Source organism: Anguilla anguilla, chromosome 15 (genome assembly GCF_013347855.1).
Source record: "Anguilla anguilla isolate fAngAng1 chromosome 15, fAngAng1.pri, whole genome shotgun sequence".
Classification (NCBI taxonomy): domain Eukaryota; kingdom Metazoa; phylum Chordata; class Actinopteri; order Anguilliformes; family Anguillidae; genus Anguilla; species Anguilla anguilla.
The window spans coordinates 13,736,602-13,880,780 of NC_049215.1; the positions used below are offsets into that span (position 1 = coordinate 13,736,602).

At 39.0% G+C, this 144,179-nt stretch overlaps 1 long non-coding RNA gene across 1 annotated transcript; it reads left to right on the forward strand.

Moving 5' to 3' along the window:
- Nucleotides 1-4,777: 4,777 nt before the first annotated feature.
- LOC118213868 lies at nucleotides 4,778-104,311 on the forward strand. Its single transcript, XR_004762533.1, has 4 exons — nucleotides 4,778-4,838; nucleotides 87,227-87,364; nucleotides 101,217-101,266; nucleotides 103,917-104,311. It is a non-coding gene; the product is annotated as an uncharacterized LOC118213868 (long non-coding RNA).
- The last annotated feature ends 39,868 nt before the right edge of the window (nucleotides 104,312-144,179 follow it).

Below are 144,179 nucleotides of genomic sequence, written 5' to 3' on the forward strand. Positions count from 1 at the left end.
AATATATTTTTCTAAACATTTCCTGAGGTTGTTGGAAGTGTTTTAAAATTTTATGAAGAACTGTGGTGATGGTGAGCCTCTAGTGGGCAGCTAGTGATTACTTTGTTTGCTGGCTAACTTAACCAAAAAGTCAAATGTCTATGCTATGTAATATGAAAGCATATACAGTGTAAAATATCAGACTGTTCTTATGCGCTTTGTGTCATTATTAGCAGATGTCAACCTCTTGACATGCCGAGCTTGAAACCAGGTTACTTTATTCAATTTATAGATTTTTCACATAAAATAATATATCACATTCCACTTTGAGGAAAGTTTGACTGCAAAGGTCAGTTTTGACAAAGAACTGTCACATTTGAAGGTTAATTTTCAGCCATAGTATGAACCCTCTTTCATGCCTGATCGGCTGATGTCTAACCAGCCTGAAAGAAAAAATCTAAAGGCAAGGGACTCACCCAAGACAGATTAATCTACATGAATTGTCATTACATACTTTCAGCCAATTCTAAAGTATAACAAAAAGATGACAATGGTACCCCTTTCACTTTATTTATTTCAATGATGCCCCTGCCAAAAATCCAAGAACATTTTAAAATTTTATTTTAACCTGTAGCTATGTAACTTTACAGTATTTGAGGGTGAAATTTGCCTTTTTCATTTCCAAATTTAAATTTTCTATATAAGTCATGGTAACACTTTACAATAAGGTCACATGAATTGGCATTAACTAATGTAGTTGTTAACATGAATTAATGATGTGCAAATACATTAAGCATGAAATCTAGTTAGTAGTTAACAAATACATTAATGTATTACTTACATGGTTATTTATACATTATCAAAACATAGGATAAACTAGTGAACCATTAACAAATACATGAACTGTTTTTTTAATCCCAACATGAGCTGACATTAATTCAGTTGTTAATGTTAATTAATGAACAGAATTCAGATAAAAGAAACACAGGGTTCAATAACAGGGAAACATAGCATACTAGTAGACACAAAAGAAACAGAAAGAAAATTTGACAATGCTGGCGGCAAAAAACCACTCAAGACAAACGCTTTTGGTGGCATCTCATAAGGCTAAGCAGACGGGGATAAGGAACAGCCATGTGAACCAATAAATAATGACCATTTCCTATTGACTTATGGGTTTGGCTTTATCTGTGGCATGCAACTTATTGCAGAGGATTATTATTGTTTTCTTATATTTTATGTTGGGTCTGTGAGAAGCCCTATAAATACATATTTGTAGTTCTCTAATTATGTTCATTTATGAATGATAAAAGTATTAGGATCACACCTCTGATATCCTGGAGGCTGCATATGAAGTACATAAGGGCAGAGTTGAAGCTGGCATGAAAAGGGCTTTGGTTACAGCCAATAACATTCTCCTGAACAAAACTAATATGCTCTAGGAAAGAATAAATCTGTATTTCTGTATTACATGTTGCTGTGTCCACTTTGACAACAAGTAATTATTTCCTGAGTGATGAGAATAAAGCACAAGCACGAGTGTTAGATTGATTTGCTAATATCGGTCAGCAAATCATTCAGTCACTTTCATATTTATGTGACTATAAATGACTATCAGTCAGAAATAAATATCATTAATTTAATCCTGACATCAGTTTCAGTAAGACTGTGCTTTCAATGCGTATTTGTACACTGTTTTTTTAGAATTCCATCTAATAATAATACTAAAATAAATTTAAAAAACTTAAAAGCTTTGACATGGCAAATTATTTCCATCAATAATCAATTTTGCGCCGATATATTACAGTACAGTAAGAACTTGGTTTAATTGTGTATTCAAGGGGTTTTGTTCCCAGTGAATTAATTCAAACAGCTTTAGTCTGAATACAAATGAGTGCATTCCACTTCCCTCCCAAGGCTCATGTTTGTGTAAAATCAAAAACAACACAACAGTAAATATAGCCGCTTCTCCAAACTCCGGGGAGAACAGCGCAACAAAGCGGAAGACCTGCTCTGCGCCATGTTTTATTCATTTATATTTAAAAAAAAAAAAAAAAATTCCCAGAAAGCAAAACAAAGCACATCCTACCATAGAGGAACCTACCAGATGCTATGAAGGGACTGTACACATAAGAGAGAGAAAAAAAAAAGAAAATAGTTTCTGGAGTTTGTTCGATCTTCAAAAAAAAAAAAAAAAATCTCCCTTAAACCATTTTGAATTCACCTGGTTGCTGAAACAGCAGTGAAGCGGTTCATTGAAGGCGAGCGTGGCTCCAGGTAAACACAGCGCCCTGGGCGAGGCCTTCGCCACTGCCCTTTGTTCAGAGCCACATCCTTCTGCAAATGTAAATACGACGCCTCTCTGACTCTCCACAGGGGTTATTTGGACAGAATAAGAATTCTCTTCAAGGTACATTTTCCACAATGTGCGTCCCCTAAAACAAATATCTTCATCTCTCTCACCAAATTCGCTGTCTCTTTTTTTTTTCTCTCTCTCTCTTTTACTCACAGACTGATAATTCTGAGTTATTTAACCTGGTTTGGCCACATTCATTTGAGGTCATTTTGCCTTACAAGCAAAGGTAAGCACAAACAAAAACAACTGTACCAAAGCCTTATCTAAGGAGAATTTTGGCCACAATGTGCTGATACCATGCCGTTTTTGGCCCTGAGACATATTGCCGGAGACGGAAACAGAGATGCTAGTCATGTTATCACTGTGAGCGCACGCTGTGTTTCCTACCGCAAGTGTGATGGTTGGTTACCATGTAATTGTTGCTAGGCAACATTGCTGTCAGCCCAGGTCTTCTAATGCTTGCTGGCCGTGATGGAGGCACGTGTTGTAAATAATAAAACCTGTTTCTTTAGAAGTCACAGTGCTGTTTCCTATTCCACTAATTCCAGTTTTGTGGTTCAGTCTACTGCCTCACTGATTCCATAGGGACAGGTATGTGATGGCACAGAAAAAAGGGGAAAAAATGCATTTCCTAAACTGCTGTACTTACTTGCTTAAATGAGGCAGTCTGCCCTATTGTATTTCTCTGTTAATTTGCCTCTCTGGAATATAGGATGTATAGATTGGATATACAGTATACACTGATACATTATATATAGATACATTAAAATCGAATTTATATTTCGATACGAACGATATCCTGTTGCATGTAACACAAATCCAGAGAGTAATGACAGTACGGAGTCGTATTTTAAAAGCGCTGTATGTGTGTATGTACTTCTTGTACGAGCAGGAGCTTCCTATTGTGGAATTTTCAGCTCTCATGATTGTAATGTTTATCTCTGAAATGAAAGTGGAAGGGGGTGGTGGCACGTGGTCGAGGTTGGAGGTAACAAATCTGGCTGATAACATCATTACTAGCTGTTCCATTGGTTCCCGGAAGCTGAAAACACACTTCTGCTGAAGTCCCTTTTCATCTTTTCACAGGACACTTGAACCACGGTTTCTGTGAGGTGACAACACAGGAGCATAGGGTGTGTTTGTTTATTCATTTTTTTAAATGTATTATCATGACACTGCCAAGGTTACAATTTAAAAAATGAACTGAAATTTTGGAGTAGCTGCATTTGCAAGATTTGAGTTCCCTTGAGGTGATGTTAGTGTTTTTTTTTTTTTTTTTTTTTTTTTTTTTTCTTGCATCCCATTCTAAAAATACAGTCCCTTCACATCAAGCACGAATACTTTGTGCTAACTGAGAGATGCTTAGACAAGCTGGAAATTAAGCAGCCCAGGTGAGAGAGATCAGCAGATCTAAATTAAAGGCTTGTACTTGCATATGGTCTGTTGCAGTTATTTCCATATCTCGTTAACAGCTGTATTGGACACTGAGGTGACTGACTCGCTGAAGAAATTAAAGCTGTAAATCAGACTTGCCCCCTTTTTCCCCCCACCCCCCTGAACGCATCAGACTACTTCTGCATGGTAACCTTGGTAACAGAGCCATTATAATTTTGGTCATAAACATATTTCCCAATTTCGTACTTTGTTTTGGGTACATTGTCTACCTGCCTTCGTGTTTTTTATATTACAAAAGAACTCTTCCTGGAAGCTTTGTTAGAGGTTGGTAATAGGAACTTAAGAGCTTTCAAAATCAGGAGTATACAGGCTGTGGCTAAGGCTGAACAAGTAGTCATTGGAAAACCCAGCTCTGTCACCCAAAACCAGGCAGCTAATCAGTGACAAGGACACTATCAATGACCCCTTAACAGCTCCCACTGTAGAATGTTAGCAAAGAACTGTGATTTAATTTCGACTCTATTTCTTCAGTCTGTTGTACACACATTTCCTTTGCTCCTCCATTTGGAAGATACATATTAAAATTGAAATACAACAATGAGAAGACACATACAGTAGATAACACAAAAAACAAGATCTGCAGTCTATGTGTGCAAAAAATACAAGAAGAGAAATATCCTACTGAGCAAAATGTCACAGGTCCCGTATTTTTAACAAAGTGGAATCATCTATTTTGATGATTCAATTCAATTTCAGTTAAGCCTTCAAATGAAACTCAGGAAAAATAGCAATAAATGACATATATCACTGCTGCTGCTATAGCATAGGAAGACCGAGCAGGCAGGCTGCTGGCCAGCTAGACAGGGCCAGGTACGAGGTGCTTACACAGAGCAACACAGTGCTTATGCGGTGCTCAGTGGTAACTAAAGGAGTGGGGCTATTGAAAGACAGATGACTCATAATAATGTTTTTATCGAACCACTGTGAACACCAACAGTCACTGTCTTTTTTCAGGAATGGTTTTGCCCCCCCCCCCCCCCCCCAACGCTGAAACCTCTGGAGTTAACCCCCGCCTACTGCCAGTCCACTTCGCCGGGTAACTGATGAGGTGAGTGCAGAGCATATACATAAGTGGAAAATTAACAATTGGATGATAAGATGCAACAGCAGCTAATGAGGCTTTATCACAGCAGGCAGGTATTGGGGCGACCACCGATGTAAAGCCCCCCTTACATTTTGATGGCAACACAACCAAGTCACTTGTTTGTTTCAACAAGATCAGGTTAAAACCTAGTATATGGCTGGACCTAACCCACGAGACTTGGCCGACCAATGGTGTAACTTCATCAGTCAGTCAGTCAGTCACAGACATTTGCGTTTGTAGGGCTGGCCCTGCTGTTGCGGTCCAGCCAGAAAATAATAATAATTTTGTTCTGTTCTTGTTCTGCCTTAAAAGCCATAGTCCCTGAGTTTTTGAGCAATTAAAATGGTTGTCATTTCCAACTGACGAAAGAAAACGGTTTTTAATTAAAAAGTTTTTTTTTTGGCTGTAATTTTATTCAATGGATTGATGGTTTTTGAAGGATTGAAGGTGAGTTGAATAATGAAAGACAGATCTTGATCACTCGAGGCATTTTTTTGTGTTTCTAAAAACACGACTAAGAAAGTTCTGGAAACTAGAATTGCCTCATTTTGAGCGACATTGAGCGAGGTGTAGCCTTCAGAAAAAAATAGATTTTATTGTGCTGTACATTGCAGTTCAGTTAAATTTAAGGGTCTTTGGGCAGCTCATTCGGCTTATTCAGTTAAGGCATGAATGAGCCCCAGGGCCTTGGATCCAGTCCGGACTGAACCAGTGCTGACTGTGGATGGTAGCTCCACAGGTTGACACGCAACCGTTGATTGCATGGCCCAGGTTATGGAAGGGTTCATTTGATTATGGGTCTAAATTTCATCATTCCCTAGTGATCTCTGCTGGTCAATCAGGTGCCCTTGGACTACATGCCAATGCTGCACATGAGAGATTGTGTTCTGATTGTGTTCTGTGTTCTCCATGTGAGCTTGGCAATGGGCTGCAGTGTGAAAAGATGCAGGTTGGCAACAACACGTGTTTCGTAGGAGACCTACACCCACCTGATTCGGTAGTAGGATGCGCTCAAGAACGCGGCTGCAATTGCAACAGCTAATTGGACATTCAAAATTTTGATCGTGAATTTATGGAATTTATGTTCACTTTGGAAACCGAATAATTTTTATAAATGACATAATCATGACTGAAATTAAAGTGATACATTTTTTTCAAATAATATTTTGAAAAAACAAGGTTCTGGATAAAATAAGATATAAACATATGAGTATAATGCAGGCCCTACATTGCCAGGTTTACAGACATGTTTTCCCTTTCTGTGAAAGGGACCCAGTAATGAGGACCTTGTGGATTTCAATATCATACAGGACTGAGGGCATTAGACATTTACTGTAAAAATGACAGATGACGCAGAGCTGGCAGGTATCGGGAGTCGTGCCTACCATTACCATGAGACAATGGCTGCTAGCTGTGGGGTCCAGGAGCCATTGTGAGAAAGGGCGATAGAATTGGAGCACTGCATGGGCTGTATTCATACTGTTGCCCGTCTTTTCATTTCAGGGTTAAATTCGGTTCGCAATCCCTGTCATAAAATTTACTGTCGACAATATTGACTCGGTGATGTTTGTCATTTTGTTGTCATTTTTCTTTTTTTAATGTATTTTTCATCACGATGTCAGAGTGTGGCACTGACCTTCATGAGTGCGAGACATGACAATTGCTTTGTTGCTGTTTAACTGTGAGACGTTTATTCACAGACTCAAATAATGCTGCCTATGTACTATAATACTATAGTGAGGGCGTTTTATTAAACAGTCTCAGCGGTAAAATCCCTGATCGCATTTTAAACAACGTGCATTTTATAGGCTTAATAAATACTATGTATAGAAACAGACATTTCTAGCATGTCCACTTTATTTTAACACAAACCTGGTCTTCACTTTTCAACATCGCTTACCTCCTTGAAGTGAACCGCAGCATTTCATCTCATTTTGTGTCATGCACCTGTCAAGTCAGCACTGTTGTATAAAATTCATACATCATATAAAATCAAAGCAACGGTTGACAAACCCACAGGTGCTGAGTGACGAACACTTTCAGTTTGTTCATGCTTAACCTCCCCAGCTTCAGCTGAACATTTCATGCCATTACTTGGATATAAATTTATTTTCACTTGTGTGTTAATTGAAATCTATAAATAATCAGATCTGTCTGTCAATGGCAGTGGTAACCAACCCTGTTCCTGGAGATCTACCGTCCTGTAGGTTTTCATTATAACCCTAACAAAGCACACCTCATTCACAGCTACTGTAGATCTCTTATTGAGCTGCTAATTAGTAAAGTCAGGTGTGCCAAATTAGGGTTGAAATGAAAACCTACAGGGTGGTAGATCTCCAGGAACAGAGTTGGTTACCACTGGTCTATGGAATATTGAGACATTGAATAAAACAATGTTAATTACTTTTGATTAGATTATCTGGGAATGACTTTTTCGCACTTTTAATTAAGTCTGTTGGTGAAGACTTTGAAAGGAGGATTACTCAAAGTATTTTAAATTGTTTTTCTTCCTCCATATTTTTCAACCAATCTCTTTGCAACTAACTTGCTGTACAACCTGTACAGCAGTATAGTATAGTATAGCAATATTTCTATAGTATTAGTACTTGGCCATGCTTTGTAGCTGCTGCAGGAGGAAAAGGAGATTTGTTTATGGAGGAAAATAAAGCTCTTGCCACACTTGAACAGAATTGTATTTCAACCACAAACTTGAGTTTTATGCAGAGGCAGTTGACCTTGAGCAAATACATGAAAGTGTGTGGTAGTGTTCAGGGCTGTGATTCATGGAAAGTGTCAGAGACGGTAAAGACTCTTGAGGTCACCCTGCCTTATGACCACTCCGGGGATGGTGCCCTTCCTTTGTGCTGTCTCATCCCCCCAAGACAAGGCCATCACACTAGCCGACCTGAAAGAGCTTTTCAGAACAATCGGAGCGGCCGCGTTAGCCCTGCCTAGTGTGTGAGGTGTAAAGGCCAACTTTAAAATTAGCTTAAAAATAAGCTGGGAGCCCAAATGGAGTGAGGGGAAAATGCACACAAAGAATGTTAAAATGAGCTCAAATAAGTCTTTGTAATCCAAGAAAACAGAGCATTAGGATAGGGAACATTGCATTGTATGTTATCAGAGGTGCAATAAAAACATTCACCATCAGCTTCAACTTTTGTGTCCCTCCCCTGAACTGTTCCACAGTTCAGTGAGTGTTTTTCAGTGCTTCACAAATGTACACTTTAACACCAGAGTGTCTGGCACAGACCATATTTTTCAGATGTGAGCTAAAGTGTAGAGCGCAAGTTTTATTTTTAATCAAAGTTAAGGGCAAATTTAAATTTGGTCCAGGTATTTTGGGAATAACGTTTTGGGCACAGCCTTGAGTAAATGAGCATGTGACAGAGCACTGTGAGGGAGTTGGGGTTTCTCTCTGATATAAATGCCCATAAGCACTCTAAGTGGTCTCAAGTAACCCAGACAGCCAGAATGAAAGGCCGGGCACACACATCCAGCTTGTCAGCATTGTAGAGCACCAATCAAAGGAAAGTAAAAGAGGAGCAGTCATTTTCCTTATATAAAAGAAGTCAAGGGGAGCCAGTGAAATATCAGAACACCATGTTAAAAAGAGATTTTTTTTCTCTAGATACACTTGTACCTTCTTTAAAATGCCCTTGTCCTAGGGCTTTGCAGACTGTATGTACAGATTTTTCAAAACACATTGATGGAGGTCTACCTTCTTTGAAAGGTACAAGACCTGCTTTCTCGTTGTAATTAACCTCTTGCAGACACATTGCATTAACCCATTGCATGTACGGCAATATATAGTGATTATTATATAGCGATGTATATAGCAAACATATTACAATACCTTCAAGTGACAATTTGTATTTATTAAGTGTTGCAATATTGTGGTCAAATATTTTAATATATTTTATCTCCTTGTGGGGCTATAGAATTTCAAGGTACAGGTAGGTTCAATGTCAAATGCAAGTCTGAGATGGTTATATGTATTTTACAAGTCTACAGAAAGAAATTAGTAAAGCCACATTTTAATTTAGGTTATTTAAGGAGGTGGCTGTTTTTTCAGGTTTGGATGTGTGCAAAGGGTTCAGTGCACCTTTGTTTGCTGTCAATGGTTCATGACCCTGTAATAAGGTTTATTGAAAACACCATGTAGCAAAATGGTGTTATGTACTGCAGTAACACAGAAACCGTTCACTGAAAAGTTACCTTTTTGGAGATACAAATGTTTTGTTTTTTTCCCCAACTCTGGCAGTTTGTGGAAACAAAATTGTTTCATTCTTTCATGCCTTCAGAGAGTGTGATATTGTATTTGTTCAGGGTACGTGTAACAATGAAAACGACAAATATACTAATATTTGCCAAAGAAAACATGTTTGATGTGTTAGTGCAACGTTCTCCTGAGACGCAATTATGTAGAAATGAATCTGGGAATGTGCACATTGGCCTAAAGGAAGGGATTTAATTCAGACGGGAAGCACTGCTTCAAAGGAAAATGACCCCACTCCCACAGAAATGCTACATGATACGACACATTATTGGTCTAATTTTTGGTGTTTTAATGTAGACATTAAGGTCATGTTCTGTTTTAATCCAGAAGCCTCAACAAACAACCCAAGAGCTTGCATGTTTATTATCTAACGGCTTTCTAATCAACTAACAGACAAAATAGCAACACAGTGCTGAAAATGTACAGTATGAAAGACAAAGGATGATGCTTTAAAACTGCATTTTCAATACAGTGACTGATAATCATTGTAGAGCTCGTTGTAATGCATTGTTTTATATAATTATTTCATAATCTGGAATGAAGTATACTGAGCATCAGTATACTTCAAATATAAATGCATCAAAAAGAGTTTAATTTGTCAGTAGTCAAAATTATGAAAAAATACAAGTGGCAAACAGGTAGGGATCCAAGGCACTCTTGATAGTAAAGTTAAAAGCCTTTATTGAAACATGGCACGGAAAATTTGAGCGTGCTGGACCTATGCATTGCAGCCCTTGCATGCCCTTCATCATCGTTAATGATGAAGGGGAAGATTCCTGTTACAAGTGTTCTCCGTTTGTAGATATTGCCTTTCACTATGGTTTGGTGGAGTTCCGGAGCCTTAGAAATGGCTTTGTAACCCTTTCCAGACAGATATATTTCAACGTTTTTTCTCATCTCTTCTGGAACTTCCTTTGAACGTAGCGTAGTGTGCTTGTAGAAAATTTGTGGTGACTAATTCACTTTGATGGTAAGGTTCAATATGAATCAACATGGCTGGCTGCAATCAAGCCTGTGTTCAAACAGCTGAATGTAATTATCAATTAAATTTGGTTAATTGGTTGATTGATAATTGTTTCATTAAATAATGATATTTCGATAAATAATAAAATACTTCTTCACAGCACTGTATCTATGTACTGTGTGTCATACGTACTTTCAATTATATATTAAAGATACTTCATATTTAAGAAATAACTATGCAGCATTTGAAAATATGAAATGTAATTACCTTTCTTAAGTTATAAGTATATAAGCTGATATATTTGGATTATAATTATATTGTGTTTGGAAATAAATTAAATTGGTTTGAACCTGTAACATTTTGTTACAGCCAAGCAAACTTTACCGTATAGGTGTTTTGCTCCTTTTTTGTGTTTTCCTTCCATTTTTTGATTAAGTCCAACAAGTTAAATCACCTCCTCACCTGTGTCCAATAGCCCTCTAGCTAATGAGACAATGCAGGGAATATGAAACAGTTGAAGGTAACTGCTGTGCATCTCAGTCAGTCATGAATGACCAATTAAATTAATTGACAGTGGAAACACTGAATGTATATCAAATATTTATGTATTCATAATGCATTCATTAACATACATCCATAAACATAATCAGACTTATTCCTTTGATATTCAGTATGTATCCCTACATTGATTTATAATGTTAGCTATTTCTCCCAGCTAGTTGGAGAAAGAGGAAGAGGGACAGGGAGAGGGAGTTGCCCTGCAGTCAGGAGGTTAATTCAGTTTCTTTACAATGTTAAAGCCATGCCTGTTTAACATTTATTTTTTAAATACCTATTTTAAAAGCCAAAAGAGTGTAAGAGAGGCAATGAATCTTCAGCAAAGCTTTGGCCACTCTGGGATTTCAGTAAGTTTAGGATTTTAAAAAAAAAATCACTAAAAATAAAAGTTGCGTCCTTGTCTGGCCAAAGACATGAAAGGTCACACTCACCATAATATTTAGTGATATTTATTAGACAGTTCATTCAAAGGCAGACTGTGGTGTGTACGTCCATCAGTTAAATATTTCACATTTATTAACTAGTTATTGTATAGACAAAATAACCAACAGCAACCAGACAAATTATTGCAATTTTGTGAGAATTAAAATATAATATTGATAATAATGAATGCGCTATGCACCTGAAGGACTGTCTTTGTCAGTCTCAAACTCAAACATCAATTGCAGGTGGTGTTAGTGGTTTTTGTAGTAGTTGTTTTGACAGTAGTGGTTGTATTTGTTATTCTGGTGATAGTCATATTCTACAGTCCTACTAGCTGTGCTGATGGTTGGAGATGAATTGGTAGAATTACCTGTGGTGCTTGTGGAAGTAGTTTCACTAGTAGTGTACTAGTAGTGATCAGTCCCGGATCTGAAAGTTTACAGGACTGCATTGCTTGGTGATTTTTTCACTCAAGATCATTGGCTCAATCCTTTCTCAATTTTTAAGTTAATGTGTTTTATTTGTTTTCCGTGCATGTCATATTATCAATTAAACCTCTGGAACGTAAAAAAAAGTTACTGTGTGTGGTAAAAAACAGGGCTAGTAGACATCAGAACCTGGACAGTGCTTGGATTTGATCATTTCAGTTTTTGAGGTCTTCGGGGGGAGTGAGAGGTGAGGCAGTCGTACGGGTATCGTACGACTGCCTCATGGACAGGGTATCGTCGTCCCTGCATCCAGCGTTCTGAAGAACAGGCCCCTGTCCCCACAGCCTGCTCTTAAGCAGACAAACATAGAATGGCCACTAGGCTGTACTGTGCATTTAAGGCAGGTTTGGAAAAAGAAGCAAAGCAGAAAGCAAAAAAATAACTTCCCTGCAGGTGAGGAAGGTCAGACTGATACTTAACATTTTAGCAGTTCAAGCCTGCGATTCTGGAATATGGATGTAAAAGGTGGCATTCACATTTGGCTGTGGCAGCTGGACAGCTTGTGCATTAACAACAACTGAAAGTCATAAGAACTGAAGAAAAAAAAAATCAATTCTCAATAACGGGTAGACATGTCCCCTTAGAACTCAGTCGCACCTTGACTTGACTTTTACCGAACAACGGATTGGATTACAGCCAAATGAAAAGACACATCCTCCCCACACACACACACAGACACACACAAACTTGCACCTACCCTACCGTGACTACTCAATGTCATTGTTTAAATAAACTCCTGTGAATGGGCTCTCTCTGCGCTCTGAAATAACAGAACTGAATTACACCTCATCCTTTGTGGAAGTGACTGGCTCCTGCTGGGAGAGAAGGAGAACGCAGCACATTCTAATAAATAATCTTGGATGACAGCATTTGCTAAAAATGCCTGTAAAGTAACTATGAGGCTGTGTGAACACGTTTCTGCTCAAGTTTTTAGATCCGCTGCTGATATAAAACAATTAGTAGGTCTGTCGTACATACAATACCCCATTAAAAACACTTTAAAACATAATTAAATATTGAAACACTTTCATTTTTTGTCATTCATGGTAAAAGAACAATCACTGAATCTGTGCCTGTGTTTATTTGAGCAACAATGCGTGTTTGCATCTGTGTAAGTGTATGCATGTCTCTCACATACATTTATATGCATTTTTATTATACAAATAATTATTATTGTTTTTTTCTCAATGTGCAAAAATGCCATGTTACTCATGCATACAAAGCACTGTCTATAAGTCATTAATTAACACTTAAAATCTTGGCCTGCCTTTAAAGGTATTGATATCAGAATGAGGACAAGTTAGAACAAACAACATTGCCTATTTTAAGCTCACACAAATTAAACAAGCTCTATTCCAAAGCAATGCTACTCAGTGTTTCCTAAATTATAGGGCTTGGTCCTGTGGTTTTTCATCTTATCATCTGAAGAGAATGTACAGTAGTCATTCAAACTTTGTGTCACTTTATATATGTCCTTCTCACAATGATACACAGAACTGGGCTCTATCAACATTAATCCTGACTGGCTCACAATTGCATGTATGTATTATAAAGACAATGTCATTTCAGTGAAGACTAAACTACTGGCTGGTTAAATTAATACTTGCACTTATTTGTAAGTCAAACAGGAGGTCATGTTGTTTGATCCCATGTCATAACCACACTGTAATACATACAAAATATCTCTGAATATCTGTTTATTGACACACAGTGGGAATGAGGGTGCTCTGGGTCTTTTGAATGCCTGGTGGAGAGTCTGACTGATGGAAGAAACACTTGAGCACTGAACTCTGTAAGATCACCAGGGGGTTTGTGTCTCCTCTCTTAAGGTTGAGAGTGTGCCTGAGGGTGTAGTAGACTGTCTTAAGAGAGCTTTCCTGTAGCGGCAAACACTTGGCAATACTGGTGCGGACTTTTGACAGCCTAAGAAACATCTTAAAATGCACTCTGTCAATAATGTAACCCTTTGCCACTTTAGAGTCTAAATATGGAATCTTGAAGGACACAAATATGCTAAACTTCATTCTGCTTGGAGACTACATTATTTTTATATTAAGGAAGTTCTGCCATTTTTTTCCCTTGTCTGTTTCTATGTACAGTATAGCTTGTATGCTAATTAACTTCAAAATCCCAGTAGCTTTCCGGGACATAAATCACCTCACCCACCTGAGCTGATGGATTTGGGGACTTTTCTAGATCTAGATCTTTATTATTGTATTTTGTTATTTATTTGCTCCTTTTTGTAATTTATTCTTACCCTATTTGCTCCCCAAATTTGGAGCTGCGCTAGCAGCACTGCAGCTGAAGTTTGTGCACTCCTCCGACACACTCGCCCCCAGAACTATGACTGTATTCTACTCCACAGTCCACACAGAACGACTGGGGATCTGGAGTAGAAAAAGGCTGTGCTGCAGTCCACACCGAATGACGGGATCTAGAATAAGAATACATAATGATGAGAACAGGCCGTTCAGAAGCCCATCTAGTCTGGTTATTTTTACCTCCAGCCATGCGTCTAGTGGAGAGGAGAGACAGATCTCGCTGATAGCAGACTGTGGGTTTGTGCATTGTGGAGCTAATGAAATAATAGACTGGTCGATTTCGACATACCCTATCCCTGGCAGGATGAAACCGATTGTGTCTTACTGTGGCAGACTCCCGGTCATAGCTGGCTAATGACATAGCGAAGCTCGAACCTGCCGTGTCTCAGCTGTGTGGCCCAGCGGAACAATTTTCTGCTTTCAGTCGCTCACTTAGTAAGTGTTCCCACAGATTTTCAGTCCTGCTGTTCATATTGTATTACTGTCACCAGCTGCATTTCTCTTTTGGCTGTCAGTGCTGACTTGGATCAGGTCAGTTTTTACAGCAAAATCTGTGGCACGGCTGATTAGGGCACATCACCGAACCTCAAGTAATGCGGTGAACTTTGAAAAGTTCACTTCCATGACAGAAACATGCCTCATGTGCTTGACCTCGATGCAATAGTAGCTCATAATGCTGTAGTATTATGTCACATAGCAAAAATTTGTTTGAGGAAAATTGGAAAGGTTTTTCCCCTGCGTTCTCAAAGCAGAACAGAAGCATTGAAAAACATCAAAGGCGCTCAGAATTGCTGCGCTCGCAACAGACAAAAGCGTGTACTTCCACGCACAACTCATATTCGGAAAGGCACAGAGTTTCAGGCTACAAGCAGCATTTCCTTTGAAGAGCTTATATTAGCACTTGCATTGTGGTGCTAATATGAGCTAATTATTTTCGTACCACTTGTGACATTCTGCAGATTACACGCTTCCACCAGGAGAGTTGGTGTCTGGCAAACAAACTGCACTGTGTTCTGGGTACCTGGATGGGGAGGGGGAGAGAGAAGGCGGCGGCAGAAACCATTACTGGAAACGATCGGTACATGCTGTATTGTTACAAACAGAAAAGGGGAATTCTACCTACAGTGCATAACTGTGAGCATGCGGGGGAAATGTAAGGCATCTCATTGTCATGTTTTCTGGCTGCCGCTTGGATACAGAAATACAGAGTTGCGTAACACTGTCGGTTATAACTGCTCAATAAATTTGTTATTGCTTCATTAAAATAAATTAGTAACAGCTGCAGTAGTTAGTCATTAATAATGTATTTTAGTAATTGTGTTGTTAAGGAGGAGGCCCTGTTAAAGCTGACAGATTTGGGAAAACTCCATGCAAGGTTACAGCCTGCACTGTTGAGACAAGAGGATATTAACACATAGCAATAGAACATGCTGCACCCTTGTGTGTTCTGTGCCCTGGAAACTCTCCTTCTAAACATGATATTTGTTTTTTAATGTTGGACAAACCGAATCCACAATTTAGTAATTACTGCTTTTAATAAGTAGCAAACAAAGCGTAACCTAATGTGTTAATGAGTGCTGTCACCTACCCCAGAGCTGCGACTCTGGCTTCATTTACTGCTCCACAGACACCCATCCACTTCCTCTCTTACAGTTATGTTCCTGTATGATTCACTTGGGCCGGGATCTCATTCATTTAAACACCATTAATGAACATGCAAACCAGGCATTCCCACCCTCAGGTGGACTGCATTATTAAACCTGTCAGGTGACCTTGGTGTCCCCTTGCAGATTTGAGGTAATGAAGCCCCAGGGCGGTTGTTTTCTGCATGGCTGGTATCAGTGACGTTGCATAGAGCAAGAGAGGCAGACTGGTGCTCAGGCCTCATGCCAGGGAAACGGAAGGCTAATTTTTCACAGGGCTTCACAGGTGAGCTGTAATTGTGAGAATGGCGGAGTGCTTTAATCCCCGTCCGCGTTTGTAGGCAGTTCCACCGCAGCAAAGTCTGCTGTTCATTCAGGAAGATGCAGAAGAACAAGCGTTCTCCCGCAAAGTGCACCCTGCCGGCCACTACTATTTTTCACTGTCCAGCCACTCATTTGTGCAGTCGGTACGAACGGGTTTCACAAGCAGCTGTCACAGTGGAACTAAAAGGAAAAAGTAAAAATGTTGATTGAATATAGACCACATTCTGGTTAGACAGTATAGTGGTCTGCAGGCTACATCGCAGGTGACAGAGAGACATGTGAGATCTTTCAATATATTCATTTAAAAAAATGCAGACAGTAGTAGAACACATTGTGGTTATACTTTTCCCAGTACCGATGTGCTGCTTTTTGAGTATTTATGTGGAGTTATTTTCTGCTTTACTATTAATCATAAAAAGGTAGAAGGGCATTTTTATTTGCACAGAAACCACTAAATGTTTCTGAACTTTAGTCATTGTTGTTCTCGGTTTGCAAACCAACCTAGAAGCTTTGTGCTGATCCACACTTGCAAACTTTAATTCATTAGCATGCTGGAAAATGTAGGTCAATTAGGAAACTGCGTAAAGTGTCTCAGTGTGTTAGCAAACAAAAACAGTATTTCTGCTGTGAAACCAATGTTGCAAGATTAGATGTATTAGTAATTGTGAGAATGTGTTTGTATAATCTGTGGTTTTTAGGGAAGGGGTTAGGCGGTATTTATTTTCTTGTTTGTCAGGGACAATGCATGACCAGATGTGGGACCAGATTTAGATACCCACCTAATTCACATTTGTAGTTCCTGAACAGGCCAGTCAACATAGTCAGGATGGAAAATGTACTAGAGGTCTGTATCCAGCTAGAAATGAACCCTGAGCCCACCAAAGTCCACTGTCTTTATGGCCAGCCCTGATCCAGCCTGACGAGCTCTTGCTAAATGTTATGCCTAAGCCCGATCTCTGAAATAACAAGGCAATTACACTATACAGTACACAACAAAATAATGCAGTGTTTCCCACAGCAAAGCTGTTAGTGAAGGTGCTTGTGATAACAGAATGGGGGAGTGATACTTCCGCCAGATGTTAACAATGATTGACAACAATGTTTGTAGTGTGAGTTTAATTTTTTATGCAACAGTTAACTTTGAAGCCAGCAAAAGTGTTGCACTCTCTGACATTCCTTTTAAAATGCTCCATTGTCCAACCACTCTAACTGACAAAGTTGGTTGTCCAAATTTAGTGGATCTAAATTGAGTTGATCAGTGATCCTTGGTGGATGCTGTTGTTCTTCTTGTAAGATATGACAGACTGTTTCAGAGGTGGTGGTGCAAGGCCATGAGTGTTCTTGATTAGAAAACAAAATCTCTTTGAAAACTGTCAAAAATCATTAAATGATATTACTTAAGGATATTGCAGTGATGGTAGGTATTTTGTTCTTGCCCAGGTTTGCTGTCCCTTCAGGCTGGTATCATTATCCCTAATACATACAGTTTTTGGTACATTTATTACATAAGACAGGAGTTGTCCAACCAATCATCTTGTCTGCTGCTGCGGTGAGCTTGTGGGATAGCTATTGTTTCATCTTGGCATAAGGATAGATGAGTGAATCATATGCATACGTTGGTATTTTCATGACAGAAGGCAGGCCATTTTCATAATTTGCCATATGAAAGGGGGCTGAAAATGGACCTTGAGGGGCCCCTATATAGCAACCTCTGAATGAGATTTGACCCATGTCATTGTGTTGCATGGGAGTCTCTGTATTGGCAGTTTGGATAGTAGCAAAATGGTTCATTGTATCAAACATTTTTTCCCCTCAATGCAGGAGTGTAGTCCCTCAACTGCTCCTTTGTCAAGGCTGGATTTTATGTCCTTGACACAGAAGCAGTTTGATGCTTCAGTTGTATGGTGTGCCCTAAAACCAAACTGCTTTGGATGGGGAGGAGTTTAGATGGGGTATTAGTTGGCCACTCATTTTCTGCCCTCTTCAATGATTGGGAAGATGCTGATGGCCCAGTAGTATGCCACATCAGCTGTACTGTATCTCCAGTTTTGAAGACTGATGTTAAGATGACAGATTTTCAGTTGTTAGGGTGTCTTGCTTCACTTATTACAGTGTTAACCAAATGAACTCTTGGAGTTCAGAACTGCTGTTTTTCTTCTGGAAGCAGGATTCAATTCCATACACATCCTGGGTATTGGGATTTTTAAAGTTAGTAAGGATTTCCATCATCTCCTGCTTGGGCAACTGAGCCAAAAGTAAAAAGAGGTGAGGTGTCATCAGATGGAGTGATCACTTTACCTCTGTGACCAAATGCTATTGCCAGGTTCTCAGCTGAACTTCTGAAGCAGCTGTTAAAAGCTGAGGCAATTTCATCATTTTGAAATAATGTTCCTTTTATTTTCAGTTCATATCTCTGCTTTTCTTTCTTGTCCTTTCTGGAGAGTGTATTGACGTTTTTCCATATCAGTTGACTTTCCTCTGGCTTGATTGATAAGATCAATAAAAAAGTTGGCTTTAGCTTTTCAGAGTTCATTCGCTACCTTATTGCGTTGATCCTTAAAAAAATCCTCATGTCGGTACTTATTCCTGTTTTCAGAGCAGGTTTCAGGGCAGTCTCTTCTCTCCATGAGATGCCAGAGTAAGTTACTTTATTTGCGGCCATTCAGATTTCTTCATGAACTTTTCCTTTAGACAATTAAACATACCTGTGAAGTGTTTACGGTATGTGTCCAATTCCTCAGCAGACAGAATGTCCTTCCAGTCTGTTTCATTTTCTACTCAAATTTAACCACATCCTTCTTAGGCATTCTACATAGGGGTATATTGTGTAAATTTGTCTTTTTCAGGTTAAGTTCTTTCTGATCCATGTCATATTATGATGTGATATTCCTTTGTCATCCTTTCTGGTTTAATCCTTTCTGATACACCCAGCTGGACAAGATACCGACTGGTGATTTCTTTGAGCATTTTTCAGTTTGATTTATCAGTTCAGTTTCCATTAAAATGGACAGGTACAATTATATTTTGCAGTAGGCCCCAATGGCAAGCTGGTGGCAATATTTTAATAGAATATGTTGTTTGTTGACAATGGCCAGTATATGCCCAAAATCGTGGTAGTGGTATTTGTTTTGTCAACGTGACGGTTTCCACAAAGCATTCAATGTCCATGTCCAAATTCACTGTTCCAAAACCAGCCTTCACCTGCACAAGCTGGCCCCCATACCTACCTGTATCCTGAGTAAATGTATCCTGGCAATGTCCTTCTCAACCATTTAAGGTGTGTAGCAGCAGTGCGGCATTAAAATTGAACTGACTGCAGTCCTGATGACTGTTTATGCAGCTTCTCTTTATTACAGATATTATGAAACTCCATAGTCTTTTTTTGGATTGTCATGGAGGTTTTGAGACTGAGGTTTTCCCCTCTGGGCTGTCATGTTGATGGGTGCATGAATTCAGTTTGAAGAAGATTGAAAAGCACTGACAGGTTTCTCCTGTACTGGACCCCCCAATCCTGTTCCAAGTCTCCTGCTGTATAGACTGAACACATCTTTATGCTTTTAAGAACTGTTCTAAAATAACATCACAACTTTGAGGGATTTCATGAATAATACATGTAATAATTGTTTTATATGTTGTTAGTTTAAATAAATTCATGCACTTGGGATCTTTGAAACGACCCAAATAAACGACCCAGATATCACAGAAACAAACATTCATTGCTCCATTACCATAACTTTCGGTCTGTGGGAAAAATCAAGATCCTGATTGGATATCAAAACAACTGTCCTGTGGCTGGACATCTTACCTTACATTTGATTATTATTTTCCTTGGGCTCAAGGTGAATAGCGTGATATCCTTTTGATATGCCCTGGATAATGTCGTATTTGATGGACTGAGATCAGTGGATGTGTTCACAGACTAAGGGCACTCTATTAGATTAATGTAAAGTGCGCAGGTGAAAGAAAGACAGCCTGCATTCCTGTCCTCTGTGTACTTCCAGTGTATGTATATACATCGATCAGCCACAACATTAAAACCACCTACCTATTATTGTGTAGGTTCCCCTCGTGCCGCCAAAACAGCTCCAATTTTTTTTTGTAAAAATCTCCTTGGTGAGTGTGGGGCTCTTTTGTTTCCCTCATTCAGTCCTTACATACTGGCCCTGTGTGCGGTGGCCTTGCCATTGATCAGAATGTTTGTTTGCTACATGCACAGACACTTGCTTCCTAAAGCTTGCAATAGCCCCATGGCTGGAAAATGATCCGTTCCCTGTGATGCTTGTCGATGATGGATGAAAACGTATAAATGCATCCTGGTTTTTTTTGTGACGATGATAAAGTGATGTAGCTGTCATACAACATTGTTAATTATACTCACCACTGTTAATCAAGGCAGACTGCATTCTAATCTGTGCCGTTAATTACGGCTTCTGCTGCTGGTGGCCAGTGTGCAGTCTATGTCAGAAAATAGGCAGACACATGCCTCTCATAGTGCACCTGCCCCTGGGACTCAACACTGCTGTTTTACAGATTTGTTTGCCTGACATTCTCATTCCCAATGCCCTAGAGGCAACATTTATGATATGTAATTTTCAAATGATAAAACTTGTGATTTACAATCTTTCACTTTGGCAATTTGCCAGAACGGCGTCACCCTGAGGGGATTAGCTGCGCCCGTTATCTCGTTTGCGTTAATGCCTACAACAATTTTTCTCACTCTTAATGTTTTTTTGTATAATTATTGCACATATTTCATACACAGCACTGGACTAGTCTTTCATGCAGTTGCTTTGATGTCTATCTTTTCACAAGTTGGGGCCATAATTTGAGGGCACAAAACTTCAGAGCAATAATCGAATGTAGTTCGGCTAACGTAGATTATGACTGGTCAACAGATGTTGTTTTCATGCTATTTTATGATTTTCATATCAGTGCCTGTAAAATGAATGTGCATTTCTAATACTATAAGGAAAAACAACAGATTTGCCAAATATGTTGAGGAAGGCATACCTACAACAATGAAATATGAATAATAAAATGCTTGTCATATGAGTTAATTAATATTCCCTGAATCTTCTTGCTGAGGAGGGAGCCAATACCTGCGCTGTACTGTATGTATGCAAACAAAAGAACATATTTTGTACAAAGCAGGACAGCGTTTAAATTCAGAGTATTTTCTCTTCAGGAGAGGACCTAATTTATGTATATAGTGCTGTTTATATACCTATTGCACTAGCTTGTGCCTTGCTGCCGTCCTACTCAGTATCTTCTGTAGTAATTGTAGCAACAGTAACCAAGCATGGATGGGTCATGAGATTGGTCAGTTAGTAAAATGGTACTGTATGTGTTCTTGTATGAAAATAACTTTAATCAAAAGAATTGCTAAATATACTTACTTTTCCCATATTGAAGATTCAAGTTAACGATACTGTACCTAAGATACAACCGGAAAGTTGATTACGTTTAATTGTCTCCTGTGAAACATTTTAATGGTAATTTATTATTGCCCTTAGTCCAAAGCAGGGGCCAGGAGACTACAGATCGATTAGTGGTCCTGTAATTGCGCTGGGTGCTGAGGAATGCTCACACAACAGAGGTGCCGTTATAATGCAGGTTATGGTGACCTTGGCTCACCATAACCTGCATTACTGCAAGAAGGTCATGTATAGTGCATGTTGCTCTGGCCAGCCAACAGAAAGAACCTGATTGGTTAAGGATGTTCTGACCAGTGAACATGAAAAGTCCAGGTTAAGTTAGCCTAGGCTGTGAACCTGCCTGAATTGTGCAGGGTTCTGGTGTCCTTGGGGCTAAGGACTGACCTATATGATGCAGGTTATACCAGAATAGTGTAGGTCATAGTTCTTCCAGGTGTATAAAATGAGAATTGTGCTGGCTGATTCTCTGGCTCAGAGAAATAATTTCTGGATAGTCACCTCAATACATTTTAAAGGCAAAGTGGCACACAGCTCTAAAAATATATCTTTGAACAGTAAAAGGCATGCATGCAGCTTTTGAATCTGGGACCTTGTACATCACCTTCCTCGGCAAATGATTCCAAAATATGAGCCAGAGAGAAGGAAAAATGAAGTAAAAGAAAAAGAAAATAAAGGTTCATGAAATGGACCCTACCCATTGGGGAATTAAGGGTGGGACGGGGTTGGGGAGGGGGTGTAAGATGAAAAGATGAGGTTCTTACTCCCATCTCCACAGACCTGCACACTCTTGGGAGTATCCACACAAGCTGCGCTCTCCCCATCTTCCTCTCTTTCATCAGCATTTCATGGAGCACCACCAAAAGGAAAAGGAAAGAGAAATCCTTTAAAATCCCATTAAATCAGGTCATGAAGAGCGACTAGACAGAATATTCTCCCACCGTCTGCTGTTGTCTGCAGTTATTCAGAAAGAATATCTTCCTGTTGAAGTAGCTGTATGGTCTATATGTAATAGAGAGACTGGTGAAGATCCCAGAGTTCAAAATAGCAGTGCTTAATTATGATGCGACAGGTACATTTCATGCAGACTAACAGATGAAACCTGAAACCTTGAACTTTTTACAACATGATAAAAATAATGAGAATCTTGTTAATTAAGTGGAGTCAAAATAAATCTTGTCTTGAATTATGAAAAGTCATGTCGCTGTTCCCTAATCAGAAGAAAGAACACACACACACCACACACATACAATGAGTTCCATTATGTTTGGGACAAATACATATATATATATATATATATATATATATATGTGTGTGTGTGTGTGTTTTTCTTGATTTGGATCTGACCACCACAATTCTATATTTGTATTCAAATGGTTTACATGTGGTGCACATTCTCATCTTTTATTTAAGGGTATTTTTATACACATTGGTTTCACCATGTAGAAATTCCAGTACATTTTATTCTTAGCTCCCGAATTTCAGGGCACGATAATGTTATGACCATATTAATGTCATGCAAATGAAAGTAGTCATGTTTCATTTGTTGCATATCCTTTGCATGCATTGACGGCTTGAAGTCTGTGCCCCATAGAGAGTTGTTGAGTATCTTCTCCGGTGATGCTCTGCCAGGTCTGCACTCCAGCCATCTTCAGCTCCTGCTTGTTTCAGCGGCTAGTTGCCTTGAGTTTTCTCTACTGCACAGAAAATGCATATTCAACTGGATTCATATCAGGTGAATGACTTGGCCAGTCAAGAATTTTCCAGTTTTTGACTTTGGAAAAATTAATTTGTTGCTTTAGCAGTATGTTTGGGATTATTATATTGCTGTAGGATCAAGCGTCATACAATGAGTTTGAAGGTGTTAGGGCTAACTTGTGCAGATAAGATTCTTCTGTACACTTCAGAATTCATTCTGCTGCTGTTACATAATCAATAAGAACAAGTGAGTCTGTTCCTGTGACCTGACCATAACACCTTCACGACCATGTTTCACATATGAGGAGGGATGCTTTGGACCTTTAGCAGTTCCTTTAGTTCTCCACACTTTGCTCTTGCCATCACTCCGATACAAATGAATCAGGGTCTCATCTGTCCTTTAAACCTTTTTTTCAGAATGGTTCAGACTCTTTTATCACCAGAACAGCTTCAATTTGCCTTGGCATTGATTCTACTAGTCTCTGGACCTCTACTGGAGGGATGGAAAACCATTCTTCCAAAAGATACATTTGGTGCTTTGATGATGGTGGTGGAGAGCGCTGTCTTACACGTCAATCCAAAATCTCCCATAAGTGTTAAATTGGGTTTAGAACTGGTGACTGCAGAGGCCATTGCATATGGTTCACATCCCCCCATTTTTATTCTCATCAAACCATTCAATGGCCCCTCATGCCCTGTGGATGGGGGCAATGTCATCCTGGAAGAGACCACTCAGATTAGGATAAAAATGTTTCATCATAGGGTAAAGGTGATCACTCAGAATAACTTTGTATTGATTGATTTGCAGTGACCCTCCCCCTCTAAGGGGACAAGTTGACTCAAACCATGCTAAGACAACGCCCCCCCTTCGCATAACTGAGCAATCGGACCCCCTCACTGTAGGGGTCAAGCATTTGGGCCTGGAGCATTCTCTTGGTGTACGCCACACATGCACTCGCTCACTTGTCAAGAATATGGTGACCATATCACTTTTTTCCAACATCTCTGTAGACCAGTGCCTATGGTTTTTGCACCAGTGAACTCTTAAATGTGCATTTGTCTTTGTAATGAGGGGTTTATGTATGGCAACCCTACTAGAATATCCCTCTTTATGTAGTTGTTGACAAACTGTTCTTACTGACACCTGAGGAAGAGTTGCTCTTCTGTTTTTCCTTACATATCGCGCTAATGCACAAGCATCAGGGTCATCGAATGTGTGCTTTCAACCACAATTTCCAACCCTATTTACTGATGTCTTTCCCAAAGATCTAAATGCAGATGTCACTTTAGTCACTGTTCCTATTGAAACACTAGCCTGTTCAGCAGTAATAATGAACCCTCTTTCAAAGTCATTTAGATTTTTTTTCTATTGCCATCTTGATCCAAAATCGAGGCCAACTGTGCCTCCTCAGCATTTTTATAGATGCCACAGAGCATGATAGGATGTTAATAACTTAATTGTATCATGCTGTCCACCTGTATGGAAGCATCTGCATGTGTTATGTTTCTCCACTCATGTATTCAGGTTTTTCCTTTAATTTGTCAGCTGTATATATGCAGTCTGCATATATAAGTGTGTGTAATTAATCAGTCATACACGCTGAATAATTCCGCTTACTGAACTCTAGAGGGTGCTGAGTTCCACAAAGGGTAGAGCCACATTCCCAAAACAAAGCCACTGTTTGTAATGTAATGTAGAGAGGAGATGCATGCATGCAGTGAATAAGCGTGTTGAAGCATGGAGACCCAAAGAGAGCTGATGTGGAGTCTGGCTGTCAGGCCCACTGATTCTCAAGCGTCCCTTCCAGCAATATAGTTGAAGGTTCACACTGGTGGAGGTTTAAATAGAGTACTTAACTGCCCCAGTCAACATCAAAGACTGTCTATGATAATATGACTATGGATATTATATAATGTATGTAGGCCAACCCAGAATTAAATAAGTTGTGTATAGTTGTTTCATATTAAGGTCATTTGAGATTTGATACACAAAATATCTTCTCATATATTAGACTATTAATATAATATTGTCTTTTTAAATTAGTCGATTAGTATGGAATACTATGTATGGAATGTTTGGTATCTGTCTGTTTGTGTGTATGTGTGTTCCTATGTATGTGTATGTGTTTGTATTTTTGTTTGTTAGGGTGGGTGTCCGCATGTGTATAGTGTGTACACATTTACCTATGAAGTATGCTGTAATTTATATCAACAGCAAGCATGTCCCTGGATTAGTTTATGCCAGTTCTGTGGACAACATTGCAAAACTTTTGCAAGCTCTGGCATATCACTGCACAGAACATGACATCACTTTGCAGAGTGATATATTAACAGCAGTGCAGTTCTGCTAAGTGTTTCTGATAAATGGTCCAATTCGCACTGAACTGTTATCAAAAAAGGGAAGAAGGAAGTCAGCTAGGGGAAAAAAATGGAAAATATTTCAGTACCATCAGCCAGTCAGTTCTTGCAGATGACAGCTTTAGAGCAGAGAGCAGGTGTCTACTCTTTCCTCCCATTACCTGCAGAATATGAATTAAATTCGTATGAATTCTCGTAAAAAAAACCCACAGTTTTTAAGTGCTCACAGTTCCTGCAGTTAGCATCAGAGGGCAATAACTGGGTAAACAATGCGAACGGGGAGCGAGCTCATGGTTGCACATCTTGAGGAATAAACATAATTTACTGCTGTAGAATGACTAAAGCACCGCGGAGCTTGAATGTTGATAAAGCGGTCAACAGCTGCCGAAAATAGGCTCTTTATCACATCCAACCTTCTACGCCTCGTTTCCACCCTCTCAGAGTTACTCCTAGCTGACTTCGAAAAACTGAATGGGTGGTCCTTTCCTTTCCAGAGCAGTTGTTAATGGGAAGGGGGGGGGGGGGGGGTGCATTTCCTGTGCATTTCCTGTGCAAAATATAAACATATGACAATTAGAAAAATAAGCCAGTCAATCTGTTCAGTCTTAAACTGATCCCTTTTGGTACAAGATCTAATCAAACACCTCTGGAATCCTGCGTTCATACTGCAGACACAGATGGTGTTCTTTGTAGCATGAAAAGGTATGAACAAAGAGACATTTGAGGCAGAAATGGATGAACTGTAGGCAATGGGTATGTAGGCATGGCACACAGAGGTAAGCCAATGCTAGGTACTGTAGGGCATGGCTAATAAAAGCTGTAACTGAACCAGGTAGGAGAATAATGATTGCAAGAAAAATACTGTATTTGTTGTAATGCATTGATTTTACTTACGCCATTGAAAAGCTCTAACACGATGATTTAGGTTGGCCTAACATTCAGAAATCAGTCAAATCTTTTGATTTAACCTTGGTACCCAATTAAATTTTGGTTTGCCATTGAAAAAGAAGCTTTGCCATCAAAATGATGCAAATCATGGCCTGATATTGTTATTTATCACTTGATTATATGTGCTCCTGGCAAAGTTGAAGAGACATTTCCAACCTTCCCATACATAAACTAAGGCCTATTCCATGGATTCTGTGAATGAGACAGTGAGACTGACGCACTGGAAACATCTGAGCTTGAGGAAGAGGGAGAGAGGATATGATGGAGAGGTAGATGGAATGGGATAAATATGGGATGATGGGATAAAAGTGGTGAGGAAATGGAGAGGGAGTGGAGTAGAGAGAGAGTTAAAGAGGAAGTTGGTGGAAATTGATGGTGGGTGGGAGAAAGTGAGAAGCAGAGAAAGGGGGTGGAGAGAAGGAAATGTAGAGACAGAAATGGAAAGATTGAGGAGTAGGGAATGAGAAAAAGATAGAGAGGAAAGAAAGAATGTGAATGGGAGGGGTGGGGCGAGAACTTGAGAAAGAGGGTCTAGAGAAAGATGGGGAGAGAAACGGAAAGAGGGAGCAGATAGAGAGGGAGTAAGAGAGATGGAGAAAAAGAGGGAGAGAGAGAGAGAGAGAGAGAGAGAGAGAGAGAGAGGCTGCAGCATTTGCTAGGCAGCCCCATCCTGTGGGAGGTGCGTGAGGAGGACGTGCCAGCAGAGGGAGGCGTTAGGCATCGAGGAGAGCGCTGTAATTCATGTTCCGCATCTTGAGTAGAGAGAGCAGCATAAGGCGTGAATAATGAAACAAAGAGGACCTCCTCGGTATGCTGGGGAGGGCTTTGTTGGAGAGCTCTTGGAATTATTTAAAAAGGTTAGTCTATGAATAAACATGTCTCATCAAGGTCTTTTACACCAGAAACGAAAGAGATACTAATGAATAATAAAGGACTGATATGACAGGATATAGGAATGAATGTTAATCTTTTTTTTCCCTTAATATAGGAGATAATGCAATTTTTCCTGCTTGGTTTTATCCAGTTGGACAAAAATTATATAAAACCTTTAAAAATTATTATTATTTTTCTTCCCAGTGAGCACTGTGGACAGGCTTTATTTGGAAAACATGAGTCCTCTTACCAATTCTATCCTACGCTCGCTGGCTTTTACATGGGGCATTTTCATAAGGCAAGCGGTGCTCCTCCAGAGTTTTCTATATATCAGCCATTCTTTGAGGAAAGCAGTTTTTTGCAGTGCAGTGCTTGAATTACTCTTTGTTTTAAACAGCTCAGTCCAGATGCTGCATTGTGAAATGGCTGAAATGTTACTGCAGCCTTGGAAACACCTGTAGCACATCATTTTGAGGTGACTCAATTACTTGAGCAAATGGGATTTGATCTTGGGTGACACGGCTGCTTATTGGTTGGCTACATAAACTGTTAAATTTATTGTTAGCTTATTTAAAAGATGTCTGCGGTAGGATTTAGCTGTATAGCCATGACAATGAATAAGCAAATACAGTCTCCTAACTTGCTAGTTTGCAAGGTGGTACATACACTCTTCTTTATAGAGTGTGGCCAGAAATAGTACAGGCTACACCCTGCATAATTACCTTTTATTTTTTCCCACATCTATTAGATATTTATGTTTGTTGGTAATGAATGGGCAAACATGATTCAGATTGCTTACGTGGATCGGGGGGGTTAGCGATCACTTAGCCGCTAGGGGGAGGGGCATGACCCCTGGCCCCCCTTAATCTCCGCCCTTGAGTATAGGCTACTGTTTTTCATGACACCTGCATAGTATGTGGTCCCACTGTAAAGTATGTCCTCCTCAGTGAGCACAGGGTAGTGTCCCTGCTGTATGCCCCCTGGAATATTGATGTAACTTCTTAACGTGGTGATTTTTTCCTTTCTCTTGCTTAGTTTCTGGAGAAATTAATGTCTGCAAAGTTGCTTATTTTCATTTTCCTTGTAAATAAACAGGAAGGGACATAATGCCCTTAAACTTAAGTAATTGGTTTCCTCTTACTTAATATACTTTCAGGATTGAAATTTCATATTTACTTTTATTTATTGAGTCACGACAGTACTTCAAAAGCATTTAAACATATCTTTTTCACAATTATTTTGACTCTTAAATTACATGCCAGTTGGTATTAAAAAGTCTTAAATCTTAAATTTAACTTTCTCCAGCTTGTACCGTCCCTAAACTCCATTTCCACTGGTGCTGAACTTCCCATACACTCCAATTGACTCCTTTCAGTCTTCTCTTGTTAATGATAAACCCTCTGACAGAGTGTACTTGTGTGCTTTTAATATTGTCTGCAACATATGACACTGATTTGAAACACTGTTTTTCGCTGTGGGCAAGTTGGTTTCTTGACTCCATTAAATGTTATTTGCCATTTGTGTATTCTCACTATGAAACTGACAAACCGTGAATGGAGCTACAACAAGCATGACAGGAAAGTAAAACTATTTTGAGGCTTTGCTTTGATACAGAAAAAAGGAATCCTTTTTAAAAAGAAACCTGTCAAATGCGTAAGTCAAGCTGGTAGTCGGCATTCTCCCCTTGGTTTGATGTTACACAGTGTCTCTTACTTGAGTCAAACATGGCATTGTGATGAAATGAGGCCTTCATTCGGGGCTTTATATATGCACTGAGGTACTGCTCCTCCAAATAACTGCGGAGATTTGCTGCCTTAGTGACATCCCTGCCCATCTTTGATTATGGGCTTTCTTCTTCTATATGTTCTGTTCTTCACGTACTCTTCCCGAATTCCAATAGCATGGAGTTGTTCCTCATCTGACATTTTCTTTTAAAACGTTGACAACTTGTTGACGTGGTTGCTCAGATGTAAAATATGTTGCAGCCTTTTCTCCGCGTAAAAGCAAAATGGCTGCCGTGCTGAAGGCTGAGCGATTTGGTAAAAGGGAAAAAACGCGGCACGTCAGAAATAGGCGAGGGCGTTTTTTTTTTTTTTTTTTTTTTTTGTGTGTGGCCGGATGTTGCGCGAACTCATCCATCCTGAGTGGCAGCTTTTTTTCAGCTGTCCTACAAAACTGCCGCAGCGTGCCCTGCCCCGTGCCTATTTCCGGAGGAGGAGGCGGTTTGGGGGCCGTTCTGAAGAAAAACACCGCGGGCCGAGAAGGTTGTCCCAGATGGGCGTCCTTTTCACCTCGGAGAGGATGTTCTTTTCACGACGCCCTTGAAGAAACTTGCTCTTTCAAAACCCCTCTTTCTCCCTCTCCCTCGCTCGTTCGCTCTCCCCTTGCAGCTGCCCCCACGTTTGGCCATCTGTTGCTAGGAACAGAGGGAGAGAACAGAGGAGGCAGGTTAAGTTCTTCCGCCTGTTTTCCGACACGCTTTCCTCTCGTCCTTCGGAATGGACTCAACAAAAGAATAATAAAAGGGAAAAGCTCGGACTCTTTGTAGTTTTGTATTCCAGTGCTGGCTGCCGCTGCATCTACAATGTAATGGACAAATCCTGAATCAATAAATGAACAAACAGGAGAAATGGTAATGAAAAGCTGCATACAAAACCTTAAAGGCTATTTAAATGTTAATGCACATACTTCTGGAAATGGTTCAGAAATGAGCTTCTTGTCTCTCTCTCTCTCTGTCACCCTCTCTGTCTCTCTTTCTCTTACTCTCAACATTGGTATGGACATGCTTGTGATGGTTTTATTCCGAGGACTGTATAATGTAAAAATGCTTTTCTAATATTGACTCTAATATTTAGCCACATTGCATAATTTTTCTTTACATGTTGTTCAGTAGTTTTTATTTTAGCTCACAAATGGAATTATTTGCCTACATTCATTCTGATGCGTTTTCATTCTGATTCTCTGTGCAGGCATTTAGGAATCATCCTGAATCAATCAATCAGTTTTGGCAGACATAAAGAGAACAGTACAGATCTTCACAGAGGGATTTTAACCTCATTTGGAAGGATGTTAGCAATGCTGGCTTAGATTTGCCTTAAGCAGGTTTTTGCAAGTGTAGGCAATTTTTAATACTTAAGATAACTTTGATAGCTGGTATATTCTGGGGTCAACTTGTGCAAAAATACAAGGTTAGGCCATGGCTGTTTCCGTTGGGAATAGGTGACAGAAGAGACGATCTCTGATGTAATTGCCCTACTCATGTGGGAGGTTTAAGGTGCTATGATTGGTTGGATGATTCCTTTGAGGTGTGGAGCTGGCGTACTGGTTTTGGAGCCAATTCACTACCCTGTAATCACCTTGAACTTGGTGTCTGGAGGCACAAGTTAGCAACCAGAATAATGATTTTTGTAAGTGTCCTCTCGTTCTGCAATTCACAGAGCTTATCCAGCGAACCACCCTGTCCAAAAAAATATCACTTCCTGTTTTGACTAGGTGTTACAGCCTTTTTGTGAGAGCTCTGACACCTTCCCTTCCTCCCTTCATCAGTTCAGTGCCTATTAAGGTTTCTGGATTCAGCCTCAGACGAGAGGCCTCCTCAAACACAGGTCTGATCAGAGCCAGCTAAAGCATACAGTAATATGCAGTGATCACACATGGCAGGCAGGATGTAGTTGACAGCAGGATACCAGAGCTGCTTTATTTCAGCTTCCCCGGTAGCCCTGGCCCTTGTGGTGATGCTGCTGTGTTGTGTGGAGGTGCAGATCCCTGCTATCCGCTGTATTCAGTAAAGTATGTGTATGCAGCTGCGGCGGCCAGCAGCAGCAGTGCAGGGTCATTGTCAGATTCAGAATCAACGTCATTGATCTGTCTTTTCTCTTTTCCTCAGCAGGGTCTCAGCAGCTGTCTTAAGTGGAGTGGTTAGTCGCACAGTAGAAAAATCAAGATATATGGTTTAGCATTTTCAAGCTCAAGACCCAGTGACTGATGAATATGCAGGCAGCCAGGAAGCAGTGTTTTATGGGGTCACGGGGAGATCATAGGGGCCTGGACGGGTGTTGGCTGACGGTTCAATGACATCGAGGTCACTGAACTGTGAAACCTGGGTTAGAGCCATTGTGCCTGAATGCTGTCAATTTTTCCTTTTGTTTTGCCAAGTTATAATTGCCAGCACCCAGGTGGGTTATTCAGTGTTCTGCCATCAGAAATGAACAACTGAGAACCCAGATTGCCAGGGTAGGGGGTTTTATACACAACAAAATTTGGGATGTGAAGTGTCAGTGTCAGTATGGGAGCCAGCGGCAGAAAGGGGGTGGTTAAAAGGAGTATGGAGAAGGACAAAATCTTAAATTTGCATCAGAGGTCAAATGTTGTGCCTTTTGAGTAATATTATGCCAAAATTTTGCGGATGCCAACACCAGTGAGCATGGTGCATTCTGGGAAAGGAGTGAGGGCCAGTCAGGAAGTTTGGGTTCATGGCATATAAAAGATAAAGCATTGGTTGAGAGGAGAACCCCTGGCCTGGGAGGGTAAGCAGGGGGATTTAAGATATCTGGGTACAGAGATGGGAGGGGGGGGGGTAAGAAAGCAAAAATAGCACAGATGCACAAATCTCTGAATAGACCATATACATTACATTACATTACAGGCATTTGGCAGACGCTCTTATCCAGAGCGACGTACAACAAAGTGTATAACCATAACCAGGAACAAGTATGACGAAACCCCTAGAGAAGTACCCGTCCAAGTGCAGGGAACAACCGCATAGTTCAACTTGGACCCTGAAGGTTAAACTGATTAACACTAACACAACGAGAACGGCAACAACGCAGTCTATGGAAAAAATACAAGCAGTAGTTAAGACAGTTAATGCACCTAAGTCACCTACGAAACAGCTGCCTAGTTACAACCCTAAGCTTACAGTCATTTACAGGGGGGTAGGGAGGGATGGGGAGAGGTGCAGCCTGAAGAGGTGAGTCTTCAGTCGTCGTTTGAAATGGGTCAGTGTCTCATATAATCTGGCAAGTTGTTTCTAGAACCCATGACACTTATTTTTTATATTGTCTGTCTCATTCACATGAGTGGTATAAGTGCAAGAATGGGAATATTTGAAGTTGTCAGGGAAAAGTTGAGGATGAGATTACACAATAACAAAATGACAGAACAATATAAAATATCTGGGATACAGCCAAAAAATAAAAGTCACAGTAAAAAAGATGGCAGAATTCCTGTGAAGAAAAAAATGAAATGACAGATCACCTTGGTTGTATGTGACCACTTTGTATGATAAATCTACTTCCTGTTAATGAGATTCCGGCATCGACAATGCCTCACCTTTTTCTGCCTGTCTCCAGTCCAGGAGAAGTGGTATTTACGATCTAAAAAACACTTATGAAAAATACCAGGATTCTCTCCATCCAGCTACCTACTGTGTTGTATAAAATTCGAGTTAGAGATTTTACAATGTCATTGTTGGCTTATTGACATATTCATGGAATATACAGCAACTCGGTGATGCACTGGTACATATCAATCCATTAATTGTCTAATACCTTGTACACGTTAATGTGCAGATCATTTTTCTACTTGTTTATATTGTGAGTGAGTTTGCACATGACTGCCGTGTAATTTTGGAGCTGCGTGTTAATTACCATAGGATTTAAAACATGCAGTGGCTTTCACTGATTTTTATGCCTTAAGCTTAAAACGCATTTGACAGCTGCTGTCTCTCAGGCGATGGCAGCCAGCTGTACACAGCACTGGATGGGCAACGCTGCACATCACTGTTCCTTTCCCAAGTGGACAAATAATCTTTTTGTGTCAGGCAGGGCATGGGTTTGTAGAGTTCAGCTGTGTCCGGAGTGCTTGTAGATCAGGATGTTAGCACAGTCTCCCCTCCCCTGTCATCACTGTGCTCACGGGGTCTGTATTCTGTCAGAGTACATCTTTGTTATCTTTCATAGTGGACAGGTACAGCTGGCTTTGTCTGAGCAGCCTCCTTTCAGGGACTTCATGGTGCGTCCACACCAACAGGTCATTTCATTTTGCACAGCTGTAATTTTGTTAAGTTGACTTTTTCCTTCCTGGTTCAGTTGGGGTTGTTTTGAAAGCTCATTTTTCCCGGGGTGAGTGGGCATTATTGTAACCCCCGTGTCACATAAATACATTCAGTGCCACACAGTAATCCGATGTTCTTAAAAAAACAAAACTCATACGCATGTGCAAATGCACTTACAGTGATTAATGTTTTAGTGCGTTATTACGTATGACTGGGAAAGGAGGTGCATGTACGGTACAGGCTGACAGAAGGTTAACTTGTTGCAATGCAAAGCAAACGTTTAATTCACCTATTCAACTCAGGGACACTTTGGACTCTCTGTCTCTCTGACTGGATTTATGACTTCATTGCCCTTCCTCACTGATATTCAATAACACACCGCTCTCTCTCTCTCTCTCTCTCGCTCCCTCCCTCTCTCTCTCTCTCTCTCGCTCCCTCCCTCCCTCCCTCTCTCTCTCTCGCTGTCTTTCTCTCTGTCTGCTTGTCTGTCTGTTTCTATCTCTCTGTATCACTCAATTTCAATTCAATTCATGATGAATGACAAAAAACAACATGTCAACATGGGAAAAAAATGCAACAATATGAATTCTCTCTCTTTCTCTGTCTCACTGCTTCTCTGTTTTAGTGAGCATGCTTTTGAACCCTTATTCCACTATGTTTAGTAGCTCTGGGCAGATATCTCTAAACATTGAACAGATAGCCATTTCCCTACTGCATGTTCTGGACGTGTGAGAACACAGACGGTAGCGTAATTAATCCATGTTCTTGACTCCATGCCAGGGGCTTGATGAATCCAAGGCAGGTAAATCCAAATGCAGATTTTTCCTGATAATCAGTGTGCATTAAAGAAAAATTTGAACCAAATTCATAAACCTCCCCACAGGAACCTTCCTGTCTGTCCCTAATTTTCACATCATCATATGATTCTAAATCTGCCTTTTATTTAACACAGTGGGGTATTTTTTATAACCCCTCAATCCTCCCCCTTCCTCCGTCACCTGCGCACACACACACACGCACACGCACGCACGCACACACAAATAAAATAGCTATTTAGAGTCAAATGCTATTTAACTTTCTAAAATAAATAAAACCTTGAGCCTGAGTGATAACCGATGAGACAATAATTAAAATATAGATTAACTCAATTAATATCCTCTTGTTTAATATTTCAGTCCCCTTAAAGCCTTTTGACAGCCACTTGCTGAGTTCCATGCCGACTGTTTCCATGTAAAATGACCCTTTTAATTTAGCACAGAAGCGTTATTAACATGGCCTCAGGGAGTATCCATCATGGCGTACAAGGGAGCTTTTAAAATTTCAAAACGCTTCTCTGCCAAGTATGAAGTCATCGAAACTGCCACGTCAACAATGTGCAGGAACGTTCTTATGGCTCCATTGACCTTCAGCATGGCGTCTGTACACAGTAATGTCTCCCATACCCAACATTGTGAGGATCACTGTGTGCTGTGCAGTGACAAACCTGAATGACTAAAATGGCAGAAATAAAGTTTAGAACTGAAGTTTAGAAATTGCATAAGCACTTTTAAAATAATGGCCATACTGATCAACACATTTAACGTGCCATGATAATTAAATTCAATACAACAAACTTCAGCGGCTCTTTGTGATTGTGTTTTGCACGGTATTTGGAGAAATGTTGTTGGGACAGTAATTTTCTAAAGAGAGAGATTATTTACGTACTGAAAAAAAACTTCAGAAATTGAAATCCGTTGTTACCATGGTTAGCCAAGTTACGTTATAACCTTTCGGACAATTAAAAAATATACATTATATATACAATATACAAAACATTTTATTGTACTCATTCGATGGGTCATCCTATGCTGCTTTGTCTACCATTGGACATGGTCTGACAAGATGTAAAAACATTTCTTTGAGTTTGCACACCTGTTTTCTTTTTTTTTTCCTTTTCAACATTTCATAAATATTGAAGCATTAAAATTGATATGTGTGCAATTTTTGCAGTGTGACCAGCATGACACTTTTTAAAAACAAGTGTTTGTGTCAGCTACCAACCTTCTGGTGACACATTTTGGTCCCTGTGGTCTGTCCTATAACTAAAATCTGAGAGAATGTGGGCAGTTGTCACTCCCTTTTCTGGAAGCAGAGCTTATTTTTATGCACTTGACTCCAGCTGAGAGCACAACCTGTATCCTTGCGATATTTAACATTTTGTACTGGGCTAATGATGCTGACATTAACCATGTTCCAAATGAACAGGGGGTGTGCACTGAAGTAAGTTCAAGGCTACATGAAGGCCATATGTGCAAAAGATTACAATAATTACATGCAGCTGATTTTGTGAGTTAAGTTAAGAGGTGTTAAGGCTGCTGAGGGCAAACATTATGCAGGGGAGTATGGCAAAATGAAGCAATCATGCCACAGAACATAAAGGTTAATCATTTTATAGAACTGAAAATCACAGAATAGGTGGATTCTTTAAAAAAGATTTTTTTTTTTCAGGCAATATGAAACACAAGTCCAGCTAGCAGTACATCCCACACTTTGCTCTCCTCTGTTAAAGCAAACACTAAATCACCAAACAAGTGTGATTCCAAGTTGTTCATGCTGTACAATTTAGTGAGCATCAAAATGAAGTGCTAAAGCCATCTTGGGGGCAGACATCTTTTTCTCTTCCTTTCTCAGTTTGTACTTGCTTTTACATCCAAACATTGCTTTTCTCCTCTCCAGGGAGTCAGAAGTGAACAGCCACTTTACCCAAGACTCTGTGCTACAGGTCCCCATTTCTAAAGAGGGGATACTTTAAATTTCATTATTTATTTATTTGTTGCAGCGACGCTATTTCACATCTGAAACGGGCAGTGATCTCTTCACAATTGCTCCTCTGTGCCCACAGTCGACAACAAGCACTGTGAAATTGAGAGAGGGAGGAGAGTGTATTTTGGGGTTATTTTGTCAAGTGGCATGAAGTTTGTTATAGAACTGTTAACACACTTAAGATTACTTTCATTTAGAAAACTATAGTCACTGGCAGCAATGGCCAGGTGTCTTACAAAATGACATGACTGCCTACCCATGCAGTAAGTATCTTACATGTGATTGATTTGTCTTATTAATATCTTTTTTGAAACACTTGATTTATTTTAAAAAGAAAAAGAAAAAAGAAATCTAAATAAAAATGGACAATGTATCAATTTACATACAAATTGGAAACACTCGATTCAGTTTTCAGTAACATGCAAATTTTGCTAAAAGGCAGAAAATTAAATGTCACTGTTCAGGCTTTAGCAAATTTGGGAGGACAAAAAGTGTATGTTATGGCAAGGGCAGCAGAAAGTGTGAAACTAGGCTAGCGAGGCTAAACTAACAGTGATTTTGGCTGTTGTTTTAGCTGCTCAACTGGATATGAAGGCACTGTGGTTTGGAAATCTTTCTGGATTCTTCCGTCAGTGTACACTTCCCAAACTGTTTGAGCATTGGGTCAGACAGTGACACAAACTTCTTTCAGAGAAAGCTTCCAAATATTGAGTCTGAAACCCCTGCCGTGAACTCCTTTGTGTATTCTGTCCTCAGGGAAGCCAACCAATATTTCAAGCTGCAGAAAGATTAAAGTTTTCTTTCTTTTTATTTTTTGTAAAATGACACCCTTGCTATCAATCCACATACTCTATGGGAGGTAGTAAGGTGTTTTATTGGGAGCTGTTGTATCTAATTTGCTTTTAATCTCAACAGAGCACACGTTAGGCAGGTTTCTCTTCTTGGAAATGTTTGGAGATTACTTAGAGATTATTATGACATGATGAACTTAGTTTATAAATAACCTTTCCCATAACTGGATAATAACTGATGTATTTAAAATGATTGCAGAATCTAGGGTCTTACACTAAAATATGAAATTTTGAGCCATATATTGTGCATAGGGTCATAAAGAAAGGGTTAACTATCAAAAGCTTATTTTTTATGTAGAATGAATTTCATGGATTCTATTTTTAAGTTCTCAATGTTAGCATTTTCTTACATGGGTTTACATTTTCAAACATTTAAATCTCTCTCCCCTCTCTCTCTCTCTCCCTGTCTGTCTGTCTGTCTGTCTCTCTCCCTCTGCAGCTTTCTCTGAACACTGCCAGAGTAAAGCTCACCAAAAGTAATTTGCATCACACTCTCTGGCTTTTACTGTCTCTGGTCACACAGGTAAAGAAATCCACAGAATAAAAATTCAGTTTTGTGTGTTTAGTATTCAAATATTTTTAAAGGTTTGCAACATTGTGACCGAAGCCAGTGGCAACTAGCATGTTTATCTGTGTGTAAGGAGTAGTGGGGGGTACAAATGACATGAAATCTAATTTTACCATTTTGCAGTTATTTGATATCTACATATTCCATTGATTGTGGCATACGGTAGTCTAGTTATCTTGTCCTGTCTCGTACAGGCCTAAAAATAGCACTGTTTTAAATGCACTCGGCGACATGATATTTTTTCCATTGTGGTTCTGTCCAAATCAGGCGCAAAAACATATTTTCTTCAGCAATTGGTTCCAGAACCTAATAATAGAAAGCCTGTCAGTGGTGGAATTAGCTAAAATCTCCCTAAGCCTTTTGACAGATGGATAATGGCATTAATTGAAATGAATTGAATTTGTAGCTCAATCAGCTTTCCTGCCCCACTGAAAGCCATTTACTGTGTTCAAATTAGCCTTAGAATTAAACATGGGTCTATGGTCCAAAAAAGAACACAAATACATTTGGATAAGGTCTTGTTTAAATCAAAGATGCTTAGAATAGCATGGCCTGTTTTCCTATTGTCTAAGTCATTAATCATAGATAGGGTAAACCATTAAAAAGTCATCAGAAATTTTCACATTCAAATGTTCAGTTCTGGGATCATCTGCGCCTAATGTTTGTACTAATAAATTAAGAGAATTTGCACATAATGAGTTCTGTCTGATTAGGTCATCATAAACAGCTGAGACTGTATGGGCTGTTCAAAGATGGCAATCCTGTATATAATGTGAAATGAAATATACATGAGCCCACAGTGCAAAAGTTAGGAGTATAAAGCTGAGAATGAAGCAGGCCTATGGGGGTTTGGGGGGGGGGGGGGGGGGGGGGGGGGGGTTATCTATCACTGATGCAAGCGAGAGAGCTCTTGATCAATAAGAAAATCTTCAGCTGCTAAGAAATGTATTTAAAACAAATAATATTTATCTAATCTGTTCAGGAATGTTGCTGTCGATAATTTCAAATCGACTACAGGAATGTTACTGTAGATAATTAAAAAAAATGTTTTCAGGAATTTTACTGCAGCTCATTTGAAAATGTGTTCAGAATTGTGACTGCACATAGTGCTTTGGGAAGGGACAGGTTTTGCTTGATTGCTCCATTGTGCATTTTTACACTATAATTATGAGAAGCACAAATGCCATTGTAATTGTTGCTTTTCAGTACTTTATAATGAGAGAAGCATGGCGGAGTGCTAGCTAAATAACTCAAAACCAGATGGTTGTTACCATAGCACCTTGCTATTGCCCTGAAATGCAGAGACTATGGAATGAGCAGTGCGCTAATTCTCCAGGAACACCCCCCCCCCTCCCAGACACACACACACACACACAAAACTGACAGAGGTTTATTTTGGCTTTTGGCTAAAGTTGTTTCAGCTTCTGTGGCAACACCGACGGGTTCAGCCCACTGCTTACAGCTAATTATAATGGCCAGTGAAACCCATCAAATGAATTTTAATGCCTTTGGTGAATATGAATGCCTCCTGCTTTGTGCTTTGGAGAAGTATTTGCTGGAAATACAAAGTCACAAAGTTAGGAGACTCTGGGTCTCAGGGCAAAGAGGGGACAGCACACTGTGATTGAGTCCTGCTCTGTGTGAGGAAGCAGAGTGCCCCCTGGTGGACGGGCCTGGCAGAGGGAGGGGCCCGGTTTCCAGTGATTGGCCAGGCAAAGACCAGCCAGGCAATGCAGCCCTCTAGGACTTCCACAATAATTTCACATCCCTATTTGAATCCTTCAGACATCAGTAATATTCCTGAGGATTATCCAAAATCAAAAATAAAATATAGATAAAATATCAATTTTCATCCAATATTCTGAAGATTATTTTTTTGTGATTGTACATTTTGGTTAGTAACACATTTTATTAAATTCTCAGGGACTGGTAGATTTTGAATTTTTACCTGGCATCTGAGTCAGAGTATTTAAAATGCATGTTTGACCCATGGTCTGGAACAGACTCACTGTGGATAAAACCCAGTGGGACCTTGGGCAGGGAGGCCATTACAGTTGGTTGACCACATTTATCTCATGACAGGAAATGATCGGGTGACATTTTACTGATCGACATCGAGCCTGAGAGCCTTTGCTGGTGGACAGTATGCAGCCCAATAGCACAAACCTGCACGCAAGGTCAACGCAGCAGTGTGTATGAGAGTGTGTGTGTGCGCAGTTGGTCAGAATCTGTGGGCAGCGGCTGCCGACTCTCCCAGAAAAGCCTAAAGGACAAATGCAGCTTAAACGTGGATGTTGACATTTCTTTTGTTTAGTCAGTCCCCCTCTCATTCTTGCTGTTGCTCAGTGGTTCGGCCTAGCTCCCTCCCAGGAAAACCAGATGTTCTCTGTCTGTGCTTGTCATAATTTTCCACCTAAAAAAAAAAAAAATCCAGAACCTGTGCAGATTTAGCAACATAAGGACACACAGTGTTTGGGTCGCAATATAGTTGGCCTATTTCCAAGAACCTCTTCTAAAAAATTGCTGCAAACGTCTCCGACAGTGTTATATTTAAAAAGTGACAAAAATTACAACACACACAATCTACTCTTCTTTTCCTGGGACAGAAACATATCAGTCTGGACATCAGATATGGGTATTTTCTTTTTGTGTGTGCATGGGGGTGCGAGTGTGTGCATGCAAGCATGCTGTGTCTTTGTGTGTCTTTAAGAGTCCGAGTCTCTCTGCGTGTGTGTGTTTGTGCGTGTCTGTGTGCGCACATGTGAGTGTGTGCCTGTGTGTGCATGTGTGCCTGCCTGCCTGCCTGCCTTCCTGCCTGCCTGCGTGCTTGCATGCTTGTGTGTGTGTGTGTGTGTGTGTGTGTGCGTGTGTTGCGTGTATGTGCGTGTGTGTGTGTTTGTCATTGTCCACGGGAAAGGTGGTACTGGGCAGTGACCTGAATGGATAGTGCAATTCTCTGACGTGCTTCAGCGATGTCGAGCAGGTCTTGTTTTTTTCGCCGAACCCAAAGAGGTCTGGCTGGGTGCCCTGGCCATCTGCTCCTGTCTCTGAGCCGCTGTCTGTCTGGGGACAGACGCCGTCGCAAAAGAACACCGCCTTTTGTGTTTACAATGATGCGCCTTCTGACACGCGTGTGCCGGCTGGACACCTGGCGCGGGGAGCGATGGCTCGCGGTTAGCGTCTCTGGCCTGGAACGTGTCGCAAATACCAGACCTTGCTAAATATTTACTTATTTTTAAAAATTTTGTTGGCAGGAACAGCACATGTTTAATCCATTATTTTTTTCTCTATGCATTTGACAGTGTTCTGTCTTTGTGTGCTTTACAATGAATGCTTCTCCATTGTGTGTGTGTGTGGTGTCGTGTATTTGTTTGCATTCTGGTGTTATGAAAAATTACTTGGAGAAAAGACCACCATGTGGGAGGAAGACATTGATCCTCTTTCGAAATCTGTCTCAGTTTCTCACCTTTTGTTTCATGATGATGATCTTAACATTCTAGTCTACACTTAGCATGCACTTTTTTGTGTTTCATACATACTTCACATTGTTGAGGAAGTGAGGATTAAGTGAAATATGTTTATATTTCTGAGTCCTGCAGTTTTAAGCAGTTAGCACCCTCATTTGACATCTGGCACTCTTAATACTGAACAAAAGTGCATCAACAGTTAAAATCCCGCAGTTATCCAACATGTAAAATAAATGTAGTCAAATTAATTTTATAATAGTTATTAAAAAATCAATAATTAATTAAATTGCTGAATTTGTTGATAGGCAGAGCAGTCTGTTGGATCAGCCTTTATCAAATGTACAACCAAATTAAAATTTAGAAATGTATTAAGTTACAACGAATATTCTCATGTAAATATAAAGGTTCAACTACCTTAAAAATAAGAAATGTTTCAGACATGGACACAGTTGCTAAAGAAATGAATGAAAGAAATTGGCAAACCACAGCTTTCTCCAAAAATAGTCCCAGACCAATATCAAAGTCCAAAAACCAAAAGACAGCCAAATATTCCAAAAAGCCAGGGATGAAAATGTAAGAATGCCAGACGAGCTGTAAGACAAAAATATGACATCCTGCACCACACCACACAACACCAGGCCCCGATGCAAGCTTCTGATTTCTGATATGGTAAACAGCAGATATCCATCGCAACAGATGTTACTGGCTGATGTGAAGCCCTATTATAGTTTGCGTATTAAAATTACCTTATTTTGTTAGAATCAGTGCTAAGCACCATGGTATTATTCTTAAAAGATTTCTGATTTTAACTCCTTGAACACAGATGACGCCAATTGGCATTATAAAACACTCCCTTCATTAATAACTCTTATTTCTGAACGTTTTCTCCTGTTGTTATGTAGTTTAGACCTGCGTCTCTCAAATGATTTGCATTTGAAAACCGCGACTACCTTTCGCTAAATTTTGGCAGTTTCGTCACCAAGAGTACTAGCTGCTACGGCAATATGCGCATTATGATATGGAGCTACCAGCCGCACTGGCACTGGCACTGTCTGAAGCCATGATGGGGCTCATCCGTGCACAACAGTGGCATTTTAACCAAATGAGCCAACCAGCAGCCCCCAGTACAGAGGATTTGAGGTTAATCACGTTAGATAGAGTATCAGGTGAGTTCATAGAATCTGTGGTAAAATATAAAAAAACCTCTGACCATTTTGTATATGAACATGATTTGTGTAAATGGATCTGCCTTTTGTATTAAAATGGAAACACCAGCATGTATTTTGTGCAGATGGAAAATAATTGATTATTTGGTCTCACCTAGAAGGCATAAGTTACTGATTGCAGATTTTCAAGATAATGGGTCAGATAACACTAGAGGAAAGTGATTATATATGGTGATGCTGAGCACTCTGGATAATGGCCGCTGCTATTGAAGGGCTCAGATTGAGTTTTGCCTCCTCGTGTAGCGCCGTGTGCTTCTGTGTCGTTGGCTCTTCAGCCACTTCAGATTTAATTATGTTATCTCGTTATAGATCACTCAGCCGTCCTTGTCCCACTGTGTCAGTTTTCCTTTCATCTGCCCCGAGACTACAGGATCATTTTTATGACTATGAAAATTGTGACTCTGGCTGGAGTTTATGGCACTGACTTTTATGCAAACACAATATTCTACCATATAAATGGGTTTAGTGCCAGAGTTATGGGAACACAACATTTCTCCAAACAGGTGTTTCATGAACAGAACAAGAAAAACATGGGAATATGGAATGGGTGGGTATACTCAAAAGGAAGCTTAATGTACCCAGGGTTTCTTTCTTTCTTTCAATTAACTTTTTTCCAATGTATTCTGAATAGATTTAAAAAAAAAAAAACATTTACGTTTATAAGGTATCATACTCCTCTCCCCCCACGCTGGCAATCCAGACAATCCATCCGTGATATTAACTACATCTAATGCATTATTTCAACTTGTATGCAGTTATATACATTGCAGGATTCATTCATTTCTACCCATGAATGCACACTGTATCTGCAACATAATAAAATGAAGTAGGACTGCCATAATACATGATAGCAATAATAATTGTACATACAAGGTGTGTCTATAGAGTAGATTACGTACAGTAGGTCTGTTTCCCAGTCCAACATACCCAGAGTTTCTTTGAATTAGCTGACTTGGCAAAACCGTAATCGGGTTTAACTGTTATGACGGTGGTTATCGACTTGCTAAGTGTCTAAACTTTAAACATGACACAGCGTATTTAAAATCTTGCGTGAAGCAATCACACCAAAGCGTATTCATAAACTTAACAATTATGGGACTCGGGACTATCACTGTCCCATAATTCAGGGATAAGTGGATATGGACATGCAGGGCTGAAAAAGCTTGCATATGTACTGTATTCCCTCTGTTGAGAACCTGTATCTTTAATATTGCGTATCCTTGGAGAAAGCCCACAGATTTTGTTGGTCTCTAACTATTCTTGCCCTGTGAAGAGATCCCCTCACTATCCGCACCTAGCTTTATGTAATATATTCCAGGAATAAAGATGCTTTTTCCAAAGCCGAGGGGTTGTTTGGTCAAAGGATGGTGCTTTTGTATGGTTTAATCCATTAGCTTGAACATAACCTACCCGTAACATAACATAACAACTGGACCAGGATCCTGTTTCACGAAGCAGGATTACTGAGTTAGCTGGATAACTGCACTGTAAAACCTGGAACCCTCCCAAATCTGAACCATGGACTGAAGTAAAAAAAGCTGTTCTTGGTTTTACTTATCCAGCTGACTCGGTAATCCTGCCTCCTGAAATACCCCCCAGATTTGATGTGCAGTCTAAGTGACTGTGGCGATATATCCCGATTAAAAGGAAGTCCGCTTTGTGATATGGAAAAGTATTAAAGCTTAAGTTTTCTAACTCCATAATTTACTTTATAGTACACCAACCAGGATTTTTTCTTGTGAGAATACTGAAGTTAAACAACTTCTGTAAGCTATAACAAAACTTTGTTGATGGTGATATCACACAGCTTGACCGTTACTCTGTGCAAATCAGAGTTTCTTCTCTTCTTTCTCCAAATTGATGGAGAGAGCCTACTAAAAACAATTGCACTGATAAAATATGAAAGTTATCTACTGGACCAAATTTTTAAAAAGAAGTTCTTAGTACTGTCTTGTGATGTTTTAGCTATTATAAACAGTTCACTCTCCACTAGGATATTTCCTGCCAGCCTTGAAATAGGTATTGTTAAAACTTTTACTCTAAAGGTCTAATCTAGATCTGATCTATTTTAACTCATTTTAGAGAAAATTCAAACCATAGATTACAGAATTCCTGAGAAGTTCCAGTGTTGATTCCATATATATCACGACGGAAAAGCTGCTCTAATCAAGGTGGTTAACTACTTACAGCTTAATGCAGATGCTGGCTGCCATAGTGGTCTGACTCTTGTGGACCTAAGCCCTGCTGTTGATACAGTGGACCACAAAATGTTGCTAAAACGGCTTAAAAAGATTTGGCTATCTGGAACCATCTTAAAATGGTTTGAGTCTTATTTTACAAATAAAAAACATTTTGTTGCCCTTGGTCAGACTGTGTCAAAAAAAGTCAGTATTAGTTGTGGGGTTCCACCTCTATGCATCAATTTATCGCATTTCAAACATCACGATACAAATGCATCGATGTGACATGTATGAATCATTTCGTATTGTGATGAATCTTTCGTTCACTTGGCAAAAATTATTTTGGCTGATTGAAGCACTGAAGTTAATTAGGAAAGTAACTTCAGGGGAGAGGAAAACTTTTAACGTATTCTCTAAGTTGTATGGGTGTCAAAACATAAATTTTCTCAGTTTTTTTTCATAAGACAGGTGTCATAGTCATTATTTTGAGTGACAGATCGGGGGACTCACTCCAAATGCACTGTGAGCACATCATTTGAGAAACATTTGCATCCTCGTTAAAATGCTAATTGGCGGTGTGTTAAAGTTATTGCTCTCTCCTTTTGAATGCACTTCATCTTCTTTTATTATTGTTTCAATCCGAGCACAGTGCGTATGTAGTCCCATGCTTGATTAGCACTCTTGGTGAGCAGTAAATTTTATGGATGAATGGGCATCTCTTTTTTCACTTTACTCATGGCCGGGTGAGTCACGCGGTTTGTATTTACCTCAAAATAATCAATTTGTTTACTGTAAACTGTATTTTCCATCGAGCATAATATTGTAGAATAGCACAACTTAAACCCTCACTTCTAGATGTTCTGGTGTGGTTTCTAATTTGTGCCTTAAGCACCTACTTAAGGCACAAATGTTTTCAGCATTCTTTTCAACATTTCTGGCTTGACAGACTGAGAACAGAAGGGTACATAACCTTTTCTGGGTTGAAGAATGTCAGCTGTAGCTTTCTGAACCATGGGATTGCTCTGTGGACCAGATAAAAATGCATTGTGATTGTCCACTTGTGACTGATTCACTTTCATAATCTAGCTGAAATCTGCCACAGTTCTTTGTTGTACAACTGGCAGCCTGTTGAGAATATGTTGGAACAGGCAGGGCATTCATATGCATGCAAATGATATTGTGTCCATTGATAGATGGAGTGTTTTCTTCTGATAAACATATACAACTCTGTGTCTTTTAAGCTTATTTATATACTTGAGGAGGGCGGGGAGGGAAAGGGGTGTCAGAGTTAATTAACCAATCATCATTGGTAGGGAGACAAATGCAATGCAGGATCAATACAGATTGGACGTTGCAATGCTGATCAGTGCATTGAATGCCTTCCTGTCAGCATATTTCCTGCATCTCCTCACCCTTTGAATTTGAGAACTAAGGACCATCCAGGGTTATTACAGGCACTGTCTCCATGGACCAGGCCGAGAACTCATTTTCTAAAACAGCAATCATTCCTGCTTTTCATCTCATTAGCTTTCTCCTTGTTACCAATCCTTCATCAGGACTGCTGAGTCACTTTCCATATCCCACCCGCATTCCTCTGACCCCTGTGTTTACATTCCAAGTCAACGGTCACACTTCCAAATCAACTGTCTTCTCCGGTCAGTCACCTGTCACTGCCGTTACCACATGTCAACTGGCCACACCCCAAAAGTCGCCTGGGATTTGTGCTCCTGACTCCTGGCACCAACTTCAATAGTGCTGGTCCCTTCGTACCTCGTCAACTGGCACTGCCCCTATGTAAACTGCGTCTCAGCCCCACCCTCTGCTCATGTTTCCCTGGGTTACAGAGCCTTATATCCCACAGATATCTCTAAACGATGTCCAAAGCAAAGGTCATGTCTCTTGGAAGCAGACTGTCAGTGAATGGAGTGAGTGACATGGCCATTCACTGGGGGTAGGTTATGGATTTAAAGGTTGTCTGGACTGAATGCTTGCTAGGGAAACAGCTGTTGACCTACAGCTCACTTTAAAGGGGCGCTTGGGAATACAGTGATGACTTGCTGACTGAGTAGACCATGGAGCAACTGAATCACATTACGCCTTTATTGCTTTTATGAATTATGGCTTTTGTGTTAGACAACAGTATATATCTGCTTCCTCCAGTTCAGTTTCCAAAGGACCACGGGGAAAGACCTCAGTTGTCTTATCAAGCTGATAAAATAACCCTCAAAACCTACAGCTGCAGAGGGCACTGTTTAAATAATGATCTGCTTGCGCTGTGTACAGCCTTTAGTCAGTTCTATTAACTGTGTGACCATCAGTCATTTAAGCTTTTCTTATTTCCATTGCTTATAAATGTTCTCCTCTGCTTGGTGATAGCTTCTAAAATAATATGAAAGACACAGTTTTTCCTCTAATGGTTGTGCAAACCAAGTGTCACTCCTGTTTAAGTCGCTCCTGTTTAATTTTCTCTGCATAAAATAGTTCATTTTCCCACAATTGTTTGTTGTGTCAGGCAGCTTTTCTCTACCTCGTCTTTCCTTGCTTTTCTTTGTTCTTTCATAGATCCTGCGGTGAAAGCAACACATTGTTCTGTTTTTAGACTTTATCCTCTGAGCCTAGAACATTGTGACTTACTTTAAAACAATTTTTGCTATTATTTTGAAAGCCTATCTGAGACAGACCTACTGTAAAGCTGTAAGTTGTGGTCTGATTTGGAGGTCAGTGGAGGTCAGTGACTGAACAGAGAGAGAGAGAAGAAAAATACTCCAAGGAAGAGCCATTGTGTGGAGTTGTTTTGAGACTGAACTTCTAATTCAGTAAATGACATGAGTGAAGAGTGGAGTGCACTGTAAACAAGAACGTAAATGTACATAATAAGAGACAGGCCCTTCAGCCTATCTGGGCTTGTAATTCACTTACAGTATTAACAAGCAAAACTCTGTGTGAAGCCAGGCCATGAGCAGCAGTATCTGTGGCTTACTTGATGTAACAGGGTGTTCCACACACAAAGCACTGCGGCATGCATCCACCAAAGTGATTTTCCTTCACCGAGCATTAAAATGATTCTCAAGTGTCTGTGGATTATTGGCACAGCACCACTGAAGAATGAAAGGATGTTGGAGTCCCAGTGATGTCAGATAAGCAGATACTGGGTAATTAGAAAAAAAGTGCAATTCACAGTCACATTTCACTTGTGTCTGACTGTATATGCAGAGTGCAAATGGCAATCTTCTTTCCCTTTAATTATCGGTTTTTGACAATACACACCTGCAGCAATATCCACAGAATAAGCACCACGATTTTACCTTCCATGCCAGATAGGATAACGAAATGGTTGATTTTAAATGTCATATCACTTATTCTGTTCAATTTAATTTTTATTTTTTACAGAGACACTGCCACAATTATGCTTTTTATGAACTTATGCTTCATATTCTACATTTTAAAAATTCCAGGTTAAAACACTTAACAATGCTGAAAATCAGACACTTTCATGTACAGTATGAGACATTTTCTTTTCACTCACACTTATCTTTAGCAGTGATAGTGTAATTGTACAGACTCCTGGGGCTTATTAAACAGGCAGACTGGCCAGTTACATTTTGAATGTTCCTGTTTCTGTTCCTGTTGAACAGGAAGTTCACTATGAACAGCTAATGTCTGCAACATGCGGTGGTAACATTGGCTCTGCTAGATTAGTGGTGGGGGGCGTTGCAGAGTGGAGTTAAAGCATGTAACTGTCCACAGTATGAAGGACATTGTTAGTTTCATTCTCTCCCTCCCTCTCATTCATCATTCCTGTATTTTGTAACATGACCTTCAGTTATAGTCCTGCTTCCATTTTTGAATGCTCACATGCAGCTTCGGTGCCCTTGAATACACCACTAGCCTTCTATTTCAACCCGTTTAACAAGTTTACTTAACTGTTCCGCCGCCATAGTAAGAAATCTATAATGGCTGCTGTAGTCCGTGATTTTAATTGTGGTCTCTGCAGACAATAAACAGACAAAATGAGGAGCCTTGGCGATTTTTTCAGAAAAAGATATTGCTATACTCCTATCATGCTCAATGACATGCCGTGTCTCTGTCCAACTGGAAAAGAGCTATTGGGAATAGACTCATCACTTCAGGCTTATTCAGTTTGAACTTCAGTTTTGTTTGTAGCAGCCAGGTTTTTGTATTTGAAAGTTTTTTATATTTTTTCTATGACAGGAACATAACTTTTTCACTCGAGCAATACTTTAAGTTTGCAGCTTCAACCACACATTTTTACCCCGTTGCAAGCAGCGCGGTGCTCTTATTCATGACATGACACCCAATTTTGCTTTTAGTGGTTTTGTTTTACACCTGAGCTAAAAGCAGAGCGTTTCTCACCACTGTAATACAGGATTCATAAAGAATACCACTTGCCCTTGGACAGAATGGCAAATCAGGTTCTGGGACCAATTAAACAGCCTGTTCTTTCAATGTCCAAGACACTCGGCGATAATTACAGATTTGCTTTTTGAATAATCCCATTAAAGACTCAGCATGTTCCCCTTTATTGCATTCTGAAGATAATGTCATTATAATGGCCAACCAGTTCTTATATTTAGAATAGTGTAATATACTCTACGGCCTGTTGCCGCATAGCACCAATAAGTCAGAATGAAGCTCAGCAGTCAGGACTTCTAGAGTTGGTCGAGACCTGCTCACTGTATTTGCCCTTTGGAGGTGATAATGGCAGGCAGAACAAAAAATAAAAAAAATAAAAGCTTTTTATTGCCAATCCTGTTTCCTTTGGAAGAAATCCTGCATGCCCCCAACCCCCAGTGCCTAAACTCATTAGACAGTAATAAGGACTAAGGATGTCCGTTACGATTCTGGCTTTTCTGCCTCTTCTGCTGGAAGGAATCACTGTGCATTCGCTGAAGAAACAAACAAACAACAGAAACAAAAAAACAAAACAAAACCCGAAGCTTTACATTTCACTGGCCGCTCCAGTCTGCCTTGGATGCAAGCCAAGGTTGCATGGTCCCATGAGATGCATTACACTGATTTGAAATTATTTGCTTGACTTCATTAAAAGAAGTCATTGAGTCTTTTGTTTCACTCTGGGCCTTGCATAAAATACGTTCAGTTTATTAGCCCGTTATTTATACTCTGTCTAATATAGGGTGTGAACTGGGCCAGTGCACAGCCACAGTGGGTAGTACATTCCGTATAATTAGAATGTAAGCCTTGTGAACATGCACATCCTAAGCTACACAATTTGTTCCTGAAACCTGCGCTTCTGCTATTGGAGGGAAATAAATAACAAAATAAATAAAAACAATGAATGATAATAATAAAACTTTTTTTTTCACATGCAGAAAGCTCCAGGAGAAGCTGAGGCTGTTTTCTGCCCTTCTGTGCCGGTTCGGATGCTTAAGAGCACAACATTGGAAACCCGCACATTCACCCGGGCTTCTCTCAAAACAGAGAATCGTGATCTTCCTTCTGAAAGGCGGACTGAAACGCATTTGGCAGTCAGCCTTCTAACCGTCACACGTGTGGGCTTTTTTCTGTTTGACCAAAAAACATTTGCGCAAACATTTTAACATGTAAACAGAACAGATATGAACTACGTGTTCCAGTGCATTCTGTATGTATAATAACGTATTAAACAACAGCCTGTGAAAGTAGCATGTATAAGAAACAAAGTATAAATGGTGTGTGCATGTTACGAGTGCATAATACATGCAAAAAATGTATAAACAGACATATGCAACATGTGCATATGCAACAAGTATAAACACCATTGGCAAAGTGTGCATAAGCAACATTCGTACAATGAATTTACAATGATATGCGCAAACAGTTTGTATAAACAGACTGTGTAAGCAACATTTATGTAAAGCGTGTATAATATTTAAACAGTGTATATGAATGTACTGTTTATATACAGCATGTACAGTAATCTTGTAAGCAACATGTATAAACACAAATATTAACAGCATGCACACAACATTAATATTTGAACAACATACACATGCATGCATGGAAAGCAAATAACCCACACACATCATTAGGCTATGTTCACCGTCCTGTTAGCAGGGGTTGTACTATGTCAAGTATCATTATTCACTAGGGATATTTGCTTCCAGCTAGAGCTGCTGGAATGTATACATACATCCTTTATTGACCATTTTGACCAATCGGGGACAAGCTCAGTACCTGGTCATCTCTCACTCGCCTAGTCGATTTTCCGATTTAACCGTGACTAGCAATGTGGTGGGGCAAGAGGGAAATGGAGGGAAGGGGTGAGAGACAGAAATGTGGAAAGAGAGGAAGGATGTTGTGAAGAGAGATGAAATGAAGAGAGTTGGCGGAGGGAGAGAACGTCAATGTTGTATATGCACGAGTGGAAATTGTTGAACTCTTTCTGAATCTTTTTGAAGAGTTTCATGAAATAATTCTCTGTGACCAATATAGAAAATGAACATGTCTGCCAGTGTTTGAGGTGGGATTTGGCTTGATTAAAATAAATGCCATATTTACGCTGACCTTACTGTCATTTGAAACGCTTGGCATACATGCCAGAGATAACGCTCCGTGCCAAAGAATGCATTCCCTGTTCAGTTACTCCAGCTTTTTCCTGACAGGTTGGGCTTACATAGGTGCTGAACATCTTAACAGCTTCATTCTGTGTGGAAAAAGTCAATGACCTGCTAGCATGAAAAGGATTTCATGGACTGAAATATCAGATTCGGTGTTCCATGTAATGCTTTGTTCCTCATAGCATGAAATAGTACTTTTTGCACTTAGCTTAACTGATCAACTTAACTTTGTAATGTGCTTTCATGTAATTACCAAATATTCTGTGGTTCGTGTCTGTACCTGTGGCATAGATAAGATTAAGCTCAAAGTCCATGGATTTCTTTCCCCTCACATTTGACATTGGTTATCCTCCCAGGACTTTCATGTTGCCAGTCACTGTGTCCTTATTTGGGATCATGTTTGGATTGTATGCGGCTCTCTTGGCTCCCTTAAAACTGAGCTGTAATTTCTCTGGTATGACTATTCAGTATCTTACTAAATAAATGAACATACCGTATGTCCTACCAAGTATGTATATATATATATATATATATATATATATATATATATATATATATATACACACACACACACACACACACACACAGTACACACACTTTGTATAAAGGTTGACAAAAGACCCGAGTCCGTCACAGACCGCACACTGAATGCACACCGTCTGAGTGAAATCTGAGAATGGCCGAAAAACTACCAGGCCACAGTTTTAATGGAAGTTCGGTGCTTTTGTGCAGTTTACTTCATCAACCGTGTAAATCTTCTTCAACCAGTGTTCCTCTAATCCTGAATGTTACATTCAGCAGTAGCCACAAGTTTTCCCCCCCACATGTAGTCAAGAACACCAGGATTGTCGTAAATGATGCTCTCCAAAGGCCCATTAATGATCTGTGTGGTAATCAGTTATCACTACAGAACATTTATAACATTAGGGGAACATTAGTGCTCTCACCTCTACTGCGGGCTAAAATATCTCTACCTGTCAGCAGCTCTGGTTTGCAGTAATTACTTTTAATTACTGCATACTTCATTTGTACGGATAACAAAGTTAGCCTAAATGTTAGCCATAATTATGTAAAGTAGACGTTCATCAGTACAGCCAAAGTTATGGACTTTGCTATTGCCGAGCCTTAATGCCTCCTAAATCATCTGTAATGGTTACAATTTAATGTGTGTGACAGGAGGCGCTTTGTTTTCCTGTTGATTTTTTATTTTTTTACCTCATAATCTACTGACATTCATATAAATTTAGTGGCAGATGCACCAATATTTTTCACATTAAGGCGAAGCAATAAAAGATGTCATTAATCCTGTTTTGTCATTTCCACAAAAATGCCCCAAATCCTCTTCATTTTGAAAGGTAAAGGAAAAGGTGTTTTATTCGTGCAGTTATTCCTTAAAAGGTGATCTCTCAGTGTCGTCAATAAAAGACTGATGTATTAGAACAGTGGGGGAAAAGTGTTATGGCAACTAATTGTTAGCGAACAGAATTACTGTTACATTTCAGAATGGAGAGAGATTTCCTGTACTACTCATATGCGCGTGTGTGTGTGTGTGTGTGTGTGTGTGTGTGTGAGAGAGAGAGAGAGAGAGAGAGAGAGATTTCAAAATAGTTCTTAATCTTTTTCAAAAGTGAACAGTAAAATGCTACCATCTGTTACCATGAGTTTTGCTGGCGGTATATTGACAGAAGTCCAAATTAGTTTTGCAGAAGAATCAGCTGTCATTAGAACTGTCACTCTTAGTTTAGTACAAAATATTGTCGCTTGTGTGTTTTTTTTTAATTTTTTTTTTACTCCTCAGTAGCCTTCAGTTTTTCTAAAAAGTTTCCAGTTTGTTTGCAGAGCAGTGATTGTGTCGACCATGGGAGGACATTCACCTTTTGAAGCATAACTGCCTTTTTGATCAATATAGCCACTTGTTAACCTTTACAATACAGTGCTACAGAATACTCTTTACATAGGTACTCAACCTTCACTGCAAAAGCCCATCCCATCACTGCAAAATCCTTTCACTTTAGGGAAGCCACACACACCCCCCAAAATGTCACTGCAGGAGCTCAGCTAGCATGTTGCAATCACTCACTTGCACCCAAATGACTGAAGTGGGAAAATAGAGAGTGGCAAAGCAGCATGGCATGTTTTGTTATTTGTGTCTCTTTATAAGAACTCTGGTTCTTCAAGCTCATAGGAAATATCCCAAATGAACAAAGAAAGAAAAACAGGAATATAAATGAAAAGACTACAGTAAGAAAACAAGAACATACAAATATATAATGACAAGAACTGACTATTCAGCTCATCTAGACTCAACATTTCCTGCAAGCTACAGAGTAGCACTGCATCAAGCCTGTACTTCAGCACTCTGGTGGTCTCTGCTTCTACACAGAGAACTGTCAATTAGGAGAACAGCTTGCCAGGCCATGGAGTAAAGAAATACTTCCTGATATCAGTGCAGAATTTACCTTGAGCCAATTTCCCCCCATGCTCTTTCTTTTGCTGACAGAATTCAACCTGAAAAAAACTTTTGTTGTACATTCTATCAGCATAACCATCACAAGTCCCTCTTGCCAGTAAGGAGAAGACCAGAAAGTGTGAAATTTGACATCTTAGATCATAAAATTAGCAAAAATGAATGGTTTTGCACTCTTTGATACAATTACACATACCGTATTAGTCAGATTTAAGCCTTATGGATCTCAAAAAACATTTTCTCTTACCTCCCAAAATAAACGTTTTGTGTCCCACATGAATACGTTTTTGGGACTGCACCCCACATCCCTCCATATACAGGTTGGACATAGGACAGACTAATGTTTTTTTTTTAGTTTTTTTTATTTTAATTCAGAGACACTGTCCAGATTAATAACCTTGTCAGTTTTAGAAATGATAAAACGTGTGCTGCTGATTTGCATTTTAATTAATTGTTTTTAAAGTAATAACATTTTGCTCTTCAGAGTAAGTAATTTAACTACAGTGTGGAGACTGGTTTATTTTGATTATAAAGCTCATTATTAAATGGGAAAAGAGTAGGTTTTAAATACATGCTTCAGATGGAGGCACACACATATAAGGCTGCCCCAATGGGGCTGCTCTGTGCACAGTGTATATTTGTGTATGGATAATAGTCTTTTCAAGTCCATAAAATGGTTGGATTGTTTATTTTTTTACCCCTCATTGCTTTGTTTGGACTCTTACAGACACGTTTGATCCTGTGTTGTGTTCTCTGTGGGACGTCTCCTGACAGATTGTGTACTGTACGAACGCTGGCTTTATCCTAACATGTCCTTTGAAGGCAGATTTGAAGGTATACCAATGTGTGTGTGTGTGTGTGTGTGTGTTTGAGTAGAGTGTTAGGATTAATTATGTAATTAATTAATTGATTAAGGGGGTAAATAACATTGAATTTGACCTATTTTGGCTAAAATGCTACATTTTTAAGGCTGAGCGCCTGACAAATAAATACAAAGGCATGAGCTGATGATGGACTGATTTCTCCAGGGCTGACCCTGACTGAATCAAAAGTGTATTTAAGAGCGTTTCATTCCTGTAATGGGAAGAGTTAGTTTAAACATGGACATCTTTTCTTCACCCCCAAAGCAGCCGATAAGAGAAGGTGTGTAACCTCTGGCTGATATCTCTCTGTAATCTTGTGTAAAAGTACAATCAGACCATCCCACCCCCCCCTTTTTTTCTGTGAAACTATGCAAAACTAGGATGTTTCTGTCTCTCAAATGTGCATAATAACTCATTCATGATTACGTTTTCGCTGGACTAGTCCAATGCTTTACTGTAAGAAAGCCTAAGCTCTGTTTTATATACTCTCTGATTAGTCTAGTCTGCACAGTGTGAGGATTTTCTCTAAAACAAGAAAACATGTATCACCTATTACCTTCCCATGGCGCTGACTGCCCATTAAATAACAAACAATTCTGCTCCCTACCACCAAGTAACTTAGCAGGCAAGGCCTGCCATATTTGAGTGAGCTGCTCGTCCTTTGTAATCCTGTTAGTCCCTTCTGCAGGTGTGGATTACCTGCTCATAGTCTCAATGTAAAATCAAAAACTTAAAATGGCTAAAACCGCTTTTGGTCACAGGGCCTTGTAATAGAGAGGCTTGCTTCCTTGTGTATACAAATCAACAGTCACCTGCCAGTAATTAAATTTCTGGCTTTAAACCCATCTCCAAAATCAACAGCCTTCATTTTGGTTCCAAAAATGTTGTGGTTTTGCTTTGTTTACATGCAGTTTACTCCCCTGTGTCACCTTGGTGAGTGCAGTCATTAAATTCTTAAAGTCTCACATTAAATATGCAATACCCCTTCAACCAGACAGTCACAATATCAGGCTTAGGCACTCATATCACTGCTCTTTAGTGATACATTTTTGTAATAAATAGGATATTGGCTTGTTGATAAGTGGGGTAGTTTGTACCTTTGAGTTAATCTCAAAGTAAATTGAATAGGTACCTACCATCCATAGATGAATGCCTTGTTCTAGTGTACTTGTGTTCTCCCCAATTCATGTGGGCCAGTTATGATTCTAACATGTGCATCCTTTGTAGTGCATACAGGCAGCTGCCACTTCTACCCACCAGCCCCCTCTGCTACCCACCAGCTGCACAGTTTTTGTGTCAGAGGACCGGAGGGGTTGCTATCAAGCAACTGAACCTCTCCCACCCAGGGCAACGCTAAAGCCAATTATGCATGCACTCCCACCCCTGCCCTCCTCTCCCCCCCTCCTCATCCTTCTCCTCCTCCTGCTATCTGGCTTCACCTGACAGATGGGTGGCAGCTTGTTGCAGGCTGCCAGGTGTGTGGTCACTCTGTGGGCAGCTAAGAGGAGGAACAAGAGCAAGGAGAGGTCCAGCTTTATTTTTACCTGCGAACACAACAATCAGAAAACAACACAACAAAAGTGTAACCACGTGATCTGAAATCCTCTAAGTTTATTTGGAACAAAAGCACAGCCAGCTTTTTATTTATTATTAATTTTCAAAATAGATTAAAAAAAAACAAAAACACAATAAAATTTCACCTTATAAGAACCAGCTTTATAGTCTGAACGAATGCCTCCAGGCTGACACTGGTGTGGGGCCCAAATGTAACCTTCTCCAAGGGTCTTCTCCAAGGAGTGGCGCTGTCCATGGTCCTGTAGTGCTGTGTGAATGGGTCAGGCGCTGTCCGTAGTCCTGTAGTGCTGTGTGAATGGGTCAGGCGCTGTCCGTAGTCCTGTAGTGCTGTGTGAATGGGTCAGGCGCTGTCCGTAGTCCTGTAGTGCTGTGTGAATGGGTCAGGCGCTGTCCATGGTCCTGTAGTGCTGTGTGAATGGGTCAGGCGCTGTCCGTAGTCCTGTAGTGCTGTGTGAATGGGTCAGGCGCTGTCCGTAGTCCTGTAGTGCTGTGTGAATGGGTCAGGCGCTGTCCGTAGTCCTGTAGTGCTGTGTGAATGGGTCAGGCGCTGTCTGTAGTCCTGTAGTGCTGTGTGAATGGGTCAGGCGCTGTCTGTAGTCCTGTAGTGCTGTGTGAATGGGTCAGGCGCTGTCCATGGTCCTGTAGTGCTGTGTGAATGGGTCCGGCGCTGTCCGTAGTCCTGCAGTAATCATGAGCTTACAGAATGGATAATGCACTGCACGCAGGGGCAGCGCTCTCTGTTTGCACAGCTGCTCTGTCCCCAGTTCACAGCTGTCTGTCAGGAATGCTGGGTATCGGTGTGTTTCCTGTTGGGGTGGGGGACAAATTCTGATGGACAGAGTCAAAAAAGTCAGTCGGTGCTTCCCAAGGTTTCACCGAATGTACAGCCTCAGTCATGTGACTGTGATCGCTCCTTTAACAATGCTATATTCAGTTCAACTTCATTAATTTTTATGATTATAATTTGCTAATCATTCTTTTTACATCAGGGTTATTTTATATATTTAATTGTTTGGACCATAAACTATTCCCTCGCCCAGCCCCCTGGCTAGATCATTCAGCCACTTGTAGTGAGGATCTAAGAATGGAGCCTTTGATTGGTTCATCACTCAAAGCCGAGCTCTTTCGAGGATTCTATGTTCTCTGTCTAGATCCCTTTTGGGATTATGTCTAAGCCCTCGTTCTCATGCAGATGTGCCTGATGCACATGCAGCTCCTGATTTATGCTCATCTCACTCCTCCTGTGGGAAATATGTATTGAATGCTGGAAGCTGGGATACTGTCATAATTACAACACGCTCCACCAAAACAAACTCTGAACCAGGTGCCATTTAAGAGATGGGCCATCCATATGTCAAATATAAGTGGTAGTATTTCAAGGGCCGTGATCTAAAAATGCTCAGCATCTGGACTGTAGCCAGGAGAGTCAGCTGAGGGATGACTTATGGCATAGACTGCTCTTAATTCAGTTTCTTCTTATTTAAAGATGCAGGGATAATTACATTATTGTGTTAAATATATCGATATGTTATAAATAGCAAATATGTTATTTGCTATGCTTATGTACTTATTCGTATGTTTGAACATATTTGTAAGTATGAGTTTGAACTTCCTGTCTCAAATGTCTATGCAGCAAATTTAGCTTCTTTTAAAAAAAATTTATAACAATGATCACTGTGCATTCTGTTTGTATCACAGGCAGTGATTCACAGTCATGACTGGTTATGACAGGTGTTACATAGGGTTTATATCTCATGGTTTGTGTTACTGAAAAGTTGGCTTTACCATCTCAAATGATCATACAGATACTAAGCGCTGTGCTTGGGTTGCACAGGGGCAGATGACACTGCTATGTAAGATGGACCTTTTTCCTCATCTACACCTCGCTGTGTATCCTCTTGTCCTTTCCTTTCCCACTGATTGGGACTTGGAGATGGTAATAGCATTCTCACTTGAGAGGAGCAGTTCACACTACTGGCTGTGGACTGAAATAACTGCTGCTTCAGATCCAGGTGTGGGCAAATGAGAGCCAGAGATTACTTTTAATAATTCCTCTCTTGTAAAGCTGTAAATTGAGAAAGAAACGGCCCTTGGTTTTGGCTGCTGCAGCTGCTATTGCTGCTTGCAATGCAAGGCAGTATTTATTGTGCTTGATGAACGTTTATTTGAAGTTGGTGATTGATAGCAGTGGACCTACCAGCAGAACAGTAACCTTGTCCTGCCACAGTGAGTTCACAGTGAATGATGTTAAATCTAATGTAGACGGGCATACTATCAAACCCACGCATCCAGCTCTCTGACGCCCACGCATGCAAACACACATGCTGACAACCTGCCCACACACACAGACACATACACGTACTTGTGGCACATGCATGTTATCGAACAATTAATTTTGTATTAAAGCCTGTCACTTTTCAAATCACTGTGAATGAAAATAAAACTTTTTTATTTTCTAAAATAAAATAAAATAAAAACATTTTAATGCTTCTATTTTCAAAGTACTGCTTATTTTGAAGATCTCACACTTCAAAATAAGCAGTGGACAATTTATATTAAACTAAGATAAGTTTTCTGTATGAACACGCTTAATGCATTCCCATATCAAACTTATTCAGAAATAAATATTTAGGACATTTTTGAGATATGGCAGTGCAAAAATGCATACATATACATAACATTACCATGTTTGCCTAAGCCACCCACAACATTTTCACACCTGCATATCAGAGAATCACCCCAGTCAGTGTTATTGAGTGTGAGAATATTCAGATTGCTCTGTTGAGACAGTGGTAAGGTAACAAAGACAACACAGAACTTTTGAATTATTAATCCACATTCTCTCTCTCTCTCTCTCTCTCTCTTTTAATATAACTTGAAATAATCTCAATTTTGTTGGTATTCTACTGGCAACAAAGCTTAATAATAGACACTTAAGTGTGAATTAGCATTTGGCTATCTAACCTTGGAGACTGAGTGGCAGAGACTGGAGGGGAGTGGTAATTGGCATGCACCACAGGAGGTCCAGTATCATCCAAATCCCACTGGTACTGGAGCCAATTGATGAAATGACCAGGACGGCCTAATTAAAGCTGCTCAGCTCAAATGCATTGATGTATTACATCTATTATGGCTCAGTTCGATAGGTCTGCCCTGCTAGGCCCCGCACAGTGACTGAAGCCCAACTAAACAAACTGAATAAATAATGTGCGAAGGCCAAAGGAAAAAAATAAGGGTGAATGTGGGGGTTGGGAATTGCCCAGACATGCTGTGACAAGCGAACATCCAGATTTATGGCTCTATAAACATACGCATGCGATGCATCCGGTTGTTGCAGTGAAGACGGGTGTTTTCTCCTCAGTCTGACCACCAGATCACACGGCCTGTGCCAAAAAATAAATAAATAAATGTTGAAAGCTCATTCCTTACGACTAACATTCCCACCCCACATGATCACACAGTCACCACCACAACTACTGTAAACACCACCAACCCCAAATTCCATTGGGGCTAATCACAAACGCCTCCAGTTCTGAATGTTTTTGTGTCTAACCCTTATCTGTTCCATTACTGACCCCCAATGTTTTTGTGGAGCAACCTCGCTCTTGCTAATGAAAATCATCACCTGAAATGATCCCTGGATTTGGGGACAGAAGCTTGTTTCTCTGGTTGTGTGCAATAACCAAACACCACCCACGTTCCACCATTGCCATGACCAGCACCGCCCCTGAGTTATTCTCCACTGACAGGTTTTGAAGAGTGACCTTGGCAATGTGATTTGGTGAGGGTTCACTCTTACTCTCGCTAATGAAATCAACCTGAAATGATCTCTGGTGTCCTGAGGGGAGGGGGGGAGGGGGGTGGAGTGTGAGGGGAGCATGAATATGGGTGAGTTATGAACAGTGCAATGGAATGGCACCCATATTTACACCACGCTGCTATTTCATTTGGAGGAGGTCATAAATGGTCCCAAGTTATGCTGCTCAAAGACGCTGCTACATCCCAAACTGCTTTCTACACACATTCTTCTAATGCAAGCCACACAACCCGTAGCCAAAGTGGTTAAAAAAGACTTACGATTTAATAAAACCATTAATAATGGTTTATTTACCGACTTCTCAACAATGAATTAATGAATGGGTGAATTGCATGTTCTGTAGATGGTTTTGATGACAAACTGAAATTCGTAATTTAAATACTTTATTTCTCATGGGAAGGGGAAGCAGTACTAGCCGTCTTTTTATTGACATTTTGACTACATGGATGTATGATTGAGATTCATAGATGTTTATGACAAATTGGAATAAAGTCATTTGAATAGTTTTATTTACTCAAAAGAAAATGGCAGAGCAGCAAAAAGCTTCAGCAACCTCCCAAAAAATCTGCATTTTAATGGATACAGACATTTATGTTATTTACAGTTTTATTTAATCAGTCTGTTGGCCATAAAGGAAGACTAGAACAGTCACTCTAATGTATTTTGTCTCATTCTGTGACATCAGTCATAATTATGCTTATCCCAACAGTGCAACAGCAAAAACACTACATTGGTATCAGGATATTAGAAATGCAGAGAAGAAACTCAGTACAGTAACACAAAGTATATCTGAAACCCATAGACCCATCAAGTTTGGGAAGATTGCAACTTTTTCATTAAATATTTTACTTTCTTCGTTCCTGCAAACTTTAAACACACTTTTATGCCTCAATTTTACATTCTAATTTGATGGCTTTCTTTGGTCTTGATCCAGTCAATCTTTGTCCTTAATTTTGACAACAAAAACTGAAGTGTCTATTATTTCTTATTCACAAAACATTTGGCTAACTAACTAACTCACTGACCAACTAACAAACTAACTAACAAAAAATGACTACACAAAACTAAATTTAAAAATTGAAGGATCCATTGCAGGTGCATGTACTCTTGAAGCCGGTGTCACGACAGGTTCCAGTCCAGCTTTGGGATGTGCACAGATCTTCCACTTGGGTCTGGCTACAAGGGAGATATGGAGGATAAATCTGAAGGACATCTGTTGATGGGAAATAAAACTCCTTGGTTTATTTCGCAAACAGTGGGAGGCCAACTCAAACAGGTCTTAGTGATCAAGTGAAAAAAACAGGTGTCCCTGCCCCAAGCTGGTAGCTAAATGATAAGGCAGTGAGTTTATTGGTAGGTCACATGAGGAAGGGGACAGGCTCTTAATTATGTCTTGGTTGACCAGAAACGTTAATGGTGAATTTGACTCAGTGGAGGGTCAGCCCCATGGTCAGGAAGCCAGAGGCCACACACATTCCTGTGTATAGTTACTTTGTTACAGCAGTAAATCCAATCTCATTATGCATGCTTTTAATATTAGGAGATATATTGTCATATGGTCACCACAAGGCTTCCATACGGAATTGCTTTTGGCTTGATGTGTTCTGTGCACTCAGTTTGAAACTTTAAGTCACACCAAACACAGTGTGGCTAATTTTAGTAAGATGATAAAATATTCAGTGTAGCTTACACAAAGACTTCTGCCACCAGTGTTGTTCCTTCTAAAATCTTGCAATGTGTAAAAATGATCCCCCGTTCTTACTGTGAACAGTAGCAACAAACCTAGTTGTGTTTTTGGTCCAGTGATTTTGAGGATTTTCAGTTGAGTCTTCTCAGAGCTAGAGCATTGGGGATGGGCAAGTTTAAGAGACAGAAACGTCCAGACTGTCTTTTTAAGAACGCAAGCTTCAGTAACTGTTTTTGAACAAAAGCTAACATTTGGCATAACGTGGGTTTTAAACTGGTAATGGGGTAGCTGAATACACATGTCAGTTGTGGTTTTTAAATTGTACTGTACCTAGGCCTCATTGTTCTCTGAAGTAAATTTTTCACTCTGGCTTTGAGTCAAATTAGTGCATTGCCTATTGAAAGTCACCTGACCTCTATCTATCTATCTCTTAGAATATTGAGGTTTTCAGGTTTTCCTTCTAGATAGGGCTTAATAATGAATCACACAGTGAGTTATTGCACAGTTGGGGGCCTTTAATTTTAAATGACAGTTAAACCCATCATCGTGTTGTTCAATCGCTCCAACGGAAAACAATATTTTCAAATGGCAGACTTTGCATTGTAAAGTCAGTAAATCCACTTGTCAACCCTAGTAGTGCAGCAGAAATATCTGTAGACATCAGTATATTGCTATTTTTGTTCCATCTCATCAGTGTCTTGCATATAAACAATCAACACCACTTCTGCTGCAGTTGTCTCATCAGTCTGAAAGGCAAAAAGAGCCTTATTTCAATTTCTCAATCAATGTTTCTCATAGCTTCATCTCGTTAACCCATCCTTCACCCTTTAATTGGACAGTGGCACTGTTATTTTCTGTAACTGTGAGCGGAGCTTCTGTTTTTTCGCTATTTCAATGCATGATGGATTCATTCATTTTTAAATACGGAATATTGCTTTTCTGTCTATAAGGACTGTGAGGAATGTATACCTTCTTATGTGCATACTGTGCCTGGTCATGTTTCCCATCCTTCACCCTGCTGTGATATAACACAGGAATCTCAGTTTATACCTGCTGTTTGCTCTCTCACTCTGTTATGCCCCCCTGTGGACAACTGTATCTTCAGGAATTCAGTTGGCTGGACTAATACACCATCTGATGCCCTGTCAGATTCTGAGCCTGCTGTCATTAGGCAAGTACTTCTGAGAATGAGGTTATCTGGTCAGACAGGCTAACATGACTGGAAAATAGATTGAGGAATATTGTTCTGTGGGGACAGGGATCTGCAACAGCATGTCATCTCTGTGTACTTAGAGTCAGGAAGTGTTTGGGGAGTTTAGCTTGTGCCCCCAAGGTGCCTGTTCAGTTTATCTGTATTTCCTTATCAAATTGTACCTTTGTCTATTATTATCATAAATTGTTTGCTGTTTTAATATTCCCAATCCTTACTCATTTAAGACAGCTGGTGGAGTATCACACTTCTTTGCAAGGTGGTAACCACAATAAACATTGGGGGGTGGGGGGGATGTGAACCCCTCCAATATTCAGAGAAGATGAAATCCCCTCCATTACTTTGGCAAATTTTTATTAATTTATTTAGTTGTTTGTTTATGAATGGTCATGCTAGCCCATGGAATGCTGTGTCTTTGGAACTCAGGACATTTCAAAATCTGCATTTTATGCAAATTCACTTGTGTTCTAATGAAAATAACAAATTTTCCATAATATGTCAACAAAATAATAATAAAATAAATATACATGTATATCCTTCAAAATTTTATTATGACACTTATAACAGAAGCGGGATGAAACATCAGTATTGGGGAGATGAAATAAGCTAAAAAAAATGTTTTGGTCTTCTGATTAAGACAGATTTTTTGCCACACAGGCTAATAATATAAAAACCTTAAGAGCAATTTCTGTGTTAATTCTCTCATTTGACCAAGCTAGCTGCACATTCGTACACGCGAACATGCACACAGGCATAAACGCAGACAGACAACACATGTGCATGTGCACAGACAGGCATGCGGACACAAAACAGGGTAGACTCCCATCTCATTTCACCATAGTAATCAAAGCTTAATTTATACCCCTGAGTTTTCTGACCTTGGGTCAGTTTGGCTGTTTAAAAGAAATATGGTTGGAGCTTTGATTAGAGGGGGATAAGCTCATTCTGGATCAGTACCAGAGGGCCTACCTGAAAGTACACTCATCTGAAATGTCATTTAAGTGGACAAGTTTACAAGGAAACAACAAAGAGGAGATGGGCGCTCCAGGCAGGATATAGGACTGAACAGATCAGGGTCAAATAATTATATCACCTATCCTTTAACCCTTTTAGACACAGGTAGAATTCCTGCAGATTTCAGACATATATCTTCATCAATATTCAGAATAAAATGACTCTTTTTGCAAAACTAGTGGTTTGATTAGTTTTGTTTTGATCTGCTGGTGTGTTTTCAAACCCAAGAAAACCGGCAGGCTTAAATCCATTGTGGTCCTCTAACATTCAAACATAGACATGACAAAACATCCAATACAATACAGTTAATGCAATACAACCTGATATGACAGAACAGTACATTCTCCTCTGGACAGACAGCATACTGGCTGAATGGCAGAACCCAGTGACTTTCATCATGACACTGCCAGAGGATGTCTCCTTTCCAACAAGTCAGTTCGTCAAATTTCTGTCCTGCTTGAGCTGCCCCGGTCAACTGTAAGTGCTGTTATTGTAAAGTAGAAATGTCTAGGAGCAATAACAGCTTAGCCACGAAGGGATAGGCCACACAAGCTCACAGAACGGGACCGCAGAGTGCTGAAGCACAGTGCGTAAAAATCCTTTGTCCTTGGTTGTAACACTTACTACCGAGTTCCAGACTGGCTCTGGAAGCGAGGTCAGCACAAGAACTGTTTGTTGGGAGCTTCATGAAATGGGTTTCCATGGATGAGTGAATTGGAACACTGCAAGCCAGGCATTATCGCCCAAAATTAGTGCCCAACCTCACTAATGCTCTTGTGGCTGAATGGAAGTGAATCCCCGCAGCCATGTTCCAAAATCTAGTGGAAAGCCTTCCCAGAAGAGTGGAGGCTATTATTGCAGCAATGGAGGGACCAACTCCATATTAATGCCCATGGTTTGGGAATGAGATGATCAACAAGCACATATGGGTATGATGTTTGGGTGTCCACATACTTTTGAACATCTAATGAATTTTTTGAATCATTTTGGTATAATGTTTTTCTATTTATTTTTGTAGTTACAGAACTTAGGGGGAAAAAAATGCAAGCACGCACACACACATACACAGCCTTCTGGTTGGTTAATGCAACAGAAGCTCTAGTCCTTGCTATTCTAGTTTCCAGTTCAGACTGTGCCAGTGCTGACTGCATCTGCAAATCTCATAGGGGGTTACCATGGCAGCTATGCACTAGAGAGGATGGGTTTCAGTTGGCAGGGAAGCCGCTGCTTCACTCTGCATCAGCACCATCTCTGGTTGATTGGCTCGTCTCATAAATAGTAATAAGAGGTTAGATAATAATCATTTTATTCAATAAAACAACAACAACAACAATAATAGTTCTTGTTGTTGCTGTTATTATTATTATTACTACACACTGTTTTAAAATTTCAAATGAACAATATAATGACATTAGTACATTAGGACACTGTTGTTCTGTAGGCTAGCCCCCTATGTCTGTTGATTTTCAGTTCAATGCGTCAGTCCTCTGATGACGACAGTGCCAGCACACGAAACAAAAATGAGGGAAATACACAGTAATAACCCCTGGTACATTCTGCGTCAGAATTTGTATTTATTTGTCAGTTAATGGAGAAAGTTTGGGATCATCGAAGTCTGGGCTGAGCTGTGCATTTGTCTCCAGTGATCTCCGAGATAGATTGTTTACTAAACCGTTCCGAGGTGCATTCAAATTGGTAAGTAAAAAAGTTACAAGTTTTTCAAACTTTTTTCTGTTTTCTTTGTGTTCATACAGAATTGCAAACATCAGCGAACATTTTAAAAATGGTGCATTGGGAAAGTGAATGTCAGATGTGGAAATGTGTTTGGCAGTTTGCCTGATATGAACGCACCTCAGATGACAGTTGATTTAGACTTTGTTTATTCATTGCTCAGAGATGCAGAATCCAGAAGAATTTAATTTGAGGTTAATCATTGGCTAATGAAATTAAGTATGATTCTAAAACTAATTTTGACTGGACAGAAGTAATGTGTCCTGCCCTGTCAGGTAACAGATTATTATTGGGCATCTTTACTTTTGTCAGATGCATAGCAACCAGTTTCAGCTCCGGCAGACCACAGCAAAAAAGGCTGTTACTTTTTACACAAATGCAGATAAGAGATGTCTTCTATGGGGTAGAACTTAATAATTTAACATACACTAGACTTACATTAAAAACTAGTTGGCCAAGATATCAATGCAGACTAAGAGTACTGTTCTGTTATGTCCAGATTAGAAAGGCATGATGATCTCTCAAACTGTCTCAAACTATCTGTGATGGCAGTTTGCATCATGGTTAGGCTGACGCATTGCCCATTGGCCCAAACCCTAACTGAAATGGGAGATTACTGAGTCTGCTGTATGGAGATTCCAGCTCTAGAGCCTTCCAATCAGATATTAAAAAAAATAAGTATGTGAAAACCCACATGCTCGGGCTTCTATGAAAGACATGAGTGAGTCTGGGGAACTCACCTTTATACTCATAAAGATCCCAAACCTCTTTTCTGTTGAACCTGGCCTAGTTCTTGGATCCTGGGTTCAATCCACATTTGTCCTTACCTTGGTTCACATTTCTTTTTCATACTGTTTGGCAAGTTAAGCAATCGATAAAAATACCCGGAAGGAAATGACATTAACATTTGTGTGTAAATGTGAGTCAGCCGCATAAGATGATGACTGAATTGAGGCCCTTGTGTTTAGCGAACCGCCTGCCGCCCGTTAGTTTCCTGTCCCTCGAACCTGCTAAAGGATGTGCAGTTTTGACATTTGATGTTGTATTGATGCTACTCATATTTCTGAAAAGCTTCATGATTTCAACCTCAGGTGCTCCTCCTTCAAAACCTGTCACAGATTTGAAGTATTCCATTGGTTTGGAAGAGTAGCAGCCAGGCATCGGATATTCCCCCTCCCAGAGGGATAGCTGCCACCTGGTACAGAAAGCAGCACATGCTGTAACAATGCCTGATAGACTTTGCTTCACTGAGGTATAAAACAACTCAAAGGGACAATTTTCATAATTGACATGGTAAAGCATGCATATCTACCTAAGCTACCTCTTTTAATGTACTGTAAAATTGTAATACTGCCTTGGCGAAACAACCATAATTCTTGCTTGCCACTCTTTAGCAAATTAATTTCAGATTCATTCCTATTCAGAGGCATTCAAATGAAACCTAATCATAATATTGGAAAGCTCTCAGCATGCAAATACTTAATAAATCTTCAGTCCTCTGTTTTCTTTGGAACATTTTTACGGCACAGAATAAAGTCTGATTTTTGCTCTGGTGTGTCTCTTGAGATGAAACTTTTTTATCAACAGAATTTATTTACACAATTCTTTGTAGCTTCTGGTTTGCCTGCCTGATTCTAAATCAAATCTGTTGTTGTTCTGAATACTGTAGCAGTGTGACTTCCTGAAACCGTTCAGCTAGTCTGTATGCATGCGAGTGCTTGTTTTGTTTTTCTGTGTGCAGGATAGGCTGCGTACATATAATGACTGTGTGTGTGCATGTGTGTGTGTGTGTGCGTGCGCGTGCATTTGTGGTCTTTGGCCTGTGTGTCTACTGTGTGCAAACTAGCCTGTGTGCATGTTGTGTCTGTGTAGAGTGTGCGTGCTTGTGTATATTTTGGGTGTCCTTGTCTGAATAGTGTGCTCTATCTTTGATGGTCATTTAAACACAAAATCTGGGCACAACCTCTTGAGGCCACAATAAATGTAAGCACTTATGTTTCCTGCCAGTTACTGTACATTGTGGAAAATCCTCCACTTCCTTAGTGTAATCTGTCACCATTGGTTTAGCTGGTAATGCTAGAAGTTCCAAGTGAGTTTTATTTATATTTAAATAAAACCAATTTTATTTGTTCATAGCTGAGAATATACACAAGTAACAATGCAGTTTAGATGAAATTTCCATTCCAAAAAGTTGCTATTTAGCTCAACACAGTACATAATTCCATTATCATTAGCCTCTTTTCTCTTTGAAACATCAACATTTTCCCCAATTGATATTCATGTTGACACTGATAGGGTGATTCTCCTGTCAAACTTGATATTCCTGCAGTTGGAGAGTGAAGCATGTTTACTGAGGTCAGCCACTGAATCTCCATTGAACTGCATGCGATCGCTGACATTTGCTCAAGTATTTGTCTCCATCAATCCTGGAGAGCCTTGCATGCCCTTTGGAAATGTCAGACCCAGCATTGCAAGATGTCATGTTGAGGGCTTATAACATACTGAACAAATTTAGAAGTCTGAAACAAAATAGAGCTTATTGTTTTGATAAAGAAGCATTTTCAATCAACCAACTTGTTTTGGTAGCAAGCTTTCATTTTGAGTTTATAATATTTTGCAAAGTTCTAAATTTAATTATGATATTATAAAGCTGCATCAGCTGCATCCATTAAAACATGCAATGATTCATGATGCTGCATCCAACTACACTCTAGCTACATAGCTAGGATCTAGCTAGCTATGTTCAACAGGTTAACATTTGGATAGAAATGACTGTCCATTAGTCAGCATTATATATATGCCAGCATTACTACTACTTTCGCAAATGCACTTAACGTACCTGGTTTATATGAGTTATAATCTGTAGATGAGATGTACTAAAACTGTTGTGTCATACTTATGAATATTGTTTAAAAGGAAAAATAAATAAATAAATAAAACACAGCCATAGCTGCTAATTTGAAGCTACTCTCATGTCAACTTCACGCAAGTACCACCCTCTGTTGAACATAGTATTCTGTAGATATTTGAGAGGCTCTTAAAACGTGTGGCTGTAACATTAGCCACACCAGCCCTTCTTGGATAAGATTGGACAGCCCTGCTTTATATGGATGCATTATCTTTTCACTGCAGTAATACTCAATTCTGGTCCTGGAGAGCCACAGAGTCTGCTGTTTTTTGTTTTTTTTCTTAAGATCAGAGACCGATTCTGACCCAAAAAACCAGGTGAACTGCATTAAATGTGTAATTAACTGCTTTAACTGATCAATTGTTGTGCTTCTGAAGAGAACAACGGAAGCCAGCAGACCCTGCAACTCTACATAAACAAGAGTGAGGACCACTGGCTCAAGACATGCTTTTTGAGGCCTTTAAACTTCCATTCCCGTTCATTTTTCATCCTGACTCTACCCATATTAGACAGTTTTTTTTATGTATTTATTTTTAGAAATGTCGTAATTAGAAACTCAATTGCACAATTAGTCACCTGACTGTGCTGTTAGAGTGCCTATGGGGACCCCTGGAGGATAACCATTGAAATACAAGTTTAAATCCCTGCAGATCACATGGTGGAGACAAACTGTTGGCCCTACCTAATTCCACTGTCTCTCTCACCTAAGACAGGTGGAGTTTTAACATTTCCCGCACTCCAACAGAAAGTGCCATAACTAGCTTGTTCTGAATACGGGCCATTTTTCTGTTGCCAACAAAAACAGCTAGCTTGTGTTATTGCCAGTGATCATTGTCCCCCTCTAAAATGGGTGCAGAAGTCAAATCTTGACTATAGCATGATAAGACTGACTGTGTGTACTAGATGTTTTTTTTATTTAAAATTTTTTTTTTTACCATATAATAACAGATTATTTTTTTCTTCAGTACTGGCCTGAGACATTCTGTGTCTTATTTTATAAGTAAATGTGCTTTACTATGTGGATGGTTTTATTGTGTTGTCAAGCATGTTGAACGTCAATTGTCAAGCATGTTGAACGTGTGGCCTGAATAACTTTAGAGTCCCTAGGGTATTTATTTATTTTTTATTATACTGACAAACCTTACATTTTAGTCTGTAAAGTATATTGTCAAAGGCATCTGTGTCTGCATCACTATCACTGGAATCTGACCTCCAAAGGAGACCCACACTTTGTCTTTATGCATATCTTACCTATCTTCCAGAACACGTGTGTCTGATCTGACTTTGTTTTTTATTACTGAAGGGGTTCATTCAAAATGGCTGACTCTCACAAGGCCTTTAGAGAGAGAGAGAATAATGGAGTTATAAATCCAGTCCAAGCAGCAGTTACAGAAGCCATTACCTGTGTTTGTGTGTGTGTGTGTGTGCGTGCGCGCGCGTGTGTGTGTGTATGAGCTAAATCCCACATTTAGAAAATGGAATGGAAAAAAAAACTACTTCTCCTTGAGCAGATTAGATTTCCCACCCAGTGCCACTCAGGAGAGTAATCAGAATTTTTATATTCCAGCAGCTAATTAAGCTGTGATGGGAAGTATTTATAGATTCTGTTTACGTAGATGTGACAGCTAGCATAAAAGCATTTTAACAGGTCTGAGGACCTGCCTGGACTTATGTACTGCTGTGCTATTTTCAACCACATCTGGTTTAACATTGATTGTAGAGAATCATTTTGTAGAGCTAAAAGGTTTCTTCTCATGACACATAACCACTCCTTCAAGACATGGGGTAATCTTAGAATGCTACACAGCGACACATTTACATGAAACCTGGATGTTCACACATAATAGTTCAATGCTGAAAATCATGTAGTTTTAAAACATAGCTTTAAAAGTTGTGCATTTCTATAATTTTGTTGGGCTACAAACATGCCTTTAAAATGCCTTGTTTGAAATATAGCTTGAAGGTTGTGTTTTGAGCTTGGCAAACATACTCATTAGTCTACACTATTGTTATACATAACCTTACAAAAGGCTACAAAACTTTTTACAACATTGCAGTACAGGCTGGATGTGCAAGTGCTGAATGAATCCTCACAACAACAATCACAACCAACCAACCGACACAAACAACAATCATAGTTCTGAAATGGAATAGCCAGTCTGTAAGTTCAAATGTATTTCTTAATTTTGATTTTTTTGTAGTATTTGACACAGGCACAAACCAACCAAAAAGGCATGACATTGCATTAATTTAATTGGTATTAAATGACCAATATAATGTCACATGCTTTTTGGTTGGTTTGTGCCTATGTGTCAAATATTACAAAAAAATCAAAAATAATAAATACATTTGAACTTGTCTGGGAAAATCAGCATGATTTAACCCTTTACGTCAAAGAAAGGATTAAATCATGCTGGTTTGGCCCTCACGATGGTTCATTTTTGTGATAATTCAGAACACATCACTCTTGTATATTTTGAGCTGAGAAAAATATATATATTAAAATAGAAATGAAAAGAAACAGTAATATTGTAACACTGCCATAATGTGTTACTGTATTGGAGAAGAAATCCATGGCACCTCGTATGGGGTGTGCTTCAGGAAAAAGAAAAATCAATTTTGTGTACGAATGCATTGGCTGCTTGGCAAATAAATTGGTTTGATATGTGAATGTCTTGGTTTGTCGTTGACACATCAATTGGTTCACCATTTACGTCTATATTGGTTTGTCACTTTTGCATCTATTGGTTTGTCATTTATGCATAGACCAGTTTGTATTTGGTGCTTCTATTGGTTTGCCTGTAGGTTTGCTGTATGTTTGTATGGATTAATCATTTGCGCACATCTTGGTTTGTCGTTTACATTTGTATTGGTTTGTCAGTGATGCTTGTATATTGGTTTATTATTTATGCATCTATTGGCTTGATTGTCATGAATAATGGTTTGTTTCACATATATTGGTTCGCTAAACACATGTATTGGTTCATCATTCACGAATATATCGGTTTTATATTTACACACTATAGGTTGATTGTCTTGTGCATTGGTTTACTTCACATAGACACTGCTTACAAATGTATTGTTTAGTCATTTGCGCATTGGTTTGTCATTTATGCTTATATGTCAGTTTGTTATTTACGTATCTAATGGTTTGATGTCATGTATATTGGTTTGCTTCACATTTATATTGGTTTGATATATGTATTGGTTAAGAAAAGTGTCAGTAGAGAAATATTTGCTGTGTCCTGGAAGTCATAAATGTATGTCTCGGATGAAAGCAGTATGGGAAGATACTTCCCTCTTGGGTTTTGAACTTTATTAGCTTAATTTTTTGGAGAAACAAACAAAGGATTGAATACACAGCTAGACACTTCAATAAATGGCGGTAGCATTCCCACTTAAACTACACAGTCTCTGTTTTCCACAGAGGGCAGTGTGACTGGGCTCAGAGCGACAACAAAAGCAGACAGACCGGTGAGAAAGCGCTGCTGCACTTTCTGACTGTGCACGCAGGCCGGCACAAGGCTCGGCTTTAACAAGATACCAAGCTCTGAATATAATGAATGACACAGAACCGTGATACCAGGGAAGAGCTGGGTAGGAGAGGGGATGGAAAAAAAGAAAGAAATAAAAAATGATCGGAGTTGTCTTGGTGGGGCTGGATAAGAAGGATATACTCCTCAAGGTTAGTGTTGGCGTGCATTAGACCCTGACCCCTGCCAGGAGATTGCACGGCACTTTGCCGGAACTAAATCACTGTGAAAGCGCGTGTCCGCTCCACAGCCCCTTAACAAGATATGCCGCTTGTCGCTCTTTACTCTATAAGCCATAGATTGAAACATGATTTACTCTACCCTGGCGGGGCACGTAGGGTATTGTGAAGAGGGAAGGGTGAGGTGGCGGGGGTGGGGGGTGGGGGTGGGGGTGGGGGGGTGCAGGTAACACACTGCACAGAGGGCAGGGATGACACTCCTCCCCTGGGAGGAGGAAGAGAGACGACAGTCGCACTGTGCCCTGGGGACCGCATAGAGCTGTTGTTCAAATGACTGCAGCTCAGAGGGAGGGAGGTAAATGGTGCCAGGATTCATTCATTCACAATTATTCAATAATTCATTATTTTTACCGCCAATTCAAAAAACAATAACTATGTCAGCATAAACGACATCGCTGAATGCGGACCTCCTAACCCTAAACCTTATGTGTCTGCCAAACTTTCCTCTTTGTCCCCTTGATGGCAGCATTTACCCTGTAGGGGTACTTACAGTGGTCTCAACATTTGTTCCTTTTGAGTCACTCACTCCAGTGCCAATAGCATTTGCCCTTGTACAGGTAATTCCAATGGTGGCATCACCTGTGGGGTAACTCCAGTGGAAGTTTTGCCCCTTTGAACTAACTCCAGTGGCAGTAGTGTTTGTTGGGGTATTTCCTGTGATGGTTGTTTTACCCATGTAGAGTCATTTCAGCAGTGGCCGTGTGGCACTCTCATTAGTTGATCATCCAGGTTACAAGGCCTGGATTGGATTTAATGCTCTCTGTTATACAAATCCCATTTGTGTCTGCATGAAGAGTGAGATTTAAGTGCCCCAACAAAGATGAAATTTGGCTCAAGTGTTTCACTTAACACTGATTTTACTGACATCCAACTTTTTAAATTGCCCAACATAAATCAAGTCTTAATAAGAGAAACTTTGGTAACCAACATACATTGCCATTTCAGAAGATTTAGAAGAAAACAGCAACTCCTGAATGTACAATGTCCTCCAATAAGACAGGATGCCTGGTCAGGCATGTCTGAAAAAAAGATATATCCATATCAATGCTCTCTTATTATATTTCAAGGTCAAACAAGTCAATGTTAAATTCACTTTTAAAGCCCAATGCCCTTTTACTTCTAAATGTGCAATATTAAGTGCTCAATGTAAAAAGTCTTAAATGACAAAGAATAATGATTTCTGTTGGCGGTGCATTGTGGGAATAAGGTGTGTGAATGCACATCAATATCTGCCTGACAGCTGGCAGAAGAGAGGCCACTGCTCCACAAAGATATGCATTTACCTGTAGCCCTGCTATCATAGATACTATCTAAGATTGTCCGTGGCTTGTTTGATCCCTGACACAATGGGCTGTAACACAGGAGAAATTAATTCTGGGAGTCCATTGTTGGTAATTCTGCCAACAATTTCAAAAAAAAAAAATTTTTTTTGATCTGAGAAAGCTCTTTAATGTCTGGAAAGCATTGAATGTGCGACAAGGTTGACAGGTAAACTGCTTGGATGAGGTTCACTCAGCTGGAGGAGGTGGAGGAGGAGGCTGGAGAGTGCGGTCTCAGATTGTTTGGGTAGGGAAAGAATATCGACCTGACATTGACTCCTGTTGAGATGTGGGCCCTCGCCGTTAGGAGCTTCCAAATGCCCTCCCTCTAGGCAAGGATCTTCTCGCTACAAAATGATTAATATTACAGGATCCAATATCCTCAGACAGGCACTTGAAAAAAAATATATAATGGCTGCAGCTAGTACTCTTCTGTCTGTGTAGTGTGTTAAGGTCTTATGCCGCACAGTGAATTGGCCATCATATTAAGCCAACAGAGCTATCTGTCCAAAACTATGGACACTGTCAGTTGAAATGGTAGCTATGTAATGAATCAGCTATGTGTATTGTGCTGTGTAGTGCCCAGAATGTAGTGTTGGATGTACCAGATTAGTAAAAGAAAATGGGCTCATTACAGAACAGGGGTGAGCTGTTCCATTCCTCTTGGTTTTGGAGAGGGTATGCAGGAATTATTCCACTGGTTACCCTGGCTTAATTAGCTCTGTAGTTCTATACACCAGCCCCAGTAAAACATTTCATATAGGGACACACAAGCCATTATCTGCTCTCTTATTGCTAAATTTAGCTAAAATGTAAGATGCTGCAAGATGATTGTGCCAATTAACTAAATAAAAGCAGAAGCTTTTCACGAAATCCAGAAATGGATACACCCCTCCTTGCCCACTTCAGGCTATACTACAGAATGAGTGTTGCCTATGTAAAAATAATTAAATCTTTATTTTACTGGTAGTTGAATGCTGTAGGGCAGGGATGTCAAATTCCCATTTTGGAGGGCCACAGCATCTGCAGCTACATTATTTGTGGTTTCCCTTCAGTCAGAAGCCATTTAATGTCTTGAGAACAAGGGTTGTGTGATTCCCTAACCAGTCAATGCCTGAAATGAATCACAGGTGCTGAAATGCTCTGAAAACCAGCAGACTTTGCGGCTGTCCAGGACTGGGTTGCGCTGCGGGGAAAGGGAAAGGTTTGGTTAACCAGGGGAAAGTGAGCTGCTCTCTCCTGGACTTAAAATACAGCACGTATGCAGACCTGCCAACCTGCATGCATTTTTTGTACCAACTATGCAATTCTTGGTCAAAATACGCAGTTACGAAATGCCAGCTGAAACTACGCAACAACAAAAAAAATATATATTATTGTAATTTAATTACGGAAAACAATCAATTAATACAAAACAATACCGTACATTTATTCGGTATTTAAACTACATCCCTCGGATTGAACCAGATGCTACGACCTTGTGCTTGTGGTTCTGTAACCCCTCCCTGACCCACTCAACATCCACTGAGACGCAGCGGTACTTTATTATCCACCGAGGCGTAACGCTGCAAAAATGTGACCGTAATGTTAACATGTAAAACGTTAAAACCTGTTCGGTAACTTTACGAGATGATGCATTTCAAGGGGTATATCCTAATGAGATAAATTTGTGCATATAGTTAGCCGTAGTAGTAGCTCGCATACGATTTCGCCTCATTACGAGACGTGTGAATAACTGATGGAGTAATTTAGCTGCAGTAACTCAAACGCTGTTCAAACTTTGAATCGCGCACGCTCTGTTGAGCAAAGTGACCATTGCAAAGTGACCATTGACCATTTTATTAATCATGAAAAAAATGGTTTTAAGCAGGTGTACTCAAACTTTTGGCTTGCAAGTATATCATAATATAGCCCAGTGCGGTGCAAGTGATATTTTAGAATCAGGTAAAATTATACAATTTTGCCTGATCACTTCAACAGTCAAATCTAGAATTATGAAGAAAGGCTTGTGTGTGCGTGCAAAGCGAAGTGGTGCGAAAGCATGTGAACTAAACGTTACAGTGACTATTGTGGTACTCAAAATATTTTCCTAAGGTTGGCAGGTCTGCGTATGGGACGCAGCAGGTGAGCCAGGGAGCCTTTTTTAGTTGAAACGTCTGCGTGCCATTCGGAAATGTTTATTCGGAAAGGTTGAGTGATCGCGGGAGGGACAACGTTGCACATTAATTGCGTCTTTTTTTGAGCAACCGGTTCGCACGCCATGCGCAACGCAGGCCCTGCGGGATTCCCTCAGGTGTGGGAGGAGTGATGGCACTTGGAAAGTTACCAGTGTGCATCTTCCTGCACACATACTGTGCATAAAGTCTGATGTGAATATCAACTATTATGCCTTATTTTTGCCTCAAAAGACACTGAAGTTCTCCCTCCTTTCAGCAAACTTCCCTTATATCTGTACGTGTACATGTGTGTGATGTAAGTACGCACATGCTTGTACGTGTACATCTATTTTTTAGTGTATTTACATTTCTGGTTTGCCCTGTGAAGTGTTGGCTTTCTTTGGAGAACTGCGGGACACTGTGGCCAACCGATGAGAAAGTAGCTTCTGATGGCCTCATTCAATTTAAACTGCTCTTAGCACTTTACTCGATAATCAATATGTCAAGAAAAATATTAAAATGCATGTGTTTTAGACAGGTAGGTGCCATTGGTTTTGTTTCCTAATTTTGTTCCCTTAAAAACCCCCTTAAAGTGATTTTCAATAGACTCTAACACATGAGGTTCTTGCACATGAGCGCAAGTATTTACCCCCTCAGAAACCCAGGCAGACATAAAATGTATAACAAAGACTCATACAATCAAATTTGGGTTGAATGTTTTGATAACGGAAACTAAAATCGATTCCTCGCTCCTCCAAGAGATGCAAATTGCATTTTAAAGTTTTTAGAATGATTCTTTTCCCTTTTAGCCTCCTAAGAAAATCATTAGGAAATGCTGCCTTTCATCTAGGCTTAATAATACTGACTGTGCAGCCATTCATATTTGTGTGTCCATGCTCACATATTTGATTAAGCATGATTTCCACATCTTTGTTGCATTGGAATTCATAAGGAAAAGCTTGGTTTTGCTGGGCATATAAGACAGATTATATATGACTCATTAGGTACAGAGAGCGAAGCTGGTTTTACATTTGTCACATGGTGTAATAGCCTGCAATCCTTTTCATATCCGATGAAAGCATATAACTTTTTTGCCTTTAAATACAGACTGTGAGTTTTGTTTAATTGGCCACTATTCTAACTTTCACAATCACCCTTGACTATAACCGTTAGTTTCATCTCATTAATGTCAAATAGTCAGTCTTTTGTGCTGTCTGCGCGCCTGTGTACCCTTGCTGTCACGATAGCCTTTGTAAAGGTTATGCAAGACCTGTTCAGTGCCTCACAAGCTGACAAAGTGATAACAAGTTCATAGGGCTCTATTTTCCCGGAATCAGTGTCGCTTGGTGCATGGGCGCAGTCAGTGGCCCCCCGGATGTGACTAGTGAATGTAGGTATTTTTGGTGACCAGAAGGGGTGGGACGTGCAGCTCAAAGTGTGTGGTGCCTCTGTAAAATGGGATGGATTATACTGAATATATTATCAGTGAGTATGGTGCAGCTGGATTCATTAATAGGCAATAAAATGGCCTCTTTTCATTCCCTTTAAGAGCTGTACACATTGCGTAGGGTGTTTTCCACAGACAATTTCCACAGACTACAACTGCAATGGAAGACAAAGATAAGTTTATATTAATCAGATGTTTGCCACATGATGTTCTTTTGTGAGAGGTGCAGAGCTGGGCTGTCACTTTTTTTTTCAAAAATTGAGTTGAACGGATTTCATAAATAAGAGAAATGAATTCGAATTTGGTCAAATTTTCTTTCATCAGAATTTTTATATAACATTGGCTAAATGTTTATTATGGGCTGGTTTTCATTTTCCATTAAACCTGTAGCTAAATAGCTACTAATAATGCTTCTAAGACCACTGTTTCTTGAATCCATAAATAATTAAAAACAAGAATAAATATAGGAGTTAAAATTATAAAAACAAAAAAAAGACCGTGAACAATAAATGCAAAGTACTATGCATTTTTTCATGCTTGTGGGATTTATATCCAAGTCAAATTGAACAGCATATGTTCCCCGAAAACTGCTGATAGGATTGAATTTAGCAATCCACCGTGCGACTTGCGCTGGAAACTTGGCCTGAGTAAGTGGGAGGAGAAGGCACAAATCGCAGACTAGGTGGACACCAAAATTGCAATGAGCTGCACCAAAATTGCAGTGGACTGTTCGATCATGACTGATACACCCCCAGCAGTGGCTTTGCTCCCACTTTGACGCATGGCCCAGGTGTGTTAAATCACCACTGTACCAGTGTGACGGCTCCCAACATGCCATGTGCCATAGAGCCCATAGCATTTAAGGAGAATATCTGCTTTTATATATGTCTTTCAGATATGAGCAATAACTAAATAAAAAAATAAATAAATACATTCCACAGATATTCAAATATACATGTTTCTGTGGTGGGAAATGTATGCTGGATGTGCACTGTGGCTGTGATGGCACTCTGGTGATTTATGCTGAAATGTACCCTTAAATATTATTCAGAATGTATAGCATTAGCATTAAAAAAATATATATATATTCTTACTGGAAATTCCTTAATTTGCTTCCTCCAAAGCTGCATTGTAATATGCGGGGGATTTTCTGTTGCTTATTTTCAGCAATGTTACACTCATTATGCTTTTGGCTGTTGCATAATGTACAGCCCCTGCAATGGCGTTTTTTATCTGGTATGTTTCTTTGTATCTACTGTAAATTGCTCGATAAATTATTTTTTTCTTTGTTTTGTATGCGGTACATGAGTGTACACAGGATTTTGTACTGTTTGTGCTGTATGTATGTCCTTAAACATGATACTGCAGATGTGTCTTTGTACTACACTATGTAAAATGTTCTGTAAATATGGTACTGTGTGTGCGTGCGCATCCACTTGTGTGCGTTTGTGTGACTTTTAGTCAGATTGACTCTGAAGCCATTGCTGATATAAGGGACAAATGGAACTGATTGCAAATCAAAGCAATGCTATGATGTTTGTAATAGAACTAGCAGCCTTGAGCCCTTGGATCTTCCAAGTGCATTCACATACAGCAAAATGGATCTAATGCACACACAGCATCATAATCACTGAAAGAATTTAAATGGAAAATGTGACAGAACTTTAATGACGGGGAAGGAGCAACATTGTAACTCGTGTCTATTCACATGCTAAGTGGCATCTACAGTGAATAGCAAATGTCCTTCAGTCTCAATAATGATAATCCATGGTCTAGGTGTTATATAATGAAACATTCATGCTGTCAGATCTATTTTTTTTTTTTTGCATGCATTTCTTCATGAGATCATTAATGCAAGAATTAAGAAGATTGTGACCACTCAGAGAGTAGCTAAATTCCAGTTCAGCTAGTGAGAAATACATGCTCAGGGGGGCGGGGCGAGACACAGAGAAGGCAGAGTGGGATTCTCTGGAGGGAACCATGAACCTGACGGACGTTCTGCTTCCTCCTTCCTGCCAACAGCGGGCACAAGACATGGCCTTGAGTTTAAGTTATGTTTGCCCGGCTGCCTTTTTTTAAACTGGACAAGACACTCTCAACCTCCATAAAACACATTTGTATATTTGATCCGGGAAAATATACGACTTAGTTCACAACAATGTTTAATTTATCACCCACCACCCCTCCCAACCCCCTCTCCATCCCCCCCTCTACACCTCTCATCCCCCCTCCCCATCCACCTCCAACCCCCCTTTGACATCAGAAGGTTGTGCAGTAGATCACGTCCTGCCATAGTATCGGATGGCTCTTATTTAAAGAGAAAGGCCAGTCATCTGTGCAGGGCAAGGTTTCTTCATTCTCTGTGTACATACAGTATCCCCTTTTAAAGTGGTGGCCACTACACCCTTAATTCTAATTTAAGGGTTCCATTTAGCCTTTGTGGAAGGCTGTATAATAAAGGTCCATCACTGTTTATTGTGGATCGTAAATTCTTTAGTATATTTCTCATTCCCGCTTGTCTGCCCAGTCCTCCTTAATTTGAGCCCCTGTTTTTTGTCCCAGATAATCACTCCAACTGGATATTACCTTGTTACTTCATTTATATTTTGGTTGCAACTGAGCTCTATAAGCCCATGCTGGATTAGGGATGATTTGCACTCATTAAGAATTTAAAATCATTTGGATGATTGTCACTTTTCCCCGCTGCTCTTTGTGTCTAAATCTACATGATGAGGTCTACTTTAAATGCATTGCCCCTGGTTTGGAGTCATTAGCAGCAAGTGGACTGGGGCTTTGGCTAATCATCTTACATTGCAATGCAATGAACCTCAGACAGATAGTATCATCTATCACCTTTAATGTGAAATCATGCATCTCCACCTGTTGGGAACTCTCACATCTTTCCTGTTCTCCTTGTTTGGATAATCCAGTTGTATTTTTTAGCCTATCGTCCCTCTGTAAATTTAGGTGAGCAGAGATATGAGCACACATTGTCCTCATTCTCTTCTTCTTTCCCTTCTGCAGTCCTCCAGCTGAGCTGTGCAATCACTGCGTCAGAGGGGTGTTCTTTTTGCACAGGTGGTGTGATAGAATGTTTCACTTACCTGCATGTCTTCCAAAGAGTGACACTGGAAGATATTTACAATTCCGATTAAATGTCACAGTACAGGAAAAATATTCAGTGTTAAGCGCTTCTGAGAGTCCAGGAAAATCTATCAGAAATGGTTTGACACTGAAATCTTCACAGTGTAGAAGTGGATAGTAGTGTCCTACCATCGTGATTCTATTCAATTATATGATGACATTTGTCAGGATTCGGAAATTGGAAGCAGAAAAGGAAGGACCATGTCCAGTTATCGTTCTTGGAAACAAAGCAGATATCTGTGACAGTGCGAGACCACCTAAAACACTTTGATCTCTATTCTGCCTCTGAGGCTGATAATTTACAGCTAAGCATTCAAAATGAATGGACTTAAATTTATTAGGCAAATGTCTGCCTGCTTTTTAAAAAATTTTATTTGATCCCATGGGGGAAACTGACCCCGGATATGATTAGGCATTCAGAATGGAGATTTGAAAATGAAGTTAAGCCTTTTCTCACACTCTCTGAAGTGTATTTCTGAGACCCGGTACTTCAGGAAATGGATGACTACAAAAGGGATTATGGGATTTATGGAGAATGCTCATCTGATGTTTTTGTCCAGTGCATGCTCATTGGGGCTTGGATAATGCCTGTTAGTCATTCACAGACAATGGAGCATTTTAAGTCAAGTTAATTTCATTTAAATGTACTTCATTTTAGCATTATAAGAAATACTAAACTATCATCTGAGAAACTTTGAAAGAAATCTGTGAACGACATTAAATAGACTAAAAAGTATCTGTATGCAATCTTTCAGAGGGCAGCTAACATTCAGTCACCTATTTGACCTTTTCAGATATTCCTTGTGAATATAGACATGACTTAGAATAAATGGATAACTTGTACAATATTATTCAGACCCACTATCTCTGAATAGGCGTGCGTGCACACACTGGGCTTGGACTTGGTTTTTTGTAAAAAGGCAAATCTAACAATTACTCATTTAAGAGATACAAACTGTGTGTATATGTGTCGGGGGAATCATTTTTGTATGACTTCACATTATATCCATGTGGCTCTGAAAGCATTAAACTCCATCCTTCTCAAATGGTTGGGATGTAGAGCACACTTCAATTTCTGTCAAACAGACGTGTGATCTATCTGTGCAAGACATTTCATGCATTTACAGTTCAAAAATGTCAACTGTGTGGATCAGTATGGAACTGCACAGAGTGTATGTACAGTGCAGAAAATTCAGCATTTTCAAGATAACCTTGAGTGTGTCTGTCAATGGTTCTCGTCAGTGGTGCATGATGGGTTCTGTAGGTTTAGGTTTAGGCCATCATGACTGGGACTCCAGAGCAGCCGTACACAGCTGCTCTGGTCCCTAAAGGGAGAGGGTGGGTTTAAGTCAGAGTGGCTGCAGCCAGTCTGTATCATAGGTTTTTAAAATGGCAAAGTGTCTCTTATAGTTACTGTGTAGGTTTGAGCCCTGGTTATGTCATTAACCTCCTATGACAGATTATGTCCCCTCATGACAGTGCACAATTGGATATGGTGCACTTTAACAAGCAGTTTTTTCATGTTGTTGCACTTTTGTACATTGCTTTGGATAAAAGCGCCTGCTAAATAAATTAATGTAATGTAATGTGGAGTCATATCTGAAATGGTACCATATAAAAAATTGTACATTTTCTCTGGCAAATACTTGAATAAAGTAAATAACTCATCAAACTGTTTTTGTGAAGAACATAACATATACTTGCCCTTAACTGTGAGTCAAAATTAAAAGGAATAATTATTTAAATCAATGCATGAATGCATCTTTACATTTATATAGCACTTTTACAGATGCACAAAGTGCTTTAGAGTGATGAGGAGGAACTCACCTTACCCGCCACCAATGTGTAGCACCCACCTGGGTGATGCATGGCAGCCATTTTGTGCCAGAATGCTCACCACACATCAGCTTAACTAGAGAGGGAGAGAACAATTAGTTATAATTAGTTATTTGAATCCAGGCCTTTCATTCCATTAGTACAGGCACAGGTAATGAGCATTATTAAAGTTATAATCCCTATAAAATCAGAGACCTGTAACCACCAAAATAGCACAGAAAACACATTTATAAATTCACTTCACTGTCAATTAAGTTTTACAGTAGACATCCAAATTTGCTTCATTAATCAAATATTATTTTTTCTGCACATATATTTAATGCCAGTTATTGCATTTAAACTTAGTAATATTGAACATTTAAATGCCATTTGTGACTGCACTGATTTTAATGTCAACGCATTGTAGGTAGCTTATTTTCTTGAGTAATTAAATAAAAATTAATTTGTACCTGTACGTGTATCAACTTTATATGGGTTTTCTAATTTTCCAGTTCCTTCATAACATAGTCCATGCACTGATATTTGACCGTGTACAGTATATGTAATAATGTTGAAATAATGAGTACATCTAATTGGTCTATTTGAATGGTTTATTGCCAGTGATGTGATCTATTGGTATATAAGTTCAAGGCCCGTAATGTCATCTGTGCTTCTGATTCATAAAATCTACTGGTCTTTGCTGTCATTTTTAATGTCATTACATGTCAGAGCACACTTGATACCCTTCACAGCAGTAACCATGGGAGGCAGAGTCATGTGTAAAAGGTCAGGAGCTTATTGAGAGACTCCAGTCACATACAGTGTAAGGGCTGTATTGGCAGATACAGTAGGGCTGTGCAGCTTGACGGATTGTGCATGGAGGAGCTGAAAACTCCTTAGTATACACAGTGTAATCTCACTGCCTGCGAGAGAAACACTGGTTTGGACCTCTTAATTGAGATCTTTTGAAGTGCCTGTCAAAGTAAATGTGTAGCTGTGTGCTTTTTCCTCTGGTGATTTGAGGCTAACAGGCCTGTATCACATACAACATCAAACACACGTACACACACACGCACACGCACATGCACACACAGAAAACCCTGTGTGTGTGTGTGTAGCAGTTAGATGTGCAGATGTTATAATGGCACTTTTATAGCACTTAGTTAATAGCACTTTTGGGGGTATATCTGTATAGTCTGTGACTGACATATAGCCATTTAATAGTAAAATGAACCATATAAATTATTCTTCACATTCTAATGAAACAGAACATAATTAAATATTCTAATAATAAAAGCTTGTTGGTGACTGCTGTGAAGTGAAGGATGTCAGACTGATTGGTACATTTATTATTGACAAATCGATGATTGACTAATTGAATATTGACAAATTGGTGGTTGCCTAATTGATGATTAACTAATTTATGATTATGAGGTTAATTAATTGATCATAACATGTGCACAATTCCCAAATACAGGTAATTGGACTCACTCATAAAAAAATGTTTGTTTATAGTGTGCAATGTGGCCTCTAATGGAAATCGATGCACGTGTGCATATATGTACTGTATGCAGGCCCTCACTGACAGTTGGTTATACATGTAAATATTGTGCTTAGAGGCATATGAGGTGGTCTTGCAGTTTTTCTGTTTCCTGTATTTTTAAATTTTATTTTGATTTGCCTCTTCATTATATGCTGTGCTTTCTGTATAACATGACGGATACATTATTTTTAAAAACTCCAGCCAGGCACTTTTTGACAGGATCTCTGACCTCCCATGCTTGTATGTTCAGTTTGTATCCCAGTTTTCTTTGAGCCCCAGACTTATTATGTAGCCCCATTCTCTGCTTTAAATGGGAATGGCAACAGGAGGACGAATTAAGACATACAAAATAGATAGTTAATAAAACTATCTTGAAGTCTACTAAAAATGATATGAAACCCCATTGTATAAAATCAAAGCACTTGATGAAATTCTTGGTTCCTAAACAATTAATGGCAGCCTATATACGCTATTAAAAATGCAATAAAGTCTGATATGGCTAGAATGTGGAAATAAGTTATCCTTCTGAACATTAAAACGTCTGGCTCCATTTGAGGCTCATTTATAGACCTATAGCCATTAAGAGTGCATTAATACTGCAAGTAGAGTTGAAGGGCATTGTGAGAAGTACTCTCTAAATATTAAATATGGTCATCACTGAAAAATATGCCGTCAGCAGCCTGAAGAATTAGCCCAATGTAAATTTCATTCCATTCTTTTGAATGACAATGCAGAGATCAAAATCAAAGACAGACACACAAGTGCAACATATTACTAATTTAAAAAAATCTTATTTCCTATGTAGATGATTTTGAAAGCCAATGGCAACATATGTCGTAAAAACATTTCACATGAAGGCTTGTAAGTATAATTTTAGGTGCACCTGTGTGTAATAAAATTCTGTTCTCTGCCCCCAAGGTGAGTTAGTACTGGGTTGGGACAGGCCCACAGACCAGAGAAACAGCAGGGTGCTGAATAGTAATGGAAGACTCTGTGATATTGCTTTTCAGGATCTTAGTGAGTACGTTTGATCAGGTTTGAGCCTGTGTGAAGCAGGGACTGTTGTTTATTTATTATTCAAGCTGCATACATGCCCATCCTATAATTTAGTCTTGCTCATTATTTATTTCTGCATTAACTGCATTAATTCTCCTTTTGCCTGGAGTCACATCAGGTATTCCCCCTATGATTTTCAAATTATTAGCTAAATGGTTATGTGTGTGACCAGCCAGAAGGTCCTGGCTCTGGAGAAGAGAAATTCAGTCCTGATAAACCTTTCCCCATCCTGTCTACTCTATGACTGCCTTGGGAAGCAATGACCTTGAGGCAATTTAATATTCTGTTAGTCATTCTGGCCATATGAAAACATTGTGGGGTTATGGAGTCCATAATGCTCACAGTTACAGTGTGCAATTTCTGAATGACCAGAAAGTGTAATAAGTCTGAGGGATGCATTTCTGTTTTGATATTTTATTACAAAAAAAGAAAAAAAAAACAAAGCAACATGGAGACACACACACACACACACACACACACTGTACCAAGTCTTGTGTAAATGCTTGAACCCTCTGTTTTGGAGACCTCATTGTATCCAACCTGTTAAAAGGGGTGAAACGTCATCAAGTGCTGGTTATCACTTGTTTGACTTTACTGAATCCCCATATCATGCTCCAGACTAACATTGCAAATGGTAACAACCTTCATTTTCAATTTAGGAAAATAATATGACCCTAGATGTATGCTAAATATTAATATTTGTGTGGAGTATACACAATTGGAGTACACATGAAAAAACTGACAGTATATGAAAGATGTCAGATTTAATAAAACATGTTAATATGTAGTGCATCAATGAAATTGATTTACAAAAATATTATGTCTGAGCTGCTCCATCATAAGTGCTGATTTGAAGGTTATTTGCTTTGCCAGGACTTGTATTTTGACATTTTTCCTGATCTAGTTTGCTGACCATTCTTTCAAACCAGACAATTAGAACAATCTGGCTTCCACAGATTTTAAGCAAGTTAATACACTGAATGAGATGAAATCTTGGCTGCAGAGATTCAGTTTCTTGAGTAGTTGTGTCGGGTGGGTGAGAATTTACACACTAGACATTCACTGTTTGGGAATGCATCTCATAAATTAGACAAATTCATTTCTGCTTGTGTGGACGTGGCCATTCTTAATTCAGATAGAGCGCAGATTAGAATATTAAAATCAATTGCTCAGATTGCTTGTGAGTAATTATTTGAGGCATGTTGAGCAGAGGGTTTGGTGATTAATCAGTTTCTTAATTCTGTTGGGTCACCCGGAGGTTGGACACAACTCATTCTTGGAGGTGATAGGATGGTGATTAGTAGCTCAGCACTTCTCCTGTTCCATCACTACTCTGTCAGCCAGATGCTGTTGTGTTTTTCCTTCCCATTGCCTCCTAATGTAGTTCAGTTCATCACTGTGGGTTTTCTGCATGCAGAAATCTAGTGATTTACAGGCCTGGTTTATTCTTCTGTGCCATTTGCTGGCATCCAAGGTGCCTTTGACACCTCTTACACTTCCACGGTTTCCCAAGAACTTTTTGAATAAGTTCTTTTTATTTTTAAGCAAGACCGATGTAACACATGTTTTCATTTGGGCAATAAAGAGCATGAGGATCTCTCGCTTTCGGCCTAGCAGTGTGGTCACCCTAAAGAATCTATAGCTCATACAAGCATGGAGAATCCTTTGTGTGTCAGGAATCATTCTTTGGTTCACCCAGTAGTTGACTACTGACTCAGTAGTCAACAGTTTTACAAATCTTAGGCATTAAAAGTCATTAAATAGTGTTAAACTTATTAGGTCTTAATTTCAACATAAACTTTTTATCTGATTTTATTTATTCATTTATTTCATCTTCTTCAAATTAGTTGAGTTCTTCTGCAGTACAATCAAAGTTTTGGTAACCTATGAAACACAAAGAATACCTAATCCTTACCTCTATGCTGAACCTAATATATTTACCTTTATACTTATCTGCTGCACTTACCTGTTGTAAAAATGCCTATTCTAAATAAAAACAACTCCATTTATACTTACCTGTCATACTTACCTATAAAGAGAAGTCTATGCAAATCCTAGTACTGAACTACCTGAAGCCCTGTGGGGAAACATAGAAGGCCTTTAAGCAGATGCCTGAAATGCTGAGCGAAGACGTGTCAGATATCCAGTTTTTAAATGATCACCTTTGAGAAACAGATATGAAAATATTAGTTCATATAATATATAGTTTTATCGGACAAACTTGCTCTGTGTAACTGTAACAATGATATATGTTCTGTGTATGTTCTATGCCCCGATTCCCCCTCCACACATATCAAAGGAAACATCCTTGTGGCAACTGGAGTCACGCTGAGGGGTCTGGTTTTATCCCCCTCCCCGCAACAAGCATAGAAAGGTGTTTATCAGAGAGGCACCATCAAGTAAACATTTTAGTCTTTTTTGCTTTTAAATGACATTTATTTTAATCTGAAACCACAGAGTGTTTGTACAAACAATGTAATTTGTTGAATTAACCCATAGATCTCGTGCACAGCAGTGGGAAAGGATTTTTCTAGTCAGAGAACATTAGATTAGGGAACCTCCTATCCACAGTGTCCCTAATTATTACTAAAAAATAGTTTTGGCAATGCCTTTTTACCATGGAGCCCAACCAACCGTAGAAAGTGTGTTTTTCTACCAGTGTCCGGACCTGGAGGCATGGAAATCTGTCTAATCGAGGATGACCATCACGGCTTGCACTGTTGCTGTACAGCTCTTCTTAAGAATCCTGAGAAATAACATGGGTGTTGTGGGTGGGGCTTCATTCTCAACAGGCTGGAGTGATGGGTCTGATGGTGGAGTGGCGTAGCTGGCAGCGATGGGCGTAAAGATGGAATGGCGTGGTTGATGGAGCAGGCGATGGACTGGCCAATGAGCACAGCAAAACGCTTGTTCGTGGAGATGGTGAGAAGGTGGGTGGTGCCCATTGAGGAGGAGGAGTTGGCAGAGATTGTGAGAAGGTAAGTGTTGCTGATGGAAATGAAGAGGAGGTAGATGGTGCCCATGGAGGAGGTGAGTGGTACCTGTGGTGCAGCTGAGGTCAAGCAAGTTGTTGGATTGCTTCATGACAGGCTAAGAAGAAATGAATGAATATTCATATGAATGGGAACACAAGCCAAACAAAAAAATTATATCAAATTGCTAATTAATAACCTCGCTGTAGCAAACTACTGAATTTTTGTGGCTGATTATATAAATAGCACATAAATATATCTGTCTCACACACACAAACCTTTAATGCATAATGTATCATTGTTTTTCCCACCATATTTTTGGGCTCCTTTAGCAATTTCTTTGGCTGCTATTAAAATTAAAATCAAAAAAATTAAAATTAACTATCTATTAAAAATAAAATCATCATAATAGGTGTGGCACTTATGCTAATTCTGAAGTATTTGTGATGAACTGTATAATTAAATTCAAGTATGGGGTTTTAAAAGGTGACAGATTATGGGAAGGGTCTATACTTCAGTCCTGCAGTTGCAGTACATAGCCGTATCAGAGAAGGGCCAAAGACTAGACAAAACATAATGTGCTCTACTGATGTGGACTCAGACTGGGCTGAAAGGGAAATCTGATGTGTAAATGGAACTGAAACACTGGCTTGGCCTCTCAGGCAGATTTATGCACTTCAGTCAATATGACCTAATGGTCTTAATTCAACTAAAACCAAAAATAAAAATGGAACACACAATCTGATGAAAAGAGATTTTTTTTCTTCAGAAAACATAAGTATGTATGGTTATTTTCCACTGTGTAATTTTTCAGAGTAATAACAGTCAAACATCTTGAGTTGCATGAAGATTTCAGTTGAAGGAATAATGTTTATATTAGTTCAGATAAGTATTAGAATGCATGTGATTTTTTTTTTTTTTGGCAATTTAAGTTTCATTCATTTTCCACTGGGTACAATGCTCTGTACTATGTTAGCGGTTTCAATTTCAGCATTAGTTTTAGCTAAAAACAAAATCAGATAGTTACAAAAGCATATTTTTCCTGTGAAAGCAGTTCTGAGACCAACTGTGAAATAAGTATCTCAGTTCTGTGAGGAATCCTCGTGTCTAATGAATCCTTTGTATTGAACAGCCAAAAGGATTAAGGGCTCCATCTTACACACTGAAACTGGTGTCTTTGCTAGTTTCAGACCGACGCAGTTGTCATTTTCCCGTCCAGCGCCCACGTTGTTTAAATAGCAAATGTACTTGCGCCCATCTTAGCGCCATCTGAGCGCCCATGGGCGTGTTGGTCTTAAATTGAGGTGTGGTCAGGCGCATTGTTGGCGCATTGCTATCTTGAGGCAGCGGAAAGCGATTGCGCGATTGACCAACGAAAACCTGGTCTTAATTATTAAGATAGCAATATGCGCCTACATGGGCAGGTGCACAACACGTGATAATTAAAAAAAAATACATGTCATAATGGTTCCGTTTCTCTGCAGAGAAGCGTTCTTTCCTACTTCTTGGCAAATCCACCATTATAATAGCAATCCGCCAAGGTGCAAGCACAGCTGGCTTTTAAAGAGAATGGGAGGTGACACTCTGATTGGTTTATTTCATGTTACGCCCAAAACACACCTATGATTAATTAAGAGAATAAGTACAATCCCTTTGAACCATGCACCTTACTTTGCGCTCAGGTTATCCGCCGTTAAACTAGCAAAAGTGGATTTGGATACGCCCTAAATGCACTTGCGTCATGCGCTTTAGACCGTGCGCTTAGATCGTTAAAATATAGCCCATAGGGTTTTATACATGGAAAGGCCCATGGGGCCTTAGCACTGTCTGCCTATGGTGTGTGAGCTGAAATAAAAATGGCACATACATTTTCTCCCACTGAAGTTAAAACCCAAAAGCAGTAACGCTCCCCAAAGAAAGAAGGATGAGACTGTCTCAGCACTTACACTGACAGAAAAAAAAAAAAAAAACCCAAATCCTGACTGAATAAAACCTTTGTGAGAGAAAAGGGCGATAGGCACTGATGTATATTATATATGGAGGAAACCTTAGTGTGCAGTTACAACTGTTACTATTACTAGTACATTACATACATGGGTAACCAAAAAACATGAATTACAAACCACTGAGAAAGACAAATGTCTGCAGCCCAGATCTGCTGCAGGTATGCACACCTACCACAGGTAAACAATTTGACTCACTAAAGGTGTGCCCAGATCAGATGAAGGTATTATTATTGTTTCATAAATGAATGACAGCATGCAGGCCTGCATAACATCTTGTATTAACTGTGCTGGATAGTCTCATGAATAAACAGACAATGATATACAGAAATCACCGATCTTTACTCATTCTGCAAGAAAATCATGGGTATTTTGGGTAATAAGGCTTATCAGCTGCATGTGGTGTGCACACTGCACTTGCAAGTAATGCTGTTCAACACATCTTGGAAATGTATCAATATAATGTATTAATTTCATAAAACTCTAATTTCATGAACAGTCAAACCAATTTTCACTTCATAGTACTTTTTCAGGAAGATAAATTATACGAAAATATGATAAGATAAATTATTCCTTCCCATGTCTTAAATATAATTTGTATATTTTTACTGTGAGGCAGTGGAGGCAATCAAATGAAACATTCAACTGTAATCACACTACAAAATTCATTTCTGATCAAAGGTGGCATGAAATCTATACATGGCTGGCAAATTATTATTATTATTATTGCTACTACTTCTACTAATAATAGTAATCTTGTGTGAAAATAACCAACATAAAATGAAACCTTTTATATATTCATTTGAACAATTATCCTTTGTGATGCCCTTTGTGAAGTACATTCTGTGTAAGACATATTGTGCTTCCATGTAGAAATGGTAAATGTTGTATTAAATTATATATGCGTGATTTAACAATCTCTTGTTTCTTAGGCCTTGTACTTTCCTCTCTAAGGTATTGGCACAGGGGAAATAAAAGAAGCCATTTTACCATCATCGCATTTCTACGCACAGCAACATTTTCAGCATTAAATCAACTCTATCAGTTTATGCGAGTCTATAGGGACCATCCTTATACTATTAGAGTCAAAAATACTCTATCAGAGTTGATTTTACACTAAGCATGTGCAGGCAGTGGCTGATGTGCTAACGTTGGTGTTGTTATGAATTCGTATCACACCGGTGTCGCCTGGCTGACAGCCTACAGGCTCATGCTACATCCCATAGTGCCAGCTAGCGTGCAGGGCATCAGTAAGGGTCTCCACTTCAGGCTGTCCCGGGCTGAGATGGTGCTGTTAGAGCTTGCCATCTACTGTGTTGCCCCATGTTATCTTTGTCTGTCCTCTTCTGCGCTTGCCCTTAGGTGTTTGATGGAGGGATCTTTAAGCGTTTGGCCTATCCATCTCCGGATTCTTCTCTTGAGAGTGTTCCCACAGGCCAGTGATGATTGACTGTAGCACTGCCCAGGGCGGGTGTGATTATCTGAGTCTGGCCAAGCACTAGCAATCTCCACTGGTTGCCTGGGTGCCCCCAGCCTGCCTGCACCAGCTCTGTGTGAGGTGTACAGTCAATGGATGTAGCGACTATGCAGCTCAATTGACCTATCCCAAGCCCCGCCTTATTTTCTTGACCCTCAATCACAGCCTGACAGCTGTCTCTATCCGCCATAACCTGGGTCAAGCTGTCCGGACTTCACCAGTCGCGTCTTTGTTTTCTATGGACAGATTTTGTAATTTAAGCCTCTGAACTTGGTCGAAAGATGCACCTGGATGACTTTCTTTAACAGTGTTGGTGGTTTTATTTTATCCATTTCCAAAACCCAAAACAAAATTACTTCAGTGTCAGCTTTGGATTCCTCTCTGTGGAAGACCACACCATCAGCTGTTATTTTTTATAATTTACATGATTTTTGTGATTTTCATATTTACTTATTTATTTTGGCAATTGTGGATGGTAACTTTAAACCTTAATGTAGCCTGCAGTCGGTTATTGCGTGTTGTACAAAAACAAACTTTAAAGAAATAAAAACGGACTCGGGGTAACCATGAAATTCGAGCATGCTGTTTTACGTTTTGTCAAAGAGGAAAAAGCATGCTCCTTCCTGATGCATGAGATCTAAAGGTACATTTACTGAATTAATGCTTTTTTTAAAAACTGTGATTTATGCCTCTCTTTTCAGTTTTCCATGATTTTTAACAACTTTGCAGGGACTGCTCTTTGACTGCCAATATTTTCCTTTACAAACACCCAGCCTTATTCATAATGCTCCTCTGGTTTGGAGACTAATCCACTGTATCGAAAACCACTGTGTTAATACAAAAAAACTGATAAACAACTCTGGTTTGTAATGTTTTTTTTCTTCAGTCTCGACTGATAGCTGTTTGGGATGCTTTTTGGGGTAAAGCAGTGGCAGCTGGTGACTGGCGCATACGTTTAAGATGCCTATTGATACTGATATTATAAATATTTATGAATTCCAGTACATTGCATCAAGAAAAAAGTGTGTTGGTAGTCATATGTCTTTTTTAATTTACAGGGGAAAAAATGCTGTTTCTGCATTGGCATTTCTCAGTCTTAAAATCAGTGTTTTCATTCTTTACGGACAACAGTTATATGTTATATGTGAAGTTACTTATATGTGACGCCTCAGTTGTTCTCATTTTAACCGTGTTTTGATAATGAAAAGCAGAATATTTAACAGTCTTTTTTTTTTGTCTTTGAAATAAATTTGGTGAATATGCACAGTGTGCAAATACATTATGCATTATGTCTGCACCTTGTGCTGGTCTAAATTCCCAGGGTTAATGTTCTGAGCCCTCTGTACATTGCGGAATAAATTTATGGAAAGCTACATAAGAATACATAATGTTGAGAATAGGCCATTCTGCCCACCTAGGTTTTTCATTTACCTACAGACTAGAGGGCATCCAACACTGCATCAAGCCTGGGCTTGAACAGCCCAAGAGTCTCTGCCTCTACTGTTCTACTCTGCCTCTGCTACATGATGTCTCACAAACTGTTCCACGCAGTGATAATGCTGTAAGAAATAATCCTCCCTGACACCTGTGTTGCACTTACCCCAAACTAATTTCCACATACGCCACCTAGTTCTGCTGACAGAACTTTACCTTAAACTTTTGAAATATTTTATAGTTACTTTTTTTGATCCACAAGTGTGACATGTGCCTTGTATGAGGGGAGCTCAAACATGTAATGTCACTGTGAAGGTCACATGAAATCACTTACTCACCAAACACTGGATTTGCCCATGCCGCTGTGGACCAAGGTCCCTCAGGGATGAACCAACCAATTAGCAAGTTTCTTATCATTGTTAATTCAGTATTCATTGTGGATTCATTAATCCATTGAGCTTTAGAGACTCTTTAAAAACACACCAGATACTCGGCTTTGTATTTCTTAACATTTAAATGCTTGTCTTCCTTCTGTTGATGTCGAAACATTCCAATTTGATGCATCTTCTGTAAATTCATTTGCGGGTGCGACTAAGGACAGAGCTTTGGCAGCAGACGTTGTGTACTGTAATATAGCACTAGAAACTCCTGGTACCACCCAGAACCCTGTAGTTCAGGAGATAATAGGACAGAAGGAGCTTATTATCTTTTGAGTCTGATGGCTAAAGAATGTGTGGCTTGCCTACTCAGGAGACTCATTCACATCGCATTGAATAAACATAAGCTATATAATAACCTCAGTTAGGTCTGCTAAAGAGAGCACACAAAACAAGACCCACAAAAAGCTTAGATACACTGACATCTTTATATCATCAACAGTGCCAGCTTTCTGTGCCAGTGGGGGAAACCAATTTGGAAGGAGATCAAAATTAAAAGTCAGATTGGACCACTTTCAGAATAGGGCATCTTCACTTGAACATCACAAAAAAATATATATGAATGAATAAATAAATGAAAAACATTGGTTATCAAACTCAAAAGAGGGATTTATGTTCTCAGTGTTTCCCACAGAAAAACTTTATTACTGGGTGGTGGTGTGAATGTGGGTGGGTTGGGAGGGGTGTGTGCACTGGCGACAACATAGGCTACATTTTTGAAATATAGCTGTGGTAATTAATTAAAGAGCGGGTGGTATACGAGTAGTCTCCTTCTGAATCAAAGGTGACACCAGCTCAGCTGTGTGTATACTGCTCTGGGAAAAGACAGGTGAAATTAAGAAGCGATGGTAAATCTCGGACCTTGCACAACTTTGCGTACGCTCTGTGTACTGGGTGCTGAAGCACCCATAGCCATCTCAAAAAAAATAAAAATGAATAAATACATCTAGCTTTTATTAGTAGTACTGCTGCTACATCAAGCATCTCACTATAGCTACTCCTTTTGTCCATTTTTCCCCTCGATATTTTCCAGATGAGTATTGCAACCAATAAGGAAGTAACTGTCGATGAGGAAGTGGATACAATCGTTGGTAAGCAATGACTCGTCCCCTTGATTTGATGTGAACAGGTCCATTTTAGAATGTTGTAAACCATGAGTTTTGCACAGTCACCAGTTTGTTGTGTCGTGAAGTTTCAATCTGAATAAGCCTTTAGTTCAGAGGAAAAAGTGATACTGAATTTAAAATACTGAATTTAAAACATTGTGGCCTGGTGAACACCATAAACATATGTGACATCCAAGCTATTATCAGCAACAACAATCTCCTGAATGGATTTATTATGATATGAAGTTGCATTTCATGGACAAAATAGCAATGAGAGAGCTACAGATTATTCTACTGAAAACCTATAGTCTATGCTACAGTAAAGTGAACTTTTGTTGCATACAGCCTATGCAGTTTCATTTTGCATTGTGGTGAACTAGAAACTGTTGATGGGGGGTGGGGGTAAGGGGGGGCGGGTGTGGGATAGACGATTAGTGGGCATTGCTTACAGAAATAAACAAGTAAATACGAAAATATATCTACCACAAATCATTCCATATTGAGATAACAGGAATTTAAAGTAAAAAAGACGCTCACATTTATGGCCTGTGGCCTATTTGTGTTGACCCCAAGTCCTTTTGATTTGTGAATATGAAAGGGAAAAGTGATCATCTTTTGAAAGAAATCAATGAAAATGATTTTGTTTACATTTAGTAAAAAATATGTTATTACAGTATGAAAAGTACATTAGTTTTGTATGGGTAACAACAGTACAGCTAACAGTTGATCAGTGGTACCATGTGTGTAAATTAAAGCAGTGCTTGAAGGCAGCTGCAGTGTTTCAGGTGACATTATGGGTATATTAGATATGGTAATACAGCTGAGAACGTGTGCATTTATGATGCATATTTAATCGTACGCTCTTCTGTGAATTTGGGACTGAACAGACGAGTACACAGTCCCTCCTGAAGCACGTGCTGTCAGCCACCGCCTCTCTGAACGAGCTTAATATACGTCCCACCTGCTTTAGACTGCGGAGAAGCAGGTGGTGTTTCACCACCGTGTTCTCATTTTACCTTAATGATGTGTAAATATAAACAGGAGAAGGTTCCAAAAGTATCACAGGTGGTCAAAGTAATGCAGAAAAGCCCTGGTAACCAATGCTTATAAATCCTAAAAATGGATGAATAGGACGTTGGCAGCAACTATTGCTGTGAAAACAAAGACCCTGACTTATAAAGCACCACAAATTGAGGCCAGATGCTGATTTTGAGCTATGCTACAAAGTGATATGACAGCAAAACTAAATCAATTAAAGTGAAAAGTAATTCCATGTGTTTACTTTGATGATTTATATTCTTCATTGTTGGCTTCAAATGAAGCAAATTAAGCTTTCTGGAGTTTTTTGTGTTATTTCAGCTATGAGCAATGAAGGACAGTTTAGATACTGAAGTTTCTGAAGACCTGTCGTGCATATGTGTGGTACACAGGCATAAACTGGTTTGTGGATTATGGCAGGAAAATGCTCCAAGTCATGCCCAGCAGCTTGTACCCTGATGTTATGCACTGCAGATCTAGGTATCTAAAATATCCTTCATCACACTCAAAATCTGTCAGCACTAATTGAAATAATATTTTAAAAGCACAGAAAGTGAACTATTCCTTTCATACCATTTTTCTACTAGAAATATTGCTAACTTTTTCAATGCATGTTTGATAATTATTCTTATTTTCTTTATCAAAACTTTTTAATCAGGAGGCCTCCCGAGTGGATCAGTGTACAAGGGCCTGGGTATAATTGATTATGGCCTGGTCTGTGTTATTAGCCAACTATGACTGGGAGTCCCGAGCCATTTTAAATTTAAATGAATTTTTATAGATGTTAAGAAAAGCGTACAGCAACTTTCATTTGAAAGGTGGTAATTACTGTTTACTACTGTTGCTAACGATGTTTTCATGTGGAATTCTATCATGCTAAAATGTGGAAGCACTAAAAAATATTGAAAAAAGAGAGCATAAAAAGCAGAATAGTCTTAATAGTATTTTCTTTTACTTATTTTAGCAACATTATGCATGCATCTCTTTCTCTCTCTCTTACACAGGTGTAACAATGTAACTATACACAAGAACTACACTATACATATACAATGAAACAAAGTAATATTTTTGAGGGATGTTTTTTTCACTACGCATGTCCTGTTGTGTCAGGGGACAAGAATGAACTGTTTACAAATACAAAATACAAGTCACAAGGCATTTTCACTACAATTTTATTTTCCAGTGTTCATTATAAATCAGCTGTCCATGGTAATAAGTTGACACAAGTGAGGGGGTCATACATTTCAGTCAATTTGGAAATATATAGCAAGTTTCAAAATGGAGCTATTTTATTATTTTTGTCTCTAAAGAAGCAAAGCAAAAATGTCCTTTATACAGCATTCTTTTCAAGCTGAATACATGTTGTCACTTACTTTGGTCAAAAATTTCTGTAATTAGTAATTAGAACTGAACATATTTGGGCTGAAGGACAAAGGCTCATAAATTGTAATCATTTTTGTACTGTTCGTGAAAGAATAAATTCATCAAACAATGATTTTTCTTCCTATTAACTTATACTTATTATATGAGAAAAATATACTAATATTTATATTTGTCCAATTTTTAATAAAGCTTTTTTTATATCTAATTGCTAGTCTATACATAAATATTTATAACATTTATTACTTGTCAATGTTTCAAAAATTATTTGATTTAATAAAGACTGGGAGGTAAAGGCTGTCACAAAACTATCCATGCTTGGGGTAAATACCAGGGAAGTCATTTCAGAAAAGTGATGGGTAAAGATATCAAGTTGCCGTGAAAATTAGTATCAGTTTTCAGGTCTCAGTTTCATGCTCTGTGGTCATATCTGTTGTGCTGCAGCATGAAATCCTTTTAAGTGTGGGACTTCAAGGTAAATATGAGCCTGAAATGAGATATAGCTCTCCCTTTCCTCCACTTACCAGATTCAATTATTGTATGACATTTACGATTTTAAGATTAAATGCATAGGGGAGATGGTCACCTCACAGTGTACCATGTTCTTAAATCTATGCATATCTTGTACGGCATACTGATCAGCTCATACCAAGTTTTTCTCTGCCTTTCATAAGAGAAGAATGACATAAAGGTAGTAGAACGTATCAATATATTCTTTTAATTAACCCTTAAAATGATAATATGTACTGTTACCCCAGTTTGCAAATTATGTGAAACAGTCTGTGGTGTAGTTTTATTTTCCTTTTATGGATGCATTTATGTAGGGCTCAGGGACCCCCCATCTTCAGCATTTTTTATTCAGATAGGAACCACAAATTCATCTTGGTGGACTGGGATTGGTTGAAGTCGATTGTTACTGGAACAACCTTAGCTGTTGCTACGCTGGTGCCTGCATCCCTTTTAATAACAAGGCCTTTGAATGATCTGTATTCAGTGAGAGGGACTGAACAGGGAGATGTAATTATTCTTTCTGCTGTTCATACAGCCATGCCCCACTGTTTCTAGCCCACTGGCTGAGTCGCAATCAATGTCGTGGAAGCATCAAGGAGATTTACCATTACCATTACATTTACTTCATGATTTGCAAGTCATTTCCCTCTCTGTGAGTGAAGGCCTCATCATGGCCATGCAAAATTGGCCAGAAAGAAACTTAAATTTTAGTAGTCATGCAATTAATATCAATGTATTATGCAACATGCACACAGGCGTAACAAAACAATGTGTGAGTGCCATGTATAGTGGCATGTGGATCCTGTTTTTTCAGATTATATTTCATTATGACCTTTGCTGTACAGAACACATTAGGCCTCTTTGTTAAAGTTCTCCCTCTTCCCAGACTGCTTTTGTATAACTATGAGGCTTTTTAAGTCCTGTTTTAATTTCATTAGTGGTTACTAAAGAACAGACAAGTGCTACCTTGCTTTAAGAACTTCAATAGATATGGTACATGGACAGACAGTCCGGAGAACATATAGGCCTATATAAAAGTAGCTGTGTCAATTTACCCGCTAGTGAGTGACAGAAAATCTGTTAGGTTTGCAATTGTATTATGGTCAGGTGAGTCATCCTTCACCATATTTATATTATATAAATATCAAATGTTAAAATATAAATACAGTATAGAAATATTTATAATGTTTGGATGGGGGCCCCAAATCAAATCTTGCTTAGGGCTTATGTTCACTAAAAAGTATTAGATTAATGCAGATAATTGTGTTTCATTCCAAATGCCAAATAATTAACTCATCACTGTAATTTTTATGAATGGACTGGTTTGTCTTCACTTCACCTCTGTGTAGGTAAATTCATTGGTATCTGTTTACTTCCAAAGCCATGATTGGAAAGCTCCCGTCCTACTTGTGTTCTCTGTTATCTAGGAATTCCTCAGGTTATCAGCTTTGTTCCAGCAAACTATTTGTTTTTAAAGTCCCCTGGCTGTGTACAGACCTTGGGAAAACGGCTTTTAATTACTTTGCACCCAAAAGCTGGAACAATCTTCAGGACCAACTTGAAATTGACATATTAATACCATTCTCTGATTTTAAACATTTAGTCTTTCATTCTTTACCTGAAAAGTGCACCTGTTTTTTATATCCTTACCTAATTTTTATAATTGTGATTTGCCTTCCGTTAATTTGTCTTGTCATTATGATTGTTAATGTATGTACATGTCAGGTCCCCATGAAAAAATATGTTAATCTCAATGGGGTTTCCTGGTAAAATAAAGCATAAATAAAATCATTAATGAAATGAAAAATAGAATAACATGGATAATTGAATTGTTACAAGCAGTAATATGTAGATCTTCACCATTTTCATATTATCCTGGCTAGGCTTCATGCTTCCTCCTGCTCTTCTGACACAGTCCCTAAATCCATGTCAACAAGCCAAGATTTCACTTTAGCCATACTGATGAGTTTAAAAATGAGTAAAATCTTCCAAAAAGCAAAGGAAAAAGACAATTATTTTGCATACATGTTGTTCTAGTAAAGCTAGACCACAGAGCTTGTTGTTTCCACTCATAGTTTATATAAGTTTAACAATCTCAGGACACCGGTGTCCTGGCCGCTAGGAGGCTTGCGCAAAGGGGTTACGTAAAGAAAGAATCAACCATTCCAGAGAAGGCTATGAGTGCGCCTGATCCATGCCAGGAAACTGTGGCCCACGCCATAGCCATTCATTGCTGGAACACTTATGTTTCCATTTTTTTTTTTTGTTCACTACCTGTTGTTAAGATGGATTTTTCTTCCAAATTGCTCTTGAAAACCGTCTGATAACAGAAATCAAAGTTTGAACCAATCTTTCAAAAATGATTTAAAAGTAGAGCCATCTCAGAGTTGGTAATAAACTGAAATCTCTCTGTGTGAGTAGCAGCTACAAATACAAACAAGTCGAAACTTGGACTGGGACAAACTTTTAACAGGTGTAAACACAAACATTTGACATGGTGCAGTCTCTGCTAGCATCAAGATGCTTTAAACATGTTTTGTCCATTGGGATAATGGAAATTTTCCTATGCAAATTAAATAATTATTTTAATGTCTCAGCATATGGAAAATATTTTATCAAGCCAAAAATGTATCAGCTCCATTTGCATTTTGTAAATAATAACACAATCAAAGTAACTCACTTCTGACCCTCAGTACTGTTGGAATCAAACTCCATTTGTCATCAATAATGGTGAAATTAAACTTTGACTCATTCCAGGGGTCACAATGATACAGAATATATTTAAATACACATATGACCAAAAGTATCTAGACAGCCCTTGGTCTGGGGCTGGTTTTCAAGATTTGTGCTTGGCCCCTTAGTTCCAGTGAAGGCAAATCGTAATGCTACAGCATACAATGGCCATACAAGGTTATTATAGCAGCAAAGGTGGACCAAGTCCATATTAATGCCCATAAGTTTGGATGAGATTTTGGATGTCAAGTGTCCACATACCTTTGACCATGTAGTGTGCATGTGAGCCATCAGAGGAAATGAAAAAGAGTTCTAAAAGAACAACTAAATAATTTCTCTCCTGCCAGTGAGACAAACAGGACACTTCCGTTCCTGTATTTTAGAACTGCCCGGTCACCAAAATTGATTGCAAAAGTACACGTGTTTCCCTTGTACACCTTGTATCACCAATATTTCAGCAATGTCTTTTTGGGCACCCTTGTGAAACAAAATCTCTGCCAAGACGAGAAACACATTTATCTGCTTTCCCTCAGAATAGGCAAGAAATCAAAACATGGAAAAATATGTACTAAGGACTACAGATCAGTGGCCCTGTAGCTTATTCTATTTTCAATGCTAATTCTGTAATGGTAACCCTTGAGATAGAGAGAGAGCGAGAGAGCGAGATAAAGAGGGAAAGAGACAGAGAGAGAGAGAGACTGAGAGAGAGACAGACTTTGAATGACATTTGGTATTTTGTCTTCTGACAGTGTGATCATTGGAGACACAGTGATTGTGTTGCGGCTAATGTCTGAAACAAAACATTTTAAACATTTGCTCCCTATTGGGGCTACATCTTAGGTAATGTGATGAATTTGGAAGAAAGCCATTAAGACATGTTAAAATAAACAGCCCTGACTATGCTGTTAATCAGGAGTCCCATGACTAATCAGCCAAGCCATGTAATACATTTCAAAATTTGTAATATGGTCATAGTGAATTTAGTAGAACATGCAAAAGAATGTGAGAGAACATAAACACATAAGTCAACTTTGCAGCATTTTGAGACCACCAAGTATGTGTGCAGCATTATTAAAGTGATTAATATAAGTTAACTTACACCAACCTAGAACCATAATACAAATACAAATAATATAATGTATAATGTAAATCTAAAATCCAAATGGAATGCATAACCATGCATATAAACAAAATACACATTCATGCAGCAAACATTTATATAAAGCCATAAAGAAGGTTCTAACAATCCTAAGGTAATTACATAACAATAAGAGTGCATTTATAATAGTGTCATGAATTTATGCATGCATGGGGTAATTAGCTGCATATTTCATGTGGTGGAATTATGTGTAATTGACTCCTCTTCTGGGAAGAGGAGCCCCTTTTAACCCGGGGGTTCCCAAACCTTCTGAGCACAACCCAGTTAATTAGTGAATGTATGTGCTGTCACCCAAAACATATTGTTTTAACATACACATATACTTGTATGCTGTAACTAGGCCAACGCAAGGAACAATGGTAGTATTGCACTTGACTGGTGTGAAAACCGAATGGAAAGTCTATACAACACAAATAAGTTACCGTTTTGGTTTGTCATCTTGTGGCCCACCCCTCAACCCCTCCCATGACCAGTCAGCAAGTCCTGAACCCAATCTTAAACTGGCTGCATAAAGAACTTATTTCTTTGAACAGGGACACAGGGAACAGATACATTTCTGAGACACAGATCTGGAGATCCACAGGTGATGAAATGCCTTGTGACCCCTTAATTGTGCAATCATATGAACTGGATGTGAAAGCAAGGTTTGATTTAATCTGTTGATTTTGTGTGTGTGTGTGTGTGTGTGTGTGTGTGTGTGTATTATATATGCCCATGTCTGTGTGAGCTTGTGTGTGCATCTGAATACCATCAATGTCATATTAAAACATTTTATTTCCGTAAAGAAAATGAGCCATAGAGTAAATATGTGTTTTTAAAAAACCTGCAATAGGCCATGTTTATGACTGTCATCCGTGTGGATAATACCTGACACCTCCCATATAATAGCACTTATCATCCAAGAGGGTGCCCTGCACCCCTCCAATAACAAGTGGGTTTCTGTTATGTCATGGCAAGGTCAAATAATTGTGTCACATACGTGAAAAGAATGTGTAGGAAGTGCTTCAGGTATGATTGAACATTTTGGACAAGTGACATGTTAAGCCTGAAAATTCTAAGGTCTGACATTTTTGACTTTTTGCTTCATGTTCACAGTTGAACAGACTAAAGGAGATCAATATTTTCAATCAACTTAAAAAGTTAATCGTACATTGTAGAAATAAGCAAAAATATCACACTTGATGTATTAATAGCCTATTTACAGTGGCAATGGTAACATTCTGAAAGAGACAAGCTCTCACAAAAAAAAAAATTAATAATAATAATATCAAGAAATACAGGAGTGTTTTCAGCTTCTTAAGAGTTACTGAATTTCAAATAAGTATTTGTTCCAGGTCTGACCGTGATCCTTTTTTTAAACATTCGACTCCAGGTCAGACCACTTTGTCTGAATTTCACTTTGTCTGAACATTCACTATTGTCTGGCTCTGTTGACAGGAACAGTGATTTGCTGCTGAAATTTTGGCAGGTACAAGAACTAAAAAAAAAAAAGAAAATAAACTACTTTTTTGCCTCTTGGAAAAATTTAATTTTGTGTTAGAACCTTATAATGATGGATTTATGAATTGTGGTAGCATAGCGACTAAAGCATTCAGCTCCCAAAGTAGTCATTGCTCAGTCACAAGGATAATGAGTGTGATCTTTGTGTTCATAAGTTCTAAATTGCTGCTTTTCTTTAAAAAAGGTGCTGTATGTGAAAACAGTATATCCAAGTACACCCATTTTCAAAAAGGAAATTTTAAAGTTTGTAAAAGAAGTTTGTACAAGAGAGATTTGTGCTTGACCAAAAATAGGCACCCCTCCGAGAGCAGTCTTTGAGTAAATTCTGTTATTTGTAAACAAATGGTAAGAAATGTTTGTAGACTTATCATATAAATGTGGATATAATGTGCTGGTTTAATGAAATGTACTGGGTAAATGCAATTCTTGTACCAACATGAGATGTGACCTTTTTTTTTTTTTGGCTGGTTTATTGTGGGAAATGAGATTATATGTAATTGGGACTTTTTCCCAATATGGATATGGCATATACCACAGTAAATAAAAAAAATATTGTTTTTCAAACAATGACACTAGATTATGACACAGCAGTGCTATTTTGTTGTAACATTAGAAGAGCCACACCATTTCATTAGGCTATTTGGGTATCACATTTATAATTATACTGCTATCATAAACTACTCATTTCACCATTTGACTAAATGGCTTTAAAAATATCTGCCATTCTTAAAAACTCAGTAAAAACAAATGTATCCAGCCGCATCTTACTATTTGAGCCAGGCAACAGCCCTTGGCACTGTTTCTGACTTGGGGGCATGAAATCCTTCAAAACTGTTAGACAAAGGCCTTTTGACAACACGGTGTGATGACTCCTTCTCAGCTATTAGACAAAGTCTTTTTTAAGAGAATGTGTGAAATGAAACTATAAACAGTATCCTGCCTATTGCAGGATAAATATGAGAGATAAAATGTAATAATTCATAATGATGTATCACCCAAATATGTATGTTATTGCTGGCAGAATCCACTGTATGCAAATGTGATAAACTTAGTTTTGTCAGAACTGGCATCATTGAGACAAACTTACACTTGTATACTACACTGTACAGTTTTCAAGAGAGCATGTGTTTACCATTCTACCTAATGGCATAATGGTAAAGTGTGAAGTAAGTTCTTAATACCATACATGTTGCGTTGTCTATGCTCCCCTCAGTATGAACACGTTTTTTGATATTTGAAATTAATCTTTGGTTGAAGCCAGAGGCTCCACACCTTTCGACATTCCTTTGTGACAACAAAGTCTGTCATTTCAAAGACCATTGAAGCTAAAGACTTGGATACAAATAGCCTGCTCATTGAAAATGCAGAGCTGTTGATGTTATTGACATCTGAAATGGTCTTTTCAGGCTCATCCACACCGTAGGACATTGTCTCATTAGGCTTAACCACCCATCCCAGCTAAATCAGTATTTTGTAATTAAGTCATTAATTTACAGAGTTCATTTAAATTTGGTGTTTATTCACAAAAATAAGTTGTATACATACGTACAATAATATTTAAACTTCAAACATATCTTACCAATAGATAAGCTAAAACATATCCAACCAATGATGTTTTAGCTTTGAGTCTTTTCGTTCTCCTTTTTCATATTTATATCAATATACTTTAGCTCTGCTGATCTCGGGAGGGAGAGACTGACCAGTCACGTGTACTTTCTTTCTCTTCGTATTAGGTGGTGCTCTAGGCTATGAAGGCAGCACCAACGTTCCTGTAGGTGGTGATTAATCAACAGCTGCACTGCCCACTCCGGCCACTTTCAGTTTCTGCCTTCAGAAAACACAAACACCAAAATCGGAAACGCTGTGCACGCGCTGCCACGACTCGGTCAGCCACACATTGATGAATGGCCTTTAATATGCAGGGAACACAGCTTATGTAACTGGTGTTAGTGGGCTGTCACATAGCGCCTGTGCAGCAGAGAGCCTTATCTAGTATGTTGGGAAGGAAGGACTCAGACACTGTGAAACAGGCTGTGAAATTCAAATTTGAGGGGACATTACGTGGCGAATTGTGTGAATGTGCTTTTTCAGCCTTGCTGTCACGTCTTTATGCTGCCGATGAATGCAATCGACCAGACATATTGTTCTGAGAGACCTTTTTGTCCTTTTCATATATTGCCCAATAAAGATTAACTTAAAATAGCAGAACAGACTAGATGTTTTTTTTTTTTTTTTTAAATCTTTAATATAAGATACAACTGGCTATTGAATCGGGAGCGCTGTTGTAGCTGAATCACACATGGTGACACATGACAGATGGAGTTTGTAGAATGTTATTGGATCTTTGCGGTTTTATTAAATAATCATTCAGAGGCATGAATAAGGCTGGAGAAGGCCAACCTGTAATTTATCTCACACCAGAAAAGAAGCAGAGAACATTAATGACCTGGCTGTGGAGCTCGGTGTTCAAAACGAATGTTAAAATGAAACCTTCTCCAAGAAGCCGTACAGTGCATTGCGTGTCTGAAAGAAAGGAGCCTTTTCACCAGTTTGTTTACGAGTATAGTGTGCATGTGTCAGCATGTGTATGTGCCATGTGTGTAAAGATAAAGAGCATGTCCTAGTATATGAGTTTTTGAATGGCCGCTTTTGTGTCTTGAGGTAAATTGATATATTTTTTTGGACGCTCTATTGTAGTATATTTTCCTGAATGGGGACATTCTGCATTCTGTCTTATTACAACTGAATATTGTCGTTGTCAAAACAATGTATGTCCACTTTTTGTCTTTTTGAGGTTTTCTTTTTAACACATTAACTGGTGAAAATTCTCCTTCAGCTCTATATAGGCTACTGTAAATGCCTTATAACTCCCTAAATCCCCTGATTTCAACATGTACAGCTTTTCAAAGCACGTCTAAAAAGGGTGAAACAAGTTTCAATATTAACACTTGCAGTAATAATTACTTTTATATGTGTAAGTTCACATTTGAAATAGTTACATTTAAACTGATGCCTCAAACAATGAAAGTAAATGAAAAAGAAATGAAACCGTTTTCATTTACAGATGACATTAAATGACATTAAGGCAGTTAATTATATCACGAGTAAAGGAAAGTATATGATCAATTATCAAAACCATCCAATCAGCAATTAATAAGAACTCCTCCTCCATTGGACAGAATAGCCTCTTTATTCAGCCAACCCAAACCAAGTCACTTGGCAACTCTATCAAACACATTTTTACAAAATCAACTGTGGCATGTGTTTGTAACTTACTAGTTTATTTAATTATTTTAAACCAAAACAAACACCCTTTTTGGAATCTCCTCTGGTATGCATCTAATACAGAACAGTGACAAATGGGACCATATTCCACGATCTTCCCAGGGATTTGCAGGAAGAACAAATTGCTTGTGGATACCAGCATTAAATATTTATTCACAAAATAGTAATTGGTTTTGTGCAGGAGTGTCTCCAAAACAGATATTTAATTCATCATTCAAGATGGTGCATTAGATCAGCTTAGCCTATGAATCTCACAGTCGCTGGAGTAGGGAATGTTCCAGGCAGATAGTGTTCTGAACATCACAATTACAAATGGTCCTTCTTTTGTATCTCCTCAGCTACTCAGCTGCAGATTAGATTCCTGCTGACACCTTTAGTGTTAAAATAGTCAGATGACTGGAAGATACAACACCAACATCTTTGCAGAATCAGGGACACACATTTATGAAAAAAAGATATGGTGACAGGGATCCTTTATTACAGTAGGTGTGTACATGTTGCTTCTAATCATGCTTATCCGTAAAGTAATTTACGTTTAAACTCTATTTTTATTTCCCTGAGGGCTTCATGTGAATCACCACACAGTAAACAACCAGCTAAAGCGAAATGATTCAAGAGCACTGGGGAATGTTCTGGGTAGATTCCCATTTGGTTGTTAGAACTTTCCCCAGAAAGTCTCATAACATACTTATTGTTCAAAACAAGTTCTGTCAGATTCAATGAAAAATGTTTCAGACATACAAACTTACTGGCAACATTTCATGTAGTTATTTAATTTATTTTTCTCAAGGAGAGCAGAAGGCAACCCACCATTCTTTTGAATTTTTTCCACTTTATTCAGACAGGAGGAAGGCAGAGAGGGTTACCGATTAGGATGAGATCACAGGACAGAACATGGCTTGGCTGGAAAATAAATCCCTGGGCACACAGGGGGAGTCATATATAGGTTTCAGTGTCAGTTACACTATAGACTACAGCATACAGTCTGGCCAGTGATTTTGGCTGACCTGCAGCTATCTTGTGCTCTGTAATAATGTCAGTTTTTATGTCCTTGCTCAGCATAGTTCATTTAAATTACACTGTAAAAAATTGGCTGTAAATGTACAATAAATTACTGGCAACTAGTTGCAGTACTTTTACAGTAAGCTTCATGGTAAATTAGTGTTAACCTATTCACAGTAATTTACTGTAAGATATTCACAGTAAATTGTTATGTTTGCATTGGTCAGCTCTCCATGTAAAACAGCAATTTTTGAACCTTGATATCTCTGCTGTTTCAACCAATCTCAATGCCTTTTCATAGGTGGACCACAATCACCATGGACTCATCAAAAACCAGTATAGCTACGTTACGCCATTACTTTGTTGTGGATACCCCTACAACTGAACTCTCAAATGTGCATTTGTCTTTGTAATGAGGGGTTTATGCACTGCAACCATACTATAATATCCCTCTCTATGTAATTGTTAACTGACTTTTTTGCTGACACTGTCTGATCACGTCCTGCATTGACATTCTCAGTAACCTGAGGAAGCGTTGCTCTTCTGTTTTTCCTTACATATCGCGCTCATGCATGTGCATCACGGTCATTGAATGTGCTATTTTGATTGAAACTCAAGGTCAACTGGGCCTGCTCAGCATTTTTATGCATGCCACAGAGCATGATCTGCATTTGTTATGTTTCAAAAGTAAATATTGAAATTTTGGATTCACTGCTAAGACTTTCTGCCCTGAAACCAGCGAGGTCCAGCCAGATGGTGCTTGTCTAGGCACGCAAAGACCACAAAGAACACAGTCAGTAGTGGCACAGCCCATGTCCTTGGGTTGGTTTTTACACACCATACCGCGACTCCATCTGTGCAGTTTCCACAGCTGGACACCTGGCAATGAAATAAACCACCCTCTGTTTTCTCCCAGTCAGTTCATCCCTGCCTCCATCATTAAATCTTTCATCTTATCCCTGCTTGCTGGCCCATAATTGATCCACAAACCGCTTCTCTGGAATCCTAATGCAGATCCCAGATCACCAAAAAAAACAAAAAAGAATAAGCCTTCTGAGGGCCTGGTTTGACCTGCTGAAGGGTCAATCGCCCTTCTGTGATTATTAGTGTTGTTTCAATTGACTGGCTCAGCAGTAACAACACCAATTCTATTAACACATTGCCACAAGAAGAGTGCATGTGCAGCCGCCCAGTTAGCTATGCTCTGCTTGCAATAGTGCGATTACTGTAGTTACCAATGACAACACGCACGGCTGCCATTCATAGTTTTGCTAGCAAGAAACTGGGCCTTGGGTGTGTTTTTATGAATACAGCTCCTGGGCTAGCTCTGAATCTTTTATCAGAGGGAATGGAGAACCCTTTTCGCAAATTATTTGTAAGGTGAACAGTCAGGTGTCCTTGAAATAATTGATATGGCCAGTTTTATTAAATTGAGCTACACCGAAAGTCAAATGAGCCAAAATTAAGTTATTCCCTGCATGGCATTTTTGTGGACCTCTCTGAACCTTTGTCAAGACGTGACACATTCATTATGCATTGATTGCAACTATATGGATAAATGGAGCAATTTACCTTTGTCCCCTAAAGGACTGTATTGATTTTTATGAAAATGAGTTCAGTGGCCTGCATTAGTTATGCTGATGAGACTCGGAGTAGAGTATTTGCAGAATCATAAGTTCACAAAAGCACAATTATGTGTTTAACAATTATCCCTCATAGGTCGAAATATTGTAAGTAAATTGACCATACTGGCATAAAATATTATTAAATATTTTAATATTAAATATTTATTAATGAATTAATAAATTAATTCATGATTAAATGCAAAAGTCCCAGCTTATTTTCAAAATCCCTTCACATTTCTCCAAAAGGCACACACCATAGCAGTATGGATTCAGGATATAGGGTGAAGGAATGAAGGCCTCATGAAGTGTTCATTAATATTAATAACAAAATATATACCGATTATAAACATCTAGTTTATGAAGGAGTATCTACTCATTAACAAATTCAGAGCATTGTAAAGCTGTAGAAGTTTTATGCTAATTGTTGTATCAATGGTAGGCATTATTTGACAGCTTCTGATCATTACTTACTGTAGAGTTTAAGCTAATTAACTAACTCAGTTAAAACACTGTTAAATATACAAAGCTAATTCTATTGTTAAGGTAACACACAAACATGTAGCACACAGCCTCTGCACCTGAATAAAAACATGGCTTATTGTTTTTACTGTTATTTTGAGGAGCCTCGGTCATTCAGAAATTTAAGTCAGGAGAGAGATGTTCTCACCTTGCTTTTCACAAGAACACTGTGTACTGCAAAGGCAGATTATTGGTAGATGTGAAGGGGACTATCATTATATCATCAATAAATTTAGGACAGGCATGATTTATGTCTGTACCTTTTCAGTTATTAAAAAAAAGACCAAAAGGTTTTGGTAGGTTTTTTATCAAATAATACCACTCTAATAAATCCTTGCTGGTGTTGGCCAGACTGTTAATTTTGTACACAGTAAAATGTCCAGCATTAATTTCACTCTAACAGAGTCCAATAGGAACCTATGTAACACGGAACATTTTACTGTTTGCTCATGTGTATGTGGTTGTCGAACAGATGTAGAGAAATGCAGGCTGCAGTGGTGGTTCTGGGTAATTTTGGAATGCTACCCCATGTTTAGTCTCCCACCTGCAGTGCTACTTTAGCAGCTAGTTTGTAGTGAAGCACAGTAAAGGTGCGGTAAAGCGAAGGACTCATAGCAGGTCACCGTGACAACACTCTGTGGTGACACAACCCTTAAATAAGTAAATAGTTTGCCCTTGGTTTGGGATGAGTTTGCCTTTAGCAGATGCATTTCCATTTGCCCATGAAACAAATGGAAGAATGAGAAGCCCAGATTAAAATCCTAAATTACTTGAATGTGATTTAGGAAACATTGAGTACCATTGCATAACAACGTAACTGCTAGCTAGTTTTGGCAAAATGGTTTGTGAGACTACGGTATTTTCATTTAGATCTTTACTGATATTTTACTGATTTTTGTTTTAATAGTTATATGGAGAAAAATAAGCAATGGAAATTTGCAGAGAACTTTCTTTTTAATGTTAAGAAATACTTCCAAAGTTTTTCTTTTTCCACTCCCTTTAGCTTGTGAATAATTTACTGTGTAGCCTACTTTAGTATGTGGACACAGACTAATGTGTGTACACAGTGTGCCTTAATGTGGAGTAATAAAGTGGAAATGTTATTTGTTACTCTGGTATCATACCAGATAAACTGCTGTCTTCTCAGCTCAGAGCATACTGTGGCTGCATGTTGGATTAAAAAAACGCAGAACAAAAACATTTCAAAATCATGCCTCGTCGGTTGATTAATCTGCCCACAAAATAAAATCGCAAACATGAAAGTTGAGCAGACTGCATTTGTAATGATTTTCTCCCTCACTATCTAGGCAGACAAAAAGCAAATCTTCAATCTCAATGAAAAGAGGCTTCTGAGTAGCTCATCCTGTAAAGGCACTGTTCCAGTGCATGAGTGGGCTCCACATTCTGGTATCAAATCTAGACTCTGCCAGTACTGTGTCTGGCAGCCCTGCAGCACCACACGTAATTGGCACGTTGAGCTGTAAGTCTTTCTTTGTATCATGTCTATGCAAGGCCAACTTATCGGCTGAAACGACATCATGTGCTTCAGAGAGCTTGACAAACCGTATTGGTGAATATAGAAAAAATGCAACAAGTGTGATTCCATATTGTCTTAGGCGGACTTTGGCACCATGCAAACCACGCAATTTCATGGGGCCCCAGAGACTTGGTCCCCTGCTGGCTACAAGCAGCAGCCTCTATGTTAGCAGTGTGTTCCACAAGCACCAGCTGGATAGCCGGAAATTAAAGCATTTTCAACCGGCCCACTTTTTTTGCTGCTTTTTTCTTTTTTTTTTTTTGGTGAGTACTGCTTCACCTGATTCTGATCACCCTATTCACCCTTGCATCCAATTGAGCGTAACCTACATCACAAAAACGAAAAATAAACCGTAGTGCTGAGCGAATAACCGAAATGTAGGTTTTTTTTAATTTATTTTTTTATTTTGTATTTGCATCTTGATGTGAAGTGTTGTTTCAGAGCTCATTTGTCTTTCTACTCTGCCTTATGAAATTAGATTTTAACTTGTGCTTGCGCTTGCATATCTAATGTTTATCTTGTGTGTGTTTATCATGTCAGTCACACTTGGCCACTGTAGTGCACATAGGCACATTTATGCGATTTGGCAGACCTAATTGTTTAGTGCTTATTTCTGTTGAACCCATTTGGTATTTATTACAACAGAATAATGAAAAATAAAATGGAAATGGAGCTTGACATTATTTTCTTAACCAAACTATCAGCGTTGACGGCAAGCAATGGTAACCACGTGCATGCACTCTTTAGTGTCTGATAGTAAAGTCGATTCTTCTTTCGGGTGGGAATGATAATAGCGGTCTCAGTCAAAATCAAACGTTGATATGGACCCATAGAGGGGTGCTGCTTCATCCCTCTCACCATTACACCTTCATCCCTTTAGCATATGCAGTAGCTAACAGGCTAGCTAATGTCACACTAAAGAAAAAGAGAAGCAAGCCCAACTCAGAGGACTCTCTTATTCTCTAACACAAAAAAATGGTTAAGGGAATTTGGTTCCCTTAAAATGTGTATTACTATTTCAATCCAGCTGGGACTTAAATTAACCTTGAATATTAGTTAACATATTGTCAAAAAATAACTCTGTTAATTACGCATTTTGGGCAATATGGCAGAATTTTGCTTGATGTACTTCAGCCTTTAAAGCAAGTGGCTTTGTCAGTACACTGTAAGGAGGAGTTTTGGGAGCCTCAAAACTGAACTTAGATTGGGGCCCCAAAATTGATAGATCCGCCACTGAATATTGTGATTAACAGTCAGATTTTAGGGCAACTACAAACTACATGTTGACTACAAATTTCAAATATGCATTTGAACTGCCTGCATGATTTGTATAGTTTTCCTCGTTTGTGATATATTTTTTTTTTCCTCAGTCATATCACTCACTCGATATTGCAGACTACAACAGTGTTGATGATAGAAATAGATGGTAAATGCTAAAGAGCACCCTTGGGTATGAAGTACTATCTGGAAAATTCAATTGGCAAACATTTCTATTTATATGAATATTTGAGGTTGATACATTGAGAGTAAAAAACCATATAAATAACAATTACGTATATTTTTGTAGAGAAAGGCTGCTATAAATTCTTTGCTGCTATAAATCGTTTGTTGTTCTCTGTGAAAATGGTTATATTATGAATGACAGCAACATTAACTCAAGGTATGTTCTCTTTTCTGTTTATTAGCTTTATTTAGATGTTTTCAGTGAGTTAAAAGTGGCAGATTGTGCTTGTAAGTGTAATATAGGTTTGCTGTCTTTGTTTTGTGGTAGGTCTGGGAGGTTTACTGGAAATGAGCTCTCCGATATATATCTTGTCCCCTAGACCCTCAGCTCAGTTGGTGGTACTTCCTGTCAAATTGCGAACCTGGTCTGGGGGGCTCCCTAGTAGTGCCTTTACCATGACCTGATCTTGTAAGTGCTCATTTAGTGACACAGCAAGCTCCACCAGGGACTACAGATGAAAATGAGCTTCCAGCTATTGATATTAATTTAGAATGGAAATTAATGTTTTAATTGGCCTGTAACAATCATCTCTGCCAAAAAAAAAAAAAAAAGGAATGAATGAGTGAATAATGTACAACTTACAAAGAGGGGAGAATATAAAAGCACTTCTACTGGTGATTACAGCAGTCTGTGGTGAAAATCATGGGTTGGGTTCATGCCAAGGAGTTGTATTTCTTTGAGGTCATGTGTGTTTGCCATTCCTGTAACTACTTAAATAATTAACTGCAGGATGTCATGCTAATTGATGAAGCAGCTGATGAATGCTGTAAAAGGTACACCAAGCTGCATTATTTCTCTCATTTAATTCTGTTCTGGAATGATTTGCAAATTACATTTCTGAATTAGTGTGTTCTATGCAAATATATTTAAATATGTAATATATTCATGGGGTCAGGGAAGAGCGATGAACTGTATAAATTATGTCAAGCAAATTTGTCACGAGGCTTTTCGCTGAAATAACCCTCCCCCTGCCCCGACCCCCCACCGAAGTGAGCATTATTGGATTATTAAAATGGCTGCATTTATAATCGACAGTAGCCAGCAGCCAAACCTTGAAAATGCATTTGAAAATGTGCTCCCACTTTTTAATATTTCTATCACAGGGCCAGCGGAATGTACTGGAAGCCTGCTGTGTCAGTATGTAACGTACAGACGCTTAATACTTCTGACAGTTCAATTAGTCAACAGGGTATAGGAGTGCAATTGGCTGCATGAGATTTATAAGATTAGGACAGGCCTAATCTCCTCAGTGCTATCGATTGTGTTCTGTAGTAACAAAACCCAACACTCTTAATGAGCGGCTCAAGACAGCAGCACCCACTTGTTCCTACAGTACCCATAGTCCTCTCTGTGGAGCCCTTATTCTTATCTGCTGGCCAGACAATTCTCTGAGTCAGGAAGGAAAATAAAGTTCATTTTTATTTTCAATTTTAATTCCATCTTTTAAATCAACTTTTTAATTTTTATCACACAATTAGTCACTAATGGTGTACAATGCTTTTATTTCCAGTTTTTTCAGTTATGACATGTAACACTTAAAAATATACCAATTTTCAGTATGTGTACATGTAGTTGACAGTGAGTAAAGAAATCCCTTCTTAGTTTGAGGCCATTTTGTGGTCCGCTAATGAGTTAAAGCAAGTTGCAGTTGCTGTATCATTCGGCCCATTTTTTAAAATTATGTTTCAAAAATGTTTGATCAATAACACTTTAATGGATGTTTGAATAAGCTTACTGGAAATGTAAATCTGTCTTAAGCATGACCTTCAGCAGGACCTATGATAAAAGTCATTCCTGTATGACACAGTCATATATATATATATATATATATATATATATACTTTATAACTCAGGTCTGTGCTGTTTGTCCCTTGCTACACTGTCAACATTATTAGAACCTGTGACATTGGCAGGGATGACCATTTACAGTTGTTCCATAGTTTCCTTGAGCATTTTTGTAAATCTAAACAATCCAACCTGCTCGATAGCTAGTCTTGGTTTTTTGCTCACACTTTTGATTTTACACTTTGCTTATCTTCAGTCACATTACAGAGTAGAGCTCTTGAGCATCTGGCACCAAGTTGGAAAAGCAAAGTGTTAAGGCAAGCTGTGGAGGAGGAGAAAGAGAGGGAAGAGGAACCAGAGCAGGAGGAATAAAGGAAGGGAAAATGCAAGGAGGAGGGTAGAGAATGGAGTGAAGGAGGATAAGAAGCACAACAAACGGGACAGTGGGTTTCAGCAGACGTCCCGAATTGGACGTTTAACCTGCAGTTCAGAGAGATTCAGGGGAGTGCTATGGAAGTGTGTCTCTGTGGAGGAAGCCTTGGCTCCATTCCTCCCTCACGTCCTCCAGCTGAAAACCCAGTCTGAAGGCCCCAGGGTGTCGGTGTGAACTCCACTGAGAGATGCAGGTGATCCCTGTATTGATTAATAGCACACACACTGAGCATCCCTTAGGCACCTCTCTCTCTCCAGTTCAGGAAAGTCAGTCTCTCATTTAGGGATTTAAGTGGAATAAGCAGTATTTACACCACAAGATGGTTCCACTGCTGAGTTTCATTCATTATCTGAGATGCATGTAATTTTCCTGCGTGTAACCTGAATGCTCCTGAAGAAATGTGAAAAGTGTGTGTGTGTGTGTGTGGGCCAGCAAATAAGTGTGTGTGTGTGCGTCTGTATGGGTGTGTGTGTGCGCGTGTGTGGGTGTGTGCAGATATTCATGTTTCAGGTTATGCTAGCTGCATGTGTTTAGGGGTGTGTGTTTCTGTAGGTGTGTGCAGATGGGTAATCTGAATGCTCCAGGTGTGCCAGGTGTGTGTGTTTAACATTGAAATATTTATGAAAATCACCTCCTTAATCATACCATATTTTCAGTGGAAAGAGAGGGCTTGGCGTGTTTTGGAATGTGTTAACATAATATAAGCTGAAAATATGGACCCTCTTATCCTGTGGGACACCAGATTTTAGTAATTATTCTTCATAATTAGTGGTCTGAGGTGCATCTTATTAGGTTTAGAAGTATTTTGTTGACGAATTAATTTTGGGCTGAGATCCACGGCAATGTTAATGTGGTGTTTAAGTGACTGATCGTCATGCCATTTATAATATTCAGCATAGATATTAGAGTAAGGCAGAGACAGCCGGTTGAAACCACCTGCTGTATAGGTAACAACATTGACTCCTAATTCAGCAGTTGGCTGAATGCCCTCTCCAGTGTTGTGTGAATCCTTCTGATAGAGCATTGGCCTAATATGAAAACGGACATGCAAAAACAAGCGTCGTGTCATACAGCCAAAGTAAAAAAAAATAATTGAGCCATTCAGAGTTAAAGTGTGCCTGTGTAAGGTAATACAGCTTTCGTCTGGTCTAAAAAGTGGATTTAAATTGTTTGGCTTCTTCTTCTGGCTGGAAACCATAAAGATATATGTTTTGAAATGAGATCAGGTGTTATCATAGGCAAGTCTGACTTACACATAACTGAATTCTTTTTCAAGGTGTCCAGATCTTTTTATTCACAATCTTCTTGCTGTTTGGCCTGACCTGGTCTTCCCTCCACAGTCAAAGCTACTGTAGATTCCTCTCTATAATATAGCGCAAATCTCCTAAGGACAGATACTTTATTTGAATTACTTTAACCTTGTCGTCACTCCTAAAATTTCTCTATTTTCATGAATATTCAGCATAAAAATTTGTATGTTTCAGTTAGTAAAATGGTTGGTTGAAAATTCTGAGATCTTAAGAAGGGCTTTAAAATTTTAGTGGCATTTAAGTAAAAAAGAATGCATTAAAGTATATTGAAGTCTCTCTTGGAAGCATAAGTGGTTTGGTGCTTTAGAACATACGTTGATGGTCTCCTCCATAAAAGTATGTTAAGATCTACAGAATAATATGTATCAGTGATGTATTTTTCAGAGTCCAATATTTTTATGATTTTACAGATATCTACAAGTTATCATTTAATACTCCATTGCTTTTTCTTTTTAGAAACAAAAATAACAAAGGGATTTGATTGCGTATTCATTATTTTTCACAGTTTTCACAAACCTATAATATTATTTTGAGGCAGCATAGCCTCATCATTTTCCGAGACAAACAAATCCGTACAGAGCTGGTTGGGGCTATTTATTTATAAATAGGCTAGCTTGATTAACCAAGCACATCTTTATGTCTTTTGTTCAAGTGAGTGCGTGTTTGATATCATCACTGAGACCGGAGGAAATCAGAGGTCTTCAGTTTACTCTTTGGATTTGTATTTGTATTTCTGGTGTGTAAGATGGCCAAGTCGGGTTTCCCCCCCCTTTCCGTACCACGAAATGGAGGTGAGATGCAATATTTTTCATTTTGTGCACACTTTATACCTCACCCTATTTGAGAAACAGGTTCAAAGCTATTTCGCAGAGAGAGAGGGAGGTCAGTTCTACCATAGGCAGTCCTTCAGAGGGCACAGATTGAATGTTTTTTTGGTGACAGATCTACCTTCTTACCCACGCAGGTGAACCAATTCACAGGCCGGGCCACATGGGCCCTAAATTAACTCATCATTGTTTTGTGGTTTCGGCACAAAATTGAACAACAGCGAAGAAATGTGCTGCACAGCATCCTGATCAGCAGAGCAGAAAGGCCAAGACTAGAGGTGGAAGTATGAAAAGGGTTATCCAGCGGTCTCCACAACCTCCGTCTCAATGAAGTAACAGGGCATGGTAAGGCACACTCTGAGACAGGGCCGCGAGAACGCAGCGGACTGCTCACACTGGGGAGAATGCACCTTTATTATTCTGTTATTTGGCTGACTCTACAATCCATATAATTTATGTAATGTTAGAGGTCACATGGTGGTAGAGTACCAGCACAGCCACACACAAACACACGTATCTACACTTTTCCACTCGCGTATGGTTCTTGCATGTCTCCCTCTTTCTCTCTCTCTCTCACACACACAGACATGCATCTCCGCACATTTTTTACACTGACGTATGTCTTGTGTCTTTCGCTCTCTTTTTCTCTCTCTCTCTCTCTCACACACACATACAAATCTCCATTTGACAGTTACCTGGGGAGAACTGAAATAAAACCTGCTGCTGTTTTAAAATAGTAAGGAAGTGTGGATCTTGGGGCAGAGGGTGTGACGGAGGAGATTTGGAGCCATCATGCACAGTGAGGAGGATATCTCAGGGCAACGAGAGAGTACAGCTTTTGGCTTTTGTGTCACATGTCACGCATGTGCCGGGAGATGGTGTCTGTCAGAGGCTGAATCCCACTCCACTTGCTGAATTTGCACCCTGCTTATGTTCATTCAACTTTCTCACTCTTCCCCAATGGCTAGCTTTGCACAGGACAGTGTAGTAGATCATATATGTGTAGTTCATGTGTGGTGATAACTCCATCCACCCTTATTTTCCATTTGAAATACATTTTTTTTCATTTCATTACATACAAAGTTAATCTCAATATTAAAATGTTTTCCTTTCTCATGAAATGTTACAGAACCTCCCTAATTCCCTTTTACAAAAATTATCTCAAAAAAGTTACCGTCTTGACAAGAATTAAAGGAGGGCCTGTTAATTTGTTTGTGTGTGTGTGTGGGTTTCACAAGTGAGCATGCATTTGAGCATGTGTGAATGTGCTTGTGTCTGTGTCTGTGTGTGTGTGTGTGTGTGTGAGAGAGAGAGAGAGAGAGAGAGAGACTGTAACAGAGACAGACAGCGGAAAGCTTCAGGGGTGTATTTTTACTCAAATCCAGGATCAGGAACAGCATCATCTCTCCTATATTGCTGAGGCCCTGTGTCATTCCGCGTGGCTTTGGAAAATTGCTTTTCTCTCTGAACTGTCAACGTATTTAATAGTGGTACTTCTACTGAAACATTTCAAAATTTCCTATCCATTGTTTCTAGTGCGTAAGCATTTACACACTACCAAAAGGATGTTGTGCATGGTGTTGTCCTGATTTTGTGAAGCACAGATGTCTTGAATTTAATATTGAATAGATGTGTGTTCACCATTGGTACTCATTTCATAAAGGGCTCTACAATTCAGTGCACTTAATCCAAGCCAAATAGGACAGGGTGAAATAAAATAGCTTTAATTTGCACATTGGGCCAGGTGCAGCTTCTGGAAGGTACTGTGTAGGTATAGTGCTAAGCTGCACAAATACAGTATTACTTAAAGTCAGTGCTGGCATATATTAGATTGTCTGTTCCATTACAGTAACCTGGAGGCATGCAGATGAATATGTATTCAGCACCTCCATCATAGATGCTTTCAGAATTAAAAGCGCACTGCACCTGTTTTCTTTGAACTTATGGGCTTTCAGCTGTTTATTGAGTGGAAGGCAGTAATTAGAATGCTGCTTTAGATCCATCATATCCGTTGGAAATCATGGATCCGACACCTTGCTTCACTTCAGCACTGCGACACAACCACCAACATTTAAATTATTATTATTATTATTATTATTATTATTATTATTATTATTGTTATCATCATGTAGTCATAATAATAATAATAATAATAACAAATGTAATACTAGTAGGAATTGAAGGGTTTAAAAAATAAATAAAAATAACAGACTTATAAACCCTTAAATACAATGCTCTCAGATGAACAAGGTGAGATCAAGCTCTCCATTTAGATCTACCGAGGGAGAGATGATATCTGCAAATTAGGGATAGACAATATATCAGCAGCTGCATGGGCTGATATTCGTTAAAATTTTCATTATAGTACTGGTCAGATGCAGCCGATATGGCAACCCATAATTATTTATCTATCCCATAATTATTTCTGTATTTTAACGTCAAGTGTGTCATCCTTGCACTGGGCCGTGTCGGGAAACAGAAGGCTGCAACAGCATAATTAAAATGGCCTATAATTTGTTAAAAGAAACAATATTATCCTAGATGCCTGGATATTTCATAGCAGTCCATGTGTTGGGTTGTGTGAGTTAGGCTATTGGGGAAGTAGGTCAAGGTTGACTTCAGAACTGTGAACTGCGCTCATCCCAGACAGTGTCCGGCTGGTAGAAATGTTAACAAACAGCTACTGAAAAAAACAACATCACAACTAGCTAGGTTGATAGCTTGCTTACAAAAGCCTACAAAACATAATACATCACACCAAAAAGCACAAGAAGAGACATGGTTGGGCACAGTGACTCACATTGTAGTAGGCTAGGCTATGTAGAGGCCTGAGGCTAATTTTATTCTTTTACAGATTTCCCAACTCTTCACTGGGCTAGGTTTTCACCTGCCAGCTACTTTTATTTCCAGCTAATATTGCTATACGTAACCTGCATAAAACTTAACCATTCTAGCTAACGAAAAATCACCTTACATTAAAATCCACCGGTTACCACCTTGACACTTTTGCTCTCCTCAAAATCTCAAAAGCCACTAGGGAAAATGCACAGTTAATATCATCCAAACAACGACACCAGTGTTTGCGCTATAGCCCATGGAACGCTGTATCTTTGAAACTTTTAGATTAATTCACTTGCATTCTAAATAACATAGTTATTTTTTTACACAGGTATAATATACCAACACAATAAATGCATACTCTCAAAATGTGTTAAAGACAACACAAGTCATTTTTTTAACAGCTACATCTCTAGTTCACTTTATGTTACTTTCAACACAGTCTGTGTTAAAAAAGTTTCCCTTTGTAACACAGAAATTGTATATTTGTGCCACAAACGTAGTAACTTTGACACAAAATGTGTTGAAACTAACAAAAGTAGCAACACAAAAAAATTGTTATGAATCATTTTTGAGAGTGTATGTTGTTCCTAATTTTATTATGATCATGATTATTATGATTATGACACTGAACAGAATCGGGATCACTAACAGACTCCCTGTTAATTCATTCAGCACCCCGGTGTCTATTTGTTACCAAAGTAATACCAAATACTGGCACATCTCTAGTTACAAGTAGTAAAACTACTCCTTTATGTTGTTTGGTTTAGCCTACTGATGGTGCAGTTTCTTGCAAGGAGCTTTATGGCAAAACTATGGCTCATGTTCTGACATGGTCCAAATGTTGGGAAAAGACTTCTCTTGCTTATGATGTTTTGATGCCTCGCAATTTAACTTATGTCAAACTCTAGATTATGGTATGAACATATTTCTTAAACAGACAAAATTAATTGACATAAATTATTGGCAGTTATCCATTATATCAGTTATCATTTATGACAGGGAAATTATTATCTTAATAACATTTGGCTTTTTTATTTTGCACGACTCATTTGTCATAATCTGTGCTGTCGATGTCATCGCTAAATTCCTTTCCCACTCCGCTGAGGTTTGCTCTGCCCGGGAGCGTTTTTCTTTCATCAGCGGCGTGAGACGTGGAGAAGGGAGAGGAGTTTCACTTCCTCTCTCCCCTTCCTCCTCTGTTCTGCGATCCCTTCTGTGCTGAGAGTGGGAGTATCTGGCCGCGTACGATAATCTACAAAGGCTCAGAGTGACACAGATAACCCCCTGATTGTGTTAGCCAGTGCTAGGTGTTTGATGCTACCCACTAAGCTATTTGAATTATTTTGAGAGGAAGCGTGTGAGTACACAGTGTAAAGCTACACTGCACTGCACAGCACAGCGCAGGGCTGCTTTCTAACTCTCTTGCTTCTGTTCTCCTTTCTTTTTTCTTTTTCTCTCTCCTTGACAATGGGCTGCGTTGTTTGTGCCTCCTAAATCCTGCTTCTCTGGGTGTTCAGACATAATCCTTTTTCAATTATGCGTTAACAATGTTAGACACGCACGCACACACACTGACACCAACACGGGTGAATCCAATATTTCAATACTCCAAGTAGTTTAAATGTGCTTTGTCAGGATATTTGATCAAACTAACTGTTCAGATAGCAGTTATTATCACATGGTTACTGATTCTAAGCATGCCAGTCATCATTTTATGTTGTACCACTGTGTTTTTATTCTATGCAGGAACACATATTCACTTGATTTTGCAAATTGCTCTGGATGAGAGTGCCTGCTAAATGATAGCAGTGCAAGGCAATCATTTTAATTAGATGCAAGAGAAGATTGTGGATTTTTTTGGGGGATTTTCTGCCATTCTGCTTTTTTTCTGAGTTAAGTACTTGAAAATACAGCTATTTGATTTGAGTAACACTCTTGCTGGTTGTTCCTCTCAGATTTGCTTCTAGATGTGTGGTGATGGATTAGGTGTTAGGAAGCTGTGGAACTAGGTAACAAAGACTGCTGTCAGGGTATAAATTACATGATGTGTTTCATTGACGCCAATATACGGAAAGGTTTTAATATTTCAGCTTTAAAAAGGTGTGTTCTTGTGCTGGACTACAGCAAAAACCTGCGTCCACATCAGCCCTTTCTGGATAAGCTTGGACCCCCCTGGTCTAGTCCCACAAGCTCCAAGACTCTCTACAGAGGAGTGTTATTCCCTTAACTCCAATCCACCTTTTGGGGAAAAAAGTTATTTAAGTGTTATTCCTCACAACTTGGGGCCTTGGTTATGGAGCTCTGAGGAGGGTCCATCTTGATTGGCTCTCTCCTGAATGCAATTCCGTTTATCTCAATTCAGTTTTACTTTTGTACTGCACTCTTTACGAGAAGGCGTTTCTGGGAGCTGAACCAGCAAAAAATAAACAAAATACCGCCAAAGCACAGTTAAGTCAGTAACACTCCGATGACATGAAACACTCTGAGAGAGCAGCAGATGCAGAGATGCAGCGGAGGGCTTTGGAATGATATGGAAGTGTGCTTTTCACCTCCACACAGGAACCTGAGGCCTGGATTTAAGAAGTGTGCAAGTCCCTTCAGTCTTCAGGATTCCTCTGAATACTCTGTGGGAGCGTCCTTCCTTTGTCAATTCACTGATCTGAACTGACAGCTGATTGACCAGCGGGGCTCCTGCCCTTCTGCTTTCACCTATCCATGCTCCAGAGATCAGGGGCCAGATTTATAAAACATTCATATGCATGGATTTGATCCTAAATGCAATAGATTTGATCTTATGTGGAAATTGATTCACAAATTGAGACTTGAAACGGATGTACCCGAGTCAAGATAATGTGTACAAATCTTTACTTGTGACTATGCAGCTGTACTGCGGGCTCAGCGCACTGCTTTCAGAAGTGAGAATATTTTGTCAGTCCCTTCACATATGGAGATGTACAGGCTATTAGAAGACACGTGCGTCAGATTTATTTTTGTGATAAGCACTGTGAGATGCAATTCTGTGGGCCATTAACCGGGCTATTGCTGCACTTGCTGTTAACACTTTACAGTGTGCAGCAGCAACAATAACAACAAAACAACAAAGAAAAATAATGTGGGATTTAAATATTCATCACAGGTCACAATGATTTGTATACAGATGTACAGAAACACTATGAGAGCTATACTGACTGAGCAACAGATGGCTGTTATTGACAGCTGTCAATGACCAATCGATTGAAATAAAAGACTTGTAGCGATATTAAGCTATGCAATACAGAAATGTATAAAATTGCTGTAAGCCATCAAAACATAAAGAAAGCTGCAAAATGCAAAAAAAAAAAAGAGTTTTATATCACATGACAATTATTTTGGTGGGAGTATATAGCAAAAAACCCAACCATTCACTGGCAGTTGAGAGGTTTGTTCACATGTGCACGATTTCAGGACGACTTATAAATGAACTTGTACATGAGCCATGAGTAGGAAGGATTTAAAAACATTTATTTAGAAAAATGATTGCGCACGTACATTTAGGATGAATTCCTTGGTAATTTTATAAAGGAGGCTCCAGATGAAGGAATGAAAGGAAGGTTATGACTTTGGATGCCGAATTTGATGAGAGTTCTTGCACACAGGTCTGATCAACATACAGTAATATGCAGTGATAACACGTGGCAGGCAGGATGCAGTTGACAGCAGGATGCCAGAGCTGCTTTATTTCAGCTTCCCCTGTAGCCCTGGCCCTTGTGGTGATGCTGCTGTGTTCTGAGGATAATTTTTTAAATGGTATATTTTATGGACAGATCATTTTTAATTGATATGCCAGTTCTCCTCCTCTGAAGAGAAGGCACCGGTACATTCCTGTGCAATTAAACCTTGTCTCTGTGGAAACAAATAGGAGAAATTAATAAAATTATTCAGTGCAGGAATTGTTCAGCACACTCTCACAAATAAGCAGCCGTGGATAATTACTTACACAACACTGAAGGTGTTTCTGAAGGATTTTGAATCCACCAGGGAAAAGCATCCAGATTAAAAATAGACAGAAGAAAGTCCTTTGCCGGTCAGAGGTTGTAGTGGGAATGCGCCCTGTCTACAGACTCAGGACAACCAGCATCTTGCAAGGGCCAGAGGTGCTGGAGAGAACCAGATCTCTTTGAGACTCTTTATTCAAATTATAATGCATATAATAATATGGTGCAAAGCACAACAGTACTAGGTTTATCCGGTTTATCCTGTTGATTTTTTTTTTTTCCCCCATGCACTGGTTTTGTATCTGAAAGTTTGGGTATACCATCGACAATTTCCTCTGAGTTCTACTCCCATAGGTCACTCAGCAAAATAATAAATTACAAAAAGGTACCTTGTAATTTGGGAATAATGCCCCATTAGTGAAACACTTAACATCCTGATTACTCTCAGATTGTCTATCACTCATTATGTGCTGTATCTGGCTCTTACCAACAATTGAATCATGTTCCTGTTCCTCGTTGACTTTAATTAGAGCTCACCTTATTTCAGGCTGGATGGGAGTCTGCTTTTGCTTTCTGGAAAAAATTTGCAAGGCCAAAACCTTAGCTCAACTTTAATGGCTTTAAAAAGTTTCTGTCTGGTTATGCAATTCATAGACTTTCCTTGGTTTTCCTTTTCCTCTCATTTGAGCAGGATAAACCTTTTAAGAACTCAGTCACAATTGCTCATTTTTTAGCAAAAAACAAGTCAGTTTCCTTACCACAATGTTTAGCATTTGGTTAAGCATGTTGTCTGAGCAGTTTCCGATCTCCTGTCTAGAAAAACCACTTAACCTAACGACAGTCATAGCTCTCAAAGTAACTCTTCATGTTTATCCCTCTCTCTTTATACAACAAATGAATAAATGGAATCCATTTATGCTATATGAGAGATTTTTTGAATTGGTGCTCTTGGTTTTCAAAAGGTTGATGGTGAAATGTGCTCAAAGGGATGTAATGGTGAAATTTTCTCAAAGGGATGTAATTCATCTTGATATTTAGAGGTATTTACTACAATGCTTCACCATCCTTGGCTGTGCTTTCTTGGGGGGGGGGGAAACCCAGATTACGTCCAAATTAAGTGCTGAACAACAGAGACATTAGCACTGCAAAATATCTTCATGTGGGTGGAAGTATTGGAGATTACATCAAACAACTTGAAGTGATTGCAATTTCTCGGAAAAGGCTTTCTTATTGCACATTCAGGAGTTCATACATAAGCCCAAGTTCCCCTTTTAAAAATCCACGAGCCAAGACGAGAACTTATTGTTACAGTTTTACTAGTTTGCTGCCATATAGCCATGGCAATTACCTAGAAACCTGCATTAACCTTGCCTGTTTCAGCAAACACAGGACAACTGTTTATTGCTCAGAGTCATTGCTGCTGTTAAAGCAGTTAATATTATAGCTTTGGTTAAATAAAAAACCAAGGAAATGGACTGCAATTTTTAAACCATTCATGTATCTCCCTGTCTGTTCACCAGAGTAAAACTGAAGAAACCATATTGGAATTGCCATGTTTTTTTCCCCCCTATATATTTTGTAGTTGTAATGTCACATTGAATGCTTTTATTTGAGAGTGTTTGTCAATGGTCTGCGGTCCATTCTTTTAAAGTTTGACAATAGTCCTCACACACACAGACTGGATTGTGTCCGTGTAATAGAAATTAAGCATCGATAGTTTTGATTTAATCTTTTTTGTTGGATTCATAATTCAGTGCACTTTGTATGCTGTATGTTTGCTTAATGGCACAGGCTACAAACATACCTGGAAAACAGCTTGGGTTTTTATAATGGAATTCTGCTTAGCTGGCTACTGTACATGGAGGATTATGTGTGCTGAAGAAGTGTTCATCTGTCATCCGTGTTACATTCCCCCATGTATTTTGTTTTAAACTGCCTCTGAATTGTAACTGGATCGTGTAATAGGTGTTGGTTAACACTAGAAAGGCCAGAGCTGACACCATTGGGTGTTTGTACTTTAAAATGCAAATTACTCCAGCATTGCAAATGCAGTACCCTTCTCTTTCCATGTCTTTTCCTAAATAGCTGGGCCTAAAATAACTTCATTGTTTGAATTCTAAAAAAATCTGCTCATTACAGAAATAGACATTTTGTGCCATTTTCTTCACAAAACCCTCCTGCCAGACAATAGGTAACAGGTGCTGATACCCAGGTGTGAATGGGTTGATCTCTCCTCTGGCAAGCTATTCAGCAACAGAATGACTGATGCTTTGATACGAGCTGCTGGGTCAAGTGCTATCAAAACTAATTTTGCACAAATAATCACACAAAATTAATTCACTGCAATCGTTTGATGAAGATTATTTACTTTGATTATTGACTTCTCCGTGGGGATCAATAATCAATAATCGGCATTGTAGTCATAGAAACGATGGGTTTATTACTTTGTGGAGATAAAGCCTCCAACATACTTTCAGATTTTCACCGAAACAGTGACTTTGGATAAACTCTTAATAAACTACAGATTGGGATCAGATGAAGCTGAATGACTTCATCTTAGACCTGGCCTGCAAGCCGCATGAAAATTACACGAAGTTAAAGACAGAAGCAGCTGCCACCAAATCGGCTACGGTCACAGCATCACCTCACACACCCATCACGGAGTGCCAAGTCAGCAAATGCAGTCGGAATAAGGCTAAAGACAACTGCCTGAAATGTAATCGATTTGTGTGTGGTCCGTGCTCACACAAACAACCAAAGCTGTGCGTTCCCTGTGGAACTGATGTACAGTAAGAGGAGAGAAACCATACGTATGTAAAAGCGCAATTGAAATAGCGGGAGCAAGGCAGCAAGTGAGGGGAATTTGTTATGACTGAAGAAATAATTTTTTTTAAATATTGCAATTTATATTTTTTAACAACTTTCTCCATTTAGTGTTTAGCTTGTTTTGCACAATTTAGAGCTTTTCTCAATGTGCCTGTATTACGCCTTGGTGCATTTTCCCTTACCTATATAACAAAACTGAGGGGGAGGGGGTGTCCATATTTTTTGGGGTCATATGATTAACAAAAGGTTTTGGAACCCCTGCTCTGATACAGGCCTAGAGGGTTGCCAGTTGTGCTCCACATTCAGCACAGTAGGGAGCAATAAGCACCATTTTGGTCAGCTTACATGCTGCTTGTCCAAGAAGAAAGTGTTTGAGTGGTAACAACTTTTAATAATGTGAGAGGCAATTTAGGTTTCATTTTAATGGGGTGTGTGTGTATATGTGTACTTTACAGTGTTCATGTGTGTGTTATGCCATCCACTTTCAGTTTACGGAATACATATTATGTTGGATTAATTTTAATAGATGTAATAAAAAGTAAATGTTTAACTTTGTTGCATTACTTTAAAGTGGTGTAATTAAGATAGTATTTTATAGAATGGCAACATTTTAAACAATTGAACAAAAATCTTATGGATGCAGATCCACTAAACTATCAGTATGGGCATCGACCAATGTCTGCCTCCCAAATAATCTTAAATGGTATCAGCTGAATATTTCCATATCGCTGCATCCCTGCATAATTCTTTTTTTTGTCCTTGAAGTTTACAACTGGCTGCTGCTGCTGTTTTTCTGGAAACAGCAATACAACTTTAAAAGCAATGTTTTCTTCCACAGTTATATTGATTTACATTAGATTATTTGGCACTCAGTCATATTAGATTTATTATTACAGCACATTTGCAGCTTAAAAAAAAAAAAATCAAATTAAAGTGCTGCACTGTATATGAAAGTGAATGACTGGGACATGTTTTTATGACATATCAAACCATTTAAAGTTAGCTGAAAAGTCAGGTTTATAAAAAATGTCAGATGACACCAAACCCTGTTTTTACAGCTAAAGAAAAATGCCTTCCCATGTTTGTTAGGTTTTTTGGAAAATGTGATTGTTAGTTGGTTACAATGCCAATTCCATCAACCTAAAACGCCTGTGGAAATTCTAATACAAATTCTGTGGTATAATAGGAATATTTTAATTTGAGTATTTTATTATTTTAAGGAATATATTGTTTGAAGGAATGCTAGATAAAGGCATCATTTTTGTGAATGACCTTTCAGACAATAAATGCAATATGACTTTTGAGGTCTTTGAAGGTCCATCTGACGACAACTTTGCTCTGCAAACCTATAATCGGTTAGTTGCAGCTATCCCACAGATGTGGAAAAGGAAGCTTTTAGAATGGAACAAAGGCATGCTCTTTCATTCTCACATAAGATACAACATGGATGGAAAACAGAAAAATAAATTAAAATGAATTTAAACGTCTTAGAATTTACACGTCTGAAGAAAAAAACTACTACCAATAGCAATTCAGTCTAAGTGGGAAGAACTGCTGTATAAACCAATCCCTTGGGAAAAGGCTTTTATGTTTTCATATAGGACGACTTCTGACATATCCATCAGGACAGGTCTTCCAGCCAATTAAATGCTTTAAAAATGGGGCTTTCAACAATCTGGTTTAAGTAGATATTGTGAAGAAGAGGAATAGTCGATTTGTTTTCTACTGCAAATAGGTATCTCATTTCTGGACCCACGTTTTAAAATGGATTTGCAGTTATTCTAATTTTTATTGCTGTTCTCCAAGTATATTGTTTGGAAATCTCAGAGTAAGTGGAGATTTTAAAAAATCCCAAATAATATCATCATGATAATGGGAAAACATTTCCGTTTAGAAGTAGCTCAGTCCAGCAATTGAGATTAGAATGGTTAAAACATCAATTGAAAATGGCACCAAAAAATGTAAATGTCAAACCCTGCACTTTCAACTGTGCTGGAATAACCTAATACAGGGTGAAGGATGGATCTAGGAACATCAGATCAATGCTATGAGTATGAGGTGAACCCTAATGTGCCTGTATATGGTATGGGAACCACCCCTGGGTGAGTTGATCAGTCTCTTCGCGTGCACTCTGGGTCTCTGCTAACCATGGCACCAGCAGGTTTCAGACTCTGTTGATATTTTTGTATCTAATTTGAGTATATATATTAAGAACCTTCAAAAAATCTTTTCATTTTGGTTTTTTTGTACAGATAATTCTTGTTTTTATCTTTAGACAGATGTTTGCCTGTCAAGCAACAGACTGGGAGATAATCTATTTAGGTTTAGTTAGGTCTGTTTTCTCACATTCACTTCCCCGTCAGGAAGTCGGTAGGCTTACTGAGAACCTCCCACTGGTGCAAATGATCGGGTGCTTTGCTTAAAGTGGATATTAAAGTGGTGGTGGTGTAAGGTGGCTGTTGAGTGCAATTTAACTTCTTCTCCTCAGAAATTGTCGTTTGCTTGGCTAGCGCGAGAGAATTTTGCTTCACATCCTCATGATTCTTCTCACCTTTTTGAATTGGTGTGACTAAGCGCCAGTGTGTTTGCATTGTTACACACACACAAACAAATGTACATGCATCCACTCACATATTTATGTATACATCTAGCCTTAGCACATAAATACGCACGCACACACACACACGCTCTCTCTCTCTCTCTCTCTCCCTCTCTCTCCCTCTCTATTTTAGACCCTGTTAGGAGTATGATTGAAGGGGTTGCAATTAAGCAATACATCATTCCAGACCATTAAGGACTCCAACTGAATTAAATAAAAGTGCTAATATATAGTCATCAAAGTTTTAACGACAGTCTGAAAAAAGCATGGATAGACATTTGCAAAGTTTTACGAAGTAACACTACGATACTAAAATAATTGTGAGGGGTATAAGGCATTAACATTAAGTTGCCAGACAAGAGGTTCAGTTTTACCCAGATACTCTCACTGTAGGGCCAGAGGACTGACTAATGCCCCTGAATAAAAATAAATAAAACAAAAATAAAGATATAAATAAATATAAAAATAAATGGAGGGAAAGTTTTTCATTGCAGCTTGTCTCCTGGGATCCCCTCTGATCGTGACCTCCCCCGTACTCTCATAAATCACTCCCACAAATGGGTCTCTCCCTTCCTGCTTCTGTGTGACCCCTTTTTACAACTTATATGAGTGTATCCCGAAGCATTTTAATTATACTGCAAATGGGTGATTCTTTAATTACTCACAAAATATTCTCCAAAGGGTATTTGAATTTTATATTTTTCATTCACTTTTTTAAAGGAGAGAAAGTCCTTTTTGTACAGATGGAATTATGTACTAAAGCAAGCACACAATTTAGCTCATTTTGGAGCCTTTTAACCAACAAGAAGGTCATGTTTCTTCTCTCTTTATATATTTATTTCTTATTAAATAAACATTTTTGCAGTGATTAATAATTAATGTAAAGCTCAATGAATGATTTAAAAAATATGTGACTAACACAATTACTATAATACATGAACGTGTCGGTTTCCTTTCATGCACAAGTAAGGAAATAACTGATTGACTACAATATAAAAAATCTGGGCAAACAGAAATCATGTGAAACAATGACGATGCTCTCATGAGAGACTAGAGGTATAAGCACCCGACCATCTAGGGGTAAAAATCAAAATGCATGACTGCGATACGTAGACTTACTATGACCTTTACTTATTGTGGTGAAGGTGACAGAGGTACAATGCTGAAGTGAGGTACAGAATCTGTATGGGAACTGATGCTCTCGATTTCAGGGATACGACATGATCCTGCCAGCCCCCAGCCTTAAATAAGACCGTACAACATCATACTGTACCAGTGACATTTAAACCCACTGTAACCTTTACTTATGTGGAGGATGAAGGTCATGTGGTGACAATGCTAAAATTGTTCTCCCTTCTCAGGCCCCTTTTCTCTCTCCAACATTTTTTTCTGCTTCTTCGCACTTACAAATACTAAGTGACAGGTATATTATGTTGGATCATACACTTTTTTGTCTTCTATATAAATTTATTTTGAAATACAAAGCTGCTTTCCTTCAACAGATAAAACAGTGTTGTTGCAGTGTGGGTACTGGACACGTTACATACACTTGTAGCCAGGGTTTTGTGGAGGAATTGTTTTTCATTAATAATAACAGTATTATTTGTTTTGTCATTATTAATTAAGCCCATGAAGTTTCTACATCTCCATGGGCTGTTATTTTGATACTGTCCCCTGAGTGCAAAATCAGTAGTAGTTTCTGCTCGTGGAGAGAAAAAATTCTGTTGTGATTAAGAACAAGAGTTGTGTGCCTGCCTTCTCTTTAACATGAACACTAATTTCCTGATAAAACATGAATGCTGATACACAACTGCTTTTTTTAAAATTTTTTTAAACAAAACAGTTGGTGCCAGTCCATTTGTTGGTTATATTTGCCTAACCATTCTCAGAATACTCTACGCAAAACATTGTTAGCTAAGATTTAGCTTCACACTGTTGACCACTACTTCTTGTAGACTGGAGTCTGTAGCAGAAAAGAGCACGACTCACTAAGCATGATTGTTATACAAAACTCACTGGCCATTAAAAATGTACCCGGACAGACTACGTACAATTATATGTGACACATTTGCCACAAACAGATGCTTGAACTGTATTAGTTAATAATGTGAGATTTATTTGTTTGCAAGCATGGACATATTGTATACAGATGAAAAGCTGTCTGTATGAAGATTGAAATGGCTCAATCACTGGCTGCCCACTGCAGCTGATGAATTGTGGGGTACTTGAGGTGAGTCATCACCCTTTCCCCACCACAGGCTATAACACACTATATACTGTAAATGTAATATGTTATATAAATGCCATTTATCTTCATTAGAGATTGATCATTTAGTCTACCTGAGTTTTGTACGCAGAATAGAACAACCCTGGGTAAATGCACCAGCTGTTCCATACTGATTTCTTACATGAAAGAGTCCCAGTGACCTACAGATCCATGTTATGTGTAAGTAGCCTTCTTGTGCCAAACATATCCATGTTATGTGTAAGACTATATGGGCTGAATAATCTGTTCCTGTCATTATGTGTCTTATATCACATTATCTGTCTTATATCACATGATGTGGAAACCTGCAAATTAGACTACTAAATGTGGGATATAGGAGTAACATTTTTAATGAAGTGAAAAGGAAACTGAAGAAACATGAATAAAAAGAGAGTGAAGCCACATTTCTTTATGGTGCGTGCAGTAGGTCTCCTAAACTATGTGGCTCTGTGAGAGAAAACAAAAATCTTGCTAAAGAACAATAATTGTCCCTCAGACAAAACCCTGAAATTCCTTTAAAAATAATCTACTTCACATATTGTCACTCAGCATGCAAATGACGCACATGTTTCAAGTCCTCTCTCTGTTTCTCTCCTTTTCAGAAGTTTTCTTTGAAATTCTGACTGCTCAAGTTTTTTTGAGTAGCACTTCAACTCTCACTGTGGGTTTTCTGTATTTCATTGACCTTGACGGAATTAAAAAGAGCTGAAATTCTTTCTGCAGTCTCTCTCTCTCTCCTTCTTCTCCCCTTCTTCCTCTTGTTCTCCTCACACAAGCCCAGCGTGTAACCGCACCTTCTGCCGGTGGGCTGACTTTTTCACCTCTTCCTAATTTAGACTTACAGTGCATGTGCAAATGTCTTTGGTCCTGCCAGTGACTGGTTGTTGCCTTATTAATTAATACTTGGGTGCCTGCCAGCCTTATTAATTTCCCTAGAGCCCAGGACCAGATCCAGGTAGAGTGGAATGCAGAACACATTTAATACTGATCTCAGAACAGTGAGGGTAATGGCCCCAGCAGGAGTCTGCTGCCCCATGTCGGAGTTTAAAATCAATCAAGCACACAGCTGGCATGCCACTACATGCCCGTTGTATGAATCACATCAATGGGAGAAAAAATTCAAGGTCAAGTGTCATGGTTAATTTACGTTTATCTGACAAAACAAATGTACATTGTTAATTACATACCTTTATCTGCAAAGGGTTACAATATGGAATCCATGAAAGTTAGAAATTTGTTTTCACAGCAATTAAATAGCAACACCACAGATTATGGTGCTGAAATAAACAACTGACACGTGCAATATACAGTAAATCCAAGTCATTATAATTTGTCACAAAATCTACTGGGCGTGGGGGGACAACTAGTTGGTAATATCACATTACAGTGATATATGTATAATAAATTAAGTGAGAAGATACTTATGTATAATGATGAATGTATCACGGCAATTGCAGAAGATCTGAAGTGTGACATTTCTATTGCCATTCAGAAACATCTGAAGGGAATAGACCAAACTTGCTTTTGAAAGTGAAAAACAGACAAAAGTAAAGAATGCATGTATTTTCAAATGTGCATTATTGCAGTTATGTGTAATATTACTGAATTTAGTTTTAATTCAGTCACTCTCTGCTCTGCCGCTTCCTGATAATGTAGCCACAGAGGGAGACGTGGGGATTGGTGCTGTTCCTGAGCCTGAAGTTTGAGGCCCTAGTTTCTCCTATTTTTTTTTTCCAGGTAGTGAGTTCACTCAATGTTTCTCAATTCCCCACAAGACCAGCCTCCCTGACCCCCCAGCAGTAATTTTAGACTTCCATGTAGGCTGATTCAATGGCAGGTAGCCGAGCAGCTGATCCCAGCAGTCCCACCCCCCCAAAGTCCCCCCCCCCCCCTACCCCGGCTACCCCTGCTAACAGCCAAGCAAAGGCACTGCAGCATTTTCCCCTTTTCTACCCTGTCTGCTTTCTGCAATCCTGGCTACCCTTTCCGGGTGCTGAGGGAACAGTAAAAGAGTTTAGCCAAGCTTAAGCACTACGGTAAAACGGCTTCATGGCATTTTTTTATATACCACATGGCCAAAAGTATGTGGACACTTGACATCCAACATCTCATCCAAAATTATTGGCATTAATATGGAGTTGGTCCACCCTCTGCCCCTATGACAACGTTTACTCTTCTGGGAAGGCTTTATCCTAGAAGTTGGCACATTGCTATAGGGATTTGCTTCCATTCAGCCAGAAGAGCATTAGTGAGGTTGGGCACTCATTGGCCGATTAGGCCGAAGTTGGCTTTCAAATTGATCCCAAAGGTGTTGGATGGGGTTGAGGTCAGGGGTCTATGCACGACAGTCAAGTTCGTGGAATAGCCTGCCAGGTCACGTAGTACAGGCAGAAACTCTGGTGATTTTCAAGACCAGGCTTGATAAGGTGTTAGATACTATCTAAGTCTGTAGAGAATCAGAGCACAAGGTACAGTTTAGTTAGGAAAATGGCGAGCATTGTTGGGCTGAATGGCTTGTTCTTGTCATTATGTTATGTTTCGTGCAACTGCAGCAACAAGTACGTGACGTTTTTGAAAAAAAAAACAGAAAAAAAACAATCTTTCTTGCCTTTAAGAATATGAAATGCATTTTTAAAATAATAAACCAGGGTTGGGCTACCGTATGTGCATTTTTATTTCTTTAAAGTTTGTTTTGGTACAACGTCGAAATTGTGGAAATGGTTAAAAAAAGCAACAAAAAAAAAAAACAGGGTAAGTAATGGAACTGCCAAAAATGACAACAATCAGGCAATTCCCCCTATATATTCCCCCATTTGAGCTGTAGTATACAGGATGCACAAGAATGAAAGGATACATTCCCTTGCAGTCAGTTCCCATGGACATGCCTGTCTAATTTCTAGGCTGGTTAATGACATTGTTTCACATTGTATAACAGTTGTTGCTTCTCAAAGCTGTGACCCAGTTACATTCGCTTACCCCCTGATGATACCCTTCAGATTATTATTCTTGAAGAGACATAACATCTTATGAACTAGTAATAAAGTCTCATGAGCTCTCACTGAACATGAAAACTACTGTCAGCAGATTCAATCAAAATATAAATAACATCAGTTCTTTCATGAAAGGAGTACACTGTAAATGAATAATGAAGGAAAAACAAAACAATATGTTTGAAGTTGTTTTCAAGGAATTTAAGATCAGGTCCAGAACATATTTACAGTAGATACTGCTCATTTTGTTTAACAAAATGTGGCAAGCTCTTGACATCTTGCTATTAAGGATCTCTGTCTTTCCATTTTTATTGGAATAGTTGTTGTTGTTCTTGTTGTTGTCAGATATGAGTTAATTTATTTACTAATGTAAATGTAGTATTACAAAAAGTGGTAAAATTAATATAGTAAATAATCAGTCTGACATTATCAATAAGGCAGCAATGCAATACTGACGAGCATGACAGCAGTCCAGTGCACCACTTACCTTCACTGGGCCAATGAAAAATAATTTTTTTTTCCTCAGTTTAATTTTAGATAAAGTGTAAACCCCTGGTATTCACTTAACCTTAACCTTAAATGGTCCTCAGGTACTTTTGCGAACCATTCAAAGCCAATATTTTTCAGTTTTTAAAATGATTGCATATGATATTCTGATCTCACATGGCACCCATAACATAACTTTATACTGGAGCAACTGGTCCAATCAGCCGCAGGCAAAACGTGACTGTGCTACTGAATGGGCCTCAGTCTGCCAAGGCACTGTTACTCCTAATAGAATCCCCGACAAGAATTGATCCAGACCGTAGTATACATCTGTGTGCACAGGGATGGCAGTGTTTACATCTGTTAGATATATGTATTACCAATTTAAAGTATGTTTTACATGCCTGTACGACTTGCAAAGCAAACTATGCCTTCACCATTTTTATTGTAGCTTATGGATACATTATGGGAGGCATTTTTCCCCCTGGACTAAATAGAGAGCTGACTGCACCGTCCATGATAACCCATTTGTTCTGTTTTGGCTGCATGCTGTCTGTATCTATAGAGTTGACTTCCAGACTTATTCAAAGTGATGCATGAGCCAAAAAAATGTTGAATTTATTCCCTTCAGTAATATATTACTCGTACTGACTGCTGTGCTTTAAGTAAGGCCACACCCACTGCTAAATGGGTTTCTAAAAGAATCCGTTTAAAAGTAAAAACTATTTCTTTCCTTTCAAACTTCACAGTTACTATCTTATCACTGTTTTAAGTTTATCAGAGATGACGTGGAGTGCATTACTTCCCTAAATCTTGTGGAGCAGCTCTCCATAGCATCCCAATTCCCATGAAGTTCAGGCAATACTCTTGCAGGTCATTGGGACACACACGCATGTGCACACACACACACACACACACACACACATGCACACACATGCACACACATACACACACAGACACACAAGTTCATTGTATGTTAGATTCTACTTTGGTTTTCATATAGCTGTAAGTATAAGAGAACATTACTCTTAGGTCAAAATAGTTTCTGTGTATTTTTCTTAGAATTGATTGCTCATTTTAATATAGCTACAGTACATTTTATCCACCAAAACAAATTTGATAAGAAATGCTTTTTAAACAATGACTTCTTGTAACCCACTTGTATAACATGTCTTACTGAGCTTTTAATATCCCATAGATCTCTCACTAAATGGAGTTATCCTGTTTTATTACCCAATGGAAAGCTGGTGGCAGACTGCCATATGATAAATGTATGATTGTTTTTTTGTTTTTGTTTTTCAGTAAAACACAATTATACTTACTCCACTTACAAAGGAATATCACTGCTGAGGGAATAATCTTCCATTTATTGACAGGTGCTCTCCAAGTGTCAGACAGAAGATGCCAGATTGCTGAATGACAAATTCTACTCTCAAGTAGCTCTGACAGTATGTAAAACAAGTCATTAAAGATGACAGCTGTACCTTTTAATCTCTGGTTTCATGGACATAAATGGGAGTACAGAAAGGACATATAAATTGAGCAGACAGTTGCCTTTAACCATTGCGCTCAATTTCCATTTGCGTTTTGACAATTTTATTAGGACCTTTCACGTAGGGATAAGCATTGTGTCACTTCCCTTCACAATTCAGAATACATTACAAAGGCCGACCAGGCTTTGGTAGACAAACAGGAAATGAAGTGAGAACTATCCAGGAGATGCAGAGAGTGAGTTTATCTAATGATTCACACACTGGAGCTTCTTAGAAACCCAATACACTGCCCTACTAAATCCATGCGGTGACAACATGATGAGGTGAAAAGCCTACAAGCTCAAGCTCAGCTTTTTTAAATGTCTATGCTGTTTTTTTTTTTGGTTCTTTAAAAAATTAAAATAGAAACACCGACAGTAATAATAAATTCACACGTGTAGCATCTTGGAAATATCACTTAAATCCTGGACATACAAAATTAATCTCACAAATATGACCTAAAAACTAGTTCATAATCTTGGATATTTGGGAAAAAATACTGTTAGAGTTACACAGTAGTTTATCATGGCTTTGAACTCACACAGAGACAAAGTTATTAAGCTGTAGGGTGTTCTGAGGGTTATTCCCTGAGCAGGGTGCAAAATCGGAGAAAGCTGTTTTACTAAATTCGGGGGAAATCCTGAGTTCTAGGTAGAGCAACCATCTAGTGGAGCAAAACTGATAGCAACAGTTGGTAAGTCACAGGGGACTACACAGATATGAGGGGAGTTGCACAGTATGGCTTTTTGAATGAAGCTAAGTGATATCCAGGAAACCAAATTATAAAGGGTACAGGACAATGAATTTGTTATAAAATGTGAAGAGCTATTGTAAACTGAATCAAGTGTAGAGGAGGCATGCATGTAAATAATTTCCCCATAGTTTAGAATACATTAAAAATCAAAAACTATAATTAAATAGAGATTAAAAAGTACACTTATAAAATAGATAGTTCTGGTCCCGAATGCTGATTGGTCAGTACCACATTCCTGCTGTGCTATAATAGAAGATGTGGTAACAGCTATGATGCGATGCGCCTGTTGTCCTTACTGTGCATAATATCACTGTGCACCTTTAAGAAGAGATTGGACTGTTGACAGGAACTAATGTTATTGGCCTGAAAGCATTAGGTTATCTGTATTTGAGAAAACCTGCAATAAAAATTTTAAAAAAGGCCACCCTCCTCATGAGTTCAAGAGCACACCTTACGACCACTGCAAAACAAACATGCAAACACACAGAAGTATGTTCCATTTGCATCTCTTTTCCTCAATGCCTTAGGGAAAAATGAGGCATTCTTAAATCATAGCCAGGGACATATTCAAATGATCTTGTGATATCACTGTCTGTACTGATTATCAGGAGGCAGTGGATTCATTTCCCAGCTGGGGTACTATTGGAACCACAGATGAGCCAATTTAATGATGAAATGAGAGTTATGGAATGGGTAATATATCAAAATGTAAACCACAAATCTAAAGGGAAAAAACATTTTTTTTCCTTGTGTGTAAGATTAGCCTGCAATATATGAATGTCTTAGTCATTATACAAATTAATTTAGCCAAGTGGTTTAAAGAAAAAGTGGGCCTGGCTTCTGATAACCTTTGGTGAGTTGGGTCATTGTACCATGCTGACTGTGAAGGCAGTTTGTAGAATGGCTGGCTGCACTTGACACACTATCATTTATTTGGTGGAGACCTCACCCAGAAGTGAACCACATATGATGACCCATGTTAAATCACTCTTACACTACTGGTCAAAAGTTTTATAACACCCACATTTTTCCGGTAGTGTAAATCCACCTGAATTTCTTCAGAATCCATGAAAGGCACTATTTTAATAAAATGCATTACCTTTATTAGTGTTTCCTGTTTTGTAAGGAACAAACAGGGGAGGCAGTGTGCAAAGGAAGATGTGTAACGTCATATTATTCCTTCTTTGTACCTTATTAAATTTGGTTTACATCATGAAAAGTTTAGTTCCCAAAGACACCCCAGGGTCATTTGACTGATGGTACCCCAAATATCATGTCTTTCAACTGTTTGTAAATTACCATTTGTTTTAATTGCAGAATGGATTTTGGGAATTTGTAAACTATGTGGACATATAAATAGTATCAATTAAGACAACTGACTTCATGTGTTGTGTAAAGGCCTGCCCCGAAATCTATCAGTTTTGAGACGTTTGGGAGAACATTACCCCCCTGGCTACACTTCATTGTCATTTCCACTGTCTGTCTTTTTACACTTCTTTGTTTAATCTATCATAATCCATAAGCACCGCAGTCAAATTGTATACTTCTTTTTGTCTTCTATAGGAAAGAGAGTCATGGCACTGTAGAAATGTATGAGAAATGCCTGAGTAACATTCTGAATATATGAGTGGAATACATTTGCTTCAAAGAAATCTCTTTTTAATTACATAAAAAACAAAGACAAGAGACCAGTTGTAGGCTCTTTCATCTCTTCCTTCACACCTGATAGTGTATAAACCTTTTCAGCTCACTCACTTGTCTTAGGTACTGTAAAATATGTCTTTATGATTTCTGTGAGTCATATTTTCTTTGGGTTTTGTTAGATCCTTTCCTTAACTGCTGTCTCCAAACAAAGTGCTGCTGCATTATGCAAGATCTCTCCCTTTGTGTGCTCACTTGGATGAGTAAAAGCTTCACCATCCTGTCCAAGTTTTGCCTCAAATTTTCACTCACAATTAAATTGAAGGGAAACCAGGAATGCATACATATCTACATGAACCAAGGCTATAGGGAGGCATGTGTCAGGGTTCCTGTTGGGTTCTGGCAATCATCAAATAATAATGAAAGCTTGGGCTTCCTGGATGGGGTGTGTAGCTAAAGCTACCTATACATATACCCATGGGGCAATAACCACAACCAGTGTTCTATAATCCAGTCCTGAGCATACTAAGGCTGCTGGACACATGGACATAACACATAATTGGATTTTGTGTTGCTGTGTTGGAGGAATATTCCTTTCCTTATCACCATCATCTACATCATCATCAGTGGCAGCTTTATATAGAATCCTTCATACATTAAAATACAGCTCAAAACAAAATATAAATAAAGCAAAATATAAGTAAAGTATGACACAATAAAGTATGTAAAGTTGACACATTAAAATAAAGTGTATATCATTAAAACAGTGAAACCAAATAGTAAAAAAAATAAAATAAAATGAGGAATCCTTGTTGGAAAAAAAAAAAAAAAGTCTTGAACTGTTTCTTAAAAATGTGTGCGGTAGTTGACTGATGGATAACAATTAGTAGTGCATTCCAAGCCTTTGGAGCATAAAACAGAATGCTGTTTCGCCTGATTTCTAATGTTTCATTCTTGGAGCATTAAGTGAACTAGCAGCTGATGAAGTGTTTGGCTTGGAGTATACACTGTCAGACAATAATAAATGTATGATGGTGATAAACCATTAAGAGTTTTGTAGAGGAACAGAGATACCTTAAAATCAATCCTAAAAGATACTGGGAGCCAGCGCAAGGAGGCACAGAACAGGAGTGATATATTTTGATTTTGTAGTTTTTGTTAAGATTCTGGCAGCAGTGTTTTGTACTAGAGGCGGTCCCGACAAGAATGCATTACAGTTATCTCGGTGACTACAAACAAATCCATGTCAGCTTCTTAGCATCCTGCAGAGAGCAATGGCACATGCTGTATTTCTCAAATGGAAAAAGGCAGTCTTGTTACATAGTCTATTGTGGCTTGAAACTTTGAGAGTCAAGTATGATATTGGGATTTCTCAGTTCGTATTTGACTCAAGCAGCTAGATTTCTAAGTTAGCAATTTTATCTTGCTTTCCATTGTTTCCTATGAGTAGAATTTCAGTTTTTTTCCTTATTCAATTTAAGAAAGTTTTTGCCCATCAAATCAACAATACTAGCTAAACAGCTCATAAATCAAGTTAAGGCATTAGGGTATTAGTGAAACAGATATTTAGGTGCATGGCATGTGCATAGCTGTGACACCATAGTTTTACAAATGATTTTACCCAATGGAAGCACGTATGAAGAGAACAGGAATGGGCCAAGAATGGTTCCATGCAGAAGACTGCATACACTTTCACCTACTTCTGACAGAGTCACCTAAACTAACAACATACTATCAATCTTTAGAACTCTTGGAGGATGTAGGTATTCTGGCTAGTAAACAGCAGAGACTTTAAATGAAATCTTACGGCACAGCCATTAATTAGCTCCGTTTGCAGTGCCTATCTTTGGTGTGAGACGCATGCTTTCAGGCTCTGACTCGCACTCTCACGCTACCCAAAAATAAAGTCGCTCTCTGGTTAAACTAATTATCAGCTCGCAGGAGAGGGGGATTGGTTCCTAAAAGTTACAGAGACTGTCGATTGGCTAACTATCTTTGAAGGCACCCACCCCCGCCCAGTCCGTGGTCTTAATCAGCCCCCCACCCCGCCCACAAATTGAATAAATCTCTCTCCTGCCAGCTGACCAAAGTTGGCTACCCTGAGGGCTGGGCTGGTGAGCAGAAGGATGTCGATTCATGGCCCAGGTGAGGCAAACTCTAGCGGGATTTGGGTGCAGTTGGCAGGCTGTTCCTTACTTCGCTGTGCGTTAGCTGTAAGTGTGGAGGAATTGGGGACTAGCACAGTCTGCTTGCGCCAGCTGCGCAGGAATTGCAGTTCTCTGGAGTTGCAGCCAAGCAGCTCTGCGGGTGGCAGTGCCAGCTGGCTGCACACCAATGAGAGGAGTGCGCACACAGAAATTCCATTTAGCACTCCACATGAAGGGGAGGAAAAGTGAAAGAAGTAAGGAGTAGAAAGGAAGTGATAGAGATTTAGAGATCAGTCTGTCAGATTATTGCCATTATTATTTACTTTGAAGAGCAATAAATGAAGGCTCCACATTAGGGTTGTTCAAAGAGAGCTTGGGAGTGGTATGCACAAGAATTGAAGGTGATGGGGGGGGGGGGGGGGGTGGGGTAACAAACCAGGGAAAGAGTGATTCTCTCTCTCTAAAATTCTCTGTCTCTCTCTATATTGCCCTCCAGCCCTCTAGCCTGGCAGTCATTCACGCTGTGGAGCTAACATTTGAAGGTTAAAGACAAAAGCAACAAACTCTGTCTAGTGAATAAAATGGCTGAAAGCATGCTTAACAGCATAGCGTCTGACAAGCAATCTGGGTCAGGGGCCATCAGTCAATTCAGGAAATGAATTGCAATTGAGTATGTGAACTCAAAATTATGTTCTATGAATTGAATTTCAGTTCATTTTCTGAATTGAAATGGATTTGACCCCAATCCTATTTACAATGATGGAAGGAACAGTTTTTCATAGAATAAGCTGGATATTCAGGTGACCTCTTCTCTGCATGCAATGGTGACCATGAGTGTGTTATGTCGTGGTCATACAGTATGTGTCGGCCAAACCTGCGTCAGTATGTGTTTAAAATACTTGAACTATTTATATGTTGGTGATCTCCTCCTGCAATTTCTTGAATTTTCATTAGAACGTGCTACAAACCAAAATGTAAAGCCATTCTCCTTTGATATGTAACATTCTGGATAGATAAGTTTAATTTGATAGCAAACTCTGTGGGGATCAGCAGGAGTCTCCAAGTATTTGAAATATGTATGCTATTTGTCCGTGGTTTCTGTGGCACATGTACTGTCCTTTGCCGGGATATGGGTTCTCACGAGGTTCAACCTCCTTCAGTGACATGGTCTCTGCTCTAGTTATCAAAGGGAAGTGGCCATGTTATTATTTACACCGGCTTCAGTTCACTGTGTTATGTATTTATTAAATTAAGGACGATTTTTCTTCTTTTTTCATTCTGGCGCTCGGTTGAAAAAGCAGAGCAACCCTTTGAACCTTTGTCTTGTAACACTGAACATGTAAGGACGTGCATGAGACTCAGAGTGACGCCATGGACTTTGCTGGCTGTCAAGCTCCACAGATGGACAGACTGTAATGGAATGCCTTAAGAGGATCATTTAACTTTTTTGTTTTTTAATATTGTTTCCATACTATAAGATGCTTTTGATTGGCCCATTTTTATATGCAATGAAGGATATTTTACAACGTTTCTGATGACCTGCCAGCTGTGCATTGGTTGGAACGCAGAGCTGGCAGGTCAATGCATGGTAGCTTGTGGTCTAAAGCAAGAAGATGCACTTCAGGTAGCTCCAAAGCAGCTGGTACAGCAATGCTATGCCTTGGGTTTGTATGTGTGTACTTTGCCAAATTATTCTTCAAAAATAACGTTTAATCTTATTTTGAGTTGGAACTGTTTCCTATGGCACATGCAACTACAGACTCCTGCACTCATGGGAATTGTGGTGTGGTTTCTTACACCTGAAGTTTAGAATTGTATTTGTGCTTGTGTGATGCCTGCATCCACATCTGTCATGTGATTGTGGTGTCCAAAATTGTAGTTTTATGAGTTCAAATGTTCACATTGTGATTTGAGTACACAAAATATACATCTAAATGCAAACTACAAATATGAATAGTAAAGAGGAAAATATACAAATTTGCCATGACTTTCCCAATACTTTTGCTTTTAACTGTATATACTGATTTGCAAATGCACACTTATTTTTTAATAACTCGCATTTTATACAGCTGCTTAAGCAATAAGCAGTGCAAAGCCATTTTGGCCAAAAAAATTACCAGCATCTAAAGAGTTAAAGCATTTAAAATGATGTGCATATTTGACTCCGATCTGACACTAACAGAAGAGAGAGTATGGTATCCTAGAGCTCTTTCCATTGAATAATACCAGTGTGGCCTTTTTCCCATTGGAGAATACCTGCTTGGCCTTTTGCCATTGGATAATTGCGGGTCTCATTACTCTCCTAAATCCTATGATCAGTTGTCACCCTATTGACATGAAGGGAAGGAAACCAGGTTTCTGTCTCCATGTTTAAAGATGTCCTAACTGATATTCACATACTAAGCAAAAACTGAACTACAAAGGTCAGCTTTGGCACAGTGCCACTTTTAAGTTTTAACGGTCAGCCATATTACCAACCTGGCCTTTTGCCCTTTGTGTCAATAGGTTGTTGTCTGGCCATAATGATGTGAAGGGATGAGATCAGCACCCATATTCATAAAGCATTTCAGATCAGCTTTGCCTTTTAAGTTGTACTGGACATATACGGTTAGGATATAGTCAGGAGAAACCTTATCTCAGATCAGTACTCCTGCATTTCACAAATACGTGCCCTGATTGATCATACAGTGAATGGGATAGGTCTCATTCTCATAGACAGGCTCTTTACAGGCTTCAAAATGAAGCAGTATATGAATGCCAGGTAGTGGGCACTCTAAGACAAGACAGGAATAAAAGTCAGGATGCAATAGGACATATCTAATAAGTATAGGTATAGTTGGCTTGACAGTCAGCTGAAGATAATTAAATAGCCATGTTTTTGATAGCATCATATATACATCTAAACAGGAAGTCTAAACAGGAAGTGCTTACAAATCTGGCTTTTAAAAGTAGCAAATGGCAATTAAGCACAGATATTCATGAAAATCAATGATATGAACGGTCATATTTCACAGCAACAGGATAATTTCCTCCACCAACAGTTGACAGGGGTTATGTTTTCACCCCATTCTGTGCATCTGTTTATGTGTCATCAGGATATCTCCAAAAATTATGAATGCATTCGCATGAAAAATTCATGGGGCAAGGGAATCTTTAGCTTTTCACGCCAGTTGGCCATAGTGGGGAGTGGCAGCGGACATGAAGCTCACACAAGGCACGTAACTTCTGAACGGATACAGGTAATACCATGAAGCTTTGTTTGCCTATCAGCAGGGGGTGCTGGAGAACTCTTTTCTGTCCATTGAACAAATATAGTGCTGATTGGCCACATGGTGCTGCAATAACTGAATACTGTAGAGCGGCATGAATTAAAACAGGCATATCTCATACCCGATTTCAGATACAGTCCTGATGATGTGTACTGTACATCTCCAGATGAGAAGGGCATGGAAGAAATTATTAACTTTTTGAATATCTGACATGTGGCACTGGCAATTGAATTGTGCTGGCAGAGTTGTACACTCTACTGAGTGCCGTCTTCTGTTTTACATTTAAAACTGTATGTCTTCAAATTAATTACGTGTTTGTTTAGTTCCAGGGTGACTGCAATATGTGAAGAACTATACTAGTATGTGGATTTGTATGGGCAATCTTTTTTCCACTGACTTTGAAATAAATCCCTCTTAACTTCAGCATCATAAGATAAAGGTTCGACAAACCCGTATCAGAGGAGGCTTGATTAAATAAAATATGTCCCCTTTCTGAATCGAGCAGTTCCAACAGTCAGTGCCCTTGTACAACGTTCAGCACTCTTAACACTGAACACAAGCGTTATTGTGTGCTATAATCTTAACCTACACTTAAAATATTTAAGTAAATTTATTTGAGTATAATATATAAAATATATATTTTAAAATATATTTCTTTGTTTTCATTTGTTAGTGACAGTCATCAATTAAAATAGCCAGATTTGTTATACCAACATGGGCCTTCATTGGTTCGTTGGTTGATCACTCGTTCAGCGTCAATAAAACAAATGCCTTGTTAGTATTTGATTGTGTGGGAAATGACAGCAAGGGTCAAATTGCGGAGACCCTGAACGGAGGAGGAATA